At 40.1% G+C, this 104,279-nt stretch overlaps 11 protein-coding genes and 1 non-coding gene across 14 annotated transcripts; 4 read left to right on the plus strand and 8 right to left on the minus strand.

The window, feature by feature from the left end:
- Window positions 1-1,806: 1,806 nt before the first annotated feature.
- LOC134815532 (serine/threonine-protein kinase pim-1-like) lies at window positions 1,807-2,652 on the plus strand. The gene has a single exon (XM_063824072.1). The coding sequence runs from the start codon at window positions 1,807-1,809 to the stop codon at window positions 2,650-2,652; it is 846 nt and encodes a 281-aa protein (XP_063680142.1).
- A 126-nt stretch (window positions 2,653-2,778) lies between these two features.
- On the minus strand, window positions 2,779-11,056 carry LOC134815852 (uncharacterized PE-PGRS family protein PE_PGRS54-like). The gene is made up of 5 exons (XM_063824434.1): window positions 6,086-11,056; window positions 4,025-4,144; window positions 3,733-3,837; window positions 3,375-3,524; window positions 2,779-3,147 (listed from the first exon to the last, which is right to left on the minus strand). Exons 1-5 carry the CDS (start codon window positions 11,042-11,044, stop codon window positions 3,025-3,027), a joined length of 5,457 nt encoding a protein of 1,818 aa, XP_063680504.1. The 5' UTR covers window positions 11,045-11,056; the 3' UTR covers window positions 2,779-3,024.
- Window positions 11,057-11,286: 230 nt separating this feature from the next.
- Window positions 11,287-16,987, minus strand: LOC134815533 (uncharacterized PE-PGRS family protein PE_PGRS54-like). Its single transcript, XM_063824073.1, has 2 exons — window positions 11,380-16,987; window positions 11,287-11,294 (listed from the first exon to the last, which is right to left on the minus strand). Exons 1-2 carry the CDS (start codon window positions 16,985-16,987, stop codon window positions 11,287-11,289), a joined length of 5,616 nt encoding a protein of 1,871 aa, XP_063680143.1.
- A 305-nt stretch (window positions 16,988-17,292) lies between these two features.
- Window positions 17,293-19,981, minus strand: LOC134815535 (WAG22 antigen-like). The gene is made up of 2 exons (XM_063824074.1): window positions 17,386-19,981; window positions 17,293-17,300 (listed from the first exon to the last, which is right to left on the minus strand). Exons 1-2 carry the CDS (start codon window positions 19,979-19,981, stop codon window positions 17,293-17,295), a joined length of 2,604 nt encoding a protein of 867 aa, XP_063680144.1.
- Window positions 19,982-26,074: 6,093 nt separating this feature from the next.
- Window positions 26,075-28,881, plus strand: LOC134815536 (uncharacterized). The gene is made up of 6 exons (XM_063824075.1): window positions 26,075-26,138; window positions 26,641-26,730; window positions 26,942-27,091; window positions 27,325-27,468; window positions 27,581-27,642; window positions 27,901-28,881. Exons 1-6 carry the CDS (start codon window positions 26,075-26,077, stop codon window positions 28,879-28,881), a joined length of 1,491 nt encoding a protein of 496 aa, XP_063680145.1.
- A 4,461-nt stretch (window positions 28,882-33,342) lies between these two features.
- On the plus strand, window positions 33,343-35,374 carry LOC134815537 (serine/threonine-protein kinase pim-1-like). The gene is made up of 4 exons (XM_063824076.1): window positions 33,343-33,586; window positions 33,735-33,874; window positions 34,104-34,400; window positions 35,285-35,374. The coding sequence occupies exons 1-4, from the start codon at window positions 33,343-33,345 to the stop codon at window positions 35,372-35,374; spliced, it is 771 nt and encodes a 256-aa protein (XP_063680146.1).
- A 116-nt stretch (window positions 35,375-35,490) lies between these two features.
- On the minus strand, window positions 35,491-75,447 carry LOC134815324 (uncharacterized). Of its 2 annotated transcripts, XM_063823841.1 has the most exons (4): window positions 75,259-75,447; window positions 74,891-75,046; window positions 74,476-74,628; window positions 35,491-36,584 (listed from the first exon to the last, which is right to left on the minus strand). In XM_063823841.1, the coding sequence occupies exons 2-4, from the start codon at window positions 74,898-74,900 to the stop codon at window positions 35,866-35,868; spliced, it is 882 nt and encodes a 293-aa protein (XP_063679911.1). In that variant the 5' UTR covers window positions 74,901-75,046; window positions 75,259-75,447; the 3' UTR covers window positions 35,491-35,865. The 2 variants fall into 2 exon arrangements, with proteins under 2 accessions (XP_063679911.1, XP_063679912.1); XM_063823842.1 differs by lacking the exons at window positions 74,476-74,628; window positions 74,891-75,046; window positions 75,259-75,447 and adding an exon at window positions 40,109-40,185.
- Trnac-gca (transfer RNA cysteine (anticodon GCA)) lies at window positions 75,109-75,180 on the minus strand. Its single transcript has one exon. It is a non-coding gene; the product is annotated as a tRNA-Cys (tRNA).
- A 23-nt stretch (window positions 75,448-75,470) lies between the features above and the next one.
- On the minus strand, window positions 75,471-78,822 carry LOC134815325 (damage-control phosphatase ARMT1-like). The gene is made up of 7 exons (XM_063823843.1): window positions 78,685-78,822; window positions 78,314-78,424; window positions 78,082-78,167; window positions 77,480-77,601; window positions 76,771-77,039; window positions 76,461-76,635; window positions 75,471-76,291 (listed from the first exon to the last, which is right to left on the minus strand). The coding sequence occupies exons 1-7, from the start codon at window positions 78,811-78,813 to the stop codon at window positions 75,879-75,881; spliced, it is 1,305 nt and encodes a 434-aa protein (XP_063679913.1). The 5' UTR covers window positions 78,814-78,822; the 3' UTR covers window positions 75,471-75,878.
- A 218-nt stretch (window positions 78,823-79,040) lies between these two features.
- LOC134814720 (host cell factor 1-like) lies at window positions 79,041-84,041 on the minus strand. The gene is made up of 12 exons (XM_063822904.1): window positions 83,931-84,041; window positions 83,496-83,590; window positions 83,051-83,250; window positions 82,615-82,806; window positions 82,098-82,315; window positions 81,826-81,938; window positions 81,507-81,652; window positions 81,235-81,352; window positions 80,905-81,032; window positions 80,539-80,709; window positions 79,867-80,008; window positions 79,041-79,653 (listed from the first exon to the last, which is right to left on the minus strand). Exons 1-12 carry the CDS (start codon window positions 84,029-84,031, stop codon window positions 79,463-79,465), a joined length of 1,815 nt encoding a protein of 604 aa, XP_063678974.1. The 5' UTR covers window positions 84,032-84,041; the 3' UTR covers window positions 79,041-79,462.
- Window positions 84,042-85,626: 1,585 nt separating this feature from the next.
- LOC134815599 (uncharacterized) lies at window positions 85,627-90,138 on the minus strand. Of its 2 annotated transcripts, XM_063824151.1 has the most exons (9): window positions 89,854-90,138; window positions 89,435-89,564; window positions 89,100-89,255; window positions 88,476-88,583; window positions 88,106-88,282; window positions 87,784-87,975; window positions 87,441-87,599; window positions 87,070-87,219; window positions 85,627-86,880 (listed from the first exon to the last, which is right to left on the minus strand). In XM_063824151.1, exons 1-9 carry the CDS (start codon window positions 90,135-90,137, stop codon window positions 86,749-86,751), a joined length of 1,488 nt encoding a protein of 495 aa, XP_063680221.1. In that variant the 5' UTR covers window position 90,138; the 3' UTR covers window positions 85,627-86,748. The 2 variants fall into 2 exon arrangements, with proteins under 2 accessions (XP_063680221.1, XP_063680222.1); XM_063824152.1 differs by lacking the exon at window positions 85,627-86,880 and having other exon boundaries at window positions 87,162-87,264.
- A 10,122-nt stretch (window positions 90,139-100,260) lies between these two features.
- LOC134815781 (uncharacterized) lies at window positions 100,261-102,621 on the plus strand. Its single transcript, XM_063824370.1, has 4 exons — window positions 100,261-100,687; window positions 100,852-101,175; window positions 101,379-101,511; window positions 101,944-102,621. The coding sequence occupies exons 1-4, from the start codon at window positions 100,421-100,423 to the stop codon at window positions 102,138-102,140; spliced, it is 921 nt and encodes a 306-aa protein (XP_063680440.1). The 5' UTR covers window positions 100,261-100,420; the 3' UTR covers window positions 102,141-102,621.
- The last annotated feature ends 1,658 nt before the right edge of the window (window positions 102,622-104,279 follow it).

A 104,279-nucleotide genomic window follows, 5' to 3' on the forward strand; every position in this document is an offset into this window, starting at 1 on the left:
CTCGTTCCCATTTTCAGAAAAGAAAATTTCTGAACGCACATTTTACAGATTGGATGAAATTTTTGCCCACAAACCAATTAGTCAGTTAATTGATGATGGTATAAAACCAAATTGGGGTACTGGAAATCAAAATCTCGAAAAAAATTGGAAAATCATACTGTTCCATACTCTGTCCCATTTTCAGTTTTTGGAGCTGAAATTTCCAGGGCCGAAATTTTACAGTTTCGGCCGAATTTCTGACCTGCAACCAATTAGTCAGTCAACTATAGATGCCAAATGACACGATTGAGGTGCTGGAAGTTTGATTCGGCCTCGTTACGAGCACAATTACTATCCATGATACATGAATAATGAATATATTGGAGTATACCTTATCGGACATTATATTGGGGGAACATTGCATTACATGAGTATAGCTGGGGGGGGGGGGGGGGGGGGTTAATGCCCTTAACTCCATAATTATGTCCACTCACGACATGTCCGTTCATTAAATTTGTCAACCCAAAGTGCGATAAGGTTATAACACAGTAAAACAGTCGACTGTATACACACACCAAAGCGTACCAAACTCGGTTCTAAAACTTGAAGGGGCCAGACATCCTTGGTCAGTAAGATAAGATTGAGATGAATTGATAAACATAAGAAGCTAAATACTCACCGCAAGTATAATCAGTCTCTAGCAATTAGCATATTATTCTATTCAATTACATTCAAACTTATTTCTTTCTATTATATCTATCCCTCTTGTAGTATATCAGAATTAAGTCTCTGCATTCATGATTCAAAGTTAACCGGTGTACAGTCCTGGTATCTGTAAGGGATTACGAAAGAACCTAACAGAGTGATAAGATTCTTAACCACTGGACTGTGCCCGGGTTAAATATGTTTAACACGGCTTTTGTCCGAATCAGGTGACCGAAAAACAATAACTGCTCTCCGAATTTGAAATCTGATCCGTATACGACACATTTCGAATCAAAAATATGGTATGAATTGTTAAATTGTTGCTAATTTTCGAAAGACGTTGGCTTCCAATACGTAAGCAATATGCAATAGCTCCAGTCATGAGTCCGAACTGGTTAATTTCTGGAAAGGGTTCTTGTAGTTGGTAACAGTTTTGCCAGGAAGGAGTCCGTAACCCTTCCAAAACTCCGAACACTTCCAAAGTTCCATATGGTAAGTATAGTTGAAAAAATTTAGTGTAACGATGAATTTAAGTGTAGAAAATTGTAATTGAATTATTTAAGACCTAGCTAAATGTAACAAATACAATAATTGTTGGGACAATCTGAGTGTTTTACAATCTGGTGCAAATTACAGTATCATGGAACTTTATTCAATAATATATATACATAAAATATATATGGGGTCTGATCAAATAATATTCAACAAATCAATTAAAAAGTTATTGCACTTTATCCAAAGAAAGGCTGTTCAGGTACGACTCTCAATCAATAAGCAACATTTCAAAGTTAAGTCTGACAGGGTCTACGGAATTTAGAGTCCCAATCCATGCAGATCTAGTGATCAGTGTGACGAGATCTCAAATCATGTGTGCGTACCGGGTCCCACGCTAATGCACTTGTGATCACCGCACACTTAATCACTGTACACGTGATCACTGATTTCACATTCCGATCACGTGTTTTACAGGACGGATGTAATCCAAACCAGTCTGGTCTAACGAGCTGATGCAGCTATTAGGCTAACGAGAAAACCGAGAGGGTATAAAAACAGTTTCAATTCGTCATAAGCCATCATCGTATCTGTCTACCTTTGTTCACTACCACTTCCATTTCCAATAATATGTTCGCAGCAATCAAAAAGTATTTCTTCCCTACACCCCTCTTGACACACTTTGACGTTTTGCAGAAGTTAGGATCTGGAGGCTATGGGACAGTCTATCTGGCTCGGAGGAAGCAAGACAACACTACTGTAGCCGTAAAGAAGATCAAGAAGAAGAGAGTCCGTGAGTACGTGACCACCCCAGTGGGAGACCTACCTTTGGAGATCTACATCGCAATGAGCATGTCCCACACCAACATCATCAAAACGAGTGGGTTCCTGAAGAGCGGCGGATCCTGGTGCATGGTGATGGAACACTGTGTTGGGTACCTGGACCTCACTTCCTACATTCATTACAACAATACCCTCTCTCAGCTCACATCCAGGAAGATATTTATACAGACCTACAAGGCGCTCACCTACTGCTTCCGACAGAACGTCGTCCACAGAGATGTCAAAACAGACAACATCCTCGTGCACTGGTCCAACCACCAAGTCAAGCTTATAGACTTTGGAATTTCCAGTTTCGTGCGAGCAAACACAAAAGTGAACGAGGACAAGGGAACAGACATCTTCATGCCTCCAGAGTTCTTCATCAAACGCAGCTACGACCCTCTCGGTGGAACTGTCTGGGCACTAGGTTGTCTCCTCTACTGCATGATATTCGGAGAAGTTCCCTTCGTAGACGTGGAAGAAGTCCTCTACAAAGATCTGACATATTCCCTGCCCAGCCCTACTGATGATCCAGCCTCAAACTACTGTTTAGACCTGATAGAGCGGTGTTTGGAGAAGAACGAGAACGATAGAGTTTCTTATAAGAATATCAGCTATCATCCCTGGATTGCAAGACATGATCAGTCAAAGTGAAATGAAACTGTCCACCTCGGATCACATTGACCTTGGATCATATTGATCTTGAAAATTTGTTTGTGTAAATATATGCTGTATGGAATTAATAGCTTTATGATAATAAGTAAAACAAACCTTCTTATTATGTACATACATTAATGAATTAGTACAGTAGAATAACAAACATTTAAATCAAATTGTTGAACAAATAGTAAATACTCAAACGAATAAACGTTTAAATCACGATTTTCAACACCCAAAAATTTAAACTAAATTCTAACTACAGAAAAACAAAAATTATATTTGAGATTCATCACTGTAAATAAAGTTCTTTAATCATTCGCTCTTCTTCGGTTATTTGTTTTAACTCTTTGCCGATAATAAAGCGGTTTAAGAGCAGGACTGCATCTTGATAGCATTGACCGCTACCAGGTGGGTGGTATCACCATGTTTCACCACCATCTGACCTGGCCTACTGTTACTCATCCTCATGTGCTTCCTGTCGATAGACACCTGAGATGGAATACTGTTAAAGTGTTAACTAATGGTCACCAGAGATGGAATACATCTGATAATGTCTAGACAATTGCTGATATTGTCATGAAGAAGAATATTGCCTCCCTGATACACAGGCGCATGTTGCTAGGGTATTCATTGGACATCACAAGCGGTAAATAATCAAGAAACTTATGAGAGTAGAAGTTTGAAATTCTAAATATAATCCAAATGTGCCAATTGACCTGGTTACCCCCGATGGAACAGACGGCCTGGTATCCTCTGGGTAAACACCCGTCAGCAGGTATTGCGACTAAGTTAGCTCCAGAGGGAACAGAGGATCCTGCTCCTTTGTAGCTAAAACTGACCTCTGACAGTGCGATTGCAGCTGGTACCTGGGAGGGGTTGTTATTGTGGGAGAAGGGATTATATTATTATCAATCAGTGGCTTGAGAAAAAGAATGTTTGATTAAAACAATAGAAACTATCGCATTTCAGTTTATATCATGTTCATTGTTCAAAATGTGAGTTTGGTTGTATTTACTGTGAAATCATATCAAATAATGGAGTTTGGCCTGTAAAAGTATTTTGTTTAAAAAATACCTTGATACGCTGTCCATTGATCTTCACTGAGAAGGTTCCAGGTCGAGCCGCTCTATTTCTAAAGTACCTTCCAGGAATTACAGCAGAGTTTCCTTTGATATTAACCTAACAAATTTAACAGTATTAACATACTAAGGTTTATAGTTATAACATGACAAGTTTCTAGTTTTAACATACCACCGGACCCAAGTAGTCTAAGCGATCTTAGGGAAATACGACAAGTTGATTGAGCAAATGAACCAAAAAATTAAATTAGCTAATCAAGTTAATTAAGTCTATTTATTTAATAAACCTGGTAGAATCTGTCAGGGTAGACGGGAGTTCCACTGATATTACAAGAGGGTGCGTCAGTTGGTCGACGTGAAGGTCTGTTCATCATACTTGCAGGTATCACCACTATAGGCCTCTTGTCCTGAAATGCGTTCGGTAATATTGTGACTATACGTTTATACTATAGTGCTACCACAGTGCTACCACAGTGCTACCACAGTGCTACCACAGTGCTACCACAGTGCTACCACAGTGCTACCACAGTGCTACCACAGTGCTACCACAGTGCTACCACAGTGCTACCACAGTGCTACCACAGTGCTACCACAGTGCTACCACAGTGCTACCACAGTGCTACCACAGTGCTACCACAGTGCTACCACAGTGCTACCACAGTGCTACCACAGTGCTACCACAGTGCTACCACAGTGCTACCACAGTGCTACCACAGTGCTACCACAGTGCTACCACAGTGCTACCACAGTGCTACCACAGTGCTACCACAGTGCTACCACAGTGCTACCACAGTGCTACCACAGTGCTACCACAGTGCTACCACAGTGCTACCACAGTGCTACCACAGTGCTACCACAGTGCTACCACAGTGCTACCACAGTGCTACCACAGTGCTACCACAGTGCTACCACAGTGCTACCACAGTGCTACCACAGTGCTACCACAGTGCTACCACAGTGCTACCACAGTGCTACCACAGTGCTACCACAGTGCTACCACAGTGCTACCACAGTGCTACCACAGTGCTACCACAGTGCTACCACAGTGCTACCACAGTGCTACCACAGTGCTACCACAGTGCTACCACAGTGCTACCACAGTGCTACCACAGTGCTACCACAGTGCTACCACAGTGCTACCACAGTGCTACCACAGTGCTACCACAGTGCTACCACAGTGCTACCACAGTGCTACCACAGTGCTACCACAGTGCTACCACAGTGCTACCACAGTGCTACCACAGTGCTACCACAGTGCTACCACAGTGCTACCACAGTGCTACCACAGTGCTACCACAGTGCTACCACAGTGCTACCACAGTGCTACCACAGTGCTACCACAGTGCTACCACAGTGCTACCACAGTGCTACCACAGTGCTACCACAGTGCTACCACAGTGCTACCACAGTGCTACCACAGTGCTACCACAGTGCTACCACAGTGCTACCACAGTGCTACCACAGTGCTACCACAGTGCTACCACAGTGCTACCACAGTGCTACCACAGTGCTACCACAGTGCTACCACAGTGCTACCACAGTGCTACCACAGTGCTACCACAGTGCTACCACAGTGCTACCACAGTGCTACCACAGTGCTACCACAGTGCTACCACAGTGCTACCACAGTGCTACCACAGTGCTACCACAGTGCTACCACAGTGCTACCACAGTGCTACCACAGTGCTACCACAGTGCTACCACAGTGCTACCACAGTGCTACCACAGTGCTACCACAGTGCTACCACAGTGCTACCACAGTGCTACCACAGTGCTACCACAGTGCTACCACAGTGCTACCACAGTGCTACCACAGTGCTACCACAGTGCTACCACAGTGCTACCACAGTGCTACCACAGTGCTACCACAGTGCTACCACAGTGCTACCACAGTGCTACCACAGTGCTACCACAGTGCTACCACAGTGCTACCACAGTGCTGCTACAGTGCTACCACAGTGCTACCACAGTGCTACCACAGTGCTACCACAGTGCTACCACAGTGCTACCACAGTGCTACCACAGTGCTACCACAGTGCTACCACAGTGCTACCACAGTGCTACCACAGTGCTACCGCAGTGCTACCACAGTGCTACCACAGTGCTACCACAGTGCTACCACAGTGCTACCACAGTGCTACCACAGTGCTACCACAGTGATACCATAGTGATCTCATACTGCTACCACAGTGCTATCATAGTGATATCATCACGTATCAAATTTAAAATGGAAAGTCTACCGTTTATTAAAGTTAAATCATTGACACATTTTTTGTACGATCGTTAATGTATTTCGTATCATGATAGAAAAATGGCAAAAATCTAATAATGATTTCATAGATGGTCACCTTAGCCACGGGTTTGTAGGTAGGTTTCACAGAGCCATCATTGTTGAACATAACAAACAGGGGGAAGGATCTGGTTCCACGAGGCAATCCTTGAGACATAAACTTAGGAGCACCCATAGCAGGGTATGTGGGATATGGTAGCTTGGTTGGAGAATCACCATCATCAGAGGATGAGTCTCCAGAAGATGAACTGGGATCAGAAGACATGTAGCCAGGACCTCCAGGAGAAAGGAAAGCTTGTGCACCAGTAGGCGATGGTATGAAACCACAAGGACTTGGAATAAAACCTCCAGGACCCTCAGGGCCATATGGTCCGACAGAAGTCGGTCCGTATGGTCCAGCAAAAGTAGGTCCGTAAGGTCCAACAGAAGCAGGTCCGTATGGTCCAGCTGGATCAATAAGTCCTACAGATGAAGGTACTCCGTAGGGTCCAGCAGACGCAAGTCCAGCAGAAGTAGGTCCGTAGGGTCCAGCAGAAGCAGGTCCAGCAGAAGTAGGTCCGTAGGGTCCAGCAGACGCAGGTCCAGCAGAAGTAGGTCCGTAAGTTCCGGCAGAAACAGGTCCGTATGGTCCAGTAGAAGCAGGTCCAGTAGAAGTAAGTCCGTAAGGTCCGGCAGAAGTAGGACCGTAAGGTCCGGAAGAAGTAGGTCTGTATGGTCCAGCGCCTCCAGCACCTCCGGAAGAAATATCAATGTCGATAGAGGGACCAACTCCTGCACCAGAACCAGCACCGTATTGACCGGCACCTCCAGCACCACCAGCACCAGGACCGTACAGTCCACCGGCACCACCAGATGGTGAAATAAGTCCAGCTCCAGAAGGACCGGATGAAGGTCCAGCACCTCCAGCAGCAGAAACAACAAATACGACGTGCACTGATCCACCATATGCAACTAGGACACTTCCTAGATTGCTTGGGTTTGGTGAGATGGCAGCTCCAGAGACGATAACAGTTGCACCACTAGGTAGAGTTACACTGTAAGAACCTCCGGCAGAAATGAGGATTCCGTTGAACATGAATCCACCAGCACCTCCGGCACCACCAGCAGCGCCAGCACCTCCTGCACCAGAGCCATACATACCTGCTCCAGCGCCTCCAGCACCTCCGGAGTAAATATCAATGTCGATAGAGGGACCAACTCCTGCACCAGAACCAGCACCGTATTGACCGGCACCTCCAGCACCACCAGCACCAGGACCGTACAGTCCACCGGCACCACCAGATGGTGAAATAAGTCCAGCTCCAGAAGGACCGGATGAAGGTCCAGCACCTCCAGCAGCAGAAACAACAAATACGACGTGCACTGATCCACCATATGCAACTAGGACACTTCCTGGATTGCTTGGGTTTGGTGAGATGGCAGCTCCAGAGACGATAACAGTGGCACCACTAGGTAGAGTTACACTGTAAGAACCTCCGGCGGAAATGAGGATTCCGTTGAACATGAATCCACCAGCACCTCCGGCACCACCAGCAGCGCCAGCACCTCCTGCACCAGAGCCATACATACCTGCTCCAGCGCCTCCAGCACCTCCGGAGTAAATATCAATGTCGATAGAGGGACCAACTCCTGCACCAGAACCAGCACCGTATTGACCGGCACCTCCAGCACCACCAGCACCAGGACCGTACAGTCCACCGGCACCACCAGATGGTGAAATAAGTCCAGCTCCAGAAGGACCGGATGAAGGTCCAGCACCTCCAGCAGCAGAAACAACAAATACGACGTGCACTGATCCACCATATGCAACTAGGACACTTCCTGGATTGCTTGGGTTTGGTGAGATGGCAGCTCCAGAGACGATAACAGTGGCACCACTAGGTAGAGTTACACTGTAAGAACCTCCGGCGGAAATGAGGATTCCGTTGAACATGAATCCACCAGCACCTCCGGTACCACCAGCAGCGCCAGCACCTCCTGCACCAGAGCCATACATACCTGCTCCAGCGCCTCCAGCACCTCCGGAGTAAATATCAATGTCGATAGAGGGACCAACTCCTGCACCAGAACCAGCACCGTATTGACCGGCACCTCCAGCACCACCAGCACCAGGACCGTACAGTCCACCGGCACCACCAGATGGTGAAATAAGTCCAGCTCCAGAAGGACCGGATGAAGGTCCAGCACCTCCAGCAGCAGAAACAACAAATACGACGTGCACTGATCCACCATATGCAACTAGGACACTTCCTGGATTGCTTGGGTTTGGTGAGATGGCAGCTCCAGAGACGATAACAGTGGCACCACTAGGTAGAGTTACACTGTAAGAACCTCCGGCGGAAATGAGGATTCCGTTGAACATGAATCCACCAGCACCTCCGGCACCACCAGCAGCGCCAGCACCTCCTGCACCAGAACCATACATACCTGCTCCAGCGCCTCCAGCACCTCCGGAGTAAATATCAATGTCGATAGAGGGACCAACTCCTGCACCAGAACCAGCACCGTATTGACCGGCACCTCCAGCACCACCAGCACCAGGACCGTACAGTCCACCGGCACCACCAGATGGTGAAATAAGTCCAGCTCCAGAAGGACCGGATGAAGGTCCAGCACCTCCAGCAGCAGAAACAACAAATACGACGTGCACTGATCCACCATATGCAACTAGGACACTTCCTGGATTGCTTGGGTTTGGTGAGATGGCAGCTCCAGAGACGATAACAGTGGCACCACTAGGTAGAGTTACACTGTAAGAACCTCCGGCGGAAATGAGGATTCCGTTGAACATGAATCCACCAGCACCTCCGGCACCACCAGCAGCGCCAGCACCTCCTGCACCAGAGCCATACATACCTGCTCCAGCGCCTCCAGCACCTCCGGAGTAAATATCAATGTCGATAGAGGGACCAACTCCTGCACCAGAACCAGCACCGTATTGACCGGCACCTCCAGCACCACCAGCACCAGGACCGTACAGTCCACCGGCACCACCAGATGGTGAAATAAGTCCAGCTCCAGAAGGACCGGATGAAGGTCCAGCACCTCCAGCACCTCCAGCAGCAGAAACAACAAATACGACGTGCACTGATCCACCATATGCAACTAGGACACTTCCTGGATTGCTTGGGTTTGGTGAGATGGCAGCTCCAGAGACGATAACAGTGGCACCACTAGGTAGAGTTACACTGTAAGAACCTCCGGCGGAAATGAGGATTCCGTTGAACATGAATCCACCAGCACCTCCGGCACCACCAGCAGCGCCAGCACCTCCTGCACCAGAGCCATACATACCTGCTCCAGCGCCTCCAGCACCTCCGGAGTAAATATCAATGTCGATAGAGGGACCAACTCCTGCACCAGAACCAGCACCGTATTGACCGGCACCTCCAGCACCACCAGCACCAGGACCGTACAGTCCACCGGCACCACCAGATGGTGAAATAAGTCCAGCTCCAGAAGGACCGGATGAAGGTCCAGCACCTCCAGCAGCAGAAACAACAAATACGACGTGCACTGATCCACCATATGCAACTAGGACACTTCCTGGATTGCTTGGGTTTGGTGAGATGGCAGCTCCAGAGACGATAACAGTGGCACCACTAGGTAGAGTTACACTGTAAGAACCTCCGGCGGAAATGAGGATTCCGTTGAACATGAATCCACCAGCACCTCCGGCACCACCAGCAGCGCCAGCACCTCCTGCACCAGAGCCATACATACCTGCTCCAGCGCCTCCAGCACCTCCGGAGTAAATATCAATGTCGATAGAGGGACCAACTCCTGCACCAGAACCAGCACCGTATTGACCGGCACCTCCAGCACCACCAGCACCAGGACCGTACAGTCCACCGGCACCACCAGATGGTGAAATAAGTCCAGCTCCAGAAGGACCGGATGAAGGTCCAGCACCTCCAGCACCTCCAGCAGCAGAAACAACAAATACGACGTGCACTGATCCACCATATGCAACTAGGACACTTCCTGGATTGCTTGGGTTTGGTGAGATGGCAGCTCCAGAGACGATAACAGTGGCACCACTAGGTAGAGTTACACTGTAAGAACCTCCGGCGGAAATGAGGATTCCGTTGAACATGAATCCACCAGCACCTCCGGCACCACCAGCAGCGCCAGCACCTCCTGCACCAGAGCCATACATACCTGCTCCAGCGCCTCCAGCACCTCCGGAGTAAATATCAATGTCGATAGAGGGACCAACTCCTGCACCAGAACCAGCACCGTATTGACCGGCACCTCCAGCACCACCAGCACCAGGACCGTACAGTCCACCGGCACCACCAGATGGTGAAATAAGTCCAGCTCCAGAAGGACCGGATGAAGGTCCAGCACCTCCAGCAGCAGAAACAACAAATACGACGTGCACTGATCCACCATATGCAACTAGGACACTTCCTGGATTGCTTGGGTTTGGTGAGATGGCAGCTCCAGAGACGATAACAGTGGCACCACTAGGTAGAGTTACACTGTAAGAACCTCCGGCGGAAATGAGGATTCCGTTGAACATGAATCCACCAGCACCTCCGGCACCACCAGCAGCGCCAGCACCTCCTGCACCAGAGCCATACATACCTGCTCCAGCGCCTCCAGCACCTCCGGAGTAAATATCAATGTCGATAGAGGGACCAACTCCTGCACCAGAACCAGCACCGTATTGACCGGCACCTCCAGCACCACCAGCACCAGGACCGTACAGTCCACCGGCACCACCAGATGGTGAAATAAGTCCAGCTCCAGAAGGACCGGATGAAGGTCCAGCACCTCCAGCAGCAGAAACAACAAATACGACGTGCACTGATCCACCATATGCAACTAGGACACTTCCTGGATTGCTTGGGTTTGGTGAGATGGCAGCTCCAGAGACGATAACAGTGGCACCACTAGGTAGAGTTACACTGTAAGAACCTCCGGCGGAAATGAGGATTCCGTTGAACATGAATCCACCAGCACCTCCGGCACCACCAGCAGCGCCAGCACCTCCTGCACCAGAGCCATACATACCTGCTCCAGCGCCTCCAGCACCTCCGGAGTAAATATCAATGTCGATAGAGGGACCAACTCCTGCACCAGAACCAGCACCGTATTGACCGGCACCTCCAGCACCACCAGCACCAGGACCGTACAGTCCACCGGCACCACCAGATGGTGAAATAAGTCCAGCTCCAGAAGGACCGGATGAAGGTCCAGCACCTCCAGCAGCAGAAACAACAAATACGACGTGCACTGATCCACCATATGCAACTAGGACACTTCCTGGATTGCTTGGGTTTGGTGAGATGGCAGCTCCAGAGACGATAACAGTGGCACCACTAGGTAGAGTTACACTGTAAGAACCTCCGGCGGAAATGAGGATTCCGTTGAACATGAATCCACCAGCACCTCCGGCACCACCAGCAGCGCCAGCACCTCCTGCACCAGAGCCATACATACCTGCTCCAGCGCCTCCAGCACCTCCGGAGTAAATATCAATGTCGATAGAGGGACCAACTCCTGCACCAGAACCAGCACCGTATTGACCGGCACCTCCAGCACCACCAGCACCAGGACCGTACAGTCCACCGGCACCACCAGATGGTGAAATAAGTCCAGCTCCAGAAGGACCGGATGAAGGTCCAGCACCTCCAGCAGCAGAAACAACAAATACGACGTGCACTGATCCACCATATGCAACTAGGACACTTCCTGGATTGCTTGGGTTTGGTGAGATGGCAGCTCCAGAGACGATAACAGTGGCACCACTAGGTAGAGTTACACTGTAAGAACCTCCGGCGGAAATGAGGATTCCGTTGAACATGAATCCACCAGCACCTCCGGCACCACCAGCAGCGCCAGCACCTCCTGCACCAGAGCCATACATACCTGCTCCAGCGCCTCCAGCACCTCCGGAGTAAATATCAATGTCGATAGAGGGACCAACTCCTGCACCAGAACCAGCACCGTATTGACCGGCACCTCCAGCACCACCAGCACCAGGACCGTACAGTCCACCGGCACCACCAGATGGTGAAATAAGTCCAGCTCCAGAAGGACCGGATGAAGGTCCAGCACCTCCAGCAGCAGAAACAACAAATACGACGTGCACTGATCCACCATATGCAACTAGGACACTTCCTGGATTGCTTGGGTTTGGTGAGATGGCAGCTCCAGAGACGATAACAGTGGCACCACTAGGTAGAGTTACACTGTAAGAACCTCCGGCGGAAATGAGGATTCCGTTGAACATGAATCCACCAGCACCTCCGGCACCACCAGCAGCGCCAGCACCTCCTGCACCAGAGCCATACATACCTGCTCCAGCGCCTCCAGCACCTCCGGAGTAAATATCAATGTCGATAGAGGGACCAACTCCTGCACCAGAACCAGCACCGTATTGACCGGCACCTCCAGCACCACCAGCACCAGGACCGTACAGTCCACCGGCACCACCAGATGGTGAAATAAGTCCAGCTCCAGAAGGACCGGATGAAGGTCCAGCACCTCCAGCAGCAGAAACAACAAATACGACGTGCACTGATCCACCATATGCAACTAGGACACTTCCTGGATTGCTTGGGTTTGGTGAGATGGCAGCTCCAGAGACGATAACAGTGGCACCACTAGGTAGAGTTACACTGTAAGAACCTCCGGCGGAAATGAGGATTCCGTTGAACATGAATCCACCAGCACCTCCGGCACCACCAGCAGCGCCAGCACCTCCTGCACCAGAGCCATACATACCTGCTCCAGCGCCTCCAGCACCTCCGGAGTAAATATCAATGTCGATAGAGGGACCAACTCCTGCACCAGAACCAGCACCGTATTGACCGGCACCTCCAGCACCACCAGCACCAGGACCGTACAGTCCACCGGCACCACCAGATGGTGAAATAAGTCCAGCTCCAGAAGGACCGGATGAAGGTCCAGCACCTCCAGCAGCAGAAACAACAAATACGACGTGCACTGATCCACCATATGCAACTAGGACACTTCCTGGATTGCTTGGGTTTGGTGAGATGGCAGCTCCAGAGACGATAACAGTGGCACCACTAGGTAGAGTTACACTGTAAGAACCTCCGGCGGAAATGAGGATTCCGTTGAACATGAATCCACCAGCACCTCCGGCACCACCAGCAGCGCCAGCACCTCCTGCACCAGAGCCATACATACCTGCTCCAGCGCCTCCAGCACCTCCGGAGTAAATATCAATGTCGATAGAGGGACCAACTCCTGCACCAGAACCAGCACCGTATTGACCGGCACCTCCAGCACCACCAGCACCAGGACCGTACAGTCCACCGGCACCACCAGATGGTGAAATAAGTCCAGCTCCAGAAGGACCGGATGAAGGTCCAGCACCTCCAGCAGCAGAAACAACAAATACGACGTGCACTGATCCACCATATGCAACTAGGACACTTCCTGGATTGCTTGGGTTTGGTGAGATGGCAGCTCCAGAGACGATAACAGTGGCACCACTAGGTAGAGTTACACTGTAAGAACCTCCGGCGGAAATGAGGATTCCGTTGAACATGAATCCACCAGCACCTCCGGCACCACCAGCAGCGCCAGCACCTCCTGCACCAGAGCCATACATACCTGCTCCAGCGCCTCCAGCACCTCCGGAGTAAATATCAATGTCGATAGAGGGACCAACTCCTGCACCAGAACCAGCACCGTATTGACCGGCACCTCCAGCACCACCAGCACCAGGACCGTACAGTCCACCGGCACCACCAGATGGTGAAATAAGTCCAGCTCCAGAAGGACCGGATGAAGGTCCAGCACCTCCAGCAGCAGAAACAACAAATACGACGTGCACTGATCCACCATATGCAACTAGGACACTTCCTGGATTGCTTGGGTTTGGTGAGATGGCAGCTCCAGAGACGATAACAGTGGCACCACTAGGTAGAGTTACACTGTAAGAACCTCCGGCAGAAATGAGGATTCCGTTGAACATGAATCCACCAGCACCTCCGGCACCACCAGCAGCGCCAGCACCTCCTGCACCAGAGCCATACATACCTGCTCCAGCGCCTCCAGCACCTCCGGAGTAAATATCAATGTCGATAGAGGGACCAACTCCTGCACCAGAACCAGCACCGTATTGACCGGCACCTCCAGCACCACCAGCACCAGGACCGTACAGTCCACCGGCACCACCAGATGGTGAAATAAGTCCAGCTCCAGAAGGACCGGATGAAGGTCCAGCACCTCCAGCAGCAGAAACAACAAATACGACGTGCACTGATCCACCATATGCAACTAGGACACTTCCTGGATTGCTTGGGTTTGGTGAGATGGCAGCTCCAGAGACGATAACAGTGGCACCACTAGGTAGAGTTACACTGTAAGAACCTCCGGCGGAAATGAGGATTCCGTTGAACATGAATCCACCAGCACCTCCGGCACCACCAGCAGCGCCAGCACCTCCTGCACCAGAGCCATACATACCTGCTCCAGCGCCTCCAGCACCTCCGGAGTAAATATCAATGTCGATAGAGGGACCAACTCCTGCACCAGAACCAGCACCGTATTGACCGGCACCTCCAGCACCACCAGCACCAGGACCGTACAGTCCACCGGCACCACCAGATGGTGAAATAAGTCCAGCTCCAGAAGGACCGGATGAAGGTCCAGCACCTCCAGCAGCAGAAACAACAAATACGACGTGCACTGATCCACCATATGCAACTAGGACACTTCCTGGATTGCTTGGGTTTGGTGAGATGGCAGCTCCAGAGACGATAACAGTGGCACCACTAGGTAGAGTTACACTGTAAGAACCTCCGGCGGAAATGAGGATTCCGTTGAACATGAATCCACCAGCACCTCCGGCACCACCAGCAGCGCCAGCACCTCCTGCACCAGAGCCATACATACCTGCTCCAGCACCTCCAGCACCTCCGGAGTAAATATCAATGTCGATAGAGGGACCAACTCCTGCACCAGAACCAGCACCGTATTGACCGGCACCTCCAGCACCACCAACACCAGGACCGTACAGTCCACCGGCACCACCAGATGGTGAAATAAGTCCAGCTCCAGAAGGACCGGATGAAGGTCCAGCACCTCCAGCAGCAGAAACAACAAATACGACGTGCACTGATCCACCATATGCAACTAGGACACTTCCTGGATTGCTTGGGTTTGGTGAGATGGCAGCTCCAGAGACGATAACAGTGGCACCACTAGGTAGAGTTACACTGTAAGAACCTCCGGCGGAAATGAGGATTCCGTTGAACATGAATCCACCAGCACCTCCGGCACCACCAGCAGCGCCAGCACCTCCTGCACCAGAGCCATACATACCTGCTCCAGCGCCTCCAGCACCTCCGGAGTAAATATCAATGTCGATAGAGGGACCAACTCCTGCACCAGAACCAGCACCGTATTGACCGGCACCTCCAGCACCACCAGCACCAGGACCGTACAGTCCACCGGCACCACCAGATGGTGAAATAAGTCCAGCTCCAGAAGGACCGGATGAAGGTCCAGCACCTCCAGCAGCAGAAACAACAAATACGACGTGCACTGATCCACCATATGCAACTAGGACACTTCCTGGATTGCTTGGGTTTGGTGAGATGGCAGCTCCAGAGACGATAACAGTGGCACCACTAGGTAGAGTTACACTGTAAGAACCTCTGGCAGAAATGAGGATTCCGTTGAACATGAATCCACCAGCACCTCCGGCACCACCAGCAGCGCCAGCACCTCCTGCACCAGAGCCATACATACCTGCTCCAGCGCCTCCAGCACCTCCGGAGTAAATATCAATGTCGATAGAGGGACCAACTCCTGCACCAGAACCAGCACCGTATTGACCGGCACCTCCAGCACCACCAGCACCAGGACCGTACAGTCCACCGGCACCACCAGATGGTGAAATAAGTCCAGCTCCAGAAGGACCGGATGAAGGTCCAGCACCTCCAGCAGCAGAAACAACAAATACGACGTGCACTGATCCACCATATGCAACTAGGACACTTCCTGGATTGCTTGGGTTTGGTGAGATGGCAGCTCCAGAGACGATAACAGTGGCACCACTAGGTAGAGTTACACTGTAAGAACCTCCGGCGGAAATGAGGATTCCGTTGAACATGAATCCACCAGCACCTCCGGCACCACCAGCAGCGCCAGCACCTCCTGCACCAGAGCCATACATACCTGCTCCAGCGCCTCCAGCACCTCCGGAGTAAATATCAATGTCGATAGAGGGACCAACTCCTGCACCAGAACCAGCACCGTATTGACCGGCACCTCCAGCACCACCAGCACCAGGACCGTACAGTCCACCGGCACCACCAGATGGTGAAATAAGTCCAGCTCCAGAAGGACCGGATGAAGGTCCAGCACCTCCAGCAGCAGAAACAACAAATACGACGTGCACTGATCCACCATATGCAACTAGGACACTTCCTGGATTGCTTGGGTTTGGTGAGATGGCAGCTCCAGAGACGATAACAGTGGCACCACTAGGTAGAGTTACACTGTAAGAACCTCCGGCGGAAATGAGGATTCCGTTGAACATGAATCCACCAGCACCTCCGGCACCACCAGCAGCGCCAGCACCTCCTGCACCAGAGCCATACATACCTGCTCCAGCGCCTCCAGCACCTCCGGAGTAAATATCAATGTCGATAGAGGGACCAACTCCTGCACCAGAACCAGCACCGTATTGACCGGCACCTCCAGCACCACCAGCACCAGGACCGTACAGTCCACCGGCACCACCAGATGGTGAAATAAGTCCAGCTCCAGAAGGACCGGATGAAGGTCCAGCACCTCCAGCAGCAGAAACAACAAATACGACGTGCACTGATCCACCATATGCAACTAGGACACTTCCTGGATTGCTTGGGTTTGGTGAGATGGCAGCTCCAGAGACGATAACAGTGGCACCACTAGGTAGAGTTACACTGTAAGAACCTCCGGCGGAAATGAGGATTCCGTTGAACATGAATCCACCAGCACCTCCGGCACCACCAGCAGCGCCAGCACCTCCTGCACCAGAGCCATACATACCTGCTCCAGCGCCTCCAGCACCTCCGGAGTAAATATCAATGTCGATAGAGGGACCAACTCCTGCACCAGAACCAGCACCGTATTGACCGGCACCTCCAGCACCACCAGCACCAGGACCGTACAGTCCACCGGCACCACCAGATGGTGAAATAAGTCCAGCTCCAGAAGGACCGGATGAAGGTCCAGCACCTCCAGCAGCAGAAACAACAAATACGACGTGCACTGATCCACCATATGCAACTAGGACACTTCCTGGATTGCTTGGGTTTGGTGAGATGGCAGCTCCAGAGACGATAACAGTGGCACCACTAGGTAGAGTTACACTGTAAGAACCTCCGGCGGAAATGAGGATTCCGTTGAACATGAATCCACCAGCACCTCCGGCACCACCAGCAGCGCCAGCACCTCCTGCACCAGAGCCATACATACCTGCTCCAGCGCCTCCAGCACCTCCGGAGTAAATATCAATGTCGATAGAGGGACCAACTCCTGCACCAGAACCAGCACCGTATTGACCGGCACCTCCAGCACCACCAGCACCAGGACCGTACAGTCCACCGGCACCACCAGATGGTGAAATAAGTCCAGCTCCAGAAGGACCGGATGAAGGTCCAGCACCTCCAGCAGCAGAAACAACAAATACGACGTGCACTGATCCACCATATGCAACTAGGACACTTCCTGGATTGCTTGGGTTTGGTGAGATGGCAGCTCCAGAGACGATAACAGTGGCACCACTAGGTAGAGTTACACTGTAAGAACCTCCGGCGGAAATGAGGATTCCGTTGAACATGAATCCACCAGCACCACAAGCAGCGCCAGCACCTCCTGCACCAGAGTCATACATACCTGCTCCAGCGCCTCCAGCACCTCCGGAGTAAATATCAATGTCGATAGAGGGACCAACTCCTGCACCAGAACCAGCACCGTATTGACCGGCACCTCCAGCACCACCAGCACCAGGACCGTACAGTCCACCGGCACCACCAGATGGTGAAATAAGTCCAGCTCCAGAAGGACCGGATGAAGGTCCAGCACCTCCAGCAGCAGAAACAACAAATACGACGTGCACTGATCCACCAAATGCAACTAGGACACTTCCTGGATTGCTTGGGTTTGGTGAGATGGCAGCTCCAGAGACGATAACAGTGGCACCACTAGGTAGAGTTACACTGTAAGAACCTCCGGCGGAAATGAGGATTCCGTTGAACATGAATCCACCAGCACCTCCAGCACCACAAGCAGCGCCAGCACCTCCTGCACCAGAGTCATACATACCTGCTCCAGCGCCTCCAGCACCTCCGGAGTAAATATCAATGTCGATAGAGGGACCAACTCCTGCACCAGAACCAGCACCGTATTGTCCAGCACCACCAGCACCAGGACCGTACAGTCCACCGGCACCACCAGATGGTGAAATAAGTCCAGCTCCAGAAGGACCGGATGAAGGTCCAGCACCTCCAGCAGCAGAAACAACAAATACGACGTGCACTGATCCACCATATGCAACTAGGACACTTCCTGGATTGCTTGGGTTTGGTGAGATGGCAGCTCCAGAGACGATAACAGTGGCACCACTAGGTAGAGTTACACTGTAAGAACCTCCGGCGGAAATGAGGATTCCGTTGAACATGAATCCACCAGCACCTCCGGCACCACCAGCAGCGCCAGCACCTCCTGCACCAGAGCCATACATACCTGCTCCAGCACCTCCAGCACCTCCGGAGTAAATATCAATGTCGATAGAGGGACCAACTCCTGCACCAGAACCAGCACCGTATTGACCGGCACCTCCAGCACCACCAGCACCAGGACCGTACAGTCCACCGGCACCACCAGATGGTGAAATAAGTCCAGCTCCAGAAGGACCGGATGAAGGTCCAGCACCTCCAGCAGCAGAAACAACAAATACGACGTGCACTGATCCACCATATGCAACTAGGACACTTCCTGGATTGCTTGGGTTTGGTGAGATGGCAGCTCCAGAGACGATAACAGTGGCACCACTAGGTAGAGTTACACTGTAAGAACCTCCGGCGGAAATGAGGATTCCGTTGAACATGAATCCACCAGCACCTCCGGCACCACCAGCAGCGCCAGCACCTCCTGCACCAGAGCCATACATACCTGCTCCAGCGCCTCCAGCACCTCCGGAGTAAATATCAATGTCGATAGAGGGACCAACTCCTGCACCAGAACCAGCACCGTATTGACCGGCACCTCCAGCACCACCAGCACCAGGACCGTACAGTCCACCGGCACCACCAGATGGTGAAATAAGTCCAGCTCCAGAAGGACCGGATGAAGGTCCAGCACCTCCAGCAGCAGAAACAACAAATACGACGTGCACTGATCCACCATATGCAACTAGGACACTTCCTGGATTGCTTGGGTTTGGTGAGATGGCAGCTCCAGAGACGATAACAGTGGCACCACTAGGTAGAGTTACACTGTAAGAACCTCCGGCCTGAATGCGGATTCCGTTGAAATTGAAGCCAGCACCACCTGCAGTAGGAGCTGCACCTCCAGCAGCACCAGCACCTCCTGCACCAGAGCCATACATACCTGCTCCAGCGCCTCCAGCACCTCCGGAGTAAATATCAATGTCGATAGAGGGACCAACTCCTGCACCAGAACCAGCACCGTATTGACCGGCACCTCCAGCACCACCAGCACCAGGACCGTATAGTCCACCGGCACCTCCAGATGGTGAAATAAGTCCAGCTCCAGAAGGACCGGATGAAGGTCCAGCACCTCCAGCAGCAGAAACAACAAATACGACGTGCACTGATCCACCATATGCAACTAGGACACTTCCTGGATTGCTTGGGTTTGGTGAGATGGCAGCTCCAGAGACGATAACAGTGGCACCACTAGGAAGAGTTACACTGTAAGAACCTCCGGCGGAAATGAGGATTCCGTTGAACATGAATCCACCACCTGGTACACCATGATGTCCTCCTAGATTAGATGGACTACCTGGTACACCATGACGTACTTCTGGACCAGATGGACTACCTGGTACACCATGACGTCCTCCTGGACCAGATGGACTACCTGGTACACCATGACGTTCTCCTGGACCAGATGAACTACCCGGGAATCCTGGTCTACCTCCTGGACCAGATGGACTACCTGGTACACCATGACGTCTGACTGGACCAGATGGACTACCTGGTACACCATGACGTCCTCCTGGACCGGATGGACTACCCGGGAATCCTGGTTGTCTCCCTGGACTGGCTGGCCCTCGTGGCACTCCTGCTTGAGATCCAGGGAAAGTACCCGGAGACCCTGGGGATCCAGGGAAACCACCCGGAGACCCTGGGGATCCAGGAATTCCTCCTGGAGACCCTGGAGATCCAGGAATTCCACCTGGAGATCTGGGAGATCCTGGGCCAAGTTTTGGTTGTACAAGTTGTAAACTGGACACTGGATACGAAGATCCTCTGAATGTAACTATTACAGTTGATGGGTTGCTTGGGTTTTGAGCAATAGCAGATCCCGGTACAACAGGAGAACTTCCAGTCGGCAGTTTGACAAGATATCTGAGGTCAGGCTGGATGATAATTCCATTAAAGTTGAAAGCAGGACTCGGGAACAAGATTCTAGATCCAGAAAGAGAAGCTCGTGATTGTCTACGGGCCAGGGGCTTGTTCTTTCCATTTGGGAAGAGGATCAGTGCCACCTGCAAATAGATGTTTAAATGTTTTCTGGCATGTTTAAACAAACTTCTTATAATAGGAACAAGCTTCAAGATCCCGTAAGTGTTATAATTGAATTAACACTATTTCAGAATATGAGTATGACGTAGAAATTTCGATACGTTATTCAGCTATTTATTTCCATCAGAATTTGTCTTCACTGAGTCTATTCAGAAACAATCAGAAATTTGAATGGCAGAAATAACATTGAATGCAAAGGTTTTGTGTTACATTAACGTGTTAAATAATGTGTTATATTATTATTAACGATAACAAGGAGAAATGCTCACATTAATGACTGATTTATACTCTCGTTTAAGGACACCATTGCTCGAGAAGACGGAAGTAGCTGGGATAGCAGTGTAGTTGCTCAAATCAATTCCTGCTTGAATCGCGGGGGCCCCGAGACCTGAAAATCGAGATGTAAAATAAAATGTCTAAGATTTGTTTCGTCTAGAGGGTCATCAAAATACTAAGATATATCATAGACCACAGTCGCACTGGTTATCAAAAGAACTTCGACTGACTCTGAAAGGAGGAGTGTCAATAATTCATTATTTAAATATATCAAAAGGAACATACTCGGTGATCCACTTCCACAGACCATTTCAAAATCACTAATTTAACAAGAATTCAAGATAAGTTAACCGTAAGTTAACAGTAATGCAGTTATTGAGCAATTAATTCTATCTAAGGGTATTGGTGATATAATGTAGACAGTTAATAAGTATAAGCATAGTGTGTGTAATTTATCGTCACGTGACTACTGCTAGTGACCCCTATCATTATTTTGAATGAGTGATTTCTAAAATTGTCATTTCCGGGTGCTCATAAAGAAGAAATAGCCAATATCTTAGTGGCTTATAATTATATGTGTATTATACTTACCGATAAATCTAGTCTCTTGGTTAGCTTATTAATAGTTCAATCAATCAGGACCAGTAGATAGATTTGTGTGGTTTACGAATGAATTTAGGATAAGCTAGCCAGCCACGAAAATAATGGATAGAGGACCAATAAGGGTGCAAAATTAAACGGAGACGGTAGATTAATGGTAAAATTTTGACATTTTAATTCCTATTTTATCATAGCACCAAGGAGGCTACTTCCACCTTCAAACTAACATTTGTCTGGTGTTCCCCTGGTACAGAGATTGGGCATATGACTGACGGCTAAACTATGACCAAGTTCAGGAAAATGCTCTCAGTTTTACAGAAACGACAGAACCGCCATTTCAAGACCAAGAGTAGTGACTGTAAAGTATATATACTTTATATATAATTACAAGACTTGAGTTATATTGTTAACTTAATTATTAGTTTTTCTGGATTCTGAACCACGTGGATTTCATTTTCCAAATTAATAAATTCCAAATTAATAAATAAGCTCTCTAATAAGTTTTTGAGTCAACATGCGGAGCACATTGAAAGGTGCTCGCATAGAGACATATTTTAGAAACAACCAGTTATAACAGCTGATGGTTATATTATATGAATTTTACTTGATAAAGTGCTTATCTTAAAGTTAAATGTTTTTACAGGCTCTAATGATGTAGACAGTTTTTGGGTTTTTCCAAATAGTTTCTGATTATTCTGATTTGCGACAAATGATATTGCACTGTTAGGATAAACGACGTTTCAAAGTAACAACTTCTTATTCATGCTGACAAAATTGGTAAATATGTGAGAAAACTGTCTCATAAAATTTATTAATCAAAAATGGCTAAACGACAACAAATTGTTCAAATACTCGACTAAAATTAGAATCAAAATCTATATATATACAACACTACTCGATCTGCTATTCAATAAACTTAAAACATCCACTAAACAGCGAGTACGTGATTGTGATCGTGTGATGGAATGACATGTACAGTGATAACAGATGATTTAAGATGTAAGTGATAACAGATGATAAGGTAAAAGATACAATACATGTGAGATGGTGTATACACAATGTGAGTGAAAATATAGTGAGTGGTTACTGATTGTGAGTGAGATGTGAAAAAACATTAAAACTTACTACTGCTAGAAAACTTAAACTGTATGCAATAAAAAGGGAATGAATATCTAAAATTCTTCAGTACTAGCTATGATAAAACGTTTAATAGTATCCAGTTCTTCTCTCTTGTTAATTGTAGGGTTCAGATTAATAATAAACATCGCTTCAAAAATCTTTCTTCTGACAGTATTGGGTTCAATTCTTAAAATATCTACTTCTAAACTGGGATTTAACCCCTCATGACAGCTCGAATAATGTATGGCAAAAGCTTGACTAACATTAGAAGGGGTAGCAGGGTAGGTAGCGTAACGTAAGTGTTCTCCTACACGAGCATGTACTTTCCTACTGGTTTCTCCAACGTACAGCTGGTCACATAATTTACACTTAATCTTATATACAACATTCTTCACTTCACAATCTTTATTACAAACTATCAAAGGACAAATTTTACATGAATTAATACTGCACACACGTTTATCATACGGTCTGTTACTACATAAAATATTTCTCAATTTCGAAGTAGGTTTAAAGTTTACTTTAATAGGTAAATTGTTCTGCTTTACATAATTTCTAATCTTATTGCTAGTACTGTCCGAAATAAAATCTAAATTAAGAACTGTCCTGGAATCATCCTCAACACTCTGACGCCTGTTAGAATTACTAATGATGTAGTTTTACAATTTCGAGCCTTACGTTGTGTGTTTCCCTTTATCACAGCTTCAGAACAATTTACCAGATGTTCATTTATTTGGTTATGTTAAACGGTCCTATTATGTTTCAGCCTCATCAGTGGTCACCATGAAATTGCTCGACTGTAAACCCTTCACATTTATCAGTAGCTTTATAACATCACTCTCGAGAAATTGGTTTAATGTTGTGTTACGTTTCAGAAGGTAATCGCAATATAAAGTGACAACACTATATAATGACAAGCACTTTATAATGACAGCTGATATTTGTCACTATATAGCGTGAAAAACGCAGAATGGAGCTTAAATCCAGGGTCACGTGACCTTCATTAGTTAGCCAGCAAAGGAGAGCGAGTTTGGAATAGTTTACTGAAATTTTTAGACAAAATCTCTGTGTTATTATTATGTGGGACCACGTCTGGTGGTCAATTAATTTGCTTAGGAAGAGGGGGGTGTCAACACATGTTACACACTGTGACAGTCCAATGATCAATAAGAGGTCGGCTTTCTAATCACCATGATCTCCGTAGATATGTTAGCAACTCTTGAATAAATTTAAGCGTTTGAACCCACCACTGACCGCAGTCAGTATCTACCTTATCTACATTATCTACATGAACATAGTGGCATTAGCTTCATGACATTACACTCGTGAGAGGGGGCTTCCATTGCACCATGTTACTATGATCATGGTTACATGATTCGTGTTGTTAGAGTAAAGTAGTAAATATGGAGCTATTTTCTTAGTCCCTCGTATAACAAACGCACGCCATTAGGCTTTGAAAGCGATCCATACCCCTAGTGTATTGACATTAACACATCCACGGGCTAGTACACTCCAAGATTCTCGGCTGCCTTCTCCATCACATAATCGTCAGGAAACAATGAGAAGGAAAATGAGGAGGAGTTAGCATTAGTGAGCACAATAAAACAGAGCTTTGTAATCCCCCCTCATGCTCTCACAGTCCTAATGATTGTTCTCGGTGATGATCCACACTCTCACTGGAACACCTTTTGTTTGTTTCCCCGCAGATGAAGGTGAGCCCGCATACAGTGAAACCCCGACTTATCGTGCCCCAATTTACAGCAAAACCTAATTTGTCGTGACCACTGACCATTCCCTTCCCAAAATAAAGAATTAACATAGTTAATGTGAAATATCATAACCCCTTAATATACTGCGGCTGTTTCTTTTCCCCCAGACTCCTCGGAAAATCGAGGTTTTACTGTATTAGTGTATTGTAGACCGCGTAAATCCACGTTGAAGATTGATTGCCATTTTATCAGTAAGCAGAATTTGAGGTAGAAGATTATTCTAATTTAATTCAGTAACTGAGCCTGCTTCTAATTGTACAGGCTTGGTGTACTCTATCACTACATGAGTTCAATGAAGGAGATGGAGGAAGCTCTAGCTGCTCTTGACGACTACTTCTCCGATCTAGATGATGAATATGAGTCCTTATTCAAAAACATTCTCCGGGCTACTGGTTGCAGCAGTGTGTCAGAGCTGAAAGCTGATAAAATGATGAAACCAACAATTAAGAAGGAAGAATTGACAACTTGGCTCGAAGATAGCGTTGATGTTATGGTGAGGGCTCGACAGGCTCTGTTCCTTGCAGAAGCAACAATGGAAACCCTACTGGATCAGACAATTAACGATAAGTTTAGCATCATCAGCCTACAAAATATTGTTATCGAAAAGCAGGATCAGAATTTGCAGGAAATTTCCTCAATTGTTCAGAATGAAATGAGGGGCCACTGCAACATTGCTAAAAGCAAAAAGAGCTGTAAGAAATCTGATGGTGATGTTGCAAAAGGAAACATCAAAACAGGGAATAAATCAGTGTCTAAGGAAGAAGACAGGAGCAAGAACTTGATAGTTTTTGGACTAACTGAAGAAAATAATGAAGATTTGGAATCAAAAGTTTCTGATGTGTTAAAGTCTGTTGGCGAAAAGCCAAGAATACTGGACTGTATCAGGATGGATAGAGGAGATAATAAAGCCTCTACCAGGCCTGTCAAAGTAACGCTCACCAGCCCCCAAACAGTACACACAATCCTACAACAGAGCAGTAGTGTAAGGAGCGTAGATCGTTATAAAGGTGTATTGATAGCCCCAGACAGATCAAGTGAGGAACGGTTTCAGAAGTTAGTGGAAATGATGAAGGAGTTCATTAAGACTGATCCATCAAAATATTATTACATGAAGAGAAAATTATTGGGTGGGGAGGAGACTTAAATAGAAGGAGTAATGAATATTGTTTTTTACTTTGAAGGGAAGTTTTGCTGTAGTCGTAGATTTGCTATAACAGTACTTTTAATTCATCCAGGTTTTCACCGAAAGCCTCGAGTTTGAACAGTTTGAAAGATTTATTTGAAATTGTATGATGCTAACTTGCTAAGAAATTATCAAAAATAACATTATCAAAAACGTTCACTTCTCTAATTTCCACTTAAATTTTCATTTGTGAGTACCCTAAATAGTTTATAACGGTTGGGTTGTTGCTGAAACAGAAAAGTTTTGACTGTTTCAAGTTAGTAAGAGAACTTTAAATAATGATAATTATACAAATAATTATTTGTATATTTGCTCAAACAAATATTCATCGAACACATATTTCTAAGAGAATGATATTCTTGCTGTGGATGTTAACGACTCTGATTGGAAATGCTGCACATGCATCTGTTACAAGTTAGTTGTTAACATTGAATGTTGCTTAATTAAACAATTGTTTAATTAAACTATTATTTAATAAACCAATTAAATTTTATCATTTTGCATTTGAGACAGGTAATTTAAATAGATACAATTTCCTTTTGTTTGAAAAGTCGTCCCTTACACCTTATCTTGGCGCTGTTCATTAACCAATAGTAACACACCATTCGAAATAACAGGTAGATCCGACGGTAGAATGTAGATCAACTCCCGTTTTCTCAACCGTGAAACTTCAAACCCCGGACCAAATCAATACTGTAACAATCAAAATTGCCGGAAATAAGTTGGTCCGAAATTTGAAGCTCAGTGTAATTGTATAGTCGACAAGCATGACAATCCGAAATTTTGTGTGCAACGGTGATAAATTGGTTCAGGGTTTTTTTGGTCCAGGGTTCGATGTTTTACTCTATTATTGTATCGACTGTTAGCCGATATTTACTAACTTTGAGTTAGTTATGTAAGCTAATTTTCATTCCAGTTTTTGACGTTACTCCAGTGGAACAGAACACTGTTCAAAGATTTGAAGCATTAGAAATGTACGAGGAAACATCCACATTTGTTTTCAATGGTACGATATAGTGAATACAGTGACATTATATTTAGCTTATTACTTTATTAGATGATTTCAATACGAGCTGACAAATTTCCATGGATAGTGATTAGTGGACACTGATCTTAATTAAATATAGGCACTTTCTTCTTAATAGTTTCTAATTCTTGATTATTAGTCACTAATAGTAATTCTATTGATATTACAACTCTAAAACTCTATTTTTCAGGAAAGTTTAAATCGATCGAAGGAAACACAACATTGTTTATAGGACTAACTCTAGATGATGGCTCGTTTAACGATGATAATAACAGAGCTTACGAGATAGCAATACAGCGGCACCAGATTGGTGTTTGGGCCTACACTCCCCGTAAAGAGGGTGAGTAGTTACTCATTAAGTACTGTTTAGTACTGTCAGTGTAGTGATCAGCACGTGTGAACATAGAAATACTGTCTGAAGTACAGGGTGGTTATTAATTAAACTAACTACAAAGTTGTTTTAGTAAAAGTTTGGAGTTGCTCAGATAATCTGAGTAACTCCAATAAACTACTCGTATATAATTTTACTATTACACCCTGTCCATAACACCACAATAAACACGTTATCTTCAGGTGGTAAAAGGACAAACTTCAGGAAAAGTGGACAAAATTACGATTACAATTTCAAAGAAGGCGATGATTTTGAATTAACAATGGACGTTAAGAAATCCGGAGGATTGAGATTCAGTCTGAAATCAGGAGAAACAAGATTTACACGTATGTCTTACACAATCAATTAAACTTCCGACGAATACTGTTTATTATTTAGAAGTATGTATTATCATCTATTGGTGTGTATTCTTACTGCTTCTAATGATGATAATTTCAGTAACGAAACCTAATGGATTCTTTTCGTCGTCATTCTCTGTGTGGGAGGATGCAAAATTAATGGTAAATCTAAACTTTTATCTTGGTACACTAAATTAATCATTTATATGATGGTTCACTAAATTCTGCATTAAATTTCAAATTCTGAAAGATCATTGATCATGTACATTGTACATACATCGTAACGGCCAAAGGAGTACGGTTTTATCTGGGTGATCACTCACTTTACCAATCCCGAGATAATACGTCACGTGGACAACCGATCATTTGTCTTGTTAACTAAAAACATCCCTGCAGTCTCACAACTTATCATTCCTTCAGTTGGAACTGCAAACAAACAACGCCCTAGTCTTCACTTCGATAGTAGCAACAACTGGCGGATCAAGTGACGGATCAGATGACCAGACCACAATCACCTGCCCAACTGGCCAAAGGAACGACTCTCCGACCAGCTGTGTGCCATGTCCGGATAACTATTACGGAACTGACGGAATAAACTGTAAAGCATGTCCGGGTCAGAGCACTTCTCCGTCCGGATCTGATGAACTAACGGACTGTGTTTGCAACGAAAACTTTTACAGAGTGTACACTAAGGCAGTTAATTGTGAGGCATGTCCATCCAACGGTTTCTCGGACCGAGGAGCAACTTCAGTCGCTCAGTGCAAATGTCCAGCAGACCACTATAAGATAAAGAAAGGGAAATGTTCGAGCTGTCCTCCGAATTCCTCTTCAGAGGTAGGATCTAACAATGCGGGGGATTGCAGATGCCAAGAAAACTACTACAAGGACGGTGCTAATTGTCTGAAATGTCCAAAGGGAACAAAGTCCTTGCTGGGATCATCAAGAGTCAAAGATTGTAAGAAGGTCAGGGAGAAACTGATTGGTGAGATAACTCCGTTAAGTGCTGAAAACTCCCACACTTATGGGGCGAACGAGGAAAAGTTTGCTGCTAAATACGCTTTTGACCTGATCTTCGAAACCTGGGCTAAACCAGTGGCGAATTTTGACGGTGAATCTTGGATCGAGTTGAAACTAGATGAAGTGCACTGTATCCGACGGATAGAACGGTTCCACAAAGATGGTAGTACCTATCTCACCTGGACCTGCTCCCCATCAGGGTGTATTTGTGAGGGTTATTACTTCTGCAACAAGTGCATTCTCACAGTATTCACCGTCGATACCGCTGCTGCTGTATCAGCCGGCTGTAAACACGGGAACAGGGTGAAGTTACGACAGAGGAGTGACCAACAATTCATGGTGTCGGAGATAGCTATCATTGAGAAACAAGGTAAGACACAGTAAAAGGCTGATTGTTAAACATTTTGTGATCGCAAAAGAAATTGGCTGCTATGAATGGTGATGTAGCACAATAAACAATACTTATTCGATATACTATTTCAGCTACAACTAAAAGAGATAACACCAATAAGTGCTGAGAGCTCCCAAACTGTAGATAGTAACGAGGAGACGTATGCTGCTAGTAATGCCATAGATCTGGACCTGAAGACAATAGCCGCAGCAACTCCTGGTTCTGACAGTATGACCTGGTTAGAGTTAACTCTTGACCAGGTACACTGTGTTGACCAAGTGATATGGATTGGAAGTAGTGGTAGTCCTTTCATCACCTGGACCTGCTCTGATACAGACTGTAGTACCTGTGAAGGTAAATACTGCAGCTTCAACACAGTCACAGTGCGCTCAGACGGAGCAACTTCCGGAAACCTTCCTTCTATATCCAGCTGCATATATGGAAACAGGGTGAAGTTAGTGAATAATAACGGTGATAATGATATCTTTGGTGTGGCCGAGATGGTGGTAACAAGGAAAGAAGGTGAGGAGTTGTTTCTTAACTCAACACTTTCCAACTGAACTCTTGTTGCGCATAATCTGTTATGCCTATATAGTATATATTATGTATTTATAAATTTTACATTTTCAGCTTTAATAACTCTAAAAAGTACGAATTAACTCAAGAAAGCAGAAAAAAAATAATAACCAATCAATGATTCAGCCACGTGCAAGACCGTCGACCCTAATTTAGAGATCACAGTGACAAAGGATCAGTTACCGGCTGAGCATGGAACGGAAATAACTTACCAATGCCCGCAACAATACTTCAAGTTCAAACAAGCGGCCTGTTGGGACGGAGATATAAAATTCTCTGGCGGATCTCCAGACTGCTCCACGATAGGTCTCGAATATTAATGTTAAGAATTAAGTCAGATTTGTGTTTTAAAAATAACAGAAATGTAAAGAATGTTCCTCTAAATCATAGGGAATGGTTGGAATATTTTTTACATTTTTTTTTTACATTTTACAAACCACAGCACAGCTGCGAATAGAAAAGCTGGCCCCCAAATTGAGAGCTTAACTGTAATTCTAGTGATTTAGATTTTAGCAGCAAGCTTTTCGCGTCCATGATTAAAGTTGTTTTCCATTTTAAAATATTTACTTAAAGTTATACTGACAATGCTTTACAAACAAGAAATTGATTGCAGCTATTTTGACGTATGCCTTATCGGACGTTATTTAACCGTGAACACATCATTTTGAACAGACATTAAAATGAACGCTCAAAGGCATCCTCAAAGGCATCCATTTAATGTATTCAACTACCTTGTCGGACTTTATTTGAACGGATATTAAAATGAACGCTTGGGCCTCCAACATCAAATTAAATGTCCGTTTAAATAAAGTCCGATAAGGTATTCATAATTAGTCATTGATTACAATTTTGAGCTGAGACAGCGAACTATTACGAAACAACAAGTGAGAGTTAAACAGCTGGGGAACGAAGCAATAATCTTTTAAAGCTTGAATTAAGGTTTAAAACATATCGTAAAAAAGGCAGGAAAGTTAGTTGAGATCCATGACTTCCCAATCAAAAATTATAAATCTATTAAGAAATTTCAAATCGATTATTCAATCTTATCTTTGCTTCAAATCAACAGAACAGTTACTTAGAGTTACTAAGAGTTACTGAAATAATAATTAATGCACAATATTTCAGGATAACGGAGAGTCATGACAGGAAATGACAACGAGCTTTCTCAAATGACAAATGCACCTGAACTATTTACAAACTGAGATTATTTATGAATATTATAATACTGAAAATAAATGTTTGTTTGTTTGTTTGTTTATAGAACCCGTCCCCAATCTCGTATCGGAAAATGACTAAACTCAGGTCTGAGTGTGAATACGGGTGGTACCTGCAAGAGTGTTCAGTAAGCATTTAGAGTTCTGTAAAACTGCAGTTACAATTGTGCTAGAGTATTTTTAGTATATACGATTGGTATCAGATTTATATCCCTACATGCTTCCAAAATTTGTAAAGCCGTAGTACATACATATTATATTACACCGGAGCCTACACAGTGCAATCTCCTCCAGTCGATCTGCGCCGCGTATGTTTATATAAGCGCGCGGCGCAGACTGGAGGAAACCACACTCTGCAAGTTCGATCCAGTGCAATGCTACATGTACGTACTACGGCTTCATCTCCAACTTTCTGCACAATGTACTGGAATGTTTTGAAGGAAAAGAAAGAACAACAAAATTAATGATATATATAAATAAAATCAGCGATTTAATGTTAGCCTTAGGAGGGTAACTTTAATTCCCTGGTTTCTAAAATCAGCTTTTTAAAAAAAATAATAAAGTATGTAACGTCGATACCAAACCGATTATTGAGCGATAATAACTGAGTAGTTGATTCCTGGGTTGCGGAGTCATTCAGATGTTCCAGTTTTTTAATGTGGTTCTTGTTCAGTTCTTGACCAGAAGTGTCTAATGAAGTAAGTCAGACAAGCAAACTCTTCCTTAAATGCTGATATAAGTCGTCTCAATCCCAGAAATTATGAATGATGACCCAGTGTAAAAGTGCAGAAATCGGCCGAAAATAACAAAGACTAAAAACAGTTAAAAAGTGACAGGATTCAAACACAAGGAAAATTAATAACTTAGAGCATAATAAGGAATATCTCCTAACGTAATTTTCTGAGAGGGTGAGAGGTTCTTTAATTAGATTTAGAGCTAATGATTAAAAGAGACCCACTAAAGGTACTAAATTAACCGGACTGCTAGCAAGGAATCGAGATTGGGAATAAAAATAAAAGCGGAATAAAAAACTGAAAGCTAAAATATATACCGTTCTAGAATGCCTCCGCAAACTATTGCTCCTTTGTAATGCACACGTGTTAGTAAGTGTAGTAAAAAGATAAAAATAATTCTGAGAGGGTGAGAGGTTCTTTAATTAGAGCTAATGATTAAAAGAGACCCACTAAAGGTACTAAATTAACCGGACTGCTAGCAAGGAATCGAGATTGGGAATAAAAATAAAAGCGGAATAAATTTTAAGATAATGAAACAGAAACTGAAAGCTAAAATATATACCGTTCTAGAATGCCTCCGCAAACTATTGCTCCTTTGTAATGCACACGTGTTAGTAAGTGTAGTAAAAAGATAAAAATAATTCTGAGAGGGTGAGAGGTTCTTTAATTAGAGCTAATGATTAAAAGAGACCCACTAAAGGAAAATAAATACTATACTGAAAATTATATAAGACACATTATGGTTGTACTTGTATCACAATTTCAAAAATTAAACTGCGTCTAAGATTTTTATATTTTATAATAATTTTATTTCTATTTGTTTGGGGTTTGTAATGGTTGCATGACTTTTCATAAATGAATCGGGGTCTGATTGATTTACAACATATTTTGCTTAGAAATTTCAATTCGTTGACAGTTTTATCAACATTGAAGCCTTATTAATCGTACACTGCTAACGATTTTGGACTCTGGTGTGTACAGTGTAATGGATAAAAAATTCTCAAACTAAAAATTAATTGGTTAACATCGCGTTTCATGGTTGTATATAAACTTAAAGGATTCCAGCTTCTGTTTCTACAGTTCTCGTATCATGGGACTTTCATTAATTCAAATGGATACATTTATAGTCGTATTTCAATTTAAATTTCATATTATGTGAATGCAATTCTAAGTATAAAGTTTATAAAAATTATAATCGTTGCTCTACAATATGATTATGAACACTTTGTTAACTTGCAAGAGTCACGAAATAGTCAATGTCATATCATGACTGCCATGACTAATTGCTTAATTTCTACTAATTCACTGATTGCTTATGATATAAACAAGCCAGACGTGAGAGCTCAGTATATCGGCGTGGTATCGCCATGGTTACCAAGGTGACACCATGGTTACCGAGGTATCATTCTCAGATAGTCCATTTAAAGATTTAAACAGGTGAAAAGATATATGTTTTGCACTGGTCATCTTATCGTATTACAATTGAACGAGATCAATAAACTGACTTAATAACAGCTAATCAGTTACCGATATAAGTTGTATATTCTATAAACATGCTCGAGTCACGTGATAGCTCCCGATCAGGGCTGCTTGATTAGCTTTTCTTCCCAGACCTTGAAACTCATTGTCTCCACACGTCCTATCAAGCAACCTTGAATTGCTTACTCAACACATGACTGGGTCACGTGATTAGTCACAATGTTCCCTTACAGATAATGGGGCACATGACGAGTTTAAGGTGTCATGTGACCAATTAAAAGTTCTATTGACAGGCAATTAGTGGCCTGAGTGACTTGGAAGCGCGTGGATTCTCTCAAGACAGCATGCTAACTGACTGACAGTTAGTCTCACTGCAGCACCTTATAAACTCAGTGTAGCTTCAGTACTGACCAGTGACCACCACACCGAGTCTCGTTTCTCTTTTCTCAACATGCTAGACTACTTGCTCAGTTTGTTATCCTCCTTCAGAAAGCACTTTAAACCTCTGAAGAAGCTGGGGTCAGGATCGTTCGGGGAAGTGTATCTGGTCCAGAGAAGGTCTACAAAGCAGTTATACGTTACCAAGACAGTGAAGAAGAAGTATATCACTAAGTGGGGGGATAAGGAGGAGGGGACCGGGACTCCTTTACCTATGGAAATATCTAACATGCTTACCCTCGATCATCCTAACATAGGTAAGCTTTGTTTCTTATTTGTACTTTTTCTGTGGCCCACCTGCGATTATCTTTATCCTCTATAGCTGCTGAAATTAGACCGTTGAAATGCAACCTTTTCGGGATTCATAATTCTATTTTCTCTTCACATTAATAATAATCCTTATAGTTGAACTGCACGGTTACATGGCCAACTCTACCTCCTGGATCCTAGTAATGGAACACTCTCCCAACTACTGTGATGTCCGCCAGTTTGTGAGACGGTACGGCGCATTCACCGAGAAACTAGCCAAACACGTTTACATTCAGGTGGGTTATAAGTCAAGTGTGTTACAAAGAATAATCGTTCATATTATCATAGGGTGCAGGTGCCAGTAATGATTCGAATAACAATCTTGCCGGCCCAATCAATTGGCATTTTCATCACTTTTTGACTTTCATGATGAATCTTAAAGTTCCAACTTTCAATATACAAGGTGCTTTAAAGTCTTGTAAGGATGTATCAAAATGTTTAACGTTAACAATGTTTCAATGACAGGTCTACAACGCAGTACGACACTGTTTCAACCAGGGAGTGCACCACCGTGACATAAAGGACCAGAACATTCTCATCAACAAACGAACAGGGCACGTGAAACTTATTGACTTCGGTAGTTCCAGTCGAGGTTCCCTGACCCAAAGTTACACAGACATCAGTGGAACTTTACTCTACCTACCCCCTGAACACTTTAACTCTGATAAGAGCTGCTTGCCCTATGATGGTGCGGTGTGGAGCATGGCGTGTGTTCTATTCGTCATGGTCTCTGCTAGAGACCCGTTTAAGAGTATTGCTCAGGTGCTGACGAGGAATATAGGGTTACAGTTACCCGGACATTTGAGCACAGAGTGTAAATTCTTCTTGTTGCATTGTTTGCGGAAGGATAGGACTGAGAGGCTACATTTTTGTGACATTCCCTTACATCTTTGGGTGTTGACTTTTCCTGGTTTTGAATCTTGAGATTTATTGTTTTGACTTTTAAAAACGTATGTTAATACTTGTGACGTGATATATGTTAGTAATTATGGTTTGAGATTTTTTTGATTTTTACAACGATTTTGTTTGAAGTGTACGACTACGATGATTTAACTTAATAAAGGATTATTGTGCATAACTTTACAGTTTACTTTCCACTCACAGTCGATAATGTTTTCTACGATTTTAATAAGGTCAACAAATCATCGTCGAATAACTTATAATTTGCTACAATCACTCTTGCCGAGCATTCAAACTGATCATGCTATTTAAATTTTCAATATGCGATAATCTAGATTTTCTATTTTTTTAAATCTCACACTTATTTTACTTCGGAGTATTCCAACAGCCACATTGTTACACAAGTGTAACTAGCCAATTACAGGAAGCCGAAGGATTTAATTAGGCCAGTGACGGTTAAGGTAGTGTGTACCATACTTTCTTCGCCCGAGACTTCGCTGCAATGGACAGCTTCTCATTTAACCCTCACACACGATTTCTCGAATATTCGGCTGAGTAGACCGGGGGGCTGCATAGACCACTCAGGATCTTTAGCTGAATGTAGACGACACTCACCCCACGACTAGGCAGGCAGTGGGTTTCGAACTCGCAATCTCACGATTACAAATCCGATGATTAACCAACTACGCTACCTCATACCTGGCCGTTAAATGGAACACTCTCCCAACTACTGTGATGTCCGCCAGTTTGTGAGACGGTACGGCGCATTCACCGAGAAACTAGCCAAACACGTTTACATTCAGGTGGGTATAAGTCAAGTGTGTTACAAAGAATAATCGTTCATATTATCATAGGGTGCCAGTAATTTAAATTTTCAATATGCGATAATCTAGATTTTCTATAATTTTTCGATAATGGATCCTACTCTGAGGGAGGAATTAAGAGACAGCAGTCCATAATTAAATGAATCATTAAGTAATATATCAACCAAGACATCAATAGGAATTAAGCAAACATATTGTCATAATAAAGCAGAACAGTGCATGTAAAAGGTCACTTTTAAAATTGGGTACTGCTAAGTTCGCGTCGTTTCTTTGATCCTAAAATTCCTCCAAAATAATTTAAGATATGGTCAGCTTATCAGATAGCTAGCAGAAAATGAAATGTATCCATCGAAATAGTGTCTGTTGATAAAAGTTATGAATTTAGTTTACTGTTTCAAAAGGCAGTTCTTCGACAGATATCGGTTTAATTTATTCAAGATGAGAGGTGATTCATCATCAGCAGCACTAAATAACATAACTGTAAGTTTGGTTTCCACTAAACTCTAACTCTCGATATCTGACAGAGCATACTCGTACATGAGGGTAATAGCCACCATGAACAGCACATCCACTCCAGGGTTCACAGTTACAGAGTAATTATCAGGCTCCACCAGAACATCTGAGTTACTGGACATGGCTCTCTTGGAGACCTCCGCGTACACCTCGCTGGTAACCTCGTCGAACACCTTGAAGTCGCGCCCTGTGCTGTCTGATTTGATGTACAGGACCGGTCTCATGTGTTCGTATTTAGTGTCGTCATCTTCATGCGGGTATGGGTGATCGTATACGTACAACTGCGCTTTTTTCTTCAACATGGTGAACTCAAAGACGAGTGTTGCAAGTCTGGACTCTAGTTTCGGTCCGGAGTTTAAATGCCAGGTGGGGTGAAGGGAGAGGAGTTTCTTCTTCAGCTTTACTAGATCCTCCCCTGCTATGTCAGTGATCACATGCTTCCCCCGCATCGTCTTCATTGGGTTGCTTACCTTGAAGAACTCAGTGTTCTGCTGGTCGTATACCTTGAAGCAGTTGTCCCGGTTCATGCGGACTTTCTCTCGGATTATGAATGTTTTAGGGACATTCAGGCAGAATTTAGGGCCAAAAAGGACGCATTTTGGAGGATCTTTAGTGAAATACTGAGGAGGAATGTTGAGGTAAGGGTTGGAGTCCGTCTCACCATCGTCCAGAGGGTAGTGCTGTCGTTCAGTTGTCATTATCACATCATCTGGAGGGGTTCGTAGGTTAGTGATTGACTCGTAGTCGAGAGAAAATAAGATTATTATAGATAACATTTTACAAAAATCAAAGACAAAACATTCAGCTTTCAGTTACTCGGCTAAATTAAAACCCAAAGAAATGTCAGTTTACTCAGCTAAATTAAAGAAAGTAGTTACTGGGCTAGGATGTTATATTCCAATGAGCTGTATTTGAACGTCGTCACTGTAAAATAGCCTGCTAGTACTTAGGAACTAACCACTATCTTCTATCTTAATTAACACATCTAGATTCCAGAACAATTGCGCACGCAAATATCATGTACTGCTTGATACTTGGCGCAAACACGAAGACGCTCTCACTAGTCTCAGAAAGTTAATCTCTCAGCACTTTTTTATTTAGACCACATAATTCTAAGAAGTTATCAGTTAGGCAGAGAGAGAGGCTCAATATTCAGTTTTAACCGGGAGTGGAGCAGCAAACAGGAAACAGCTGCAACTAATAACGTATTATGACAAACAGTATTATGACATACAGTAAAACCACGATATACCGTACAGTCTGAGGAAAAGAAAATTGTACGGTAAATCGGGGTTTTACTGTACTAACAATGAAGTTGTATAGACAGTTTTTGGGTTTTTCCAAATAGTTTCTGATTATTCTGATTTGCGACAAATGATATTGCACTGTTAGGATAAACGACGTTTCAAAGTAACAACTTCTTATTCATGCTGACAAAATTGGTAAATATGTGAGAAAACTGTCTCATAAAATTTATTAATCAAAAATGGCTAAACGACAACAAATTGTTCAAATACTCGACTAAAATTAGAATCAAAATCTATATATATACAACACTACTCGATCTGCTATTCAATAAACTTAAAACATCCACTAAACAGCAAGTACGTGATTGTGATCGTGTGATGGAATGACATGTACAGTGATAACAGATGATTTAAGATGTAAGTGATAACAGATGATATTGATAAGGTAAAAGATACAATACATGTGAGATGGTGTATACACAATGTGAGTGAAAATATAGTGAGTGGTTACTGATTGTGAGCGAGATGTGAAAAAACATTAAAACTTACTACTGCTAGAAAACTTAAACTGTATGCAATAAAAAGGGAATGAAACTAAAATATCTAAAATTCTTCAGTACTAGCTATGATAAAACGTTTAATAGTATCCAGTTCTTCTCTCTTGTTAAATGAAGTTGTAGTAGTACGGCAAACCATTTATTTCAGAAATTATCTAGATTACTTATTAATTAATCGCTTCAATTACCGTTTTAACTGGAGTCAACAGGACATGTCGCAAGTATATATATAATCATAGGATACCCTGGAGCTTCTAGTGAAGAAGCCGCAAAGCAAGATATCACTGATATCTTGCTTTGCGACTTGTTGACTAAAAGGTAAAGCGAGACTGTGCTAACAATGCAATTACCATCACGGATATTTGCTACCAACAAAAACTACAGAACACGTTGTAGTAAATAGTTGTACTCAACAATGTGGCCTCAAAAACTAGTCTGGTATGTAAAACATGTGCTGTAGGTATGTAAAACATGTGCTGTAGGTATGTAAAACATTGTGACTGTGAGTGGGATAATCGCGCACAAATAGTCAACATCTGTAATTAGTAATGCTCACCACTGTACTCTAGAGCAACGTATCTCGATATGTAAGGTAGTTCAACTGGATAAAATACAGTAGTTATTGACTGATGTACTCAGCTTGCAGCACTGTACTTCAAAGATGATTGACATATAATGCTTAAAGCTCCGTACAGCGCGACCAAATGATCACTACTATAACTGGTCAGCATGCTCAGTTGGTGGAATTATAATGATACTGAAAAATAAGAATAAAACCGTAGCTAGTTTTGAGATAAAATAAAAGGAAATATGGAAAACCACCGACCACAATTAAACCTCCACCCACAAACAATTAAACTATCAACGAGTAAACTTAAAGTAAGTAATCTGCTTGCAGCGATCATTCGAGTAAAGTAGGTAATCTGCTTGCAGCGATCATTCGACCATTTTAGTAGTTATATGTCTGTTCCTTATTACTTAATGGTATTTAACCTATTTAGATAAAGCTCATATGTGTGGTCATTGCAATGAAGCATGGTATGACGAAGTGAAGGAGGCAGAAAGAGAGGGAGGACTGTGCTTTCAGTTGACGATAATACGATATCAGGTTCTCACAGATGAATGTAAAACACAATAATTTCGCAACTATCTCAATTAAAAAATAGCAGGAAAATTATCGCAATTTTCCTACCATTTTCAACGCTATTTCAAGGCGAACATTGCGAACTAAAAACGTCATTCGGTATTCTGTAATTTTCAACAAGATGATCATTGTAATTCAAAGATCGTAAATGGCCTATGTGGCACGGCGAAAATTGCTGAATAGCTTGAATAATGAAAACGTAGCCCTGACTATCTATCTGCTGTCATAACCAAATATTCCAATTCATCAAGAATTGTCAAATATTGTGTGTCATTATATATGACAATGTATAATCTTCTGGAATCTTCTAGATTCTACATTGCACGCACAGCCACATTGGAGCTGTTCCAGTAAAGTTCATGGGTTGTGACAAAATATACTGTGGTTAATCATCGACATCAGATTAATAGGGCTACGACTGTATAAATCACGTGATCACAGACAGAGCCCATTCCCATAAAATTTTAACAAATACAAGATAGCTTAAAACTTAGACCCTGATTAAACGGTACATGCTCCAGCATGTGCTGCAGTACACAAAGAATGTGCAATACATTTCCTCGGTATGGTATAATAATATATAGAGGGATGGTTCATACTATTATATAATGGAAGATTGGGAGCTCCTAAGTCACTAATTGTGGTATATAAAAAACAAGTGTCTAGACAGCTAAGTACACTGAGTAATCCATGACAGCTACACTCTGTACCAATACCAAGGACCAGTGTACCTGTGCAGCTCGTACAGATGCAGAGGGAGAGAGTGAGCGTGTATGTTTACAAGGTTTACAGATGTATGTAACAAAGATATGTTTAGAGCGGGCTAGTTTTGTAAGGAAGCAAGTAACGACCAGCCCTAATCACACAGGGTCGTGACCAGCTCCACTGAGTTAGATTGTAAACAATGAGATGGTTTAGAGTGGCCAGTAACTAGGGAGTAACTTAGAAGTAACTAAGCAGTAACTAGGGAGTACACAATACACATTGAGTAACTTATGAGTAACTAGGGAGTAACTAATAATAAAGCAAGCTCGACCACTACAAGTACAAACTAAGCTACAGACTGTTAAGAATGAGGTCATGACTGTTAAGATGCTTGTTTTCTAAGTAGAAAGTAAAGACTGAGTACGTGGCTACTTAGCAAAGTTGTTACAAGTTAGGATATAACCGAGGAATTAGTAAGGAATTACTAAGAGTGTAGTCCGCTCCGTCCCGGATACGTATAGAACGATTAGATCTGTACAATCGTACTGAAGTGACATTAACGGCACGGTTCATAGCTTACTTTTAAGACTTTTATCCGTCACAGAATAGCTTTACCGGGTTGCTGTATTGGTGTAGTAAGAGAAAGGGTCGTCTCATTATTGTTAATTCCTTAGTTGTAGTGAACGTATGGAACTATACGTGAATGTCAAAATGCTAAGTTCACCACAACCAAGGTTATTAGCGCCGTCGACTACCATGAGCCTTAGTCCTTTCTCAGCTCTGTCTGCAGACAAAACAAAAACCTTTCAGGAAAATTTGAAAAAGACGTGCGCCACTAAACGTGCTAAAATACGTGCCACTAAACGCGCGCCACTAAACGTGCTAAAATACGTGCCACTAAACGCGCGCCACTAAACGCGCCACTAAACGCGCGCCACTAAACGCGCTAAGTTTTGAAGTAAATAAAAGAGACCTGCTGACAGATTTTGCCGATGACAATATGGTAAGACGAGAACACAGAGTCTAATGACATGTTTGTCGTGTTGGAAATCTTCTAATCGACCAAAGAACTGCTTTAAATGTGTTATTTAAACTGATGATTTAAAGATTACGGAGGTTTAGTGCCCAGTATGAATCATTTATAATTGCTATGAGTGCACCACTCTTACAGAGAAAGCAAGTATCGCTTACATGCCCACTTAAGAATAAGAGCCTAAATAGGACTCGTCTAGAACTGAAACTAAGTCTGGGTCTTACTTTTAGTTTGCAAATACCACACCACACTTCCCAGGACCCTACATTAGAAAATCTTTCTAGAGGATTCCATCGACAAACACCCCCGGTGACCGACAACTAAGAACCTCACATTCTGGGCTCCCGCAGGTATCACATATCAGTAGCTGTGTATTATGAAGTATAATATTAAGAAATGTTCGAGCTCTCGGCTCTATTATACGTTTACATAACGGATGTGAGCCGGGTCCGAAAGGGGCTGATTCTCGTATCAGCCACTGCGATACCATATTCACCGTGATTGGATCTGCCTATTGTTTATTCGACTGCTTTTGGACGGTTATAGTTGGTTAGCTAGTTAGAATAAGATGTCGGCCCCCCTATTGTTAATGATATGGTTTAATTATGATCATACATGGTTTGTTATAGCTGTGGTACCTGGTTCGTTTACTACCGCCCTGCTTGCGGAGGAGGATCCCAGAACAGAACGCTACCGAACATGGAATCTCTCGCCCAGGTGGTACAACGCAGTAGAGCCACGGCGTCCGGATCTGCACAGCACATGTTTAAAGTATCTCCAGAGGTTCTTAGTTGTCGGGGATATGTAATGCTTGGTTCTTAGTTGTCGGAGCTGATTGCATTTCCCAAGCTAGCATGCTAATTAGTTAACTAGGTAACATTGACAGGTTCTTAGTTGTCGGTCCGCGTCAGCCAACACCCCTATATCGCCATTCGATATATGTATGACGATACAGTGTGATTTGATACTGTATATATCAACATGTGATCCTTGTTAGAGAGAGAATATGGGTCAAAAGATCGCAAATAGTTTTTGGGCTGCACTCTGCCTAAACAAAAGGCTGAAGTTTTATCAAAACGACTACACTTCAATTGTATTCTGTCCAATTTGCCAAAAATAACACAATGATCTCGGCTGATAAATCCAACTAAATTGCCCTATTCGAATCACGACATGTTTTCCAGTGCAATGTTTAATGCATTTTAATCTAATATTGCTCGTTATCTTTAATTAAGAATCGCTTGTAACTGAATTGTCGGAAATTTACAATTGGCACTGAGTCTTTGCACGGACTGTTTTCAATAGTTATATTATTATGTAATTGTATATGATTGCTTTGCTAGAATAAAACATGAAGATGCACCACGCATATTTCAAACAAAATATGGGTAATGACTGATGTGCATACAGTTTACTTCTCCAAGTTTAGAGTCTACTAAATGGTATAAACAAAATTTGTATTTTCCAAAAGTAAGATATTAGAATGTGCCTTGCCCAACACCTTCCTTTTCTCACTTGTAATTTCCTCTTAAATTAGCTTCTCTATTTCTTTACTCTCTATAAATAATTCTATCCCCATGATTGCCGTTTTCTGACATAATGTTGCCATGGGGTGGCAAGTCCCCATACATCGTGGTCCGGTAGGTTCACTGCGTCCTAATATGTGCTTAAAAAGACAATTTTTGAAATTCTGAATTCTTAAACCAACATTTTTTTTGCGTCAAGACTCTAGAAATATCTCTGAAAGTCTTCAGAACTAATCGCCAGAAACCTCCTTTTGGAACCACTTAAAATGCTACAATTTGTCAAAAATATGTCAAATTTTTCAGTGGTCTTTAAGTACTTTTGTCAGAAAACGGCAGAAGATGGCATGCAGCGTCCATACTCCACATTTCCTGTCAATTAATTAAAATTGTACCTACTTGACGATCAACTAATTTGATAATTATATTACCTGGATTATAGTTCATAGAAGATAGTAAAATTATTAAAAAGGGAGTCTGAGCAGTCGTCAAGCGAGTGGAGGAGTGGCCCTGCCACTATTTTCATTTTAATAAAGTTATAACGGGTAGACCTTTTGTAGCTTTATAGCGAAGCTACTTCAGGCTCACAAATAGAAATTGCCGTCTAAGCGGCGTCTTATTGGTGACTTTGACTATGATAACCGTTTAAAACCGTATCATCTGAATGGAAAGTTCAAATTATCTTCCAGGTAAATTATTAAACGCTTGAAATGGAGTAATTTCACTTAACAATATTACAATAAAAAGATATAGTGTCTCATGACCCGCTACCACGTGCAGTTCAAGGTATAGTGTTCACCCTCAGCTACAGTTATAATTGTTTAATAGCTGGTTAAACGGTAGGGCGGCTATTGATCATGTTGGTAATTAGGGCTCTGGTGGACTTCTATTGGACAATCCACTAAACCATGCATAAGACCTGGGAGGATATATAGTCCGAAAAATTGAACAATTTCAGTTCATGTCTGTTCCGAGTTCAAACGTCGAATATTCCGCCTGCTTTAGTAGTCTGAATACAAGTGTTATAGTCGAAATGCTTGTGATAAGTGGTGATGCGAAAAACGTTTTCGCTGGAAAAAACACAAATGTTCCCCTCAAAGTCGCTGTGATTTTCTTCTGTCTAAACAACTTTCTAATTGCAGCTGATCAAGGTACATATTTGTAACCGATTTACAGTAAAAATATGGATTTTGTTAAAATCTCATGGCTGAATCACTGCAATATCTACTGAATGTGTCAAATTTTGTAATAGATTCCTCTTTCCAAAAATTGTTGCCATTTTAAAAATGAAACGTTTCGAAATAATTTTATACCATAATCCATTGCAGTCTGGGAGCCAAAAAAGGATGAGTCCTATATCGACTTCAACTTCGACGCCTACTCTCTTGAAATAAAAACCGACAGCGAGATAAACAGTAGTGAGTACATAAGCCTGCAGCTGTACGAAGCAATAAACTCTTATTCTGGGTGGATTAGAATCTTCTTCAATGACAAGATCCAATATAAGTTTGAATGGTGCAACGTTAGAACAGACTTTCCAGCTGATCTACCTACAGACAAAAACAAAGTATGGAGGATCACTAAAACTTCTGACCCTGGAATCATTATACACTGCAATGATATAGAGGTCCTCAACTTTTTATTTGCCTCACAGTGCACTGTAGCAACATGGGGGAACTTTTGGAAGAATGATGTGAATAAGATTATGTTTTTGAACAAAGATCATGCTGACTATTACAGAGCTGTACCTCGTCCAGGTACATATTATCATAAAGAAATTGCTGCTTTGCTCTTTCGGTATCAACATTGCTACTATTTCTTTAGTTCAAATTGAAAGTTCACAACTACTAAAGAATTACTTTGGAAGTAGTAGTAAAGAGCCAGATTAATTTAACAAACTAAGATTTAATTGTACAGATGGCTGCGTTCCTGGGTATTACAAAGAAGCTAACAAATGTGTTCTTTGCGTCGATAACAGAGAATGTGATTCATCTGATTCAAGTGAGTTTCCAAAAACTGTATCTAAATTAAACAATAATCTAACGAGGTGGGGGGGGGGGAGGGAGGGGGGACAGTTCTAAAATTATCCTATAAAATTAACGAGCATTCGCAAGCCATCCCTTAACCCGCTACACAAACTAAGTGGTTCACTTGAAACCTAACTCAGATATCCTAGAAACATAATTCTGCTTGTTGTAAAAAAAATAACACGATGCTCTTCATATTGTGACAGATCGGTGCAACATACTAAATTGATAGGTATTACGAGATGTTTTTTATTTGTTCATTTTAATCTAATCCTGCTCGATATTTTTAACGAAGAATCGTCTCTAAATAAATCGTCGTTAATTTACAATTGGAACTGCGTCTCTACAGTAATGGACTGTTTCCAAAAGTTGTATGTATCTGATTGCTTTGCTAGACAATTGAGCCAATGCTACAGATATGTCAGATATTGAAGATTTCTTAATTAAGAACCGTTTTACTATATACGATTTACTGCATTTTACTAATAAATATTAAATAAATCTAATTTGAACGAGGTATGCTAATATAATGAACAAAACAAATGACTATACAAAAGCCATACATTTACCAAAACAGAAGAAAGCAGCGTTACTCAAGTAACAAGGTAATGCTATTAGAAAATTGCATTACTTTATTATCTTCGACATAATTTCTAACAGCATATATTATAGAGTAAGCAATTTTTGAAATTTAAACGAATATGGTTATGAAGGGGTTTGCAGCAGAAACTATTATCAATTAAACATCAATCATAAAGTAAATTTGCACCTCCCCTGACCATTTTTCAAATCTAATTGAAATTAGATAATGTCATCCAAGGCTCACCAATCATAACCCATGACTCCAAAATCTTAATTAAACTGCGAAAAGTATGCTGCATGCTGGGGTGCAAGCAAGGGGTAAAAATGATACAGAGAGATTCTCTAGGCCACCAAATCAATCTATAAGAGAGATTCTCTAAGCCGCCAAATCATGCTATAAAATAAACCCGAGATACTAGTTTTATGTTTATCATAACAGAGCAGTAACTATAAGCTTATAAGGAAATAGATACAAGAGTAATATCACTATTGCATCACGTAGAAGCCCCAAAAGATCGTCTAATTACTGCTGGTTCAAATGCAGTCACATACAGTAGTCACATATAATGGAGTCACATTATATAAACAACGTACTACGAGTATACCCAGGGTTTGTTCTAACGGTGTGGGCTACTAATAGTGGCTAGATTACAGACGGAAATGTACTACGAGTCAGAGCTCGACCGGGATACCGGCCGGGATTTGGCGTTTTTGTCCCGGTCCCGGCCGGGATTACCGTTTTGGCCGGGATATTAGCCAGGATTTTTGAGACAGAATTTCGATCTTTTTAATCCAATTTAGCTTCAAATTCATATTTTATTACTTTGACTTAGACAAATGAAACGACTGTTAAGAATCGAAATAATCGAAATGAAAATCGAAACTCGAAGGATTGATTAGATTTCAGGCTCATCTTCATCCGAAGATATAACGATGTTGATATCAATGCTGTCAATGGACCCTTCATTATACGAAGGTTGCTCAAAATGTTCCATTTCAAATAGAAATATCGTGAAAATCCCGGTCCCGGTCCCGGCCGGGATTAAGCTGATCCCAGTTCTGGCCAGGATTTCAGTTTCATCCCGGTCCCGGTCCCGGCTGGGATGAGGGTCATCCAGGCCCGATCCCCGGTTGACCCCTTCTACGAGTATACCCATTACCCAGGGTTGGTTCTAACGGTGTGGGCTACTATAATAGTGGCTAGATTACAGACGGAAATGTTTGGAACACTCCTGCCTGGAGCTGGGGAGCACGGACAAAAACCTGGACTAAACGAGTCATGCACCTAGACTCTAGAGCACACTAGAGTTCAGTGTCAGTAGTCTTGGCACATGAATAACTAACACGTCAAGAGAGAAACATCAATTAGCCTGGTGGGTCCTGCACCATTATGTAGCTCCGTGACAACATATGCTCAGTGATAATGGGCACCAGCAGGGTCTATGTATAATTACCTGGGTTGTATAGGAGCGGGTACTTGCTACAGGTGCTAGAGGCAGATAAAGAGGGAACACAGAGTAACATTGTAACTGCAAGATATTATACTGTACTCTATACACGTGCTATATTGAATATCCACACAAGCCACATGGACGGGCGGAGAGCAGACACTAGTAGCAAGATGTGAGCTAGCAGGAGAGTAGCTGTCATTATGATTAACACCTGATTTGGAGGGCAATATAATCTCAACTAAAACAATGCTCACCACCAGTACACTGTACTGACCTTGACGAAGCATAGCTCTTAAGTTTTGTTTCTGTTAAATTCCTGATAATTTCGTATATGCGAACAAGGAACAGTTTCCTTTACCTGAAAAGGGCATTTTCCCTTGCTTGCATATACAGAATTATCAGAAATTTATCCGAAGGCCAACACAACAATGCGACTCATAAATAATGTTCCTATCCGGATATTACACTAGTCGACAAGTATACGTAGTAGTTGCAGTCAGTAATAGCAGTATAGAACTGGGCAGTAAGCACACAAAGAAGACTTATACTGGTCAGAGTTCAGATGACATATTGTCATGTTGGGGGTAATCTGTGTCAAGAGGGAGAAGTCTGAAGCAATTCCAGACTTTGAGAGTTGGTATTTGAACTTGTAACCAGCTTCTGTAACTTAGCTAGCAGCAGCTGTACAGCAGTGTCTCCTGCCACATTCCGTTGTTGCTCATAAATTAAATATGCGTGATTTAATTTTATGAAATTTGAATTTGTGTTCTGGCGACTGATTTAACATACAGCATCGTGTAGCATCTCGTCAATCTGGAACTGGTACCCGAAAAGTACAGTAGGTACATGCAATTGCTCATTTCATTAGTCGGGGAAAACCCAACAAAAACCCTAAAAAATGCACGACCACACATATTTATGAACAACGACTGTGTAGGAGGTCTCTGAGAATAATTAGACTAATCTAAAAGTGGCTATTAGAGCAGCACAACGAGCAAGCTCATTCGGATATTCGGGAACGCAATTTCAAAGTCTGAATGGCAAGTACAAAATATTATATAATAACGAACAAGTAAAATATACATATAATATTAATAAAATAAATGGGGTATGGATTTAACGCATCAGCGAAGCATGGGACAGTGTGGCCTGGTTCCCGATAGCAATACACGGATCCAGCTATTGGCTATTATTATTACACTACTGGCTATCCAATCCGACCCAATAGGTTCGGTTTACATGAAGCACCCGAGAATTAGAACCAAGAGATCTAACGGTACGCGCAGACATTGTGTTAAACCCGTGCCGCCCTGGCAATTAATTTATTGTGGCTAGTTGACTCAATCACGGTAAACAATGAACGGGGGGAGGTTGCAAAGAGGAAATTAAGCTGAAACAATTAATTGTGGCAAGAAATGTACAGCACGACACAGCTCACGGTTGAGTAATACCAATTAGACGCAGTGGGTACTTGGCGTGAAACAAGCCTGTTATTTTCAATAGTCCTGTACACAGCACAGTATCAAGTTGTAATTTGTAATTAGTAATTTGTAATTAGTAATTAGTACGGTACAAGTAGGGTAATTTGAGCAGCACTTTACATAAAATAGCAATGTAATTGCTGTACTTTAGAGCAAACTATCAACTAGTAATAAGTTGGGGATTCTAGATAATTGGTACTTTACAATGTACATAAAAGGGGGAGGTCTGGTTAGTCTGTGGTTGAGTCAGATTGCTATAATTGCTAGATATCAGCGAACTGGTTAAAGTACACTCCACTGGAAATACTTAAGCTGTGTACTGTACAGCAAGATGGCTTATATATCCAAACTAGTCAGCGAGAACTTTACAAGCTGAATTCCTGGGCTAACCTAACAAGCCTAATTTCTAAATCATAACACACAGCCAAACAGCAGACCCCTATGTGACTAGCCTGAACCACAAACAACATGGTATTCAGGACAACCTGATAGCTTCAGTGCGACAAAATCAGCTACAGGTATTAAACGAGGATCTGGTGAAGTCATGTTCATGAGTACACAATAAAAAGGAAATTGCCAAAATAATAAAACTTCAGGATCAAGAAGGCAAATAACCAAATCTGCTGCTAGGAAAACGCTGTGTAGTCCTATAAGATGTCACTCTGCACGAGTAAACTTGAGTCCGCTCATTGTTAAACATAAGCTAAACAAAGCCAGGTTCACAATTATGAAAGAGTACATAGATATAATATCAAATCCAACCACATACTATCCTAACGATTAAATCAAAGCCTCAAAGCCTGGTCCTTAGCCTAGCCGACAGACCACGGTATCCTCTTTCAGAAATATAGCACAGATTACCCATTACTCTCAGAAATATAGCACAGATTACCCACTACTCTCAGAAATATAGCACAGATTACCCACTATTCTCAGAAATATAGCACAGATTACCCACTATTCTCAGAAATATAGCACAGATTACCCACTACTCTCAGAAATATAGCACAGATTACCCACTACTCTCAGAAATATAGCACAGATTACCCACTACCCTCAGAAATATAGCACAGATTACCCACTACTCTCAGAAATATAGCACAGATTACCCACTACCCTCAGAAATATAGCACAGATTACCCACTACTCTCAGAAATATAGCACAGATTACCCACTACTCTCAGAAATATAGCACAGATTACCCACTACTCTCAGAAATATAGCACAGATTACCCACTACTCTCAGAAATATAGCACAGATTACCCACTACTCTCAGAAATATAGCACAGATTACCCACTACTCTCAGAAATATAGCACAGATTACCCACTACCCTCAGAAATATAGCACAGATTACCCATTACTCTCAGAAATATAGCACAGATTACCCACTACTCTCAGAAATATAGCACAGATTACCCACTATTCTCAGAAATATAGCACAGATTACCCACTACTCTCAGAAATATAGCACAGATTACCCACTACTCTCAGAAATATAGCACAGATTACCCACTACTCTCAGAAATATAGCACAGATTTCCCACTACTCTCAGAAATATAGCACAGATTACCCACTACTCTCAGAAATATAGCACAGATTACCCACTACTCTCAGAAATATAGCACAGATTACCCACTACTCTCAGAAATATAGCACAGATTACCCACTACCCTCAGAAATATAGCACAGATTACCCACTACTCTCAGAAATATAGCACAGATTACCCACTACTCTCAGAAATATAGCACAGATTACCCAATACTCTCAGAAATATAGCACAGATTACCCACTACTCTCAGAAATATAGCACAGATTACCCACTACTCTCAGAAATATAGCACAGATTACCCACTACTCTCAGAAATATAGCACAGATTACCCACTACTCTCAGAAATATAGCACAGATTACCCACTACTCTCAGAAATATAGCACAGATTACCCACTACCCTCAGAAATATAGCACAGATTACCCATTACTCTCAGAAATATAGCACAGATTACCCATTACTCTCAGAAATATAGCACAGATTACCCACTATTCTCAGAAATATAGCACAGATTACCCACTACTCTCAGAAATATAGCACAGATTACCCACTACTCTCAGAAATATAGCACAGATTACCCACTACTCTCAGAAATATAGCACAGATTACCCACTACTCTCAGAAATATAGCACAGATTACCCACTACTCTCAGAAATATAGCACAGATTACCCACTACTCTCAGAAATATAGCACAGATTTCCCACTACTCTCACAAATATAGCACAGATTACCCACTACTCTCAGAAATATAGCACAGATTACCCATTACTCTCAGAAATATAGCACAGATTACCCATTACTCTCAGAAATATAGCACAGATTACCCACTACTCTCAGAAATATAGCACAGATTACCCACTACTCTCAGAAATATAGCACAGATTACCCAATACTCTCAGAAATATAGCACAGATTACCCACTACTCTCAGAAATATAGCACAGATTACCCATTACTCTCAGAAATATAGCACAGATTACCCACTACTCTCAGAAATATAGCACAGATTACCCACTACTCTCAGAAATATAGCACAGATTACCCAATACTCTCAGAAATATAGCACAGATTACCCACTACTCTCAGAGATATAGCACAGATTACCCACTACTCTCAGAAATATAGCACAGATTACCCATTACTCTCAGAAATATAGCACAGATTACCCACTACTCTCAGAAATATAGCACAGATTACCCACTACTCTCAGAAATATAGCACAGATTACCCACTACTCTCAGAAATATAGCACAGATTACCCACTACTCTCAGAGATATAGCACAGATCACCCACTACTCTCAGAAATATAGCACAGATTACCCACTACTCTCAGAAATATAGCACAGATTACCCATTACTCTCAGAAATATAGCACAGATTACCCACTACTCTCAGAAATATAGCACAGATTACCCACTACTCTCAGAAATATAGCACAGATTACCCACTACTCTCAGAAATATAGCACAGATTACCCACTACTCTCAGAAATATAGCACAGATTACCCACTACTCTCAGAAATATAGCACAGATTACCCACTACTCTCAGAAATATAGCACGGATTACCCACTATTCTCAGAAATATAGCACAGATTACCCACTACTCTCAGAAATATAGCACAGATTACCCATTACTCTCAGAAATATAGCACAGATTACCCACTACTCTCAGAAATATAGCACAGATTACCCACTACTCTCAGAAATATAGCACAGATTACCCACTACTCTCAGAAATATAGCACAGATTACCCACTACTCTCAGAAATATAGCACAGATTACCCACTACTCTCAGAAATATAGCACAGATTACCCACTACTCACAGAAATATAGCACAGATTACCCACTACTCTCAGAAATATAGCACAGATTACCCACTACTCTCAGGAATATAGCACAGATTACCCACTACTCTCAGAAATATAGCACAGATTACCCACTACCCTCAGAAATATAGCACAGATTACCCACTACTCTCAGAAATATAGCACAGATTACCCACTACTCTCAGAAATATAGCACAGATTACCCACTACTCTCAGAAATATAGCACAGATTACCCACTACTCTCAGAAATATAGCACAGATTACCCACTACTCTCAGAAATATAGCACAGATTACCCACTACTCACAGAAATATAGCACAGATTACCCACTACTCTCAGAAATATAGCACAGATTACCCACTACTCTCAGGAATATAGCACAGATTACCCACTACTCTCAGAAATATAGCACAGACTACCCACTACTCTCAGAAATATAGCACAGATTACCCACTACTCTCAGAAATATAGCACAGATTACCCACTACTCTCAGAAATATAGCACAGATTACCCACTACTCTCAGAAATATAGCACAGATTACCCACTACTCTCAGAAATATAGCACAGATTACCCACTACTCTCAGAAATATAGCACAGATTACCCACTACTCTCAGAAATATAGCACAGATTACCCACTACTCTCAGAAATATAGCACAGATTACCCACTACTCTCAGAAATATAGCACAGATTACCCACTACTCTCAGAAATATAGTACAGATTACCCACTACTCTCAGAAATATAGCACAGATTACCCACTACTCTCAGAAATATAGCACAGATTACCCACTACTCACAGAAATATAGCACAGATTATCCACTACCCTCAGAAATATAGCACAGATTACCCACTACTCTCAGAAATATAGCACAGATTACCCACTACTCTCAGAAATATAGCACAGATTACCCACTACTCTCAGAAATATAGCACAGATTACCCACTACTCTCAGAAATATAGCACAGATTACCCACTACTCTCAGAAATATAGCACAGATTACCCACTACTCTCAGAAATATAGCACAGATTACCCACTACTCTCAGAAATATAGCACAGATTACCCACTACTCTCAGAAATATAGCACAGATTACCCACAACTCTCAGAAATATAGCACAGATTACCCACTACTCTCAGAAATATAGCACAGATTACCCACTACTCTCAGAAATATAGCACAGATTACCCACTACTCTCAGAAATATAGCACAGATTACCCACTACTCTCAGAAATATAGCACAGATTACCCACTACTCTCAGAAATATAGCACAGATTACCCACTACTCTCAGGAATATAGCACAGATTACCCACTACTCTCAGAAATATAGCACAGATTACCCATTACTCACAGAAATATAGCACAGATTACCCACTACTCTCAGAAATATAGCACAGATTACCCACTACTCTCAGAAATATAGCACAGATTACCCACTACTCTCAGAAATATAGCACAGATTACCCACTACTCTCAGAAATATAGCACAGATTACCCACTACTCTCAGAAATATAGCACAGATTACCCACTACTCTCAGAAATATAGCACAGATTACCCACTACTCTCAGAAATATAGCACAGATTACCCACTACTCTCAGAAATATAGCACAGATTACCCACTACTCTCAGAAATATAGCACAGATTACCCACTACTCTCAGAAATATAGCACAGATTACCCACTTCTCTCAGAAATATAGCACAGATTACCCACTACTCTCAGAAATATAGCACAGATTACCCACTACTCTCAGAAATATAGCACAGATTACCCACTACTCACAGAAATATAGCACAGATTACCCACTACTCTCAGAAATATAGCACAGATTACCCACTACTCTCAGAAATATAGCACAGATTACCCATTACTCTCAGAAATATAGCACAGATTACCCATTACTCACAGAAATATAGCATAGATTACCCACTACCCTCAGAAATATAGCACAGATTACCCACTACTCTCAGAAATATAGCACAGATTACCCACTACTCTCAGAAATATAGCACAGATTACCCACTACCCTCAGAAATATAGCACAGATTACCCACTACTCTCAGAAATATAGCACAGATTACCCACTACCCTCAGAAATATAGCACAGATTACCCACTACTCTCAGAAATATAGCACAGATTACCCACTACTCTCAGAAATATAGCACAGATTACCCATTACTCTCAGAAATATAGCACAGATTACCCACTACTCTCAGAAATATAGCACAGATTACCCACTACTCACAGATATATAGCACAGATTACCCACTACCCTCAGAAATATAGCACAGATTACCCACTACTCTCAGAAATATAGCACAGATTACCCACTACTCTCAGAAATATAGCACAGATTACCCATTACTCTCAGAAATATAGTACAGATTACCCACTACTCTCAGAAATATAGCACAGATTACCCACTATTCTCAGAAATATAGCACAGATTACCCACTACTCACAGAAATATAGCACAGATTACCCATTACTCACAGAAATATAGCACAGATTACCCACTACCCTCAGAAATATAGCACAGATTACCCATTACTCACAGAAATATAGCACAGATTACCCACTACCCTCAGAAATATAGCACAGATTACCCACTACTCTCAGAAATATAGCACAGATTACCCACTACTCTCAGAAATATAGCACAGATTACCCACTACTCTCAGAAATATAGCACAGATTACCCACTACTCTCAGAAATATAGCACAGATTACCCACTACTCTCAGAAATATAGCACAGATTACCCACTACTCTCAGAAATATAGCACAGATTACCCACTACTCTCAGAAATATAGTACAGATTACCCACTACTCTCAGAAATATAGCACAGATTACCCACTATTCTCAGAAATATAGCACAGATTACCCACTACTCTCAGAAATATAGCACAGATTACCCACTACTCTCAGAAATATAGCACAGATTACCCACTACTCTCAGAAATATAGCACAGATTACCCACTACTCTCAGAAATATAGCACAGATTACCCACTACTCTCAGAAATATAGCACAGATTACCCACTACTCTCAGAAATATAGCACAGATTACCCACTACTCTCAGAAATATAGCACAGATTACCCACTACTCTCAGAAATATAGCACAGATTACCCACTACTTTCAGAAATATAGCACAGATTACCCATTACTCTCAGAAATATAGCACAGATTACCCACTACTCTCAGAAATATAGCACAGATTACCCACTACTCTCAGAAATATAGCACAGATTACCCACTACTCTCAGAAATATAGCACAGATTACCCACTACTCTCAGAAATATAGCACAGATTACCCACTACCCTCAGAAATATAGCACAGATTACCCATTACTCACAGAAATATAGCACAGATTACCCACTACCCTCAGAAATATAGCACAGATTACCCACTACTCTCAGAAATATAGCACAGATTACCCACTACTCTCAGAAATATAGCACAGATTACCCACTACCCTCAGAAATATAGCACAGATTACCCATTACTCACAGAAATATAGCACAGATTACCCACTACCCTCAGAAATATAGCACAGATTACCCACTACTCTCAGAAATATAGCACAGATTACCCACTACTCTCAGAAATATAGCACAGATTACCCACTACTCTCAGAAATATAGTACAGATTACCCACTACTCTCAGAAATATAGCACAGATTACCCACTACTCTCAGAAATATAGCACAGATTACCCACTACTCTCAGAAATATAGCACAGATTACCCACTACTCTCAGAAATATAGCACAGATTACCCACTACTCTCAGAAATATAGCACAGATTACCCACTACTCTCAGAAATATAGCACAGATTACCCACTACTCTCAGAAATATAGCACAGATTACCCATTACTCTCAGAAATATAGTACAGATTACCCACTACTCTCAGAAATATAGCACAGATTACCAACTATTCTCAGAAATATAGCACAGATTACCCACTACTCACAGAAATATAGCACAGATTACCCATTACTCACAGAAATATAGCACAGATTACCCACTACCCTCAGAAATATAGCACAGATTACCCATTACTCACAGAAATATAGCACAGATTACCCACTACCCTCAGAAATATAGCACAGATAACCCACTACTCTCAGAAATATAGCACAGATTACCCACTACTCTCAGAAATATAGCACAGATTACCCACTACTCTCAGAAATATAGCACAGATTACCCACTACTCTCAGAAATATAGCACAGATTACCCACTACTCTCAGAAATATAGCACAGATTACCCACTACTCTCAGAAATATAGCACAGATTACCCACTACTCTCAGAAATATAGCACAGATTACCCACTACTCTCAGAAATATAGCACAGATTACCCACTACTCTCAGAAATATAGCACAGATTACCCACTACTCTCAGAAATATAGCACAGATTACCCACTACTCTCAGAAATATAGCACAGATTACCCACTACTCTCAGAAATATAGTACAGATTACCCACTACTCTCAGAAATATAGCACAGATTACCCACTACTCTCAGAAATATAGCACAGATTACCCACTACTCTCAGAAATATAGCACAGATTACCCACTACTCTCAGAAATATAGCACAGATTACCCACTACTCTCAGAAATATAGCACAGATTACCCATTACTCTCAGAAATATAGTACAGATTACCCACTACTCTCAGAAATATAGCACAGATTACCCACTATTCTCAGAAATATAGCACAGATTACCCACTACTCACAGAAATATAGCACAGATTACCCATTACTCACAGAAATATAGCACAGATTACCCACTACCCTCAGAAATATAGCACAGATTACCCATTACTCACAGAAATATAGCACAGATTACCCACTACCCTCAGAAATATAGCACAGATTACCCACTACTCTCAGAAATATAGCACAGATTACCCACTACTCACAGAAATATAGCACAGATTACCCATTACTCTCAGAAATATAGCACAGATTACCCACTACTCTCAGAAATATAGCACAGATTACCCACTACTCTCAGAAATATAGCACAGATTACCCACTACTCTCAGAAATATAGTACAGATTACCCACTACTCTCAGAAATATAGCACAGATTACCCACTATTCTCAGAAATATAGCACAGATTACCCACTACTCACAGAAATATAGCACAGATTACCCATTACTCACAGAAATATAGCACAGATTACCCACTACTCTCAGAAATATAGCACAGATTACCCACTACTCTCAGAAATATAGCACAGATTACCCACTACTCTCAGAAATATAGCACAGATTACCCACTACTCTCAGAAATATAGCACAGATTACCCACTACTCTCAGAAATATAGCACAGATTACCCACTACTCTCAGAAATATAGCACAGATTACCCACTACTTTCAGAAATATAGCACAGATTACCCATTACTCTCAGAAATATAGCACAGATTACCCACTACTCTCAGAAATATAGCACAGATTACCCACTACTCTCAGAAATATAGCACAGATTACCCACTACTCTCAGAAATATAGCACAGATTACCCACTACTCTCAGAAATATAGCACAGATTACCCACTACCCTCAGAAATATAGCACAGATTACCCATTACTCACAGAAATATAGCACAGATTACCCACTACCCTCAGAAATATAGCACAGATTACCCACTACTCTCAGAAATATAGCACAGATTACCCACTACTCTCAGAAATATAGCACAGATTACCCACTACCCTCAGAAATATAGCACAGATTACCCATTACTCACAGAAATATAGCACAGATTACCCACTACCCTCAGAAATATAGCACAGATTACCCACTACTCTCAGAAATATAGCACAGATTACCCACTACTCTCAGAAATATAGCACAGATTACCCACTACTCTCAGAAATATAGTACAGATTACCCACTACTCTCAGAAATATAGCACAGATTACCCACTACTCTCAGAAATATAGCACAGATTACCCACTACTCTCAGAAATATAGCACAGATTACCCACTACTCTCAGAAATATAGCACAGATTACCCACTACTCTCAGAAATATAGCACAGATTACCCACTACTCTCAGAAATATAGCACAGATTACCCACTACTCTCAGAAATATAGCACAGATTACCCATTACTCTCAGAAATATAGTACAGATTACCCACTACTCTCAGAAATATAGCACAGATTACCAACTATTCTCAGAAATATAGCACAGATTACCCACTACTCACAGAAATATAGCACAGATTACCCATTACTCACAGAAATATAGCACAGATTACCCACTACCCTCAGAAATATAGCACAGATTACCCATTACTCACAGAAATATAGCACAGATTACCCACTACCCTCAGAAATATAGCACAGATTACCCACTACTCTCAGAAATATAGCACAGATTACCCACTACTCTCAGAAATATAGTACAGATTACCCACTACTCTCAGAAATATAGCACAGATTACCCATTACTCTCAGAAATATAGTACAGATTACCCACTACTCTCAGAAATATAGCACAGATTACCCACTACTCTCAGAAATATAGCACAGATTACCCATTACTCTCAGAAATATAGCACAGATTACCCACTACTCTCAGAAATATAGCACAGATTACCCATTACTCTCAGAAATATAGTACAGATTACCCACTACTCTCAGAAATATAGCACAGATTACCCACTATTCTCAGAAATATAGCACAGATTACCCACTACTCACAGAAATATAGCACAGATTACCCATTACTCACAGAAATATAGCACAGATTACCCACTACCCTCAGAAATATAGCACAGATTACCCATTACTCACAGAAATATAGCACAGATTACCCACTACCCTCAGAAATATAGCACAGATTACCCACTACTCTCAGAAATATAGCACAGATTACCCACTACTCTCAGAAATATAGCACAGATTACCCACTACTCTCAGAAATATAGCACAGATTACCCACTACTCTCAGAAATATAGCACAGATTACCCATTACTCTCAGAAATATAGTACAGATTACCCACTACTCTCAGAAATATAGCACAGATTACCCACTATTCTCAGAAATATAGCACAGATTATCCACTACTCTCAGAAATATAGCACAGATTACCCATTACTCTCAGAAATATAGTACAGATTACCCACTACTCTCAGAAATATAGCACAGATTACCCACTATTCTCAGAAATATAGCACAGATTACCCACTACTCTCAGAAATATAGCACAGATTACCCACTACTCTCAGAAATATAGCACAGATTACCCACTACTCTCAGAAATATAGCACAGATTACCCATTACTCTCAGAAATATAGCACAGATTACCCATTACTCTCAGAAATATAGCACAGATTACCCATTACTCTCAGAAATATAGCACAGATTACCCACTACTCTCAGAAATATAGCACAGATTACCCACTTCTCTCAGAAATATAGCACAGATTACCCACTACTCTCAGAAATATAGCACAGATTACCCACTTCTCTCAGAAATATAGCACAGATTACCCACTACTCTCAGAAATATAGCACAGATTACCCACTACTCTCAGAAATATAGCACAGATTACCCATTACTCTCAGAAATATAGCACAGATTACCCATTACTCTCAGAAATATAGCACAGATTACCCACTTCTCTCAGAAATATAGCACAGATTACCCACTACTCTCAGAAATATAGCACAGATTACCCACTACTCTCAGAAATATAGCACAGATTACCCACTTCTCTCAGAAATATAGCACAGATTACCCACTACTCTCAGAAATATAGCACAGATTACCCACTACTCTCAGAAATATAGCACAGATTACCCACTACTCTCAGAAATATAGCACAGATTACCCACTACTCTCAGAAATATAGCACAGATTACCCATTACTCTCAGAAATATAGCACAGATTACCCACTACTCTCAGAAATATAGCACAGATTACCCACTACTCTCAGAAATATAGCACAGATTGATTGAGGAGCACTACCCGAAGGCATTACTCGGCACTAACGCCTTAAAATCTTTAATTACAATCAAATATAAATATATGCACACAATGTATAAAGTATTAATAATGTATAAAATATGATTATGCTATTAGCAAATTTAAATAGTACTATTAAGAATTTTAAATAACTCTTATCTCTTGACATAAATTTAGAACAGCGACACAGGGTCTGAAGAATGCGCAGTGATATTTTTATCTTTTAAAAGTTGTAAATGACAGTGAAATTGCGCGGTGTCGATAGCATTGTAAAAAAATGCTCGAAGATAGTCATATTTTGTTATGAGGTTAAAGTTTTGTTGCTCGTTATTATGATCAACGTATGTTGTACCAAATTATTTAAATTTCTAAAAGTACGAAATTTGAGTTGTCCCAGTCCTTGTCATCCGGTTTATGTGCTTGTGCAGTAAGCACATGCTTGTTGACTGTAGACTTGAATGAATTTAGGAATTTGTCTTGTAGGCAAGTGGTGACATATTTTATGTCCTTGTTAATAATGTTGACTGTTTGGTTATATAACTTAGGCCCAATGTAAGAAATGCTCTTGTCTGAATTACATAAACGGTTAAATGGTACTGCAAAGAACTCAGGTTCTCTTCTAGGTGCGTTTAAGTTTGAAACAGTGAACATTCTTATAATATTTGGTGGTGCAGTGTTAGAATAAACTTTGTGCATTAAGCATAATATACATTTAGCTATCACGTTCGGTAAAGCTAATACTTCTAGTTTATTGAAAATTTCCTTTGTGTGTGAAGGTGTGCTATTCAGATCTTTGTCATAAAAATAGCGGTGGTATTGGTTATCTGCAGCGCGAATGCCCTTTTTCTGGGCCGAGAAGACTCTTTTAACGGAGTTTAGCGATCTTGTTCCCCAAACTGTGCAGCAGTAGTACAAGTGAGACTGAACAAAGCTGTTGTATATCAACTTGAGTGCTTTGTTAGGTACTGAGCCTTTGAGTTTGTAGAGAATACCCGCATTTCTAGATACTTTAGTGGCTAAATGTCTAATGTGGTGGGCCCAATTTAGCTTAGTATCAATGATCACGCCAAGAAACTTTTCGTGATAACTTTGCTTTAGTCGCTCACCTCCCATGTAGATTTCTCTATCCTTAGTTTTCTTATTTGTAAAGATCATATATTTAGTTTTGCTAGCATTTAATTTAAGCCCGTTATTAGTAGCCCAATCAATTATCAAAGTCAGAATGTCATTCACCAATGCATTAAGTTGTTCAAATGTATCTGTACTTATTATTAGGTTTGCGTCGTCAGCGAAATAAATATGTTTAGCTAAATTACTAATCTGAGGAAGGTCGTTGATGTAGATTATGAACAGAATTGGTCCGAGAATGGAGCCCTGTGGTACTCCGTAGTTAAGTTTGAGGTGAGAGGACTTGCAGTTGTTGACGCTCACGTATTGCTCTCTATCGGTTAGATATGAGTGAAACCACGATAAAGCCAACCCCCGAACTCCATAGTGCTCAAGTTTTCTCAGAAGAATACTGCTGTCAACCATGTCAAAGGCCTTGCTGTAGTCCAATAGAAGCAGTGCTGTGACCTGCTTTTTTTCTAGTGCCCTGTGTATATGGTTTTGGGCTTCTAGTAAAGCATGTTCGCAGCTGTGCCCAGCCCGAAATCCGTATTGAGAGTCAAATAGGATTTTCTCTGTCTTTAAGTGATCTAATAGTCGCGCTTGCATAATTTTTTCAAAGATTTTTGAGAAACATAAGAGTAGTGAGATAGGTCGATAGTTTGAAACTTCAGCACGTGACCCACCTTTGTGAAGTGGAACTACTTTCGCGATTTTCAATTTATGCGGAAACTTCCCCTGATGTAGAGACGCAGAGACTAGGCAGCTAAGCACTGGTGCAAGTATATTGCTCACTTTTTTCAGGGGAAGTATACTCATATCAGAAGTCGACTTAATCTTCAAACCCTTAACTATTTCAATTATTTCTGATGCGGACGAATCTTCTAGATTCATGCTCCGCTGGCATTTGCTATCTTGAGTTTCTGTTACGATAGTCCTGCCCTCAGAGCATACGAGACCATTTTCTCTCTTAAGAGTCTCGGCTATATTGCAGAAATAGTCATTGAAGCTATTCGCAATTTGCTGAGAATCTGTTATCTCGCTCCCATTATAGTTAATTTTGTTTATCTTAATTTTGCCTTTTTTCTTTCTGTTTAACAAGTTATTAACCATTTGCCATTGTTTTCTGCTGTCGCTAGAATATTTTGTAAAGTACGCGTTGTAATATTTGTTTTTGGCCTTATCCACGTGTTTATTCACAAATTTCTTCATTTTCTTGTACCTAATATCATTTTCAGTGGTCGGGTTTGTGACAAAATCTTCATAAAATTTATTTTTGCGATCACATGCGCACCGTAACCATTCTTGGATCCACGGCTTTGTGTTTTTACGGCGGCCTGGTTTACTCTTTTTTGCCTTAATTGGGAAATTTCGGTCGTATAGTTCACTATATTTTTTATCGAAAGCCTCAAATTTTTCATCTACAGAATCATAGTTATTAACAGATTACCCACTACTCTCAGAAATATAGCACAGATTACCCACTACTCTCAGAAATATAGCACAGATTACCCACTACTCTCAGAAATATAGCACAGATTACCCACTACTCTCAGAAATATAGCACAGATTACCCACTACTCTCAGAAATATAGCACAGATTACCCACTACTCTCAGAAATATAGCACAGATTACCCACTACTCTCAGAAATATAGTACAGATTACCCACTACTCTCAGAAATATAGCACAGATTACCCACTACTCTCAGAAATATAGCACAGATTACCCAATACTCTCAGAAATATAGCACAGATTACCCACTACTCTCAGAAATATAGCACAGATTACCCACTACTCTCAGAAATATAGCACAGATTACCCACTACTCTTAGAAATATAGCACAGATTACCCATTACTCACAGAAATATAGCACAGATTATCCACTACTCTCAGAAATATAGCACAGATTATCCACTACTCTCAGAAATATAGAACAGATTACCCATTACTCTCAGAAATATAGCACAGAATACCCATTACTCTCAGAAATATAGCACAGATTACCCACTACTCTCAGAAATATAGCACAGATTACCCATTACTCTCAGAAATATAGCACAGATTGGGGGGGTGGGTACCAATGGCATAGAATGGAGACAAATGGCATAAAATTCATCAAATGGCATAGAAATTTCATGGCATAAATGGAAATTTTGTTTGGCCAATTCTCCATTTATGCCAATTTATGCCATGAATTTAGGTCTTCATATTTGACCTTTAGGATGACTTTAAATTCGCAAATATTATTAGTACTTGAATAAGAGACATGTTTCATGCTTTATAACGCTTGGAATGATCGTTAAAGTCAAAGATTCATATGACAAATAAAGAAAATAGAAATGTATTATATCAAATATATACCAAACATTTCACTATTCAAGAAAAGCAAATTGTGAGATGTTCAAAATGTATGTAGAATACAAACATTGACAACACAACGATTTTGAATGTCATCAAGGAACAATGCATCTGATGTATTTGTCTTCGACGAGTAGCCAAACATTAGGAGATCCATTGATTAGGCTATGTTCCTGGCAGTAGTACTTCATGGGGCATGACTTATAAGAAATAAATCTAACCACTCCTGTTGCAAAGTCCTGCTGAGATTTGAAGACTTTAAGAGTTTCTGTACTGCCAGCTTTCAAAACTGTTGAACATCCGCATTCAGGTTGATTGTAAATGCGAACATCAGAAGACACTCCAAACGCGTCCCCCTTGAATCTTGAAAGACGAGATTTTGTTGATAAAGTGCTTCTTCCTCCATTGAGCGTGAGTGTCTCAAAAGACCGGAAGGATAGTGTTCCATATTTATCTGTTGATATCGTTTCTCCATCATCACAATCATCAACTCCAGGTTCTACCCCATAAGCTAAGTCGTCCTCATCCTCGAGGCATCCAGCTTCATCATCTACAGCTTCCCAAGAAAGTTCTTGGCCATGGACGATTGGCTTCCCACTCCGTTCTTCAGGATCTGCGACTGCGGCGAACACAGGGAAATTGTTTCTTTTCCCTTCTCGAATGCAGTCCCTCGATGCCCTGTCCAGCGTTTTTGCCAACTTGCCTAGGCTTATCATACCACCAGTCCATTTCACTCGTTCTGCTTTCTGGCCTGTAGATTTAACCTTTTTGAGGTGAACTGTAGGATGCAAAACTGTACTTCCACGTGCATGTGCAATTGCAGATGTGTCTTCATGTAATGATAAAGCACTGTACACATTCTTTCTCTCCATTCCATGGGCCATAGTTATCGCATCCATATTTCTTGAGCGACCAGATGAAAAAGAAACTCGAATAAATGCAAACAGCTGCTCATTCTGATCACTTCCAAGGTAATAAGCGACGATTTCAGCATTAGGGAATTGCTTCTTCAGCAGAGTTAAATACAAAACAAGACCGTCACAAGTACATATAAGATCAAGGTACGTCTGATTCGTTATGCTGACAGCTGAGTAAGTATTCTCTTTCCAAGTAACGAAAAATGTTTTTTCTCAAACAGTTCCATTTTTATTATACTTTATAGCTTAGAGTCTAATTTGGCATGATATCAGATCATGTGATATTACATGGCCCCATGGAGAGCATTGCCAGAGCAATTGGCCAGAGAGCTCCATAGAAGTAAGGGGCCTACTCTAGCCAACAGCTCTAATACATTTCCTTCCTCAACTTCATTTTCTTCATCTAACTGCTGCTGCTGCTCAGCAACTACTTGATAGCTGGCACAGTGACAATTGTCTGCGTAGTGTATCTGTTAGCCTCAATTTTGCCTCAAGGAGGGAAGGTAGCCTCAATCCAACCTCACATAAGTTTCGATAAAGTCTCAATAACCTTCGGGCTACAGTTACAAGTTTTATAGTGGGTCTATAACATGTTTCCGTACATTAAAGTTACAACTTAAAATGCGGTCGAATCATTTATTAGCCTCATTTTGGCCTCCTACAAGAAGACTCTGCGATTTCTGAAATGTTGAGCTTGAAGAGGATGAATAAATTTTTATTGTTGACACATTAGATAGTCACAATACCGAACATGCTCGAAAATATACACAAAAGTATACTTGTTAGCCTCATTTCACCCTCTCAAAGGGTGGTTAGCCTCATTTTCACCTCGAATATTTGAAGCTTAAATACCGATTAAATATAATCCCAAGGAATTTCATGTGCAACATGGATATCAAGTAACGTGTGAGCTGTTAACCTGTTTCCGTACATTAAAGTTAAAATGCGGTCGAATTATTTATTAGCCTCATTTTGGCCTCCTACAAGTAGACTCGGCGATTTCTGAAATGTTGAGTTTGAAGAGGATGAATCAATCTTTATTGTTGACATATTAGATAGTCACAATACCGAACCAACTCGAAAATATACACAAAAGTATACTTGTTAGCCTCATTTCACCCTCTCAAAAGGTGGTTAGCCTCATTTTCACCTCGAATATTTAAAGCTTAGATCTCGATCAAGTATAATCACTATGGATTTTACTGGGCCGCGCTCAGCCTGTCATTCCGCCGAATCTCTATGTTTATGAACATAATCTCTATGTTTATGAACATAATATCCTGAGGTCTCCAGGTAATATGGATTATACTTGCAACTTGAATATCATGGACGTAACATGAGAAAGTTCTTTTTTGAAAGTGGTGAGGCTAATTTGTTAGCCTCAATTGTCCCTCGCAGTTAAATCACTCCTACTGAGTCTAGTGAGTGAGCTAGGAGGTCGCCGAACATCTCATTTTAAAGCCGTATCGATTTTCTATACGCATACCAAAAATCAAATGCGTAACTAAAACAGAAATGAAATTACAGAAGTTTTCAATTTTTTGTCAAAAAACGAACTTTTAGGGGTGTTTCTAATATGACCAGGGTCAGTACAACAAATAGAGATAAAGGTGACAGTACTAGTGGGGTGCAGACTATTCGTTATTAAATTCTCAGTTCAAAGTTTTAAAATTTAATATTTCGAATGGCATAGAATGGAGACAAATGGCATAAAATTCATCAAATGGCATAGAAATTTCATGGCATAAATGGAAATTTTGTTTGGCCAATTCTCCATTATGCCATTAATGCCATTGGTACCCCCCCCCACAGATTACCCACTACTCTCAGAAATATAGCACAGATTACCCACTACTCTCAGAAATATAGCACAGATTACCCACTACTCTCAGAAATATAGCACAGATTACCCACTACTCTCAGAAATATAGCACAGATTATCCACTACCCTCAGAAATATAGCACAGATTACCCACTACTCTCAGAAATATAGCACAGATTACCCACTACTCTCAGAAATATAGCACAGATTACCCACTACTCTCAGAAATATAGCACAGATTACCCACTACTCTCAGAAATATAGCACAGATTACCCACTACTCTCAGAAATATAGCACAGATTACCCACTACTCTCAGAAATATAGCACAGATTACCCACTACTCTCAGAAATATAGCACAGATTACCCACTACTCTCAGAAATATAGCACAGATTACCCACTACTCTCAGAAATATAGCACAGATTACCCACTACTCTCAGAAATATAGCACAGATTACCCACTACTCTCAGAAATATAGCACAGATTACCCACTACTCTCAGAAATATAGCACAGATTACCCACTACTCTCAGAAATATAGCACAGATTACCCATTACTCTCAGAAATATAGCACAGATTACCCACTACTCTCAGAAATATAGCACAGATTACCCACTACTCTCAGAAATATAGCACAGATTACCCACTACTCTCAGAAATATAGCACAGATTACCCACTACTCTCAGAAATATAGCACAGATTACCCACTACTCTCAGAAATATAGCACAGATTACCCACTACTCTCAGAAATATAGCACAGATTACCCATTACTCTCAGAAATATAGCACAGATTGGGGGGGGGGGGGGGGGGGTACCAATGGCATAGAATGGAGACAAATGGCATAAAATTCATCAAATGGCATAGAAATTTCATGGCATAAATGGAAATTTTGTTTGGCCAATTCTCCATTTATGCCAATTTATGCCATGAATTTAGGTCTTCATATTTGACCTTTAGGATGACTTTAAATTCGCAAATATTATTAGTACTTGAATAAGAGACATGTTTCATGCTTTATAACGCTTGGAATGATCGTTAAAGTCAAAGATTCATATGACAAATAAAGAAAATAGAAATTTATTATATCAAATATATACCAAACATTTCACTATTCAAGAAAAGCAAATTGTGAGATGTTCAAAATGTACAGAATACAAACATTGACAACACAACGATTTTGAATGTCATCAAGGAACAATGCATCTGATGTATTTGTCTTCGACGAGTAGCCAAACATTAGGAGATCCATTGATTAGGCTATGTTCCTGGCAGTAGTACTTCATGGGGCATGACTTATAAGAAATAAATCTAACCACTCCTGTTGCAAAGTCCTGCTGAGATTTGAAGACTTTAAGAGTTTCTGTACTGCCAGCTTTCAAAACTGTTGAACATCCGCATTCAGGTTGATTGTATATGCGAACATCAGAAGACACTCCAAACGCGTCCCCCTTGAATCTTGAAAGACGAGATTTTGTTGATAAAGTGCTTCTTCCTCCATTGAGCGTGAGTGTCTCAAAAGACCGGAAGGATAGTGTTCCATATTTATCTGTTGATATCGTTTCTCCATCATCACAATCATCAACTCCAGGTTCTACCCCATAAGCTAAGTCGTCCTCATCCTCGAGGCATCCAGCTTCATCATCTACAGCTTCCCAAGAAAGTTCTTGGCCATGGACGATTGGCTTCCCACTCCGTTCTTCAGGATCTGCGACTGCGGCGAACACATGGAAATTGTTTCTTTTCCCTTCTCGAATGCAGTCCCTCGATGCCCTGTCCAGCGTTTTTGCCAACTTGCCTAGGCTTATCATACCACCAGTCCATTTCACTCGTTCTGCTTTCTGGCCTGTAGATTTAACCTTTTTGAGGTGAACTGTAGGATGCAAAACTGTACTTCCACGTGCATGTGCAATTGCAGATGTGTCTTCATGTAATGATAAAGCACTGTACACATTCTTTCTCTCCATTCCATGGGCCATAGTTATCGCATCCATATTTCTTGAGCGACCAGATGAAAAAGAAACCCGAATAAATGCAAACAGCTGCTCATTCTGATCACTTCCAAGGTAATAAGTGACGATTTCAGCATTAGGGAATTGCTTCTTCAGCAGAGTTAAATACAAAACAAGACCGTCACAAGTACATATAAGATCAAGGTACGTCTGATTCGTTATGCTGACAGCTGAGTAAGTATTCTCTTTCCAAGTAACGAAAAATGTTTTTTCTCAAACAGTTCCATTTTTATTATACTTTATAGCTTAGAGTCTAATTTGGCATGATATCAGATCATGTGATATTACATGGCCCCATGGAGAGCATTGCCAGAGCAATTGGCCAGAGAGCTCCATAGAAGTAAGGGGCCTACTCTAGCCAACAGCTCTAATACATTTCCTTCCTCAACTTCATTTTCTTCATCTAACTGCTGCTGCTGCTCAGCAACTACTTGATAGCTGGCACAGTGACAATTGTCTGCGTAGTGTATCTGTTAGCCTCAATTTTGCCTCAAGGAGGGAAGGTAGCCTCAATCCAACCTCACATAAGTTTCGATAAAGTCTCAATAACCTTCGGGCTACAGTTACAAGTTTTATAGTGGGTCTATAACATGTTTCCGTACATTAAAGTTACAACTTAAAATGCGGTCGAATCATTTATTAGCCTCATTTTGGCCTCCTACAAGAAGACTCTGCGATTTCTGAAATGTTGAGCTTGAAGAGGATGAATAAATTTTTATTGTTGACACATTAGATAGTCACAATACCGAACATGCTCGAAAATATACACAAAAGTATACTTGTTAGCCTCATTTCACCCTCTCAAAGGGTGGTTAGCCTCATTTTCACCTCGAATATTTGAAGCTTAAATACCGATTAAATATAATCCCAAGGAATTTCATGTGCAACATGGATATCAAGTAACGTGTGAGCTGTTAACCTGTTTCCGTACATTAAAGTTAAAGTGCGGTCGAATTATTTATTAGCCTCATTTTGGCCTCCTACAAGTAGACTCGGCGATTTCTGAAATGTTGAGTTTGAAGAGGATGAATCAATCTTTATTGTTGACATATTAGATAGTCACAATACCGAACCAACTCGAAAATATACACAAAAGTATACTTGTTAGCCTCATTTCACCCTCTCAAAAGGTGGTTAGCCTCATTTTCACCTCGAATATTTAAAGCTTAGATCTCGATCAAGTATAATCACTATGGATTTTACTGGGCCGCGCTCAGCCTGTCATTCCGCCGAATCTCTATGTTTATGAACATAATCTCTATGTTTATGAACATAATATCCTGAGGTCTCCATGTAATATGGATTATACTTGCAACTTGAATATCATGGACGTAACATGAGAAAGTTCTTTTTTGAAAGTGGTGAGGCTAATTTGTTAGCCTCAATTGTCCCTCGCAGTTAAATCACTCCTACTGAGTCTAGTGAGTGAGCTAGGAGGTCGCCGAACATCTCATTTTAAAGCCGTATCGATTTTCTATACGCATACCAAAAATCAAATGCGTAACTAAAACAGAAATGAAATTACAGAAGTTTTCAATTTTTTGTCAAAAAACGAACTTTTAGGGGTGTTTCTAATATGACCAGGGTCAGTACAACAAATAGAGATAAAGGTGACAGTACTAGTGGGGTGCAGACTATTCGTTATTAAATTCTCAGTTCAAAGTTTTAAAATTTAATATTTCGAATGGCATAGAATGGAGACAAATGGCATAAAATTCATCAAATGGCATAGAAATTTCATGGCATAAATGGAAATTTTGTTTGGCCAATTCTCCATTATGCCATTAATGCCATTGGTACCCCCCCCCCCACAGATTACCCACTACTCTCAGAAATATAGCACAGATTACCCACTACTCTCAGAAATATAGCACAGATTACCCACTACTCTCAGAAATATAGCACAGATTACCCACTACTCTCAGAAATATAGCACAGATTACCCACTACTCTCAGAAATATAGCACAGATAACCCATTACTCTCAGAAATATTGCACAGATTACCCACTACTCTCAGAAATATAGCACAGATTACCCATTACTCTCAGAAATATAGCACAGATTACCCACTACTCTCAGAAATATAGCACAGATTACCCACTACTCTCAGAAATATAGCACAGATTACCCACTACTCTCAGAAATATAGCACAGATTACCCACTACTCTCAGAAATATAGCACAGATTACCCATTACTCTCAGAAATATAGCACAGATTACCCACTACTCTCAGAAATATAGCACAGATTACCCACTACTCTCAGAAATATAGCACAGATTACCTATTACTCTCAGAAATATAGCACAGATTACCCACTACTCTCAGAAATATAGCACAGATTACCCACTACTCTCAGAAATATAGCACAGATTACCCACTACTCTCAGAAATATAGCACAGATTACCCACTACTCTCAGAAATATAGCACAGATTACCCACTACTCTCAGAAATATAGCACAGATTACCCACTACTCTCAGAAATATAGCACAGATTACCCACTACTCTCAGAAATATAGCACAGATTACCCACTACTCTCAGAAATATAGCACAGATTACCCACAACTCTCAGAAATATAGCACAGATTACCCACTACCCTCAGAAATATAGCACAGATTACCCACTACTCTCAGAAATATAGCACAGATTACCCACTACTCTCAGAAATATAGCACAGATTACCCACTATTCTCAGAAATATAGCACAGATTACCCACTTCTCTCAGAAATATAGCACAGATTACCCACTACTCTCAGAAATATAGCACAGATTACCCACTACTCTCAGAAATATAGCACAGATTACCCACTACTCTCAGAAATATAGCACAGATTACCCACTACTCTCTTCAACGGCCAGGTAGCGCAGTTGGTTAGAACGCCTGTCTTACAATCGTTAGGTTGCGAGTTCGAAACCCACTGACTGCCTGGTCGTGGGGTGAGCGTCGTCGACGTTCAGCTAAGGATCATGAGTGGTCTATGCAGCCCCCCGGTCTACTCAGCCGAATACTCGAGAAATCGGGTGTGAGGGTTAAATGAGGAGCTGCACATTGCAGCAAAGTCTCGGACGAAGAAAGTATGGTACACACTACCTTAACCGTCACTGGCCAAAAAAGATCCTTCGGCTTCCTGTAATTGGCTGGTTGCACTTGTGTAACATCGTGGCTGTTGGAATACACCGAAGTAAAATAAGTGTCTAGATAAAAAAAAAATAGCACAGATTACCCACTACTCTCAGAAATATAGCACAGATTACCCACTACTCTCAGAAATATAGCACAGATTACCCACTACTCTCAGAAATATAGCACAGATTACCCACTACTCTCAGAAATATAGCACAGATTACCCACTACTCTCAGAAATATAGCACAGATTACCCACTACTCTCAGAAATATAGCACAGATTACCCACTACTCTCAGAAATATAGCACAGATAACCCATTACTCTCAGAAATATTGCACAGATTACCCACTACTCTCAGAAATATAGCACAGATTACCCATTACTCTCAGAAATATAGCACAGATTACCCACTACTCTCAGAAATATAGCACAGATTACCCACTACTCTCAGAAATATAGCACAGATTACCCACTACTCTCAGAAATATAGCACAGATTACCCACTACTCTCAGAAATATAGCACAGATTACCCATTACTCTCAGAAATATAGCACAGATTACCCACTACTCTCAGAAATATAGCACAGATTACCCACTACTCTCAGAAATATAGCACAGATTACCTATTACTCTCAGAAATATAGCACAGATTACCCACTACTCTCAGAAATATAGCACAGATTACCCACTACTCTCAGAAATATAGCACAGATTACCCACTACTCTCAGAAATATAGCACAGATTACCCACTACTCTCAGAAATATAGCACAGATTACCCACTACTCTCAGAAATATAGCACAGATTACCCACTACTCTCAGAAATATAGCACAGATTACCCACTACTCTCAGAAATATAGCACAGATTACCCACTACTCTCAGAAATATAGCACAGATTACCCACAACTCTCAGAAATATAGCACAGATTACCCACTACCCTCAGAAATATAGCACAGATTACCCACTACTCTCAGAAATATAGCACAGATTACCCACTACTCTCAGAAATATAGCACAGATTACCCACTATTCTCAGAAATATAGCACAGATTACCCACTTCTCTCAGAAATATAGCACAGATTACCCACTACTCTCAGAAATATAGCACAGATTACCCACTACTCTCAGAAATATAGCACAGATTACCCACTACTCTCAGAAATATAGCACAGATTACCCACTACTCTCTTCAACGGCCAGGTAGCGCAGTTGGTTAGAACGCCTGTCTTACAATCGTTAGGTTGCGAGTTCGAAACCCACTGACTGCCTGGTCGTGGGGTGAGCGTCGTCGACGTTCAGCTAAGGATCATGAGTGGTCTATGCAGCCCCCCGGTCTACTCAGCCGAATACTCGAGAAATCGGGTGTGAGGGTTAAATGAGGAGCTGCACATTGCAGCAAAGTCTCGGACGAAGAAAGTATGGTACACACTACCTTAACCGTCACTGGCCAAAAAAGATCCTTCGGCTTCCTGTAATTGGCTGGTTGCACTTGTGTAACATCGTGGCTGTTGGAATACACCGAAGTAAAATAAGTGTCTAGATAAAAAAAAAATAGCACAGATTACCCACTACTCTCAGAAATATAGCACAGATTACCCACTACTCTCAGAAATATAGCACAGATTACCCACTACTCTCAGAAATATAGCACAGATTACCCACTACTCTCAGAAATATAGCACAGATTACCCACTACTCTCAGAAATATAGCACAGATTACCCACTACTCTCAGAAATATAGCACAGATTACCCACTACTCTCAGAAATATAGCACAGATTACCCATTACTCTCAGAAATATAGCACAGATTACCCACTACTCTCAGAAATATAGCACAGATTACCCACTACTCTCAGAAATATAGCACAGATTACCCACTACTCTCAGAAATATAGCACAGATTACCCACTACTCTCAGAAATATAGCACAGATTACCCACTACTCTCAGAAATATAGCACAGATTACCCACTACTCTCAGAAATATAGCACAAATTACCCACTACTCTCAGAAATATAGCACAGATTACCTATTACTCTCAGAAATATAGCACAGATTACCCACTACCCTCAGAAATATAGCACAGATTACCCACTACTCTCAGAAATATAGCACAGATTACCCACTACTCTCAGAAATATAGCACAGATTACCCACTACTCTCAGAAATATAGCACAGATTACCCACTACTCTCAGAAATATAGCACAGATTACCCACTACTCTCAGAAATATAGCACGGATTACCCACTACTCTCAGAAATATAGCACAGATTACCCACTACTCTCAGAAATATAGCACAGATTACCTATTACTCTCAGAAATATAGCACAGATTACCCACTACTCTCAGAAATATAGCACAGATTACCCACTACTCTCAGAAATATAGCACGGATTACCCACTACTCTCAGAAATATAGCACAGATTACCCACTACTCTCAGAAATATAGCACAGATTACCCACTACTCTCAGAAATATAGCACAGATTACCCACTACTCTCAGAAATATAGCACAGATTACCCACTACTCTCAGAAATATAGCACAGATTACCCATTACTCTCAGAAATATAGCACAGATTACCCAATACTCTCAGAAATATAGCACAGATTACCCACTACTCTCAGAAATATAGCACAGATTACCCATTACTCTCAGAAATATAGCACAGATTACCCACTACTCTCAGAAATATAGCACAGATTACCCACTACTCTCAGAAATATAGCACAGATAACCCACTACTCTCAGAAATATAGCACAGATTACCCATTACCCTCAGAAATATAGCACAGATTACCCACTACTCTCAGAAATATAGCACAGATTACCCACTACTCTCAGAAATATAGCACAGATTACCCACTACCCTCAGAAATATAGCACAGATTACCCACTACTCTCAGAAATATAGCACAGATTACCCACTACTCTCAGAAATATAGCACAGATTACCCACTACTCTCAGAAATATAGCACAGATTACCCATTACTCTCAGAAATATAGCACAGATTACCCACTACTCTCAGAAATATAGCACAGATTACCCACTACTCTCAGAAATATAGCACAGATTACCCACTACTCTCAGAAATATAGCACAGATTACCCACTACTCTCAGAAATATAGCACAGATTACCCAATACTCTCAGAAATATAGCACAGATTACCCACTACTCTCAGAAATATAGCACAGATTACCCACTACTCTCAGAAATATAGCACAGATTACCCACTATTCTCAGAAATATAGCACAGATTACCCACTACTCTCAGAAATATAGCACAGATTACCCACTACTCTCAGAAATATAGCACAGATTATCCACTACTCTCAGAAATATAGCACAGATTACCCACTACTCTCAGAAATATAGCACAGATTACCCACTACTCTCAGAAATATAGCACAGATTACCCACTACTCTCAGAAATATAGCACAGATTACCCACTACTCTCAGAAATATAGCACAGATTACCCACTACTCTCAGAAATATAGCACAGATTACCCACTACTCTCAGAAATATAGCACAGATTACCCATTACTCTCAGAAATATAGCACAGATTACCCACTATTCTCAGAAATATAGCACAGATTACCCACTACTCTCAGAAATATAGCACAGATTACCCACTACTCTCAGAAATATAGCACAGATTATCCACTACTTTCAACAAAAGATAGCTGCTGTTGTGGCTGACATTATTTAGTTTGACATATTTTTATCGCTCCTGCAAGCAGATTGACCCTGAATAATCAGGACATACCCAGGATTGTACTATGCAAAATGTAGGGATTGTACATACTCGATAGAACGTACCCAGTACTCGCGTATCATGTACCGTTTAGTTAAAGTCTTAAATAATGGCTGTCACGTGTCATAACGTACTACTCCTACTAGGTCGGAACTAAGACACCAGGCGACCCACAATGCCACATATTATATAAAGTATACCGCACTAGAACCACATACCTCCAGTACTGGTACTTCCTTCCATTGGTTATTACCACCCTCCTCTAGGATGGGTCTAAGGTATGAGTGATGGTTATTACCATGTATTTACCTGTAGTTTTCCTAGAGGTGAATTCAGCCAGGTTTCTGCTTAGATTTGCGTTTGCTATGACCAGGTAGTGACTCTTGTTTCTCCCGCAGAGAGTCCTGCATGGAGGGGTTCCTTCTGGCGCATAACATAACATCATCTCCGGTAACTGTACTCCTGCAACATTACCAGTTAATTAACACGGTTAATTTACATGTCAAATACACCACTTAAAATGACTTGTCCGGGGTAAGTGCCGCTTTGGAACAGTGCCAATATTAGAGTGCATTAGGAGGATTTATCAAGGAGCATGTACTTGGCACAGATCTGCAATCACTGTCAACCCTTCTAGTGTTGGTTATGGGTAGAATGCAATGTATAATGTGTATTTGGTAAAAATCTGGTGTACGTGATGTGAAGCAATAAGTATACTACACACCTTTTGGCATGCTGAGAAAAGGACTCTAAGTCGTGAGCCATCATTTCGGTCTGTCTAAGAGTCATCTCTGTGATAAGAGCCACACACTCTTTAGAAAATGGAATAGCGGAGCTTTGACAGGCCTCTTTTACACCGTAATGAACTGCTGCTCGTAACCTGATAAATAGAGATGTTAAACTTTAAAAACTGATAATATAAAATGAGATTTGCAAAAACATAGGGCGCACACGGAGTTGAACCATGGACCTATCGATCTGCAGTCGATTGCTCTACCACTGAGCTATACACCCGTATCAATATATGAAACATTACATTATATAATCTAAAAGCGCGCGCAAGAGTTTACTAATATGTGTTTAACTTCAAACCTTTTAGTGTCTGAAGTCTCTGTCATGAGGGATGAGTTGAGACTCAAGTTGACTCTATTACAGTATTATACAGCAGCTAAATTTTGATTCGAATTCTCGGTTAGAACTTACAAAGGGGTTTCCGGTTTGATTTAATCATAAGTAGAGCAATGATGTCACATTATAAAATACCATGGATCATTAAAATCTGATATAAAAAAGAGTCAGGATCGACACAAATTTGGATGCGAAACAAGATTGGGTAACTCATCAATAACAACTTTATGTTAACACAACAGTACAGAAAGTAGCATATTATCCGTATTCAACAAAAACAATTTACAAATACAATGGTGAATGTATCAAGTAACTTAATACAGCAACCAATACTCATTAGTTTAGAGGATCTAGATATTTTAAATTTTTTTAAATGGGAAAATAAAGATTTCAGGAACAATTAATTTCAAATTCGAAAGTTCGCAACAATATTATAAAATGTATTTGAAATAAAAAATGCAACCAAAATGAGATGAAGGCGCAAAACCGTAAAAGAAACAGCGATAAAATCACGCAATGTTGCAGGTGATAAAATCACGCAATATTAGAGGAGATAAAATCACGCAATATTAGAGGAGATCAAATCACGCAATATTAGAGGAGATCAAAGCATATGCCCCACAGAAGAGTTTATCTTTAACCTTGTCCTCCTCCACTATTTTCTCTACCCTACTGGAATCACAGTTAACAATAGAATCACTTTTTATAGTCCGGAGAGCACACAATTTAGCAGGGTTAAATCCCTCTAGAGCTGTAGTGAAGCTCGTATCATAGGGCCACATTCTGTCATTTACTAGCTTCCTGTAGTTCAAATCTCCTTTGAAGAACAGAAACTCTGCTTTAGTGAGATCTGAATACAGATCCGGAGAGACTGTCTTCATCTGGCTGAAACCGTACGGTGAGTTCCAAAACACGTGCTCAGTCGTAATAAACTTGTTTTCAGCAAACCTTGTTTCCCAGAGGTTACCTAGCTTGGTAAGTGACGTGTCGTTACTCTCTGAAAAGTAAAAGTTTTATAATCATTTGTAAACAAATAATCAGTAATCATTACCGTACGGGGCTTATAAAAAAATCAGTTGAATTAGAGGTTTTATGTGGGATAAGGAATAAAAGAGGGTCCTTAATGTAAAGTGTATCACTCAATTACCAGAATACCCTAGTCTAACCTTTGAGGGAGTCCAACATGAACTTCATATCACCCTCAGTAACATCACTCCCAAACCAGGGTATACTCTTCATATGGAAGGTAACAGAGGATACTTGTGTAGTTCGCAGTAGCACTTCTGCTAGACACATGTCTCCAAATAGCTCGTACCCACTGTTATCTAATATTATATCCACCTGTGTGTAATATATTATTACTATTTAATATTGAAATAATGAGGTAGCTTCGTATAAAGGACAATAAATTTGTGAAGATATCTATTGAAATGGTGAAACAAGTCATGAGGTTTAAAACTCAGGGTTGTTTCTCACCTTTCCACCTTTGAGCCCCAGCAATTGCCCCACAACTTTATCAAGATGATCACAAAGTATCATATCATCACCATCCTCCGCCCCCTTAGTAGAGTCGTTCACATCAGCCAGATCCAGATCAAAGTGCTTGAGTATAGAGAGATCGGCTCTATTGCCCCACAGGGACAGTTTGATAAAATCTGCTAGGAACTTGGCAGCAGGTGCATCAGTAGATTGGTTGAGAAGGAGGGTGGCTATCTTGCTCATGTTGGATAGAGAGTCTTCTAGTCCTGGGGAGTACTCAGTGGGTATCACTTGATAATTCATCATTATATTAATATGTAGTCTTGATAATATATAGTCCTGATTGCAGCTTGTTCGGGACGTAATCTTAAAGTTTACCTCTTTAAAAGTTTACCTCTTTAAAAGTTTACCTCTTTAAAAGTTAATATCTTTAAAAATTTACCTCTTTAAAAGTTTACCTCTTTAAAAGTTTACCTCTTTAAAAGTTTACCTCTTTAAAAGTTTACCTCTTTAAAAGTTTACCTCTTTAAAAGTTTACCTCTTTAACAGTTGACCTCTTTAAAAGTTGACCTCTTTAAAAGTTTACCTCTTTAAAAATTTACCTCTTTAAAAGTTTACCTCTTTAAAAGTTAACCTCTTTAAAAGTTTACCTCTTTAAAAGTTTACCTCTTTAAAAGTTAACCTCTTTAAAAGTTTACCTCTTTACCTTTACATTTCTCCTCTCTAAAAGTATCGTAGTGAGGGTAAGTGAGTGAGACAGTATCCTGGAATGCCTGGTGTATAACTCTGTACATGTAACATTCCACAAACAACCATGGAGCGGTAAACCTGAAATCAATAGGGTTCTGTTAATAGCACTGTATTTTAAGGGACACACCACCTACCTATGAAATTGAAGACGTAACTTTGTCTGTTTTCTGATACAGGAAGGTAACTATTTAATGTTTCATTCGGTATATTTGTTTTGTTATATCAGGAGAGATTTGTAACGTTTGAAGCTAGTTTGCAAGAGAAGTAGCCTATCTAATGTTTATAAGGTTATCATGCAATAAATCATGTGTAAGTTAATCATAAAACCACGATTGCCGATGTCATCCCATGGTCAAGTTATGATTAATGATGTTCACAAAATGTGTGATCATCAAATAATGAATGTAGCCACAGGATAATTAAAGCTATCTCTAATATAAACGAGATTATGTAGCATCAATGACTATAGAATCTTATTGAGTCTGCTGCTCAAGTAATAAAGAAAGCTAGTATCCAGCAACTATTAACTTGTAAACAGGTGACCTAACTAAAACTAACCAAGTGTTACTATCAGAAGGAAGCTGCTTCACTGCGTTATTCCAAATATCCACATCCTCTCCCTCTCCTTCTAATAACTCCAACTCCTGCTCAAAAGAGTAAATAGCAGTATGTGATTGCAGTCAAAAAGACTGCAAACTTAAAACGCTGATAAACAGATTGACGAATCCCCTGATTATTTAATATCTGCGTAAAAATGGGAGACATTAAACTTATTATAGATAGACTATACCTTATCAGTTTGCAATCTGCTTTTGAGCCGAGAAAGTTTGGCTGCCACACATTTAGTGTCCTGTTCCAGAGACGAGTTACTGCACCCCATCTTGAATGTCTGGTCTAATATCTGAAAAGTCGGTCAAGAAAACAAAAATTTTTTCGAAAAACTGGGATTAAATATCGTTGTCGTCAAGAATACAAATGGTTGGGAATACAGTATTTGCATTCTTTTAACATAGCCATGTTTGTGACGGTCGCCAAAATACAAAAATTAGATTTTGAAAGGTCACACCCGATCAACATTGAATTGATTATACTCGTGTTTGCGAACATGCTAGAAACTCCATTCAAACATAATTTGCAAATTTGCACGTGACTAATCAGTACCTTGGTGATAGAGATAGGGTGCCGGTCCCTGATAGATAAGTAGCAGAAAGTATTTTTGAGCTGACCACAGAGTTGAGGACTTTCAGGGCTCTTAAAGTACCCTGTCACACTGCTGATTATTGACGCCATCTTGTAAGCTGATATGTAGTGTTTTCATTATAATAATGTTATCATACTGATGTTTAAAATTTGTTGCCATATACTCATTTTCATTACAATAACCGCGGTTTCTTTATTGACTACAAGCACTGCTAGGTACTCATTACGATATCCGATTAATTATGTTTCTTCTTGTGATTCCCGATTGGAGCAGGGGACACCTTAATAAACAACATTGGAGCAAGAAAACAACTGTATGAATTGAAGAAATAACGAATATATTTAAATTAGAAGTGAAAATAAATACAGACACTAAAATGATGCCCTGCAAAATAGCTCCAGTAGAAAGAATAACAGTTATTGTAAATGTAAAGTGTTAACAGTCATTTAACAAATAGAACATTACTGAAATTAGTCTGGATATAAGATCTTCTAAATTTCAGTTATCAAACAGGTATTAAACGGGTTTAATTTGAGTCTATTTGGGATATTAACACGCTCGGAGTTCGGTATAAATATAGTCATTTAGAGGGCTCTGAAATGTCAAGTAAGTAACCCAAATGCTATTCTGAATATCTAGGCATATGAAATTCAGTCTTCAACGAACGAATAAGTTTAAGAAATCGTGCAGTTCATAAAACATTAACCAATAAGCCAGAGTCTACCCTTGTCAGCCTCCTCAACTCATCTTATCAACAGGACGTTTATTAGAGCTAGTCTTAGTGTCCTGCAACCACCTCACTTGGGTAGCTGGTCCGTAGCCTTTCTCGTTCTTGGCAGCTATTCGGAAAATAATGGCCGGCTTGTTTGTTTGGTCGACGTGGGCGTTTTGCAGACTGGTGGTCTTCACTGTACAACTAGGACTGTCACCTGTGTTAGTTGAAATGTCACTATTATCCGGTTATCATAGATTTATACTCATTTTGGTTTGGTTCACGTAGGTATTTGGCACTTTGCAGCAGTACACGATATTTCAGATCACAGAAAGGAAATCTGGACGTTGTTACATAAACAACATACGGATAAAAAACAAAAAAACAATGGAGAAAGAAGTAAACTCGTAAACAAAAAGCACATTCCAACCTCTGTAAACGAGAACAAAAGCCAGGGAACTGGGGCTCTCTGTGGACTGGGAGTTCTTTATAGCGAGATACACTGAATACTCTGAGATGTTACCATTGGAGTTGGCTGGTGGGTCCCAAGCCAGGTGTGCGCCATCATTACCCTGACAGTAAAGTCGAATTGTTATTGAGTTACTAACATTATCATATTAAGTCTTAAGTTGCATGTGGTGTTCTGATAAACTAGTATTAGTTTAACAGCATTAGTCGATGTGCGCGGATCGGAGCAACCGACTAGAGTGACGTCACAGGTTCTAATAGTTTTCACTGGATATCTCGGCGCACGAATGAAATACAACTTTACAGATTTCACTTAAGTGATTTAAAAAGTTCATGTAAAAGAGGAATTTGCACGAGAAAAAAACTTTCGCAAGCTTTTCAGTACGTCTTCAGTACAGACGTAAGAGGATGCCAGTGAAATAGTATTTACGCGCACAAACGCGCGAATACGCCAGCGGGAAAACAAATCGACTTTTATTATATTCGAGTGTCCGCGCCCTACAAAAACACAAAGTTCACAATGTGACTACACGGCCCACAATGTGGGAACAGTAAACAGTGACATTTAAGCCTCAAAGACCTGAAGTCTCGGGACACGTCCCATGATATCCGATATTCTACAGCAATAACAAACCTTGCTGATTCTAATAGAAGAGGGAGCCCCAGGGAAGCCAGGAACACAAGTTTTAAATGCAGCTGGCTCTGAAAACTCCCCTCTCCCACACGCGTTTATTGCTGCGATCCTGAACCTGTAGGTTGTACCAGGAGATAGTTCTAGTCGCTCTATAGGCTTGTTTTCATCAACCTGGAAAGTAAAGGTGCCGTGTAGAGACAAAATGTGAACAAAGTATTCAACCATATTGGGTTACATAATATCAAAATGTGCATGAAGTAGATCTGACTGTAAAGAACAAAGAGAAAACCCAATTTCTAATCTTGATAACATCAGCTATAATGAATCACAACTAAACAGATATTGTAAGCAGTATGAACTAGTAACCTCTTCGGAAGATGGTTTGGAATGGTGGTGGGAAACAACTAGACTATTTCCTTTAACCACCGCCACATCGTACCACTCGTTTACATCAGAGTTGTCAAGTCTTTGTATTTGTAGCAAATAAGCATCCGCTGTGAGGGTTATGTTGCAAAATCTTCTCAATATTAGATGATAAAATAATACTGTAGTTAGATTTATTATGGTTGTAATGAATTATATTTTTTTAAGAACCGCAAGGATTTCTGATCAAACACATTATATTTTCCCGAAATCCGTCCCAGAAAGCAAGAACTGTAAACTCCCACTTAATCAGCTAGAAACGATGGAACAAACCAGTAACAACAGGAATCCAGCATATCTCCAGAGTTGATGTGCTTGCTCTGATCAACTGTACACGGTTTGGTATTGGAGGCTTGTCTGTCTCCAGGAACCACATGTCTTTAAAACACGTCTGAATTATTAATAACTATTCACTGATTGTTTTTAGAGAGAAAATCAAGGAACAAATAAATGAATTTTGGAAAACGTAGTAACTAGTAACAGCTATAATAGTAAGTTTGTTTCCACAAAAAAATTGGCTCCACCAACGAGTAATATATAATAACCTGGTTATTATAAGCCCTGTGGTACCCATCTCTCCCACTGATGATATACAGTCTACTGTTAACCACAGCAGACGCGTGACCAGCACGTGACCTCGGTAGAGCGTCCTCGAACCCCTCAGTGTACACCGGCTCCCACGTGATAGTATCTGAATATAATGTGATATCATAATAATGTGTGTGTTAACTGAAACCAAGGTACTTGATATTATATCAGCCATGTAGTGTTTACATCTGCTAATAGTGTCAACAAATCTTCGTGATGGTAAACATAAAAAACTATCAAAGTACCTAGATCAAAGTAATGGACAACTAAACGCACCCATGTTAAAGCAGGCGGTACTATTAGTACACTTGTACTCTTTCTCTGGTAAAAACACGGTCTTGTTCTTCGACTTCTGGTTTATTGCTACCCATCCTCCAAAGATGTACATTCTGAAATCATAAGATATTTAGTTGATATCATGACACGTGCTCTTTAATATTTCTAAAGGTACATACCATGGCAATCCGCCATGGTCCACAAACTTTCAAGATAAGCACTAACGCAGAAATAACTTAACATATGTAACATGACCTCTAAATATATATTACTTGTTGCCGATAACATTAGCAGTATGCAAGCTCCTTGGCAAGGGAGGCAGCCCAATAGCAATGACTGGTATCCAGATCATCTTAGCTAGGTCCAGCCTCCAGAGGTCCCCCATCCGCTCTGCTTTACTGCTCATACCCCCAAATATGTACAGAGCTCCTGACTTCTCGTTAGCGTCTTTAGTGCACACACACGTGTGAGATTCCCGTGGACAAGGTGCCTGGAATGGAAACGTAGAATTTAAATCGTTCTAACCGGCAACTTTGGAACGAAAAAGCAAGCAGTTTTAAGATTTACACTCTTACTGAGAACTGTATATCAGTCCTTAACGAATTAACAAATAATTAACAAATATTTAACAATTAATTAACTAATTAAAAATTAATTAACAATTAATTAACGATTAAATAACTAACATCTAATATAATAAATAAATTAAAAAGTAAATAACTAACATTAATTGATATAATTAATAAATTAACAATCAAATAACAATTAAATAACAATTAAATAACTAACATCTCCAGCAGGATCCTCATGTGACCAGGTAGGACCAGACCCCTCCTCGTTATGAGATATATCTATAGTGTAAATATCGTTCAGATAACGTGGTATAAACTGGTTCTGATCGTCCACCTCGCAGCCTAGACCTCCAAATGTGTACATTGTGGTTCCTACCAGAGTAAAACTGTGCCCCAACCTCGGACATACCTGGTAATTGTCATGTTAATTGAGTTAACCAGAATTTTAGATTTGTTAATGTTTGTTGATCAAGGGAGAAAGTATATTCATAGGTTTACAATCTGGCACCAATTCCTTATCACGGCCAATGTCTGATAAAACCCACAATAACAAACTAAAGTTGTTTTTATTAGCATTATTACTAAACTTACGGTATCTTTATTATTATTCTTATTGATAAAGCTACTTGTCAACATTATTAATGTTAACTTACAGTATCCTTATTAGTGATATTAATGTGAGTCCACTCCCACGTATGTGTGTTCAACATGAACATTTCATTACTGTACTCGCAGTACTCCATCATACCCCCGTGAATGTAGATGTTGTGACCGTGAGCAGCTATACCGAATGCTGCCACCCCGTTCTCAGGAACCTGACCTGATACGTGAGGTTCTGACCACTCGTTAGCTTCTGGCAGGAAAATGTGTTTAGGTAAAAATAGAATAATAGATAATTAAATCAGTTTCAAAGTTGAGTGAGGACAAATATTGTCAAATATTGTCAAATAAGTGCCAATCCTGCTTTACATACAAAACTTAAATTTAATATAGACGTTTATGCCAGGCTCGAACCAGCAGTCGTTCGATTACCAGTTATGGTCACTGCCACTAGACCACCAAATCACGACTAACTAATTTTGAACAAAAGTAACTAACTCGTGTTGTAGACGTGCAGCTCATCAACTATACCCTCGTTTCCTCCTCCCATCACGATTATCTTGTTATCTATTGCCACTGCTCTGTGACCGTGCCTGTCCAATTGTTACCTTTTACTCACGTGATTCCCTACTTAAAAGTTGTTCTTGTTTTGAGGGAATTTCAACAAAATATTTTTGACAATTATCTAAAACCCAACTACAGTAAAACCCCGATTTACCGCGGCCATCTCCTTTTCCCCAAATATGGCTTAACATGCATAATGTAAACAAACAAAACCCCGATTTACCGCAAACTCCACTGTAAATCGGGGTTTTACTGTAATTGGTACTGACATGCATAATGCCATACATAATGCCATACATAATGACATACATAATGACATACATAATGCCATACATAATGACATACATAATGACATACATAATGACATACCTGGGCCTAGGTGTGGGGCCGTTACTCTTAGTAAGAGGAACATAGCGCCACTTGACATTGGCCATGCTCTTCTGGTTGTAAATTCCTTTCTTTAACGTCATCCTATGATGTTTTTTTTTTGTTTAAATCATAGCATCAGGCCATCTACAGCTCTACAGTGACACTGTCAAATATCACCTTTATAAATTTAAGTTATTAAGACTTATAAATAAAAATAAATTAATAAATAATAATTGTTTCTGTTTCTGCCGCTTATCTAGTAATCTACAAATTTAGTAACAGTTATTACCAACAGCTAGTTATCACCAAGAAATGCGGAAACATATTTTCATCATAAATTCCTTGTTATCTAAGAAGTATAAATGCGGTTCTTGTGAATCTAGCCTCTAGTATCTAATTACAATACGTCATAAATGATAAAAGGCACTTTTACTCTTTTAGAAGATCCACGGAACTTCTTCAACCAAACACCGGTTTAACGAGAACTGATTTAATGGCGGATGAAACCTCCCCTCCCTGGCCCCCTGCATGATAATGATAGACCCATAAAACCGGATATTCTGGTTTTTCATACATAATTGGCATAACCAGTTTAACGGGTAAGTAAACAGGGTCTAACTGTGATAAAACAGGGTATAACTGTCCCGGAAGAGCACAGGGTTCTGAGCATGGTTTTAAATCAATTATTTTTATTCTCTGATAATATTAACACGTACCAAGCTTGCTGCAAACCTCGATAAAATACTCCGAGTGCGACTCTTGTCACGTACTACCGATCAGAAGTCAGAGTGCATTTTTTGCAATATTATGATGATTACGTAATTAATATAAATTCATGTAAGTCATATTATGTGCGTGACCTAATTTAGATTTTTTGACGGTCTATAAAATTGATTTTATAGTTGTATTATACCATTTTTAGTAGTAAGTCTAGTGTATAGCAAGGACCAGATTCTGTCAGATTATCAAAAAGTTCAGTGAACATAAATAACTTTCGTCAACTTATAAAAACAATCGGATTAATTCATGTACCAACGTGGTTAACAAACACTTAAAAACAAAAAAGTAATTAAATAATAAAAAGCTTACTATAGAGCTATAGGAAATGATATTATCAACAGGATCACCATGCAAATAGTTCCATCACATGCTTACTAAATCCTTATTATCAACCTCCTATAATAATAGCTCACAATTTGTAACAATATCGGGTATAAAAAGATAAAAGGCTCTAATAGTTATCAGGTATTTTAAGAGGGGAGAGGGGGGGGGGGTTCACCCTGATTCAAGAGGGGGGAGGGGGGGGGGGGTTCACCCTGATTTAAGAGGGATGAGGGGTTCACCCTGATTTAAGAAGGGGGAGGGGGTTCACTCTGATTTAAGAGGGGGGAGGGGGTTTCACCTTGATTTAAGAGGGGGAGGGGGTTCACCCTGATTTAAGAGGGGGAGGGGGTTCACCCTGATTTAAGAGGGGGAGGGGGTTCACCCTGATTTAAGAGGGGGAGGGGGTTCACCCTGATTTAAGAGGGGGAGGGGGTTCACCCTAATTTAGGGGGGAGGGAGGGGGATTTTCAGTACTTTAAGAGGCTCACTAACACCCCTAAGCCCCTACCAAGTACCAAATACCAGTTTTAATCTGTTTAAAGAACTACTGGCTGCTCTCCAACACTGCAAATTATACAATTACGCAATCTTTCAACTTGGTTACAACTAAAAATAAATTGTGAACTGGGTAAAACAGTAGATACTAATAATTACTTAATTCAGAGCGATTCATTGGTTCTTTTGCGATAGTCTAAACGCAATAACTAGCGATTACTAGCGCTGATTTAGCGCTCGTTAGCGCTATTTAGCGATATTTAACACTAGCTAGGGCAGACTAAAAATGTCCGATAACTAGCGCCAACTAGCCAACTTTTGCCGTCTTTCGATAAACACACTTAGAGCATGCACCGTATGTCGTATGTACTGAAAATAGAGAGTATGTACTGACTCAAAACCGGTTTTACGGGAATGCAGTAAAACGATACCGATATCATTTTGGTGCATGATAAGCCACTAAAACCGGTTAAACCACTAAATCTGGGACACCTTCATAACTGGTTTTACTGATAAAACAAGGTTGTTGAGATAAGGAATACTGGAACAGTATTTCACTTATCTCTCAGTTGATCATGTAATATCCGGAGAGGAACATCATTTATGAGTCGCATTGTAATTGTGATGTTTCGGATGAAAATTTCTGATAATTCCTGTATATTAGGATGCATTGAAACTATCGGACTACGATGAATGGGGACTTAGTGTTGAATGTATTATGCGACAAAGGGAAAATGTACTTTTGAGGTAAAATTCAACGTTTCAATAACTATATTTTGATTTTTTGTGAACAACCGAAGATGACACTTCTTGTTCTGGTGATATTGACGACTCTATTGCACGAGATAAAGAGAGTGGAGAGTGTGGTCCTGGGCAACAACCAGTTCATGATCGCTACAAGTGTCACTGTGAGAAAAGGCTAACGAGTCACCATGTTTAGAGAATGTAGAGATGGTCTTGGAACAACTTTAGCATAACATGATGCCAGCTTGAAACAGCTGTGTCCACAGTTTAGACTCTGAAGTCTGAAACCTAGAACTAGACCTTAATATAAAGCTAAAGGTTGCTACTACATCATCCTTGAAGGTTTAAAATATGCATCAGAATTCAATATTTTATCGAACTTCCTAATAATAGTTACCATTTTAACTTTATAAGCTACAAATGTTTTATAAAAAGTTTAAAAACCTAAAACTCATATTATACAATCATTTTTTATTCAAGTCCTATTTTCTTGTGAGGGATCAACATGAGAGTAGTGATCACTAAACATTGATAGTTGAGAATAAAGATCAGAATCTTTATGGGTCCGTGACATCAGACTAGAGTAAATATTGTCGTCCATCATTCCCTGAAACGATAAATCAGCGAATTTAAATTTTCAACAACAAAGTGTTTTAAATGAAACAGATTTAACGAATTCAGAGAGATACTCCAAACTAGCAAACTTGTTGGTAATTTATCCTGCCAAGGTTGAGACGAATTTTTAAAAACTAAAACAGTAAGTGTAACCCGAGAAAAAAACAATCCCAAAACTCACAACGTTAATTAGGTCCTGGAAGACGCCCTCTAAATGTGTATCTCTCACGTGATAGACAATAGTGCACCACATTTCAGAGGTGAGCGGATAAAAACTCAGAGTTCTCACCAACTCCCGAACATCCGAGTAATTTATAGTTCCTCTCCTTTCCTGGTATTATAAACAGTTTAAGTAATTTATAGTTCCTCTCCTTTCCTGGTGGTATTATATACAGTTTAAGCAAAACTAATTTGCAAAAAGGTGATGTTTACCACGCTGAAACCACTATCAATTAATCCTAGAAAACAGTTTCAAGGTAGTTCTATCTCTCAACAATTCACCACGTAGCTACTCTAGAACTATTACCACAGGGTTAACACCCTCGCTCTTACCGCGCGAAAGAAGGAGAAGAAGAGATGATTCCAGAAGGGAGTATCCATAGGAATATTGTAATGTTTACAGAGCTGAACTATGTACTGTGTCATGAGGACGTACTCGTAGCACGATATGTGCTGTAACTGTCTGGTTAAACCGTTCCTTCCTCCCACTATCTGAACCAGAGATGTAGACGTAACATTATGAAGTTATGAGGTAATTGTAAAAGAGGTGACTTCTGTACTAGACTAATATTATAATTCATTAATTAATATTGATGTGTCTAGTTAGGTGCTAGGATAGCTAACTTCTGTAAATTGTGGTGTTTGGCTCTTTGACATATGTTGCGAAAAGTCTTACCCTAAAAAGCTTGTAAACTTTCCGTTTAGCAGCAACATGAAGCACTATCTCGTAGTTTCTACAAAGTACCGTATTTTTAGGTAGCGGTACAGGAAAGTGGGTAAAGTTCTTGATAGATTCAGGGTGTTGTTTACAAAATCTGGAGATTTGTTTGTACCCAGGTGTTCTATAAAGACCAGTCAGAACCTTCGCCTGAGTAGAATTGAAGTGTTATGTCAGGAAGCTACAGTGATATTAATTGTGAAGACAGTATAAATCTTGATCTGGGAAACAAATATGAAATATAATCATAAAAACTGCAATATAAACGTATGAAACTTGCCAGTAAAGCGTAATGGTCAGCGTTGAGATTACTCAAATCCACAAAGTCAGAATGTGTCTCCAGCAGCAGAGTAGCGTCCTGGTGTCTGTCCTGGTGTATTAGAGAGTCTGCCAGTTGCAACACTCCGGAGGGGGACTGGATTTCCGAAGAGGGCGCTAGTTTCAACAGTTCCTTCATCTGGGACATGTGACTTGTGAGCTAAAGTTCAGTAGTTAGGAAAAAGAACTAATTATATTTAATGTTAGCTTATCGTAAGATAACTGTAAATTGGGATCGCTATGCTTTTCAGATACTAATGATAATATAGTCCACTTTTTAGATTACCACCGTTATTTTATTTAGATAAACAGTTGCCTCATAAAACAATCACCTTGTCAACCATCCCAAAGCTCATAAGGACTTTAGAGAGACCTTCAACTATAACCGGGTGTTGGGACTGTTGATGTTCTTTTACTTTCTCGAAGAACTCTAATGCATCCTGTAATAGTGTCATTGGTGTCTCTTTACTGTTGACAGGAAAATGTGCCATGTGGGAAAATATAAGTAGATACACTGTAAATAAATAAATAAATAAATAAATAAATAAATAAATAAATAAATAAATAAATAAATAAATAAATAAATAAATAAATAAATAAATAAACAAATAAATAAATAAATAAACAAATAAATAAATAAATAAATAAATAAATAAATAAATAAATAAATAAATAAATAAATAAATAAATAAATAAATAAATAAATAAATAAATAAATAAATAAATCAATAAATCAATAAATCAATAAATCAATAAATCAATAAATCAATAAATCAATAAATCAATAAATCAATAAATCAATAAATCAATAAATCAATAAATCAATAAATCAATAAATCAATAAATCAATAAATCAATAAATCAGTAAATCAATAAATCGATTGACAGTTTATTTTAAAAGTTGAATGATTATATATCAATTAAATAATTATGATTCAATTAATAATCTTACAAACCTTCTTCCCACGCTCCCTATCAGGACAGTTCATAAAGGAGAAGAGATAATTAGATACAATCCTGGCATGGTTCATGTCCAGAATAGGGTTCAATTTCTTATGTTTTAGGAGCTTCTTTGTCAGATCCAACAATTCACTACATCTCTCAATATCGCCCTAAGAAAAAAAAATAGTTAATGTTATTTACAAAGATGGGATTCGATATAATCACACAAATTGCATCAGATAATCATTTAACAAATTGTTTACAAAAAAACTCATCAACCTATACAATATATTAAATGAACTTTCCATGATAGCTTTTGCGAAATTAAAAAAGGCTAATAACTACCAACTTTTGCAGCAAAAGCAATAGACATTTGTTGAATGCACTGCAGGGAGATGTAGTGAGACGTCGGATTCTCTAGGATATACTGCTGAAACCTAAACGTTATCTTCTCTGGATCATCAGCTGTTCTCGATAACCTGTCAATAAAGTTGAAACTAAGTAAAGTATCTTAAGGTACCTAATGAGCGGTGGAGACATGAGATTATTGACTGCTCACGGTAATTAATATCATGAACATATTTAACATAATATTTTAAAGTCCTGGAATATTTTTGCCCTTAAAAAGCTTTATGAATGCAGGAAAACTATGTCTATTAATGCACTACACGAATGATCTATAATTAGATTCTTAAGAGTTCCTTTCCCAATTGATTACTATAAATTGAAGTGAAGTTAAAGAATTATAAGTTTCGAAGAATCACTTACTGAATAATATCTTTCTTGAGATCTAAGAACCGTTGTTTTTGCATTCTATCAGCCGGGCTTTTATTGAATAATTTTCTGTTAGTGCCTTCAGGTAAAAGAGAGATATACTCGGAATTATAATCGTCCACAACATCTTCAGAACCATGATCGTCCCCAACATCTTCAGAAGCGTGCCTTATGCAGTAGCTGAGGGTGGGTTCAACAGCAGGGGAACTATTCTGGAGTCTAGAGAGAGCTGTACAACTGTGTAGACTCGGGCTGACTAGTCTTGCTAACCGTATCATTGCAGCTAATTTGATAAAAAGGGTTAACGTCGAATTTAATTAAATTGATGCATAGCGCAATCTATTGAAGTGTATGACTCTATAATGATAAGCACATTTATTTACTTTAAATGAATACGATTAAATCTGTAAATCTAACTCCGGCCTAATCAATATAATGATGTTGTCCCAGAAACTCACACAAAACCTGTCCATCAATGATACACTAATAATCCTGTACCTGACAACCATCCCGCTCACATTGGGACCTCCGTTAAGTTTCTCGATGTACCTTAGCTTTAGGGCCAATAAATTTGGTTCACAATAAATTTGGTTACCATAATTTTGGTTACCATAAATTTAGTCACAAATTTCGCAAATTTTTAGTCTACAACAATTTTAGTCACATTTTTCGACTTTTCGAGACCATTTTCCATTCTATTCACCTTAAGAACGACAAATTTAGTCTACTCGTCTGAGCATTACAGATTAAGCTGCATTGCATTACTCAGGAATTTCAATAAGTAAGATCCAGAGTTTGTGACTCTGTATCACTAAATTCTTCAGTACACTGTTCAGTTTCTTTTTCACCCTTTTTCGACTTTAAGACTTTACCATTTTGTCGGTACGACGTAGTTTACGTCCATATGATCCTTCAGCCGTTTCAACAGAGCATGTATTGAGATGGATCGATTAAAAATGTAATGTCCAAGAGGAGCTCTAACCCTTTAAGTGCAATAGGACTTTGGTACGGTTTTGTGCAGTAGGAACGGTGATGTCATAATATATTAATAATAAACAATGTTAGCTTAATAATATTCATGTCATATTTGCTCTACTGAAATTTTGGTCTGCTTTAAAATTAGTCGCCGAAAAATTTAGTCTCATGAAATTTGGGTTACGACAATTTTAGTCAAAAGTTTGACTAAATTTATGGTAGACTAAATTTGTCGTTCTTAAGGTAGTTCGACAGATAAATTTCGCCAGAAATCACCCGGGCTGTCGAACTTCGGTACATGTCGAACTGGAGTCCAGGAAGTGCGTACTCTAGAATCCAGATAATATCATTCTGTTCGTGTGTTATAATCTTATTATGAGCCATCAACAAGAAGATATATGATGATGATGTCCCAGGAACACATACAAAACCTGTTTTCGGTACGTGTCGAACTGGAGTCCAGGACGTAGTGCGTACTCTAGAATCCAGATAATATCACTCTGTTCGTACGTTATAATCATATTAAGAAGATATGATAATGTCCCAGGAACGCCTACAAAAACCTGTTCATTAAAAGCTGTTCATGAAACCTTTCTGTACGGTAGAAAAATGCACGATTAGAATAAATGAACTTATGAACATGAGTCTGTGGCTTTTTTTTCAAATTTTTCGATGCTGGGTTTTAATAAAGGTCATTATTTTTATATTATATCATACAAGTGAAACACTAAAAATAGGCTTACAAGCGCCCAAACGGATAGTATCATGGCATAATTAATGCTATAGGAAACCAACTATCTTAAACAAAAGAAGAAAAGAGGGTGAATCTTGGCAAATGATTAACAATTTGAAATTGAGCCACTTCAGTCACTTTATCTCTTTAAGTTATAATATTTTCCGGGAATTATATGCACTAAAACTCTTGGACACTGAGAGCTGATAATTTGCAGATATTTCCCGCATGTTGTCCTGTGTGGTAATTTCTAATGCTGGAAGTTATGAGCTAATGTGTTTTATGAGTACAGAGTAGAGTAGCTTGAAGATTTTGAAAGAGGGAGTACAATAAGTAAAAGGGGTAAGAGGATCGTGACTTATGTTGGTCTAGAAAAGGAAAAACAGGAGGTTTTTTTTAATCAGGTGTTGCAGGCACGTGAAAAATCTTGGGAGAGGGGACGATAATGTTATAAATAATTTAAGTTGTTCAGTAAAATATAATTAGATGATAGGAACTTGGCTAAACTGTTGCTGAACTGTACAGGTGCTGAGGTGTAATTGCCGTGGTGCTGAGTATAATATGATGAATTAGTTCTCCTTCATAGGTAAAATAATATAATAAATGTCTCTTTTATTTCCACACTAATTCACACACCAAACTTAAAATTCTATCAAAACACAAATATTCTAATACGTCTCTTATCTCTAGTTTTAAAAAGTCAGGGGTGCAGCCAATAATGCTTTTATGGAGCGATGGCCAGGATTATTATCAGTAGACGAGTAGCTGGTATGGCAGTGAACATTTTCTGATTTCTAATGTAGCCGGTAATTATTATTATTGAAAGTGCTTTCGTAGCTAAAATGTTTGTTCAGCGTATTTCGGAAGGGTATAAGCGAGGTATCTACGTGCTGATGGTGGTGATTTGTTTAGATAGTTTACTAATACTAAGTCATGTTGTGAGGTGTGTTATGTTGTGACCGTTGAGATTTCCTTAAACCTGGAATATTATTCAGTAAACACTAAACAGGTTTGCCAGCTTTCCTCGTCATTGCCTTTTGATTGGTGTTCAAATGCTGGGAGCCTGTACCACTATTGTTTACAGTTCATCAATATTCGAGTGTGGATCGTTGCTAGTACTACTGTTTTTACAGCTTTTGCATGACCAGGAAGGATTCGCTCTTATAGCTTAGAGCTCTAGTTCCAGACTTTGATAACGATTCGTATTTATAATGCTTAATTGCTTTGCATGTTGCACAACAAAGTAATGGATAATTCTTTGTTAAACGTGTTTTACAAGTGGCACATTAAATAGATTTGATCGGTGGATCTATTTGATTAGTTATAATATTGATAATATTTAATAATTAACACTTAGTTAAGAACTTATAATATGTACTTATTTATAAAATGTAGTTTTTATAGAACTAGAAAAGCCCTGGGTACTGGGTCCTGGGTCAGGATCAGGGTCAGGGTCCTGCGTCAGGGTCAGGGTCAGGGTCAGGGTCAGGGTCAGGGTCAGGGTCAGGGTCAGGGTCAGGGTCAGGGTCAGGGTCAGGGTCAGGGTCAGGGTCAGGGTCAGGGTCAGGGTCAGGGTCAGGGTCAGGGTCAGGGTCAGGGTCAGGGTTAATTGTATTAAGTTATATTTTCGGGGGGTCAATTATCGGGGGTCAATTGTCGGGGGGTCAATTGTCGCCCAACCGTATACAAATTGTAGTGCTGTATCTGCGTGACTTCCTCCCTGAAAATTTTGTGTCGCGCGTGTCATAGAATGTCATATGTCCAAGTAATAGTATGTTATAATTGTCTGTCATACTGGCATAATAATAATAGTGATTGAATGCTGTTCTGGGTCATTGGTTTGATATAAAGATCATGACCGTAAGTGTGATTGTATTGTTATCAGCCTTGATTAAGTTAGACAGTGGTGGTTGATTTCAGAAATAGTTGGCTGAGTATTAATTTTAATGGTTAAATAAGCATGGTAGGCCGGGATGGGATTAGATAGTGTTTGAAAGAACCAATCAGATCATTTCTAGCTGCGATGCTGAACAGTGAGCAGCTGATCTTGATTTACTGCGTAATATAGCAAATAATGATGATAGCCAGTCTGAAATTTTGGTGTAATTATTTGTAATCCTCTTTCCATTGTACAATAGGCTGCACCCTCTAATGAACGTAGTTGTTGTTGCTTTTACGTCACATTGTTGACGTTTTGTGTAATTTAAAAGACTTTATCAATCAGCTCAACTTCATGGCTTAAACAAGTATTATTTAGGACTACATTACATTAAACCATTATAAACCCCTCCGGGATAGAATAAGATTCTGATAATCCCGGCTCCCGCTAAATAGATTCTGATAATCCCGGCTCCCGCTGTTAGTTTTTTCCCGCTGAATAAATAACCCCGGCACAGCTTTTATAATCCCGCCCCGCTAATTTGGCTCAACAAGATTTGTTTTGTTTTGACATTCGATGAGAATTTCAACCGCGTACTGTCACGTGTTTTGATGACGTGTATCACGTGACTAACTACTACGACGCGCATTGGTAAAAAATGTCACGTGACCTATGGCTTAACGTAAGAACTATAAATACACTCGATCTACGTATCGGTCTAATTGCAGGCGCTGGCAAAACTCCAGCACACTGCTTACATTACTTAAACTCTTACATTAATTGGACCAGTTCCAAAACTTGTCTCGACGGTTACATTTGATTTTGTCCGGTTCGGTTAATTTTGTCGTGTTTGATATAAGCCATGTATTATAGTCGTCTACTTTGATAAACTTCATGACACGATATCATTATTAGCTTTTATCGCTTGCCAGGCTTAACTCGACGCCCCTTATCGATATTCATATTCATTCAACGTTCTGACTGAGGAATAATGTTTAGATATAACGCCAATTTCAAAAGTCATAGTACCTTAGTTGTATTTATTTGGTAGTCCCCAATTCCATTTCATATTTTCCATAATGATCTCATAATCATATAGCTATATTTAAGAGTAAAATGTCAAATTTGTTGGTCCTAGCACTAACCCGGAGGGGTTTATAACACATAACACCGGCACGCTTAAGTTATATTAAAATAACCCCTCGTGCTAAAGCACGTCGGGGTTATTTTCATAATAATCCCTCGTGCTTCGCACTCGAAATTATTATAAACTTTTCCCGCGCGTCGCGGGAAAAATTGAAATATAATCCCTGCGCATGCCGGGGTTATGTGTGTTATAATATCATATATATAATTTGTAACATTAATTTTGTCAGACTATCAGAAGTGCTACGAAATGAACCTGAAGATATCAGCTGTAACAAAAAAGTGGCTGACCATTTTTGCTCTCATCTTCTATGCCCATGCTAACAGTGTATGTGTCTCTATTCGGTACGGATTCCTAGCCGATGCTTTCACCAAAAGGAATGTGCCAGGGAAGGTTTATGGTTTTGTTGGGACGAGTATATTTGCAGGCTTTGTATTCATGTTCGTTACCCAACTGACGGAAAGGGCAATGAGGAGATGGAATTCTAGGGTCATCATCGTAGGCAACATGTTAGGATATGCAATTATTTCGCTTCTCACTGGCTTTGCTTACCGTATCAATAACACATCCACAATGATAGCCATCTCAGCTGTGTTGAGGATATGCCAGGGACTTTTGGTTTATTCAGGCACTCTTGTACCGATCGATTTCATCAATGCAAACTTTCCCGAAGAGTTTGACATGGTCAACGGGCTCGTGAATATGGGTTACTTTAGTGGGCATGGGGTGGCTGAAGCTGTTGGCTGTGTCATCTATGACAAAATAGGATACGAAGCAGCTTACGGATTCACTACGGTCGTTGCACTTCTTGCAGCAACAAGTTCCTTTTTCTTCATACCTAAATCAAGATCATACTTGTCCACTGGAGATGACATATCGGATGATGATCTAACGATGTTAAAAATAGGATCGAACAAAAATAAGCTCACAAAGTTATTAATAATTCCAATGATAGCTACAATGCTCATTAATGCAAACTATGGAGTAATTCAAGTACGGATTTATCATTTTCGTAAACATTAATGCAAAAATAATATTATACAACAATAATCAATGATCACAATTTCTAGTTATATATTTAAACTACATCTCTCACCCCTCCGTTGCAAGATCCTTCAAAGCTTCAACATTGACGTTTTCTTCAGGTCACAGTAACCCCCTTTCTGAAGGAAGAGTTCAACAAGTCTATTTCTTACGGCGGAACAGTTCTGACACTAGTCTCAGTTGGAATGGCGATTGGAAGCGTTAGTGTCGGTGTAATTCTCCAGAAAAAGATTCTAAACCCCTTGACTGCGATGGGGATTGGTGCCACGTGCATCTGCATTGGACTTCTGGTAACCTTCCCTCCACAATCTTTACCTGCTTTGTATGAACTCAGTCCAATAATGGCATATCCTGGAGTCTTCTTGGCTGGTTTAGGAGACCCCATTATGACTATAGCTACCCTTAGAGCCCTCTACGACATCCAGGTACGTGCTTAATAATAATAATAATAATATTGTTTGATATAATATTGTATATTTTTGTATTGATTGTGGTATTTTGTGTGCCAGATTCAGCAATGGGTTCTTGCTGAATCACTGTATATTACACTCTGTGACTAGTCCCTTTGATCCATCTCTTGCCCTACAAGCCCTGTTTCTTGTCTATACAGCATATAATTATCATGTATCACATTGTAGTATGTAATAAACATTTGTAGTAGTGTAGGATTGTTTGAATTTCTTTTTGCTATGTTTTATAATATTTATTTGTATAATTTGTGAGTGTTTCTCCCGCTTTTCTTCCCTTGCGCAGCAAGCCCTGTCTCTTGTAAAAACAACCTTGAAAGTTTTGTAGATACATATAGTTTCTACACCTTTATCCTCTGGTCCCTAGGGTCAGCTGATCCCGGGCCAGAGGAAAACTACCGACTGCCAAGGTCTGACGCCTAGGCAGTCGAGACCTCTTATTGAGACCCTTTATAATAATAAAATTTGGTAGCTTAAACACAAACTCTAAGCTCAGTGGATAAACCACAAAACCTATGCTCTATTGTGTGAAACAAAGATACTAGATCAAGATGACTATCAAGGAGTGTATGCATAGGACATACAAGTTTTGGAACGAAGATGACATGCTTATGAAGCGAGCTAACAGTCTAATTGCTAATAAGTTCAAAAAGATCAAGACATTAGGTTGCATCCTAAACAGTTTAAGCAAATAACATAAAGTTATTTTGTCAATTAATCGCTTATGCCACTAACTAAGAGTTCGGACATTTTCAGATTGTCACCACCTTTAAATAAAAAAGTAAGTAGTGTATCTAGGCTCTGTGCCGCCCGACCTCTAAATTTAATCATGGGGGCTAGCTATCTAAAAATATAATTTAATACATCACAACATAAAAAATAATTTACTCTTTCAGCTGCAGAAAAGGGGGTCGTTAACCCCAAAAATGGTAACAAGGATAACATCAATATGGATTATGGGATACTGCACTATGTATTTTGCAGGATCTTTCATCGCCGGGACACTAACGGATTACTTTTCTTACTCAGGTATGTTAAACATTTATGAAAATGAAAATGAAAATGAAAATGAAAATGAAAATGAAAATGAAAATTAAAATGAAAATGAAAATGAAAATGAAAATGAAAATGAAAATTAAAATGAAATGAGGTATTTTCATATAATTACGTCATGATTAACCAACAACACAAGGAAGTTGCGTCAATGTGAACAAAACTATAATTTACAAAATGTGAACAAAAGTATAATTTAAATTTACATTTAAACACTCAAAACAAAGGTTTTCTTTGCACAACTTTAATAAAAGTTGAAATAATACACTAAATAGTGTATAATATTATTAAAATATTATAGATTTCTCTATCATATTATATTTTCAGAGTTAGCAGAGATTTTAGCTGGATTTTGTCTCATAGCTTTACTTATCTGTATTGTGATGAGACTTTACGTCAAAGATAAGGCAGACGAGGACGAAGAAAAGATGGCATTGATCAAACAATGAAGATGGTAAAGCTGAACTGTTTTAATAATTAACACTATATATATATTTAATCTGTTTCAAACAAGTGAAACACTCGAAATGTGTAGACAGACGAAATAATTCGTGAAATATGAAACAATTTGTGCCAAGTTAGAATGATGAAAACTAGTAAAATGATGTGTTGGCTTTTTATAAATACATAATTCATATTTTTACTTTTTTACGTTTGAAAAAAATTAAAAATACATATGACTGGTCATCGCTATAATTTTTATTGATTTTTCTAATATTATATAATATTATGTGCGATATTCTAGCAATGAGTCAATTAATTATAATAATTTATTAACTGATCATTGATTTTATCTAATTATGAAGAAGACCTTTTTTATAAACATTTAATTATTTCATATGATATGATCATTTATGCAATCAAAATCACTATACACCCATAATCATATGATCAAAACACAAAGCTTTGAAATATACTTTTTTCTGTTTGAGATTTGAATAACGTTACTGTAATGTTCCAAATTATATTTTAAATGTTCAAATGTTCAAATGGTTTCCATGATTCAAATGAAAGATGAAAGGCGAACCTTAAACGATAGAAAGGTTATAAAGTGACGAGAGACTCTTTTCTATTTTTCAATAACTGTAAAATTTTATCTAAATTAGAGATTTTTTTGCATTCTTTCAAACCCTGTTTTACTGTTCTAAATAAAGAAAAATGTTCATTAACTGTAATTAAGCCTTGGACAAAATGCCATGCACGAAATGGCAGTCAGTCTTTTGGGGCCAAAACAGACATTAACTCCTGGCCAGAATTCAGGTATATTACTAATGCTTTTCATACAAGTTACAACAAAGTCTTCATGTTATGTATCCTCAATAAATGAAACAGTAGTGTTGTAATTAGTTTAAAACTATATATTATATAAATACTGCAGCCAGCATAGGTGAAAATAAGTTCAAAAAGTGGCACCTTTTTTTAAACCTGGCTTTTTTGTGAGATATTTTTACCTTTGCGGCTAGGGCTATCGCTGAATTTTAAAAGGTCTTTGCAACTTCAGTTTAAGTTATCATTAATTTTCTGGGAGTTTCTTCATGTGCTTGCTATGACAAGATGATCAAGATCCCTGCAAATTTTATGCAGTTTAGAAACGCTTTGAAAATAAATAAATGGGAGAGCAGGGTCAGCTCTGGAGACAATGACTGGAATGAATGCTGGCCGCAGGCTGAATATTTGGAGCAAAATGTTCAATTTTATTGCGCTCTGGGACTTCCAAACAGGTTAAATTAACCTCTCCCAAGCCAAATTTTCTTCAGGTTATCTTTTCACTTGAATTTTTTCAAAATTTAGCCTAGCTTTGAAATTTTAACGTAAGGAGGGGCAAAAAAGGCTATTTTCAGTGGTGGCACCCAGCTAATTAGCTCTCTGTAACACGATAAACCGGTTTAAACTGGTTTTAAACAGGATTTCAGATAAACTGGCTTAACCAGTTTACATAAACCGGTTATGTCAGCCCCTACTAGCTCCTATATATAATACCGATACTGAGAAATGCGGGACAGATTGTCCTGACATGACTCAAGCTCAGGCAGTGATACTGTTGTAGTTGTCTGTACACTATATTATATATGCATGTTGTAGAATTAGTAATTAGTATGTTTGTTTAGTAGGGATTAGTGCCATATAAGGTAGTGTTTTCTTGGTAATAAATAAGTGGGCATGTAAAGCTATTGATTGACCAGCTTTCAGCAGCGATCAAATCAACTAAATTTCTAAATTTTAACTAAATAGTATGTTTAATAAACATGTTGAATTCATTCCGAAAATAATAAAATCTTAACTTATAAAGTTATAAAGCATTATTTTACGTTTGAATGGTCGTATTATGTTATTATTGGTGATTTCTTTTTAATCACTAAAAAAATAGAAAATAAGAGGCATTTAAGAACATCGAAGTTCAAGAACATGAGCTTATCGAACATTTCTGGAATGTCAAATATTAGATTTGTTAGTTCGCAACAATTCATTTTTCGTCATTGTTTATTAGTTTATAATACTCAGTCACATCAGAAACGAGAAAAACATGACAGAATTTGAAAAAAAACATCTTTCCTCCCACATAAACCTTCAAGTGGACACAAACATTCAAGTCTTTGTAGATCCAAGTATGTACCATAATCATATTACTTAAATCTACATAATTGCATAATTGAAATAAGTGCGGGTATGGCTCAATTCCAATCCTATCTCGGACTTGTTAAGCTGTTAGCAAGATAACACGTACCTTACAATGTTATGACATGGTATTAAAGATTGCATAATTTACACAATTCCCAGCTCCAACCTCTCAAGGGTGGCTATCAGAACGGGCGCGTAAGTGGCTGATCATCTCAACACTAATCTTCTACGGCCAAGCTGTTTCCATCTGCTGCTGCATTAGGTACGGGTTCCTTGCAGATTCCTTTGCTTCAAGGAATGTAACAGGGAAAGTATACGGGTCTCTTGGGAGTAGTCTGTTTATAGGGTATTGTGTCATTTTCTGCTCCAGACTAACAGAGAGGATCATGAAGAAGATGCGATCCAGGGATCTGCTGGCTGGCATCATGATGGCCTACTTCTTGCTGAATATAGCCACGGGTTTAGTGTACCAGATTGAGAACACCACAGTAGTCATCGGAGTTTCATTCTGTTTGAGGATACTCCAAGGTATATTTGCATATCCAGGCTACCTCGTCCCCATCGACTTCATCAACGCTAATCTTGGAAAGAATTTAGATTTTGTGAATGGTCTTCTGAACCTGGGTTACTTTACAGGTCAAGGAATGGCTGAGGTTATAGGTTGCATTCTCTATGATAATTACGGGTACAACTCAGCTTTCATGTTCTCTGCAGGAGTGGCCTTACTGTCAGTCATCCTCATAATGTTCCTCATACCCAACACAAAGACGTACCTTTCCACCCCTAAAGACATTCCGAGTGAGATGCAAACGGAGAAGGGACTGACAAGCGACCAATCGAGACTGAGCAAGTTCCTCATCATTCCTATGGTTGCCTGCATGTGCATTAATGCAAGTTACGGTGTACTACAGGTGAATATCATGATAATTTTAGATTTTTTAAGTGACACAGTTTTATTTTGGTTTTAGCTTATGTGCAGTTCACATAATATGATAATAATGAAAATCATAGTTTGTAGTATAACAGTATACACCAAATCATTGGTAAACACTAACATTTTAACATATTACTATAGGTTGCGGAGACGCCCTTTCTGAAGGAGGAGTTCCACAAGTCTATAACCTACGGGGGCACAGTCCTAATTCTAGCTTCAGCCGGAATGGCAACAGGAAGCTTCATCACTGGCATCCTCCTCCAGAAGAAGATATTCAACGCCTTCACAGTGATGGCTATGGGAGCTTTGTGTCTGTGTCTAGGAATGTTGATAACCTTCCCGCCGGAATTCATACCAGCAATGTACCATGAAGCTCCGATAACGGCCTTTCCTGGACTCTTCATCGCTGGGTTCGGATACCCTTTCACTACCCTTGCCTCACTTAGAGTTCTCTACAACATCCAGGTATCTATCACTCGTTAGTAGGAAGTAGGAATAAGAAGTAGGAAGTAGGAATAAGAAGTAGGAAGTAGGAAGTGTTATTAAATATAATATCAAGTAATATGATAGACATATTGTTTACGAATCAAATTTTTTGTAAATCTCATTTCATCTGAACAAGAACCGCGACCGAGCATAATAACACTAATCGCAATAATATCTCCTAGATGCAGAAGAGAAGAGTGTTACCACCGAAAGTAGTTACGAGAATAACAGGACTCTGGTTGATTGGGTACTGTTCTGTTCTCTACCTGGGCTCCTTCGTAGCTGGGGTAATGACGGACTATGTTTCATACTCAGGTAGGTAACGTTCTTCGTGTCTTTTAGTAAGGGGTCATTCACATATTATAACGTAATCACTTTTTTGCATAGCCCCCCCACCTTCCGTAATCAGTTTTATGCATAGCTTTTGTGTCAAAATTACACATGGAAACCATCCCCCCGCCCCCCCCCCCCCCCCCCCCCCCCCCCCCCCCCCATTCGGCTGATTACGTAATATGTGAACCCCTAATGATGATACTATAGACTTATTATAGACAAGTTTACGAAGGTACCAAGATTTTCAGGCTTAATCTTTAAAAAATTATATAATTATGCTAATCGTCTTTCATTTCCACTGATAGTTACTTTAAACATTATTAAGTTGATTTTTGCATTTGTTATGTGCCCAATATTTAAATTGAACTAAATAATGTTGAGTAAGAAAGCCAAATCTCAACTTGTTATTTTCAGTGATGGCGGGGATACTCTCCACATGTTGCCTGCTGGCAATGGTCACGTGTGTGCTTATGAGGTTCATCTTCAGATTCAGCTTGGAAGTTGACCCTGACAGGAAAACAACGACAGTGATAGCTAATCCTGGTTTTGATGAAAACCATACCGTTATATTTGGTATAAAAACAAAACAATGCGAAGGGCCGTGCGCATGAGGGGTGTGAACTGTGAACACTACAGTAGGATCCGAACAATATTATGGGTCGGGGACATCTGTCTCAGGCTGAACACAACTACACAATGGGGAGCCAATAGCATTAAATGGCAGATAAGCGAAAATGTTAAATACATGAGAAAATTTACTCGAATTCTGTGAAAATTTCCCAATTTAAGCCCGTTTTATGCCGTTAGCTACCCTGCATTTGTGTATCTTTAGAGAGTGGTGTATTTTCTTAATACTCGATATGTAAAGATTTAAATGAATCCTTTGATTATTACATTATACATTAAATGACAAATTCTTTCAGTTTCAGTGCGGATATAATACAAATATGTTTGCTAAATTTGTGTCATTATGATATGTATGATTGATTGATTTGAAAGATTTCAATTAAAAAATGCTCTGAAATCAATAGACAGTTTGCAGTAGTACTGTTCCATGTACAACTTCTATTTTAACTATATTTTGTATTGTGGTTTTATAAATCATTGTTATATTGTTATAAGGCGTTACTGCCGCTCCGGTTAGGAGCAATTAACTACAAGATATTTTATTTGGCTTATCTCATAACAATAACATTCAGACCCACCACGTAACTTTAGCTCGGATATACAAAACGCACGATCACCTGCAACAATAAATCAATCCAGAAAATCGCTGAAAATAACTTAGAGAAGGAGGGAACTTCGGTGTAATTAATTAACACATGACTGGCGTCACGCCCCGCATAACAGACTCTTCCTATACGGACACGTTCATTTGAGTTTGAGGATATTGGTAAATATAAGTGACCCTATTAAATGGCACAGTGTAGTTGAATTTGTCACACTATGAAATTACATAAACCCTTGATGGTTAGGATAATCGTATCATCCTCTAGGCTAACTTTGTCACATAACGATATCTTAATCAGGTGATAAGATATCGCTTAAATACGGCCGGCACGGAAATGGTTACATTGTCACACTATAAACATGTGACGGAGTAAATATGGACCCCTTGCTGCCGTTTTTGACCAAATTTTTGAGTGTCCAGTTGATTGGATGGGTACATATGACCATTACCTACATATTTGACGATTTTTTTCGTTAGATGGTGCACTCAGGTTTACTCTGTCACACATTAAAGAAAATATGCGATGAATGTTTAGGGCACCCTGATAAGCAATGCTGAGTAGTGTAGGTTTATTTGATGGCCTGAAAGTGCTGGGAATTGTTATTATATCATATAGTCGTAAGAAATTAAAACACAGAAGGCACAACCAAGTTTACTTTGTCACATAATCTTGATGATATCTGAACATGTGTGAAATTGAACAAATAATGATATACCAGCTTAAACCCCTTATATTACGTACTATGGATCAAACAACACTGCTAGTACCATGCACCAGTCACATGAATCATTATCAGGTGGTAATATGTTAACAGTGTCACAATTAAACTACCACAACATGGTCAAAAATAGGATAATTTCGTCACAAAAAAATTATCATAACTCTGTTAGCTCCTTGCTGGCAAAATAACTAGTTTATCGAAAAATTTTTGATGATTAAGTTTCATAGTATTCTAATAGAGTATAGTTCTTCAAAATAGGGGCAAGATATGTTTACTTTGTCACATCAGTTATTATAAGAGTTAGGTAATCGTCATCAGATTAAAAGATATTTTTCGTAGTTTGGATCGATTAATATACCTGTAATAAAGCACCCTATGCCAATTTTAACGTGCACTATCTTGATATTGTTGGGGCAGGGAAAGTTAATTTTGTCACATTTTCAGTGTCATTGACAAATTAATCTAAAATTGTTAAAATTGAGCTCTGATGTTCTGGACAATATTCTTCCAATCGTTTCTGAAAGAATGTTGAATTCTAATAGAGTTATAGATCTTCAAAATAGGGGCAAGACATGTTTACTTTGTCACATCAGTTATTATAAGAGTTAGGTAATCGTCATCACATTAACATATATTTTGTAGCTTGGATTGATTTATATAGGCAATAAAGCATTCTAGTATGCCAATTTTAACACACTATCTTGATATTGTTGGGGCAGGGAAAGTTAATTTTGTCACATTTTTAGTGACTTTGACAAATTTAACCTAAAATTGTTAAACTTAAGAATGTTGAATTC

The sequence above is a fragment of the Bolinopsis microptera genome, chromosome 5, assembly GCF_026151205.1.
Source record: "Bolinopsis microptera isolate Bmic1 chromosome 5, MBARI_Bmic_1.0, whole genome shotgun sequence".
NCBI lineage: Eukaryota > Metazoa > Ctenophora > Tentaculata > Lobata > Bolinopsidae > Bolinopsis > Bolinopsis microptera.

Excerpts from the sequence above, each read along its gene's own strand:
- LOC134815324 (XM_063823841.1), bottom strand. Across the intron at positions 36,585-74,475 it reads CACCTCTAGGAAAACTACAG|ATGATGTGATAATGACAACT; the intron begins GTAAATACATGG and ends GAACCCCTCCAG.
- LOC134815599 (XM_063824151.1), bottom strand. The coding sequence starts at position 90,137 with ATGATACGGTTAGCAAGACTAGTCAGCCCGAGTCTACACAGTTGTACA. Across the intron at positions 88,584-89,099 it reads ATAGGGAGCGTGGGAAGAAG|GATGCATTAGAGTTCTTCGA; the intron begins GTTTGTAAGATT and ends ACACTATTACAG. Across the intron at positions 86,881-87,069 it reads TCCAGGACCTAATTAACGTT|GGAATGATGGACGACAATAT; the intron begins GTGAGTTTTGGG and ends TTATCGTTTCAG.
- LOC134815536 (XM_063824075.1), top strand. The coding sequence starts at position 26,075 with ATGATATTCTTGCTGTGGATGTTAACGACTCTGATTGGAAATGCTGCA. Across the intron at positions 26,731-26,941 it reads ATCCACATTTGTTTTCAATG|GAAAGTTTAAATCGATCGAA; the intron begins GTACGATATAGT and ends TCTATTTTTCAG. Across the intron at positions 27,469-27,580 it reads AGGAGAAACAAGATTTACAC|TAACGAAACCTAATGGATTC; the intron begins GTATGTCTTACA and ends TGATAATTTCAG.
- LOC134815781 (XM_063824370.1), top strand. The coding sequence starts at position 100,421 with ATGGCTGAGGTTATAGGTTGCATTCTCTATGATAATTACGGGTACAAC. Across the intron at positions 100,688-100,851 it reads CAAGTTACGGTGTACTACAG|GTTGCGGAGACGCCCTTTCT; the intron begins GTGAATATCATG and ends ATATTACTATAG. Across the intron at positions 101,176-101,378 it reads GAGTTCTCTACAACATCCAG|ATGCAGAAGAGAAGAGTGTT; the intron begins GTATCTATCACT and ends AATATCTCCTAG.
- LOC134815532 (XM_063824072.1), top strand. The coding sequence starts at position 1,807 with ATGTTCGCAGCAATCAAAAAGTATTTCTTCCCTACACCCCTCTTGACA.
- LOC134815535 (XM_063824074.1), bottom strand. The coding sequence starts at position 19,981 with ATGTTCAACGGAATCCTCATTTCCGCCGGAGGTTCTTACAGTGTAACT.
- LOC134815852 (XM_063824434.1), bottom strand. The coding sequence starts at position 11,044 with ATGTATGGCTCTGGTGCAGGAGGTGCTGGCGCTGCTGGTGGTGCCGGA. Across the intron at positions 4,145-6,085 it reads CCTACAAACCCGTGGCTAAG|GACAAGAGGCCTATAGTGGT; the intron begins GTGACCATCTAT and ends AACGCATTTCAG. Across the intron at positions 3,838-4,024 it reads ACCCTGACAGATTCTACCAG|GTTAATATCAAAGGAAACTC; the intron begins GTTTATTAAATA and ends TAAATTTGTTAG.
- LOC134815325 (XM_063823843.1), bottom strand. The coding sequence starts at position 78,813 with ATGGCGTCAATAATCAGCAGTGTGACAGGGTACTTTAAGAGCCCTGAA. Across the intron at positions 77,040-77,479 it reads TAGAGAGGAGAAATGTAAAG|GACTAGAAGACTCTCTATCC; the intron begins GTAAAGAGGTAA and ends AGTACTCCCCAG. Across the intron at positions 76,636-76,770 it reads TGGGGCTCAAAGGTGGAAAG|GTGGATATAATATTAGATAA; the intron begins GTGAGAAACAAC and ends TATTACACACAG.
- LOC134815537 (XM_063824076.1), top strand. The coding sequence starts at position 33,343 with ATGCTAGACTACTTGCTCAGTTTGTTATCCTCCTTCAGAAAGCACTTT. Across the intron at positions 33,587-33,734 it reads CCTCGATCATCCTAACATAG|TTGAACTGCACGGTTACATG; the intron begins GTAAGCTTTGTT and ends TAATCCTTATAG. Across the intron at positions 33,875-34,103 it reads CCAAACACGTTTACATTCAG|GTCTACAACGCAGTACGACA; the intron begins GTGGGTTATAAG and ends TTTCAATGACAG.
- LOC134814720 (XM_063822904.1), bottom strand. The coding sequence starts at position 84,031 with ATGACGTTAAAGAAAGGAATTTACAACCAGAAGAGCATGGCCAATGTC. Across the intron at positions 81,353-81,506 it reads ACAGGGCTTATAATAACCAG|ACGTGTTTTAAAGACATGTG; the intron begins GTTATTATATAT and ends TTAATAATTCAG. Across the intron at positions 80,009-80,538 it reads CTTCTATTAGAATCAGCAAG|GGTAATGATGGCGCACACCT; the intron begins GTTTGTTATTGC and ends CTTTACTGTCAG.
- LOC134815533 (XM_063824073.1), bottom strand. The coding sequence starts at position 16,987 with ATGTTCAACGGAATCCTCATTTCCGCCGGAGGTTCTTACAGTGTAACT.